The sequence below is a fragment of the Thalassophryne amazonica genome, chromosome 9 (assembly GCF_902500255.1).
Source record: "Thalassophryne amazonica chromosome 9, fThaAma1.1, whole genome shotgun sequence".
Lineage (NCBI taxonomy): Eukaryota > Metazoa > Chordata > Actinopteri > Batrachoidiformes > Batrachoididae > Thalassophryne > Thalassophryne amazonica.
Genome location: NC_047111.1, coordinates 108,349,834 through 108,466,724, shown reverse-complemented (window position 1 = coordinate 108,466,724; position 116,891 = coordinate 108,349,834). Strand labels below are relative to the sequence as shown.

Below are 116,891 nucleotides of genomic sequence, written 5' to 3'. Positions count from 1 at the left end.
ATCACTGATATTGCGCAAATGCAAAAAAGCAGTCCTACATATTTGTTTAATATGCGCATTGAATGACATATCCTGATCAAAAATGACTCCAAGATTTCTCACAGTATTACTAGAGGTCAGGGTAATGCCATCCAGAGTAAGGATCTGGTTAGACACCATGTTTCTAAGATTTGTGGGGCCAAGTGCAATAACTTCAGTTTTATCTGAGTTTAAAAGCAGGAAATTAGAGGTCATCCATGTCTTTATGTCTGTAAGACAATCCTGCAGTTTAGCTAATTGGTGTGTGTCCTCTGGCTTCATGGATAGATAAAGCTGGGTATCGTCTGCGTAACAATGAAAATTTAAGCAATGCCGTCTAATAATACTGCCTAAGGGAAGCATGTATAAAGTGAATAAAATTGGTCCTAGCACAGAACCTTGTGGAACTCCATAATTAACCTTAGTCTGTGAAGAAGATTCCCCATTTACATGAACAAATTGTAATCTATTAGATAAATATGATTCAAACCACCGCAACGCAGTGCCTTTAATACCTATGGCATGCTCTAATCTCTGTAATAAAATTTTATGGTCAACAGTATCAAAAACAGCACTAACAGAACAAGCACAGAGATGAGTCCACTGTCTGAGGCCATAAGAAGATCATTTGTAACCTTCACTAATGCTGTTTCTGTACTGTGATGAATTCTAAAACCTGACTGAAACTCTTCAAATAGACCATTCCTCTGCAGATGATCAGTTAGCTGTTTTACAACTACCCTTTCAATAATGTTTGAGAGAAAAGGAAGGTTGGAGATTGGCCTATAATTAGCTAAGATAGCTGGGTCAAGTGATGGCTTTTAAGTAATGGTTTAATTACTGCCACCTTAAAAGCCTGTGGTACATAGCCAACTAATAAAGATAGATTGATCATATGTAAGATCGAAGCATTAATTAATGGTAGGGCTTCCTTGAGCAGCCTGGTAGGAATGGGGTCTAATAGACATGTTGATGGTTTGGAGGAAGTGACTAATGAAAATAACTCAGACAGAACAATCGGAGAGAAAGAGTCTAACCAAATACCGGCATCACTGAAAGCAGCCAAAGATAACGATACGTCTTTGGGATGGTTATGAGTAATTTTTTCTCTAATAGTTTAAAATTTTATTAGTAAAGAAAGTCATGAAGTCATTACTAGTTAAAGTTAAAGGAATACTCGGCTCAATAGAGCTCTGACTCTTTGTCAGCCTGGCTACAGTGCTGAAAAGAAACCTGGGGTTGTTCTTATTTTCTTCAATTAGTGATGAGTAGTAAGATGTCCTAGCTTTATGGAGGGCTTTTTTATAGAGCAACAGACTCTTTTTCCAGGCTAAGTGAAGATCTTCTAAATTAGTGAGACGCCATTTCCTCTCCAACTTACGGGTTATCTGCTTTAAGCTGCGAGTTTGTGATTTATACCACGGAGTCAGGCACTTCTGATTTAAAGCTCTCTTTTTCAGAGGAGCTACAGCATCCAAAGTTGTCTTCAATGAGGATGTAAAACTATTGACGAGATACTCTATCTCACTTACAAAGTTTAGGTAGCTACTCTGCCCTGTGTTGGTATATGGCATTAGAGAACATAAAGAAGGAATCATATCCTTAAACCTAGTTTAAGGGTAGTCCATCAGAGTAAATGTAAATGTTATTAAGAAATGATCAGACAGAAGGGAGTTTTCAGGGAATACTGTTAAGTCTTCAATTTCCATACCATAAGTCAGAACAAGATCTAAGATATGATTAAAGTGGTGGGTGGACTCATTTACATTTTGAGCAAAGCCAATTGAGTCTAATAATAGATTAAATGCAGTGTTGAGGCTGTCATTCTCAGCATCTGTGTGGATGTTAAAATTGCCCACTATAATTATCTTATCTGAGCTAAGCACTAAGTCAGACAAAAGGTCTGAAAATTCACAGAGAAACTCACAGTAACGACCAGGAGGACGATAGATAATAACAAATAAAACTGGTTTTTGGGACTTCCAATTTGGATGGACAAGACTAAGAGTCAAGATTTTCAAATGAATTAAAGCTCTGTCTGGGTTTTTGATTAATTAATAAGCTGGAATGGAAGATTGCTGCTAATCCTCCGCCTCGGCCCGTGCTACGAGCATTCTGGCAGTTAGTGTGACTCGGGGGTGTTGACTCACTTAAACTAACATATTCATCCTGCTGTAACCAGGTTTCTGTAAGGCAGAATAAATCAATATGTTGATCAATTATTATATCATTTACTAACAGGGACTTAGAAGAGACAGACCTAATGTTTAATAGACCACATTTAACTATTTTAGTCTGTGGTGCAGTTGAAGGTGCTATATTATTTTTCTTTTTGAATTTTTATGCTTAAATAGATTTTTACTGGTTATTGGTGGTCTGGGAGCAGGCACCGTCTCTACGGGGATGGGGTAATGAGGGGATGGCAGGGGGAGAGAAGCTGCAGAGAGGTGTGTAAGACTACAACTCTGCTTCCTGGTCCCAACCCTGGATAGTCACGGTTTGGAGGATTTAATAAAATTGGACAGATTTCTAGAAATGAGAGCTGCTCCATCCAAAGTGGGATGGATGCCATCTCTCCTAACAAGACCAGGTTTTCCCCAGAAGCTTTGCCAATTATCTATGAAGCCCACCTCATTTTTTGGACACCACTCAGACAGCCAGCAATTCAAGGAGAACATGCGGCTAAACATGTCACTCCCGGTCCAATTGGGGAGGGGCCCAGAGAAAACTACAGAGTTCGACATTGTTTTTGCAAAGTTACACACCGATTCAATGTTAATTTTAGTGACCTCCGATTGGCGTAACCGGGTGTCAATACTGCCAACGTGAATTACAATCTTACCAAATTTACGCTTAGCCTTAGCCAGCAGTTTCAAATTTCCTTCAATGTCGCCTGCTCTGGCCCCCGGAAGACAATTGACTATGGTTGCTGGTGTCGCTAACTTCACATTTCTCAAAACAGAGTCGCCAATAACCAGAGTTTGATCCTCGGTGGGTGTGTCGCCGAGTGGGGAAAACGGTTAGAAATGTGAACGGGTTGGCAGTGTACACGGGGCTTCTGTTTAGAACTACGCTTCTTCCTCACAGTCACCCAGTCGGCCTGCTTTCCCGGCTGCTCGGGATCTGCTGGAAGGGAACTAACGGCGGCTAAGCTACCTTGGTCCGCACCAACTACAGGGGCCTGGCTAGCTGTAGAATTTTCCACGGTGCGGAGCCGAGTCTCCAATTCGCCCAGCCTGGCCTCCAAAGCTACGAATAAGCTACACTTATTACAAGTACCATTACTGCTAAAGGAGGCTGAGGAATAACTAAACATTTCACACTCAGAGCAGAAAAGTGCCGGAGAGACAGGAGAAGCCGCCATGCTAAACCGGCTAAGAGCTAGTAGCTGCGCTAAGCTAGCGGATTCCTAAAAACACACAAAGTGAATAATGTGTAAATAATTTAGAGGTGATTCAGCAGAGGGAGTGCTTTAGTTAAGGCACGTCAAGATTACACTGTGAAACAAATTGTTATCTAGTTAACTAGATCAATCTAACTGTGCAGATTAAACAGCTAACAGATACAGCGAAACACCGCTGTGCTCCGGAACAGGAAGTGATACAATACCGCAGTGAGAGTCAACCACCAGTAGATCATCACCTTTCACCTATCCAGACATCCTTCCCACATCTTTCATTTCTGCCTGGCATTTACAGGTCAGTGCTTGGCCTCGGTCCCCCCACAGAGAACTTTAATTACTTCTTTCTCACCCACAAAACCTGCAGTATACTTTGCTTCACAATTGTGAAGCCCAGAGATGTTTTCTCTGTTTTCCTTGATGTCCAGGCTTTTCTTATTTTAATTCAGAAAATCTGTCCACTCATCCACACTCCATTAACACATTTATTCTTTTTCTTCTATTTGTGTGTGTGTGTGTGTGTGTGTGTGTGTGTGTGTGTGTGTGTGTGTGTGTGTGTGTGTGTGTGTGTGTGTGTTAATGCATCTTTAGCATTTCATATCTTCCACAAATATATAAGAAAATTGGATTGTATTTCATCTTTTTCTAGTATTTTATGGCTGAATAGTTATCTGCAACTATCTTTGCTACGATGCCTACAAAGAACTCACATATGTAAAAGTGTTTTTCTTTTCTTCTTCTTATTATTATTACATATATAGATCTTGCTCTGTGGGTTGGTAAGGTTAGACCTTACTTGTGTGATGCGCCTTGAGGCAGTTTTGTTGTGATTTGGCGCTATATAAATGAAATACATTGAGACTGATTTGAAAAAGTGTATAAAAACAAACAAATAAAAGCAAAAAAAAAAACAAAAAACAAGCAAACTGGATGCTACACCATTGTCTCCTGCAGACAGACAGATGCCAGACACATCTTCAATCGCTTATTCGGGATTGGGTCGCGGGTTCAACAGCTCCAATGGGGGACCCCAAACTTCCCATTCCAAGGCTAAATTAACCACCTCTGACTGGGAGGATCCCGAGTTGTTCCCCGATGCCCGAACTACCTCCGCTGGCTCCTTTCAACATGAAGGAACAGCGGCTCTACTCCGAGCTCATCACTAATGACTGATGATTATTATTATTATTATTATTGTTAATGTTGTTTATTATTTGCAGGTTCTTAATTGACTAATTTGCTTAAGGACATTGAAAGACATAATTTGATTTTGTTGGAATAGTTGCACTTTTCAATTTAGTTTTTGTACACACTAAAGAATAATTTTTTTTTATCAAAATTCTAGACCGTGTAACACATTTGAATGTTACAGTATTTTTTTTTTTTACTTTATAATAAATTAATTATTAAATGTGAAACTAAATATATGCTAATGTGTATATTTCATGTATTTTTCAGTGTAAATTTCCATAATTATTATTTTTTAAACGTATCGACCTGTGACAGATATCACACACTTTGTAAAATATAATTTGTACATTTCAGCATTGCAAAAATCTTTCAAAAATATTATTATTGTTGTTTATTATTTGTAGGTTCTTAATTGACTAATTTGCTTAAGGACATTGAAAGACATAATTTGATTTTGTTGGAATAGCTGCACTTTTCAATTTAGTTTTTGTACACACTAAAGAATAATTTTTTTTATCAAAATTCTAGACCGTGTAACACATTTGAATGTTACAGTATTTTTTTAACTTTATAATAAATTAATTATTAAATGTGAAACTAAATATATGCTAATGTGTATATTTCATGTATTTTTCAGTATAAATTTCCATAATTATTATTTTTAAACGTATCAACCTGTGACAGATATCACACACTTTGTAAAATATAATTTGTACATTTCAGCATTGCAACAATCTTTCAAAAATATTATTATTGTTAATGTTGTTTATTATTTGCAGGTTCTTAATGGACTAATTTGCTTAAGGACATTGAAAGACATAATTTGATTTTGTTGGAATAGCTGCACTTTTCAATTTAGTTTTTGTACACACTAAAGAATAATTTTTATCAAAATTCTAGACCGTGTAACACATTTGAATGTTACAGTATTTTTTTTTTAACTTTATAATAAATTAATTATTAAATGTGAAACTAAATATATGCTAATGTGTATATTTCATGTATTTTTCAGTATAAATTTCCATAATTATTATTTTTTAAACGTATCGACCTGTGACAGATATCACACACTTTGTAAAATATAATTTGTACATTTCAGCATTGCAAAAATCTTTCAAAAATATTATTATTGTTAATGTTGTTTATTATTTGTAGGTTCTTAATTGACTAATTTGCTTAAGGACATTGAAAGACATAATTTGATTTTGTTGGAATAGCTGCACTTTTCAATTTAGTTTTTGTACACACTAAAGAATAATTTTTTTAATCAAAATTCTAGACCGTGTAACACATTTGAATGTTACAGTATTTTTTTTTACTTTATAATAAATTAATTATTAAATGTGAAACTAAATATATGCTAATGTGTATATTTCATGTATTTTTCAGTATAAATTTCCATAATTATTATTTTTAAACGTATCAACCTGTGACAGATATCACACACTTTGTAAAATATAATTTGTACATTTCAGCATTGCAAAAATCTTTCAAAAATTTTATTATTGTTAATGTTGTTTATTATTTGTAGGTTCTTAATTGACTAATTTGCTTAAGGACATTGAAAGACATAATTTGATTTTGTTGGAATAGCTGCACTTTTCAATTTAGTTTTTGTACACACTAAAGAATAATTTTTTTTTATCAAAATTCTAGACCGTGTAACACATTTGAATGTTACAGTATTTTTTTTTACTTTATAATAAATTAATTATTAAATGTGAAACTAAATATATGCTAATGTGTATATGTCATGTATTTTTCAGTATAAATTTCCATAATTATTATTTTTAAACGTATCAACCTGTGACAGATATCACACACTTTGTAAAATATAATTTGTACATTTCAGCATTGCAAAAATCTTTCAAAAATTGTATTATTGTTAATGTTGTTTATTATTTGTAGGTTCTTAATGGACTAATTTGCTTAAGGACATTGAAAGACATAATTTGATTTTGTTGGAATAGCTGCACTTTTCAATTTAGTTTTTGTACACACTAAAGAATAATTTTTTATCAAAATTCTAGACTGTGTAACACATTTGAATGTTACAGTATTTTTTTTTTTACTTTATAATAAATTCATTATTAAATGTGAAACTAAATATATGCTAATGTGTATATTTCATGTATTTTCCAGTATAAATTTCCATAATTATTATTTTTAAACGTATCAACCTGTGGCAGATATCACACACTTTGTAAAATATAAGAATTTGTACATTTCAGCATTGCAACAATCTTTCAAAAATATCATTATTGTTAATGTTGTTTATTATTTGCAGGTTCTTAATTGACTAATTTGCTTAAGGACATTGAAAGACATAATTTGATTTTGTTGGAATAGCTGCACTTTTCAATTTAGTTTTTTTTACACACTAAAGAATAATTTTTTATCAAAATTCTAGACTGTAACATATTTGAATGTTACAGTATTTTTTTTTTTTACTTTATAATAAATTAATTATTAAATGTGAAACTAAATATATACTAATGTGTATATTTCATGTATTTTTCAGTCTAAATTTCCATAATTATTATTTTTTAAACGTATCGACCTGTGACAGATATCACACACTTTGTAAAACATAAGAATTTGTACATTTCAGCAATGCAACAATCTTTCAAAAATACTTCGCGTTGATATTTTTTACAGTGGCGCTAACGGCTCCTCCCTCATAGTGTCTGATGGATTCACTGCTCTGGATGGACCTTTGCTGATACAGCCACAAGCCGCCATCTAACTACTCCCTTTCTCTTTAGACAACCTATGTACCATGTTTATGTATGTGCATTCTGTGCACATAAATGTTGTGCTAAAGATATTTATCTTAGAAGAATGTGTTGTGGTTAACTCCTTTTTTTAAATGTGTCATTTACCAACGTTGATGCCCCATATAAATGTAGTGGCTTTGCTCTGCGTTGTATTGATGACTCCTCTTCGCTATCCTCGGGACGTGAACTTGTGATCCCTGTCATGGGAGACAGACTCTCTACCCAGAAGGCTGAAAAACTAGGCCTTTGGTCTTGTGGCCACAGAATCCTTTGCAGCTGTTGGGGAATGAGGTTTACTGACAACTGTTACTTTTTCTGCCCCTGACCAAGGCAGGTTCTTTACATCTGGAGGCGGTGCCATGCTCAGTAAAGTTCACCAACCAATTTTTGCACCAATTTCAATTTTTTTTCAATTTATTTTCATTTATATAGCGCCAAATCACACAGAGTTGCCTCAAGGCGCTTCACACAAGTAAGGTCTAACCTTATTAACCCCCAGAGGAGGAGTGGTAAGGAAAAACTCCCTCTGAGGAAGAAACCTTAAGCAGACCAGACTCAAAGGGGTGACCCTCACCTTGGGCCATTCTACAGACATAAAATACAGAATTCACAAAATGAAGATATACAAGAAATGCTATTGGTGCACAGGACAGCAGGGGAAATTGCTGTAAGACTTGCTCCTACATGTCCCAGGTTGAGCTTGAGTTCAGCTAGACTTATGGACAGTTGTGTCAGGTTGTACTGAGTTGCGCATGGGTTTGGCTGAGGTGGCTGGGAGATTGACTGAGTTCCCAGCAGCGGGGAGCCAAGCCGTGCCAAGTGGTCTGCATGACACGGCCATGGGTTAGAGCTGCGGGGGGGGATGTCTGCTGAGGTACCAGGTGTGAAAGTTCCTGAAAGGATAAGACTGAAAACAATTAGTCATAAAGCTGTAGTTTGTAGACATTGAACCAGGCGAAAGAAAGAGAGACAATTTCTACATTTCCACAACACCTCGCGTGTCACTTTATTCACTTGAAAACACACTGAAAAACTTTCACATACACACAAACTTTATAAGGCTCGGCCCGGCTCCTCACATCACAGGGGTCCCAACAGCAAACATCAAAGGTCTGGGTCAGCTACAACCCCTGGCAATAATTATAGAATCACCGGCCTCAGAGGATGTTCATTCAGTTGTTTAATTTTGTAGAAAAAAAGCAGATCACAGACATGACACAAAACTAAAGTCATTTCAAATGGCAACTTTCTGGCTTTAAGAAACACTATAAGAAATCAGGAAAAATAATTGTGGCAGTCAGTAACGGTTACTTTTTTAGACCAAGCAGAGGGAAAAAATATGGACTCACTCAATTCTGAGGAATAAATTATGGAATCACCCTGTAAATGTTCATCCCCAAAACTAACACCTGCATCAAATCAGATCTGCTGGTTAGTCTGCATCTAAAAAGGAGCGATCACACCTTGGAGAGCTGTTGCACCAAGTGAACTGACATGAATCATGGCTCCAACACGAGAGATGTCAACTGAAACAAAGGAGAGGATTATCAAACTCTTAAAAGAGGGTAAATCATCACACAATGTTGCAAAAGATGTTGGTTGTTCACAGTCAGCTGTGTCTAAACTCTGGACCAAATACAAACAACATGGGAAGGTTGTTAAAGGCAAACATACAGATAGACTAAGGAAGACATCAAAGCATCAAGACAGAAAACTTAAAGCGATATCTCCCCAGTGCCTTTACCTGACATGCAGCCCCATATCATCAATGACTGTGGAAATTTACATGTTCTCTTCAGGCAGTCATCTTTATAAATCTCATTGGAACGGCACCAAACAAAAGTTCCAGCATCATCACCTGCCCAATGCAGATTCGAGATTCATCACTGAATATGACTTTCATCCAGTCATCCACAGTCCACGATTGCTTTTCCTTAGCCCATTGTAACCTTGTTTTTTCTGTTTAGGTGTTAATGATGACTTTCGTTTAGCTTTTCTGTATGTAAATCCCATTTCATTTAGGCAGTTTCTTACAGTTCGGTCGCAGACGTTGACTCCAGTTTCCTCCCATTTGTTCCTCATTTGTTTTGTTGTGCATTTTCGATTTTTGAGACATATTGCTTTAAGTTTTCTGTCTTGATGCTTTGATGTCTTCCTTGGTCTACCAGTATGTTTGCCTTTAACAACCTTCCCATGTTGTTTGTATTTGGTCAAGAGTTTAGACACAGCTGACTGTGAACAACCAACATCTTTTGCAACATTGCGTGATGATTTACCCTCTTTTAAGAGTTTGATAATCCTCTCCTTTGTTTCAGTTGACATCTCTTGTGTTGGAGCCATGATTCATGTCAGTCCACTTGGTGCAACAGCTCTCCAAGGTGTGATCACTCCTTTTTAGATGCAGACTAACCAGCAGATCTGATTTGATGCAGGTGTTAGTTTTGGGGATGAACATTTACAGGGTGATTCCATAATTTATTCCTCAGAATTGAGTGAGTCCATATTTTTTCCCTCTGCTTGGTCTAAAAAAGTAACCATTACTGACTGCCACAATTATTTTTCCTGATTTCTTATAGTGTTTCTTAAAGCCAGAAACTTGCAATTTGAAATGACTTTAGTTTTGTGTCATGTTTGTGATCTGCTTTTTTTTCCTACAAAATTAAACAACTGAATGAACATCCTCCGAGGCCGGTGATTCCATAATTTTGCCGGGGGTTGTAGTTACACAAATAGGTGGGGCAGACTGCTCCTGCTACCATGCAGTCAGTGGTCAGAATTCTAATATACATTATCCAGACAGCTTTGAGAACAATCAATCATCCATGTCCCTGCAAGGGTCCTGACGGGAAAGCAGATGTGCACACCTTGGCTTATTAATATGTCTAAAGCAGAGAGTTTGAATATATGTGTGAAACAGGTTTTAACATATAGAGCCGGTACACATATTAACTCAGCCACATGGGGTGTGCAGCCAGTACATTCTGAGTGCCGGTCCCAAGCCTGGATAAATGAGGAGGGTTGCGTCAGGAAGGGCATCCGGCGTAAAACAAGCCAACCCAACTATGCAGACTCAGAATCGAATTCCCATACCGGATCGGTCGCGGCCCGGGTTAACAACGTCCGCCACCGGTGCTATTGCCCAACAGGGTGCCGGTGGAAATTGGGCTAATGCTGGGCGAAGACGACGAAGAAGAGGAGGAAAACGTTGCCACGAACAGCGGGAGAAGAAGAAAACTAGAAGGGTGGAAATGAGAGTGGGAACTTTGAATGTTGGTAGTATGACTGGTAAAGGGAGAGAGCTGGCTGATATGATGGAGAGGAGAAAGGTAGACATATTGTGTGTGCAAGAGACCAAGTGGAAGGGAAGTAAGAGCAGGAGCATCGGCGGTGGGTACAAGTTGTTGTACCATGGTGAGGACAGGAAGAGAAATGGTGTTGGGGTCATTTTAAAGGAAAAGTATGTTAAAAGTGTGTTGGAGGTTAAGCGAGTGTCTGACAGGGTGATGAGTGTGAAGTTGGAAATTGAAGGGGTGATGATGAATATCATCAGTGCATATGCCCCACAGGTAGGTTGTGAGATGAAGGAGAAAGAAGATTTCTGGAGTGTGTTAGATGAGGTGGTGGAGAGTGTGCCCAAGCATGAAAGAGTGGTGATAGGAGCAGACTTCAATGGGCATGTTGGTGAAGGGAACAGAGGTGATGAGGAAGTAATGGGTAGATATGGTATCAAGGATAGGAATGGGGAAGGGCAGATGGTAGTTAATTTTGCAAAAAGGATGGAAATGGCTGTGGTGAATACCTACTTTAAGAAAAGGGAGGAGCACAGGGTAACATATAAGAGTGGAGGAAGATGCACACAGGTGGACTACATTCTTTATAGGAGATGCAAGCTAAAAGAAATCACAGAGTGTAAGGTGGTAGCAGGAGAGAGTGTCACTAGACAGCATAGGATGGTTGTTTGTAGGATGACTTTAGAGGTAAAGAAGAAGAAGAGAGTGAGAGCTCAACAAAGGATCAGATGGTGGAAGCTGAAGGAGGAAGACTGGTGTGTGAAATTTAGCGAGCAGGTAAGAGAAGCACTAGTTGGAGGGGAAGCAATTTTGGACAACTGGAAAAGTACTGCAGATGTGGTGAGGGAGACAGCTAGGGCAGTACTGGGTATGACATTGGACAGTGGAAGGAAGACAAGGAGACTTGGTGGTGGAATGAAGAGGTCCAGGAAAGCATAAGGAGAAAGAGGTTGGCGAAAACATTTTGGGATAGTCAGAGAGATGAAGAAAGTAGACAGGAGTACAAGGAGATGCGGCGTAAGGCGAGAAGAGAAGTGGCAAAAGCAAAGGAAAAGGTATATTGTGAGCTGTACAAGAAGTTGAATAGTAAGGAAGGAGAAAAGGACTTGTACCGATTGGCCAGACAAAGGGACAGAGCTGAAAAGGATGTGCAGCAGGTTAGGGTGGTAAAAGATGCACATGGTAATGTGCTGACAAGTGAGGAGTGTGTGCTGAGAAGTTGGAGGGAATATTTTGAAGAGTTGATGAATAAAGAAAATGAGCGAGAGAAAAGGCTGGATGATGTGGTGAGAGTAAATCAGGAAGTAAAAGAGATTAGCAAGGAATAAGTGAGGGCTGCTATGAAGAGGATGAAGAGTGGAAAGGCAGTTGGTCCAGATGACATTCCAATGGAGGCATGGAAATGTCTAGGAGAGATGGCAGTAGAGTTTCTAACCAGATTGTTTAATAAAATCTTGGAAAGTGAGAGGATGCCTGAGGAGTGGAGAGGAAGTGTGCTGGTTCCTATTTTCAAGAACAAGGGTGATGTGCAGAGCTGCAGTAACTACAGAGGCATAAAGCTGATCAGCCACAGCATGAAGTTATGGGAAAGAGTAGTAGAAGCTAGGCTTAGAAAACAGGTGAAGATCCGTGAGCAGCAATATGGTTTCATGCCGAGAAAGAGCACTACAGATGCAATGTTTGCTCTGAGAATATTGTTGGAAAAGTACAGAGAAGGACAGAAAGAGTTACATTGTGTGTTTGTGGACTTAGAAAAAGCTTATGATAGGGTGCCAAGAGAAGAGTTGTGGCATTGTATGAGGAAGTCTGGAGTGGCAGAGAAGTATGTTAGGGTAGTGCAGGACATGTACAAGAATAGTGTGACAGCGGTGAGATGCGCAGTCGGAATGACAGACTCATTCAAGGTGGAGGTGGGATTACACCAAGGATCAGCTCTGAGTCCTTTCTTGTTTGCAGTGGTGATGGACAGGTTGACAGATGAGATCAGACAGGAGTCCCCATGGACTATGATGTTTGCAGATGACGTGATCTGTAGTGAGAGTAGAGAGCAAGTTGAGTCTAGTCTGGAGAAGTGGAGATATGCTTTGGAGAGAAGGGGAATGAAAGTCAGTAGAAGCAAGACTGAGTACATGTGTGTGAATGAGAGGGAGCCCAGTGGAATAGTGCAGTTACAAGGAGTAGAAGTGGTGAAAGTAGATGAGTTTAAATATTTGGGGTCAACTGTTCAAAGTAATGGAGAGTGTGGTAGAGAGGTGAAGAAGAGAGTGCAGGCAGGGTGGAGTGGGTGGAGAAAGGTGGCAGGAGTGATTTGTGACTGAAGAATATCAGCAAGAGTGAAGGGGAAAGTTTACAAAACAGTAGTGAGACCAGCTATGTTGTATGGTTTAGAGACAGTGGCACTAACAAAAAGACAGGAGGCAGAGCTGGAGGTGGCAGAGCTGAAGATGTTGAGATTCTCTTTGGGAGTGACAAGAATGGACAAGATTAGGAATGAACATATCAGAGGGACAGCTCAGGTGGGACGGTTTGGAGACAAAGTCAGAGAGGCGAGATTGAGATGGTTTGGACATGTGCAGAGGAGGTACCCAGGGTATATAGGGAGAAGGATGCTGAGGGTGGAGCCACCAGGCAGGAGGAGAAGAGGGAGACCAAAGAGGAGGTTCATGGATGTGCTGAGAGAGGACATGCAGGTGGTTGGTGTGACAGAGGAAGATACAGAGGACAGGGTGAGATGGAAACGATTGATCTGCTGTGGCGACCCCTAACGGGAACAGCCGAAAGACAAGGAAGAAGAAGCCGGTACACATATTGCAACTACAGGTCGTGATCTGACATGGTGAATTTGTGTCTAAACAGCCCATTGCGTGTGTCCTACAAGTTCAAAATTGTATTTTATTTTGCACAGATTTTTGTAGACACTGTGGGTACTCCCTCTGCCCTCAGTGAAGTTTTGTGATAAATCCTGCCAAATTGTCCATCTATGAAATAGTTACAACAAACACCAGGCTTTGTACTGGGAACCCGTGTTTTCTTGATCTATCCTGGCCATAACTACACCACAAAGGGAATCTAACAACAACAACAACAAAAAAAAAAACCTGTTGGACATACGCTGTTTAACTTGTGTTTCATTTAATAACCGTGGTGTGATTAAAAAAGGCCCCAAGGCAATGCCTCATGTTTCTTTTTCTGTTTACAATTTCTGCATATATGTGCAAAAATAATTCAACACAATGTTGGACATTTGAATCCTGATTAAATGTGGCTTAGAGGTATTACACAGTCTTTAGTTTGACATTCAGTATAACTGCCGTGTGTAATCAATTGCACAGGCGAGATATTCAAATGTACAGTAACTAAGTCTGGACGCGGCTCAGAGGGAGTGGCAACATGGCGTCCGGTGGCCGGTGTTCGATCCAGATCTACAAAGATCTCAGCGGATTAGAGACGCTTTTAAATGTCCATCGGTGCGTCTTTATTCAAGGAGAAACTACATTATCATTTATTTGAACCTTTTTGCATTTTTTTTTATTTGATGTCTTACCTCTCAGCACTTATTCTGCCGCTGTTCCACCATAAATCAGGCTGATCTTGTTTGTCAGAAAATTAACTTTACGGAATAATGACACAAATCCAAACGCGAGGAAACGTCATTACACGCAGATCCGTGGAGGTTTAATTCATTAACAGGACGTCTGTTAACACTGTCCGGGAGTAAAAAGCTGTGGTGGAGTTTAGGTGAGTGTTTGTGCGCATTTTATCGGATTATTTTAGTATTATTTTTGTCATGTAACCTGATATACACGTACTTTCTATGAATCGAATTTAGCATCTTTTTGCTACTTTTGGCACATTTGTAAACGCTTTATTCACATTACCAGCCTGTTTTTTTTTTTTTTTTTAATTTTATCTGAGGTTGTAATAGGGGAGACTGGGGACAGGTGTAACCACTTTGGCTTCATAACCTTTAACTAGCACAAAACACACATTTTCCTATTAGAATGTCTCTGTTTTTTGGGGAGGTGATATTTAGAGGTGCAATGGTCCAACAGACGATGTAGATGACACAAAGACTGAAATTGTTATGTTGATTGATGTTGGTGATGTTAGCGTATCATATATATATATATATATATATATATATATATATATATATATATATATATATATATATATATATATATATATATATATATATATATATATCAGAAGAAGTTGGTTTCAGCATTTTGTCCTCAAGGCTTCCAACAGAGGTGTTTTTCCTGTGGCGGATTGCAGCAGCGGCTCCGAGCCGACGCTGCAATCCGCCCGCACGTCTTTCATTAAAAAAATATCCTTTAACAGTGGAATATCCGGATAAAATGCTGAAACCGACTTCTTCTGAAACTTCTCTGTTCTCTCACGACGTCCTGGATCAATAGAGCCTGAAATGTGGAGGTTTTAAGCTTGAAACAGGCTCATGACGCCGCCTGAGAGCGCTGACCGACGTCTCGTACCGTGAAAAGTCCTTAAAGCGACAGAATCACCTCAAAATCTCTCATCAGCTGTTAAAATTTTCACCGAAGACCAGCTTAATTTTTCGAACCATGTCCACTTCGATGTGCCTCACAGGTTTAGAAAAAATTTTGATCAAACAAAGCGCCAGTCTCTCAGAAACTTCTCAGACAAAGGAATTCCGACGAGGGGCTGGACGACTCCTCCCACAAGGAGTGCTCACAGGCGAATGACGTCACCGTCAGGCGTGGAAAAACTCACGCATGCGCACGAGGGTTCAAGCATGTCTGACGTAAAAACATATGAATGAAATCCATATAGTTTTTGAAAAAAATAAAAAGGACCTATACTTTACGGACAGCCCTCGTGTATATATATATATATATATATATATAAAAAAGCTAAATATAGATCCCGTTACAGGCAATCCGTGACACTCGGTTGGCTCAGATATAGTGGATTGTTGTATTATTTTTGCTGATCAATGAGCTCATAATTGCTTCACCACTTATAAAGATGACATAGTTAGTGGCCTAGACATGCTGACATTCATTAATTCTTAATTCATTAATTCTTTATATTTTATTCTGTCAAGACTTGTGGTCTCTTCTACAATTATTGTGTTATCAGGGAAATAATCATCATATGTAACTTGTAGTGTTACAAATGTGAGGGTATTTAAGTATTACTAGGTCTGTGAGGAGTCAGAGTGTTGGGGTTTACGATGGTCCTGGATAAAGGCTAAGATCTAGGATTTCACAGGTGTGTGAGTATGTGTTGAAAGTGCTGAATTTTGGAGAAATTCACTTATCTCAACAGTGGCGTTCATGGCGTTCATGGATACTGGATACTCAGCCTTGGAGACTGACAGATGTCTGGGCCCAGTTTATGGAGTCTGGAGGTCCTTGGGGTTTATGATGCCATCTTTGCAGGAGAATGAAGGTCCAAGTCTTTAGGGTTCTGGTCCTTCACGTTGTACTGTTTGCTTGTAAGCCCTGAACACTAACCAGTGGCCTAAGGTGGTGACTATGATTGGTACTAGGTCTGTTTGGTATTGTTAGGAAGAGTTTGTGTTTAATTATTGGTTAATCACAGAGGATCAGATGAGAAGTACCTCTTGCATTGTGAGGGAACATCAAGGACAACATTTTGGCCATGCTTCTCTGGGCATGAACTTTCATGCAAGTGCATCATTTTTGAGTAGCCTGTTAAGTGGAAAATGCCAAGGGGATGGCCACGTATCACCCGGCAGCAGCAAATAGTTGCTTTTGGGAGGTAGGAATTGACGTGCGTGGGTGGTTGCCTTCCAGGGCACAGGGCAGCTCTATGCCGAGATTGAATGCGATGACGCGTGGCGCCACTGCATGCTCACAGACCTGACCTGATAGCCAGTTTGCAGTACTGACATAAATTTTTGGAACCATCCCCAGGCAAGCATTCTATCCAGGCTTTTGATTCCAGTTTGGCTTTCCAGTTCTGTCGTATATTTCATGTCCCATTTGATCACACTGTGGGCATCAAATCAAATCAATTTTATTTATATAGCGCCAAATCACAACAAACAGTTGCCCCAAGGCGCCTTATATTGTAAGGCAAGGCCATACAATAATTACGGAAAAACCCCAACGGTCAAAACGACCCCCTGTGAGCAAGCACTTGGCAACAGTAGGAAGGAAAAACTCCCTTTTAACAGGAAGAAACCTCCAGCAGAACCAGGCTCAGGGAGGGGCAGTCTTCTGCTGGGACTGGTTGGGGCTGAGGGAGAGAACCAGGAAAAAGACATGCTGTGGAGGGGAGCAGAGATCAATCACTAATGATTAAATGTAGAGTGATGCATACACAGCAAAAATAAAAAGAAACACTGAGTGCATCATGGGAAGCCCCCAGCAGTCTAAGTCTATAGCAGCATAACTAAGGGATGGCTCAGGGTCACCTGATCCAGCCCTAACTATAAGCTTTAGCAAAAAGGAAAGTTTTAAGCGTAATCTTAAAAGTAGAGAGGGTGTCTGTCTCCCTGATCTGAATTGGGAGCTGGTTCCACAGGAGAGGAGCCTGAAAGCTGAAGGCTCTGCCTCCCATTCTACTCTTACAAACCCTAGGAACTACAAGTAAGCCTGCAGTCTGAGAGCGAAGCGCTCTATTGGGGTGAAATGGTACTATGAGGTCCCTAAGATAAGATGGGACTTGATTATTCAAAACCTTATAAGTAAGAAGAAGAATTTTAAATTCTATTCTAGAATTAACAGGAAGCCAATGAAGAGAGGCCAAAATGGGTGAGATATGCTCTCTTCTTCTAGTCCCTGCTAGCACTCTAGCTGCAGCATTTTGAATTATCTGAAGGCTTTTCAGGGAACTTTTAGGACAACCTGATAATAATGAATTACAGTAGTCCAGCCTAGAGGAAATAAATGCATGAATTAGTTTTTTAGCATCACTCTGAGACAAGACCTTTCTAATTTTAGAGATATTGCGCAAATGCAAAAAAGCAGTCCTACATATTTGTTTAATATGCGAGACAATCCTGCAGTTTAGCTAATTGGTGTGTGTCCTCTGGCTTCATGGATAGATAAAGCTGGGTATCATCTGCGTAACAATGAAAATTTAAGCAATGCCGTCTAATAATACTGCCTAAGGGAAACATGTATAAAGTGAATAACATTGGTCCTAGCACAGAACCTTGTGGAACTCCATAATTAACCTTAGTCTGTGAAGAAGATTACCCATTTACATGAACCAATTGTAATCTATTAGATAAATATGATTCAAACCACCGCAGCGCAGTGCCTTTAATATCTATGGCATGCTCTAATCTCTGTAATAAAATTTTATGGTCAACAGTATCAAAAGCAGCACTGAGGTCTAACAGAACAAGCACAGAGATGAGTCCACTGTCTGAGGCCATAAGAAGATCATTTGTAACCTTCACTAATGATGTTTCTGTACTGTGATGAATTCTAAAACCTGACTGAAACTCTTCAAATAGACCATTCCTCTGCAGATGATCAGTTAGCTGTTTTACAACTACCCTTTCAAGACTTTTTGAGAGAAAAGGAAGGTTGGAGATTGGCCTATAATTAGCTAAGATAGCTGGGTCAAGTGATGGCTTTTTAAGTAATGGTTTAATTACTGCCACCTTAAAAGCCTGTGGTACATAGCCAACTAATAAAGATAGATTGATCATATTTAAGATCGAAGCATTAATTAATGGTAGGGCCTCCTTGAGCAGCCTGGTAGGAATGGGGTCTAATAGACATGTTGATGGTTTGGAGGAAGTAACTAATGAAAATAACTCAGACAGAACAATCGGAGAGAAAGCGTCTAACCAAATACCAGCATCACTGAAAGCAGCCAAAGATAACGATACGTCTGTGGGATAGTTATGAGTAATTTTTTCTCTAATAGTTAAAATTTGATTAGCAAAGAAAGTCATGAAGTCATTACTAGTTAAAGTTAAAGGAATACTCGGCTCAATAGAGCTCTGACTCTTTGTCAGCCTGGCTACAGTGCTGAAAAGAAACCTGGGGTTGTTCTTATTTTCTTCAATTAGTGATGAGTAAGATGTCCTAGCTTTACGGAGGGCTTTTTTATAGAGCAACAGACTCTTTTTCCAGGCTAAGTGAAGATCTTCTAAATTAGTGTGACGCCATTTCCTCTCCAACTTACGGGTTATCTGCTTTAAGCTGCGAGTTTGTGAGGTATACCACAGAGTCAGGCACTTCTGATTTAAAGCTCACTTTTTCAGAGGATGTAAAACTATTGACGAGATACTCTATCTCACTTACAGAGTTTAGGTAGCTACTCTGCACTGTGTTGGTATATGGCATTAGAGAACATAAAGAAGGAATCATTGTTGTGTGGGCCGCTGAAGAGGAGGTACTGCTGGCCCACCACCACCAGAGGGCGCCCTGCCTGGAGTGCGGGCTCCAGGCACCAGAGGGCGCTGCCGCCTTATGGGAGTAGCCTGGGTGACAGCTGTCACCCATCACCAGACACAGCTGTTCCACTCAGCACAGAGGTATATCAGGAGGACGGCGTCTCCACCTCAGTGCCGAGATATCGCCTAAGACTGAGGTAATATTCTCTGCATTTACATTCTGAACAACCAGCTAAACTTGTTAAACCTTTTCAGGACTGTTGACTACTGGTAGCTTCATTGCTTGGATAAGTACTCACCTTCCTGCTGTACATTGACAAGAGGTGGAGGCGGCTTCTCCCCTCTCCGTTACTGGGTGCGGTCGCATCCACACCTGTGTGTTGTTGCTCTCTCCCGCCAGCAGTACCGGATCCGACGAGCGGAGGCAGTGGCCACCTGGGAATTCGGGACTTGGCGGTTCCAGTATTTCCAGGGTTCGGTGGCAGAGGAGATCTGGGTGGTTCCGGTTCGACTGAGACGGACATCTCCTACCTTCGGGCCTGCCCACACGACACCAGCGGATTCGACCCCAAATTGTAATTGTTGTATTTATTGTGCTCGTTTCACAATAGTAAACCTTGTTATTCACCTTCCTCCATTGTCCGTTCATTGCGCCCCCTGTTGTGGGTCCGTGTTCCTACACTTTCACAACAATCATATCCTTAAACCTAGTTACAGCGCTTTCTGAAAGACTTCTAGTGTAATGAAACTTATTCCCCACTGCAGGGTAGTCCATCAGAGTAAATGTAAATGTTATTAAGAAATGATCAGACAGAAGGGAGTTTTCAGGGAATACTGTTAAGTCTTCAATTTCCATACCATAAGTCAGAACAAGATCTAAGATATGATTAAAGTGGTGGGTGGACTCATTTACATTTTGAGCAAAGCCAATTGAGTCTAATAATAGATTAAATGCAGTGTTGAGGCTGTCATTCTCAGCATCTGTGTGGATGTTAAAATCGCCCACTATAATTATCTTATCTGAGCTAAGCACTAGGTCAGACAAAAGGTCTGAAAATTCACAGAGAAACTCACAGTAACGACCAGGTGGACGATAGATAATAACAAATAAAACTGGTTTTTGGGACTTCCAATTTGGATGGACAAGACTAAGAGTCAAGCTTTGAAATGAATTAAGGCTCTGGTTGGGTTTTTGATTAATTAATAAGCTTGAATGGAAGATTGCTGCTAATCATCCGCCTCGGCCCGTGCTACGAGCATTCTGGCAGTTAGTGTAACTCATTTAAACTAACATATTCATCCTGCTGTAACCAGGTTTCTGTAAGGCAGAATAAATCAATATGTTGATCAATTATTATATCATTTACCAACAGGGACTTAGAAGAGAGAGACCTAATGTTTAATAGACCACATTTAACTGTTTTAGTCTGTGGTGCAGTTGAAGGTGCTATATTATTATTTTTTTATTTTATTTTTATGCTTAAATAGATTTTTACTGGTTGTTGGTGGTCTGGGAGCACCGTCTCTACGGGGATGGGGTAATCAGGGGATGGCTGGGGGAGAGAAGCTGCAGAGAGGTGTGTAAGACTACAACTCTGCTTCCTGGTCCCAACCCTGGATATTCACGGTTTGGAAGATTTAAGAAAATTGGCCAGATTTCTAGAAATGAGAGCTGCTCCATCCAAAGTGGGATGGATGCCGTCTCTCCTAACAAGACCAGGTTTTCCCCAGAAGCTTTGCCAATTATATATGAAGCCCACCTCATTTTTTGGACACCACTCAGACAGCCAGCAATTCAGGGAGAACATGCGGCTAAACATGTCACTCCCGGTCCGATTGGGGAGGGGCCCAGAGAAAACTACAGAGTCCGACATTGTTTTTGCAAAGTTACACACCGATTCAATGTTAATTTTAGTGACCTCCGATTGGCGTAACCGGGTGTCATTACTGCCGACGTGAATTACAATCTTACCAAATTTACGCTTTGCCTTAGCCAGCAGTTTCAAATTTCCTTCAATGTCGCCTGCTCTGGCCCCCGGAAGACAATTGACTATGGTTGCTGGTGTCGCTAACTTCACATTTCTCAAAACAGAGTCGCCAATAACCAGAGTTTGATCCTCGGCGGGTGTGTCGTCGAGTGGGGAAAAACGGTTAGAAATGTGAACGGGTTGGCGGTGTACACGGGGCTTCTTTTTAGAAGTATGCTTCTTCCTCATAGTCATCCAGTTGGCCTGCTTTCCCAGCTGCTCGGGATCTGCTGGAAGGGAACTAACGGCGTCTAAGCTACCTTGGTCCGCACCAACTACAGCGGCCTGGCTAGCTGTAGAATTTTCCACGGTGCGGAGCCGAGTCTCCAATTCGCCCAGCCTGGCCTCCAAACCTACAAATAAGCTACACTTATTACAAGTACCATTACTGCTAAAGTAGGCCGAGGAATAACTAAACATTTCACACCCAGAGCAGAAAAGTGCGGGAGAGACAGGAGAAGTCGCCATGCTAAACCGACTAAGAGCTAGTAGCTGCGCTAACCTAGCGGATTCCTAAAAACACACAAAGTGAATAATGTGTAAATAATTTAGAGGTGATTCAGCAGAGGGAGTGCTTTAGTTAAGGCACGTCAAGATTACACTGTGAAACAAATCGTTATCTAGTTAACTAGATCAATCTAACTGCGCAGATTAAACAGCTAACAGATACAGCAAAACACCGCTGTGCTCCGGAACAGGAAGTGATACAATACCACAGTGAGAGCCAACCACCAGTAGAGGCAAGCATCATGTTTCTTCTCATGGATGTTAGTATAACTTGTTAGCAGACGCTTATGTAAAAGTGGGTGCTGATGGGCTGAACACAGCAGTGAACATATGACAGACACAATGTTCATCAAATGGTAGCCAAATGACGTAAATCTGAACCGCACCTGTTTGTAATTTACCACTAACCATCCAGCAGGTGGCAGACACATATATGGGATAGTACTTAGGCAAAGCTGTTATGAGTCGGACGCAGCTCGGAGAACCGACCAGCGTTTGAAGGACCCAGTATGAAATAAGCAGAGCACGGTTCAAAGGCTAACTGAATTTAATACAAAACAGTGATAATATAACAAAAAGGTGCGGCCTGGCGTGGTGCGCTCCCAGCAGCGCTAACGGTCCGGAGCCAGAAGCTGTTTCGGACCCAAGGACCCCGCCGACACCCCCCAGGTGGCCGCAACAACCGAGTCTGTGAAAGAAGGAACCATTATGTGAGTCCACACTCTACACACAGAACACTTAAAGGTGTACAAACAGCAAACACTTCCTGGCTTGATTACTGATCAGCTTCCCAACCTGCAGGCATGGAACATCCAGTTCACAAAACTCCACTGCAGTGGAAGCTGATACATGACTAACAAACAGCTCAATACAATAAGGTGTGAGGGACACCACATTTACTGACTGTATAACTGTTAGTCACAAAATCTAACGTACCTCAGGAAGTGTGCTGACGAGCGTGAGACCTCACCCCCTCCTCTTTCACAGACTGTGCATCAAACCTGGACGTTCTCAGCATCCGCTGTTGATGAGATGGCTCCCGAGACGACGATCTCACCCGTCTGGTCACAAGGTCGAGTCTCTGGCAAATACACACTGTGCACTCCAGTCTTAAATGCCAACATGTTCCAATCCATCCAGATGCACCACAGCTGTGAGTCCTGACGAGTCGCAGGTGATCAGGGTGAGGTCCTGACAGCCTCAGCAACACAGCCACTCAGTCCCAAACGCACGCCACCTGGGAGGAAAACCAAAAAACAGAAACAAACCGGCAGCCAGGCCCCCCCAGCCATATAACAGTACCCCACCCTCACGGGAAGCCTCCGGCGACCACACACACCTGGCCCAGGAGAAACACCCCCCTCCAGGGACCATGGCTGGAAACCGCGTCTGCGTTCATCCTCCAACAGACTGGTTGAACTGGCTGCATCTTTGCCCTTGTTTCTGACAGTCTCTTAGCACAGGTGTGGCCAGGAGTTCTTACACCTGTGCGTTCAGCCTTTATCCAAACATGTGTGCTTAGTCATAAAACAAAACAACCAAACACCCCCCCCTCCCCAGGGGACCGTCCCATCAAACCCCAGGGAAGGGGAGAAAGGAAAAACAACCCAAACCCAAGCCTACAAACAAAATACTAAACAACCCCCCCCCCCCCCCCCCCCCCCCCCCCCAGAGGACCGTTCCATCAAACCCTCGGGAAGGGGAGAAAAGAAAAACAACCCAAACTTGAGCTCACAAACAAAAATGCCAAAATACCCCCCCTCCCCCCCCCCAGAGGACCGTTCCATCAAACCCAGGGAAGGGGAGAAAAGAAAACCCAAACTTGAGCTCACAAACAAAAATGCCAAAATACCCCCCCTCCTCCCCCCAAACGACACGTAGGGACCAACACCCCCCAGAGGGCCACCCGCCAGCTCCAGGAGTAATAACCACGGCCGAGGTCCCTCTGGGATCCAACGTCACCCACGGGGACTACCAGCGCCTCCCAGAGGACCACTCGTCAACCTCAGGAGACGCCTCCCCTCATGACCAATGGACCCAGCCCCGGCCGTCCACGGCTAGATGGACCCAACGCCCTTTCCCCCCCAGAGGACACCACAGTCAAACCCTGAGGGCGGAAACTGGGGGGGGAAAACAAAAAGACACCCCAAACCCCCCCCTCCCCTCCCGGGTGCAGAGGCTACCTGGGAAACGCCCAGCACAACCTAACTGCACCCCTCCAGCAATGCCGACACTACGGCACACCCGGCTGGAGTCAGAGGAGAAGAGAGGGCATAACAAAAAACAAAGAGAAAAAACAACCCAAGTACCACCCCATCACCCCCCAGGGGACCGTTCCATCTAACCCTGGGGATGTGAAACAAAAAGAAATAAAAGAAAAAACAAACAGACCAACACACAGTTGTTTGGGTCCTTGTTTTTGTTTTGTTTTTTTTTGTTCTTTGTCAGACAGGCTGCAGGGTCACAACCCCAGACAAATAGTGGACAACAAAAAAATAAAATCCCACACAAAAACCAACTCAAAAAACACCCACACAAAATGAACTAACACAAAACAAATCAGTGAGTTATACCGTCAAGCTCAACCAAATGGAACACACCTGTTCCTACTCAAGAGCTTGACGGTAACGTGATTCAGTCACCACAAGGGGGAACCAGAGTGCAAAAAATGAAAAAACCCCTTTGGCGACAGAAAAAACAAACGAGCTGCTCTTATGTGCGCAGCTGAGTGCAACACACAACCAAAATGTGCTCAACTAAATAACGCCGGAGCTGATACAACAGACGCAGTAGTTACCTTTGTCCGGGGAAACGGGGCTACGACTGTAACACAGGAAGCCCAGCGACCCGTGCTAACAGAGCTCCGCCGTGCGCGTGAACCCATTACAAACGCACTCTTGCAGCTCCCGTTTAAACCTCTTATCCGGTCGGAGTGTGACGCGAAGCCGTCGCCAGTCACACTCCACCACGACCCACGGATAAGGCACAACACAGGAACACGGCTGCAAGAGAGCACAAATCAGTATCCAGTAATGGGTCTCAAACACGCACCTTCCGGGCGGAGAGCCCCGCAACTGATCCGGATAACCACTGAACGTCTGCTGCCGCCTTCCCGGCGCGTTACCGTCTCTGCTACCGCTGGGTCCATGATGTTTGGCCAGAGACTACCGTTATGAGTCGGACGCAGCTCGGAGAACCGACCAGCGTTTGAAGGACCCAGTATGAAATAAGCAGAGCACGGTTCAAAGGCTAACTGAATTTAATACATAACAGTGATAATATAACAAAAAGGTGCGGCCTGGCGTGGTGCGCTCCCAGCAGCGCTAACGGTCCGGAGCCAGAAGCTGTTTCGGACCCAAGGACCCCGCCGACACCCCCCAGGTGGCCGCAACAACCGAGTCTGTGAAAGAAGGAACCATTATGTGAGTCCACACTCTACACACAGAACACTTAAAGGTGTACAAACAGCAAACACTTCCTGGCTTGATTACTGATCAGCTTCCCAACCTGCAGGCATGGAACATCCAGTTCACAAAACTCCACTGCAGTGGAAGCTGATACATGACTAACAAACAGCTCAATACAATAAGGTGTGAGGGACACCACATTTACTGACTGTATAACTGTTAGTCACAAAATCTAACGTACCTCAGGAAGTGTGCTGACGAGCGTGAGACCTCACCCCCTCCTCTTTCACAGACTGTGCATCAAACCTGGACGTTCTCAGCATCCGCTGTTGATGAGATGGCTCCCGAGATGACGATCTCACCCGTCTGGTCACAAGGTCGAGTCTCTGGCAAATACACACTGTGCACTCCAGTCTTAAATGCCAACATGTTCCAATCCATCCAGATGCACCACAGCTGTGAGTCCTGACGAGTCGCAGGTGATCAGGGTGAGGTCCTGACAGCCTCAGCAACACAGCCACTCAGTCCCAAACGCACGCCACCTGGGAGGAAAACCAAAAAACAGAAACAAACCGGCAGCCAGGCCCCCCCAGCCATATAACAGTACCCCACCCTCACGGGAAGCCTCCCGGCGACCACACACACCTGGCCCAGGAGAAACACCCCCCTCCAGGGACCATGGCTGGAAACAGAAACAAACCGGCAGCCAGGCCCCCCCAGCCATATAACAAAAGCAAAGTTACTTTTGGTATTTATCTGGTGAATTATAAGATTATTTATTGTTTTTAGTTATTGTCTATACACAATCTGGCTGAGATGAACTAACCAACTCACCCACTCATCTGTGTTTTTGTGTCCAAACTCTATGTCTGCTCAGACTTCGTCAGCAAATGCTGTCCCATTAATAATATTCATGCGAATATATAGATCATGTGCAGTGACACAGACATTAAATGGAATTCATTACTCTGAGACTGATATCTGTGTAACTTTTCGGGCCCCTTCACACATAAGATTGAGGCAGAATGTCACACGAAGGAGAAATCAAATGGCACTTGTCGGAAATCAGAGGTGCACTCGAATGCCTCGTACAGCAGTCACCAAATTCATTCGGGCACGGCATGTGCACTCTATATTTGCGTGCCACAAGATGAAGTTGCACTGCCATCTGATCATGTTTGCAGCATTTGAACGGCATGTCGTACGCAGGTCGGACATATCGTGCCGTGTGCAGCCGAGCAGCTGCACAAAATCATTGGCCATGTCGAACCCTGGGCGAATGGCGCGATCCAGGCAGCCTTCACACCAGTGCCCAAAAGTCGTTGGAATCCCGTGTGAGTGGCCGTTCTACCCACTCTCAGCCAGAGTCAGCTGGAGTTCAGGTGCCACCCACAAACCTCTAACACCACTCGCGGGGCACTTAGAAAAGGCGGGGCCATTTGCGAGAGTAGAGAGCAGGTGACCATTTTTGAGCTGGATGTGTGAATGACCCCACATTTCCTAAGCCCCCCCCCCGAGCATCAATTAAAATTAATGCAGTTCCCCCCCCCCCCCCCCGCCACACAAATGAAATGGCGTGAGTGTGCCCCACCACCACCCCCACCCAGCAACACTGCCAGTGTGTCATGTGTCTTCCTCCCCAAACCGCAATCCAACATTGTGGAGGTGCAGCTGAGGTGGGAAATGCTCTAACAGTGGCCAGACTGCAATGCGATTGCTTTCCAGTACAGTGTGCATATCTGGACGGCCTGTCATGTCCATGATGGATGCCATGTTTCACATTCCCTCCCATTACAAAAAAATGGGACATTATGATCATTTCAGCTACGGGCAGCTGCATGTCCCCGTGGGTTGATGCATGTGACAGGCTCACGCACACAGCTAACAGCATGTTGGAGCTGTCAACCGCCCAACATGTCATATTCTGCATGTCCCTCTGGAGGTGGGATCACTACACAGCAGTGCACACATACTGGCACTACAGAGTTACAAATAAAAACCACTCAGTCCATGGCCATCGAGCGGACAGCCACGTGACGCGCAGTCGCATCGTGGGGGTTTGAGTGACAGTGAGCCCAGGGGGCATGTCACTCAGATCATGTCAGCAAAGGCTCACCAATACTGTCAGATGAGGCGAGAGTGCGAGTGACAACAAGGTGTTCAATTAAAAGAAACAAGCAATGAGGACAACGGCCTGAGCTCATTCATGTGTGATGGCTTTGCTTTGCTCTGCAGATATGGTGGCATGTCCAGCTCAGACTCACTCTTGCAGCTGAGACTGACAGGGTGAACACATTACAACAAAGAAGAATAAATAATTACAATAAAACAATGATCAGCATGTCATGAGAGCCCGTCCACACATTGCATTGCTGTGGCATGTTATGAGTTGATGTGACTTGCAAGTCCACAGATCTCAACAGCAGCGGCTTGTGCGGACATGCCCAGCTGTTTGGTGCAAATCACAGCTGCAGAACACATACACATCATGAAGGATATGACCTGACAACACTCCACCCTGAGGCACGTGCATGGGCATACTGTCCTCACACTGAAATACATAAAAACACATATCGCTTTTGCAACGGGCAGGAGCGACCGCATTAGTGCACACATCGGCAGGCTGTGCCATGTGAAAAGGACCGTCTCATCATGTGTACAGTTAGCTGGTGATCTGAACGTTACATCCACCACATCAGGTATGAGCCACATGATGCGGTGTCCTTGGGCGCACTGCTTACTGGGCACATGGCACTGGCTGGACACGCGGAGCCGGCTAGACACGTGGCACCGGCAGATGTGGACATGATAAGAGTGCACTGCTTTATTCATGTCAATTCATGACTTTTTGTCTATAACCATGGGACATATACAGAGGAACAGAAAGCTCATACTTGCATTGTTCACTCGATATAATCGATTAAATATTAGAAATTGTGGTGTTTTTTCTTTGGTGTGTGCGTGTGTGTTTTTTCCCCACAGCAGCAGTGCAATGTGGTGTCACACTTTCTAGGTGCTCACAATGTGTTTGTGCGCACGCACAAGCGTGCACAAAACCATTGCTGCAGTATCGTTCATGCGTGTCCAACCGTGTGTTCCTCCCATAAGCAGGTGGAATGTTTCGCGCTTCCCCATTTTGGGTTTTTTTCATGTTTTTTTTTTTTTTTTTGGCCAGTTCCTGCTTCTTTCACCCAACTTTGTGTTACGTGGGAAGGGGCCCTTAGTGTTCTGTAAATGAAACAAGAAGTTATTTAAATCTTGTACAGCTTCCTTTTCCTTTAAAAGTGAACAGAATCAGCTCTGGGCTGCTGTACAGTGCAGGCACAGTGTGTTCCAGTATGTGAAAGAAGAACAGAAAATGCATTAAATATTAATAATGCATCAGACCTGAGAGTCCATTTGACATTACAGATCCTGCTGCAGTTAGTGACCCAACAAACACAAATAACAATGTCTATCTTATTCCAGTCCACACTGAATTTTTCAACACCTGCTAAATAAATTAAGACGGAATAACATTATTACCACAGGAGAGTGTGATTGGAGAAATGCACTTTCTGGTAAATGTGTTTGTGTCTGGTCTTCTCACAGTTGTTGGACTTTGCTTTGTGTAAATATAGCTTGTGTTCATTCCTTAAGTGGCACAGCAATTGATGCTCATCTTCAACCGACTATTAGGGCCACATCAAGGAAAATAATGGGAGGAAGAACCTTTCAAATTTATTTTGAATTTCAAGAATAAAGTTGAAATATTGATATTGAAGCCAAATATTGAGAATAAAGTTCAAATGTTGAGAATTGCCAAATTCCAGGTGCCAAAATTCCAGCTGACACACAAACATCTAACACCGCACATTTGGCACTTAGAAAATGTGTGGCCATTCGCACTATCATCACAACAACAGTCAGTGTCTAAGTGCCCCACGAGTGTGGCTTTGCAAAACAGCAGCACACATGAGGTTCCAGAGTGTCGGCTCCCTCCGCAGACACGTGGTGTGCGTGTGAATCACGCATGTGTTGCGCTCCCCCACCCATCCATAAACATGTGGTGCCGGTGGGGGGGGGGGGGGGGGGGGTGTGCTCTGAACTAGGGATGGGTATTGATAAGATTTTATCAATATCGATGCCATTATCGATTCTGCTTATCGATCCGATTCCTTATCGATTCCCTTATCGATACCGCTTGTGAATTTTGTACTAAAAGTAGGCTTTACAGGTTTTCTATGTATTTCCTTGAGTCTTAAAGTAAATAAATATGAAATTGGTCACTGTATCCTTGATCTCTGGACATAAATAAAAATAAACAAAACGGTGTTTCGCTTTGAAGTTATTAATTCCGACTGGATTCTATCGTTCTATCTTGACTTGTCATAGAGCTGTGCAGCGTTTGGAGCTGTGTGAACAGAACGGAGGACGATTCTCATTTCTTTCTCGAAACAAGACAGGAGTCCCAGTTAGTAACTTTAATCTGCACAAAAGTGACTCATGATTTCACATATTCAGGGATGAAAGTGGTGAAAAACAAAAAAAGCTGTAACCCAAAATTACCCCCCAACACCACCCGCACGAAAATGTTTCAATTGTAGAAGCTCTGAAATGCAATCTAGGACTATTCCAGAAAATAAACTGGAGTGAGTGCAGCATCCATTTAGTGAGAAAAAAAAAACAACTGTCCTTATTCAAATTCATTCAGTGTTGCCACAGTTACTTTGAAAAAGTAATCCAATTACTGATTACTGATTACTCCTTGAAAAAGTAACTTAGTTACTTTACTGATTATTCAATTGTAAAAGTAACTAAGTTAGATTACTAGTTACGTTATTAGTTACTTTCCCCAGCTGCCGACAACAACCCACGTCAACATGACAATGATACCTGTTTTGCCAAAACTCACTTTATAGTCACCCTTTCTTGACTTCAATGAAAATAAATACTTGTTTTATAAAAAGTAAAATAAAGACCTCTTTCTTGACCTCATATTTAACTGTTGACAGCACTGTAACAGTAAAACTTGCAATTTCAAACCTACATTGTTTATAAATGTAACTATTAAATTCTAACATTTTTCTAACATTTAAATTCTCTCTAAACATTTTACTTCTCAAAATTATTATTATTTTAAGCAATATTAGTAGTTGTAGTAAAAAAACGGCTTCAAAACTGGACCTTTAATCTAGGGGTGTTGTGGGGGAGGGGGGGCATATCCCTGCCCCACGCCCCCATTCCATCTGGATTCGCCCCTGCTTTGGCGTTTGAGCACAAAGAATGGATAACATTTATTTATGCAGAAAACATGACCAGATTTACAGGTAAGAAAGTTTTATTGCGTTTTCACATCATGTGGTCCTCAGAAAGAGAGTTTAGGTGCATTAACACTTTTAATAGTGTTAGTTGTTGACGCGTCGCGGAGGATCAGCTGTTTTTAACGAGACGATACAGAGCGGCTCAGCTCAGAATTCTAAATAAAGGAGGGAAAAAAGTATAAAAATGTCTTTGTAAAGCTCAGTGCAGGTGTGCTGATCACCGCGCTTTAAGAGGTGAGGACGAGTCGAGCAGCTGCAAAAAAACGCGGATAGTAACACACAGTGACATGGAGAAGTAACTTTAATCTGATTACTGATTTGGAAAGATTAACGCGTTAGATTACTCGTTACTAAAAAAAGTGGTCAGATCGGCATCACTGAATTCATTCCAGTAGTATTCTGCTCTTACAAGGATGCAGCAGTTTTCTAGTTTGGCAGATAGTTCTGGAGGAAATCACCAGAAATTAGCACACTGAAAATATGGTTTGACCAAAACAAATTGTCATTAAACTTAAATAAGACAGGGATGAAGTGGAGATTTAAGAGTAACTAGGTGTTCACAGGAAACACTTATTTCTGTATGTACGAGGTCTGTTAGAAAAGTATCCGACCTTATTATTTTTTAAAAAACCATATGGATTTGAATCACGTGTGATTGCGTCAGACAAGCTTGAACCCTCGTGCGCATGTGTGAGTTTTTTCATGCCTGTCGGTTGCGTCATTCTCTTGTGGGCAGGCTTTGAGTGAGGTGTGGTCCACCCCTCTCATCTATTTTTTTATTGCGAATAAATGTCTGAACGATTTGGAGCTTTGCTGCATCAATTTTTTTTCCAGAAACTGTGAGAGACCTCCAGGTGGACACCGTTCGGAAAATTAATATGGCTTTCAGGGACGATTTTATGGGGATTAAACAGATTACGGGGTGTTACTGCCGCTTTAAGGACGGCCCACAACTGCTGAGAGCGCGGTGTGCTCCCAGCCCCCATTGACAGGCTGACACCCCGCTGGAACAACCAGATCATTTCCAACATGAAAGCTTTATTGATCCGGGATCTTGTCTGACTTTCACAAAAAGGCAGAAGATGTGGACATCAGCACTTTTTCTGGCACATTCCACCGTTACAGGGGTTTTTTTCATGGAAAGAAAAGCGGAGGGACGCGCCACGGCTCCATTCATTACGCAGGACAAAACCACCTCGGTGTTGGCCTCGCAGGACGGCATTCGGGTGGATTTCAGACGGATTCCGGTTGCTTTCCAGTCGTGTGAATATCCGATTGTGATTGTGCATGAGCTGGACATGCCAGGACATGTCCCGTGAGGCTTCATCACGGCGTTGCTTTGCGCCGAGCAGCTGCACCGCGACGTGTGGTGGAGCAGCTTCTCTTTCCATGACAAAAACTCCTGTAACAGTGAAATGTGCTGTTCATTTTTAAACTGGACGCTGTCTTGATCCGGTTTCTCACAGTTTCTGGAAAAAAATTGATGCAGCAAAGCTCCAAATCATTCAGACATTTATTTGTAATAAAAAATAGACGAGAGGGGTGGACCACACCTCACTCAAAGTCTGCTCACAGGCGAATGACGCAACCGACAGGCATGAAAAAACTCATGCATGCGCACGAGGGTTCAAGCTCACACGTGATTCAAATCCATATGGTTTTTTAAAAAAATAATAAGGTCGGATACATTTCTAACAGACCTCGTATTTATTTATTTATGTTCATTGTTAGTTGGTTTTATATTTTCTGTTGTGTTTTTATTCAGGTTCTTTTTGTCTTTTTCTCTAAAATTGTATATAATCATTAGATTATTATTATATATTACTTATTATTATATATATTATATCTTATATATATATATATATATATATATATATATATATGTATATATATATATATATATATATATATATATATGAGGTCTGTCCATGAAGTATCGTACCTTTTTTTTTTTTAAACTATATGGATTTGATTCATATGTTTTCACGTCAGACAAAAGCTTGAACCCTTGTGCGCATGCGTGAGTTTTTCCACGCCTGTCGGTGACATCATTCGCCTGTGAGCACGCCTTGTGGAAGGAGTGGTCCCGCCCCGTCGTCAGATTTTCATTGTCTGGAAATGGCAGAATGATTTGGGGTTTTTTTCCATCAGAATTTTTTCAGAAGCTGTTAGAGACTGGCACCTGGATACTATTCGAAAAATGTATCTGGCTTTCGGTGAAAATTTTACGGGCTTCACAGAGAAAAAGGTCTGGTAGTACAGCTTTAAGGACCCCTTTAAGGACGCTCAACGTGCCGCGCACCGAGCTGCGACGACGCGGCACAAGCCACCGGACCATTTCTAAACGGATGGCTCCGTGGATACAAGACCGTCGTGTGCTCTTTCTCTGGTTATCACAAGAGCTGGACATCAGCCATTTTCCGGCAGATTTCACTTTTAACAAGAGATTTTGTCATGGAAAGCCGCGCGGAGGCTTCGCGTGTCACGACCGATTCGCTTTGGAAGCGAGACAAAGGAACACCTCCGTTTCGGTGTGTCAGAGGACAAGTTTGGACATGTCCAGCTCTCCACAATTTCACTGATACTTACTGGACTGGTAAGCATTGAAAGCCAAGATAGACATGTCGGACTCTGTAGTTTTCTCTGGGCCCCTCCCCAATCGGACCGGGAGTGACATGTTTAGCCGCATGTTCTCCTTGAATTGCTGGCTGTCTGAGTGGTGTCGAAAAAATGAGGTGGGCTTCATAGATAATTGGCAAAGCTTCTGGGGAAAACCTGGTCTTGTTAGGAGAGACAGCATCCATCCCACTTTGAATGGAGCAGCTCTCAATTCTAGAAATCTGGCCAATTTTCTTAAATCCTCCAAACTGTGACTATCCAGGGTTGGGACCAGGAAGCAGAGTTGTAGTCTTACACACCTCTTTGCAGCTTCTCTCCCCCTGCCATCCCCTCATTACTGCATCCCCGTTGAGACGGTGCCTGCTCCCAGACCACCAATAACCAGTAAAAATCTATTTAAGCATAAAAATTAAAAAAGAAAAAATAATATAGCACCTTCAACTGCACCACAGACTAAAACAGTTAAATGTGGTCTATTAAACATTAGGTCTCTCTCTTCTAAGTCCCTGTTAGTAAATGATATAATAATTGATCAACATATTGATTTATTCTGCCTTACAGAAACCTGGTTACAGCAGGATGAATATGTTAGTTTAAATGAGTCAACACCCCCGAGTCACACTAACTGCCAGAATGCTCGTAGCATGGGCCGAGGCGGAGGATTAGCAGCAATCTTCCATTCCAGCTTATTAATTAATCAAAAACCCAGACAGAGCTTTAATTAATTTCAAACTTGACTCTTAGTCTTGTCCATCCAAATTGGAAGTCCCAAAAACCAGTTTTATTTGTTATTATCTATCGTTACTGTGAGTTTCTCTGTGAATGTTCAGACTTTTTGTCTGACTTAGTGCTTAGCTCAGATAAGATAATTATAGTGGGCGATTTAACATCCACACAGATGCTGAGAATGACAGCTTCAACACTGCATTTAATCTATTATTAGACTCAAATGGCTTTGCTCAAAATGTAAATGAGTCCACCCACCACTTTAATCATATCTTAGATCTTGTTCTGACTTATGGTATGGAAATTGAAGACTTAACAGTATTCCCTGAAAACTCCCTTCTGTCTGATCATTTCTTAATAACATTTACATTTACTCTGATGGACTACCCAGCAGTGGGGAATAAGTTTCATTACACTAGAAGTCTTTCAGAAAGCGCTGTAACTAGGTTTAAGGATATGATTCCTTCTTTATGTTCTCTAATGCCATATACCAACACAGTGCAGAGTAGCTACCTAAACTCTGTAAGTGAGATAGAGTATCTCGTCAATAGTTTTACATCCTCATTGAAGACAACTTTGGATGCTGTAGCTCCTCTGAAAAAGAGAGCTTTAAATCAGAAGTGCCTGACTCCGTGGTATAACTCACAAACTCGCAGCTTAAAGCAGATAACCCGTAAGTTGGAGAGGAAATGGCGTCTCACTAATTTAGAAGATCTTCACTTAGCCTGGAAAAAGAGTCTGTTGCTCTATAAAAAAGCCCTCCGTAAAGCTAGGACATCTTACTACTCATCACTAATTGAAGAAAATAAGAACAACCCCAAGTTTCTTTTCAGCACTGTAGCCAGGCTGACAAAGAGTCAGAGCTCTATTGAGCCGAGTATTCCTTTCACTTTAACTAGTAATGGCTTCATGACTTTCTTTGCTAATAATATTTTAACTATTAGAGAAAAAATTACTCATAACCATCCCAAAGACATATCGTTATCTTTGGCTGCTTTCAGTGATGCTGGTATTTGGTTAGACTCTTTCTCTCCGATTGTTCTGTCTGAGTTATTTTCATTAGTTACTTCCTCCAAACCATCAACATGTCTATTAGATCCCATTCCTACCAGGCTGCTCAAGGAAGCCCTACCATTAATTAATGCTTCGATCTTAAATATGATCAATCTATCTTTATTAGTTGGCTATGTACCACAGGCTTTTAAGGTGGCAGTAATTAAACCATTACTTAAAAAGCCGTCACTTGACCCAGCTATCTTAGCTAATTATAGGCCAATCTCCAACCTTCCTTTTCTCTCAAAAATTCTTGAAAGGGTAGTTGTAAAACAGCTAACTGATCATCTGCAGAGGAATGGTCTATTTGAAGAGTTTCAGTCAGGTTTTAGAATTCATCATAGTACAGAAACAGCATTAGTGAAGGTTACAAATGATCTTCTTATGGCCTCAGACAGTGGACTCATCTCTGTGCTTGTTCTGTTAGACCTCAGTGCTGCTTTTGATACTGTTGACCATAAAATTTTATTACAGAGATTAGAGCATGCCATAGGTATTAAAGGCACTGCGCTGCGGTAGTTTGAATCATATTTATCTAATAGATTACAATTTGTTCATGTAAATGGGGAATCTTCTTCACAGACTAAGGTTCATTATGGAGTTCCACAAGGTTCTGTGCTAGGACCAATTTTATTCACTTTATACATGTTTCCCTTAGGCAGTATTATTAGACGGCATTGCTTAAATTTTCATTGTTACGCAGATGATACCCAGCTTTATCTATCCATGAAGCCAGAGGACACACACCAATTAGCTAAACTGCAGGATTGTCTTACAGACATAAAGACATGGATGACCTCTAATTTCCTGCTTTTAAACTCAGATAAAACTGAAGTTATTGTACTTGGCTCCACAAATCTTAGAAACATGGTGTCTAACCAGATCCTTACTCTGGATGGCATTACCCTGACCTCTAGTAATACTGTGAGAAATCTTGGAGTCATTTTTGATCAGGATATGTCATTCAATGCGCATATTAAACAAATATGTAGGACTGCTTTTTTGCATTTGTTCAATATCTCTAACATTAGAAAGGTCTTGTCTCAGAGTGATGCTGAAAAACTAATTCATTAAAACTAATTAGGCTTAAAACTTTCCTTTTTGCTAAAGCTTATAGTTAGGGCTGGATCAGGTGACCCTGAGCCATCCCTTAGTTATGCTGCTATAGACTTAGACTGCTGGGGGCTTCCCATGATGCACTGAGTGTTTCTTTTTCTTTTTGCTGTGTATGCATCACTCTACATTTAATCATTAGTGATTGATCTCTGCTCCCCTCCACAGCATGTCTTTTTCCTGGTTCTCTCCCTCAGCCCCAACCAGTCCCAGCAGAAGACTGCCCCTCCCTGAGCCTGGTTCTGCTGGAGGTTTCTTCCTGTTAAAAGGGAGTTTTTCCTTCCTACTGTTGCCAAGTGCTTGCTCACAGGGGGTCGTTTTGACCGTTGGGGTTTTTCCGTAATTATTGTATGGCCTTGCCTTACAATATAAGGCGCCTTGGGGCAACTGTTTGTTGTGATTTGGCGCTATATAAATAAAATTGATTTAATTTGATTTTTTGATTTAATATACAAACAAAATTAAATTGAAAAAATATTACAATTTGTAATACATTTGACTCTTTTATGACAACAAACGTTTGACAGCTGCCACTGCTTAATGCTAACATTAACATGGAAAATGCCATAGACATGCTTACGTGTTAGTATCGGTCCCGTCTTTAAGTTATAAAATACATCTATTAACTGTTTCAGAAGACCATAACAAGTCGGTATAACATAAAAAAAGGTAAATAATACTCACAGCCATATGCTCTTTAGGGTTTTAGCGGGGGAAAGTGAAAGAAAAAAATTAATCAACAAAGCAATGATCGAAGTACTGGTTCGATCTGTGAATCACTGCTTCGATTGGTTCAAGGTTCAAAGCAAAGCCACGCTGCAGAAAAGTTGAATACAGACCCGCTGCAGGGTCTGTAATCAATGTAGAGAAATTATAATTTTCCTGACAAACACCCCCCAAAACAACGGCCACTCTGAAGGACAGATAAGGGAATCGTTAAGTAAAAAGGTTATTGATGTCGATGGATTGAATAATTTCTTAACGATACCCGAAAGGAACTGGTTCTTGATACCCATCCCTACTCTGAACTGACAGGGGTGTGTCCACCCACAGCATGCACATTGGCGGGCTGCCCCAGGTGACAATGGACCGTCAGATCATAACATGCAGTGGTTCATCTGACTGTCATGTCACCCACGTGAGCTCTGTTCCAGATGGACACACGCATGGGGCCGGCTGGACACACCGGACCAGTAGATGTGGACATTATAACAGCGCACTGCTTCATTAATGTCATTTCATGAGTGTACGTCTGTGACCATGGGTCATCTACAGAGGAACAGACGATTCGTACTTGATAAGAGGGTGTTTTTTATGGTGTGTGGTTTTATTTTTTAAATATGTCCATCTCTGTCTTGATTTCAGGCATTTTCCACACTGTATACAGTGGCAAAGTTTCAGGCTGGCAATCAGTAAAGTGCAGGTACGAATCCCGTGGGTGGCATGTGTTTTTTTTTTACATGCCACCAGCTAGTTTTTATTTTTTATTTACTCCACAGCAGTGGTGCGATGTGGTTCCACAGGTACCAGCTGGATTTTATTTTTTATTTATTCCACAGCAGCGGCGCAATGTGGTTTACACATGCTCCAGTTGCTTGCACTGTGTTCGTGCATGAGCACGCACAACACCTTCGCAGCAGGATTGTACGAGGTGCCTTCAATAAGTTTTGAGACTTTTTTCGTAGGGGCAGTTACAATCATCCCACACTTGTAATTTTAATATGTCATTACCATATATCTAAGGAGATAATCTACCAATGTTTGTTATTCTAGGTTGAAAGAGACGGCTCTATGTGTACGTTAAGCGGACCCTACTACATCACGCTCGTCACATCTGACTTTTTTGCAAAATGCAGTAGGGATGGAAGGACACTTTGGAAAAGCGATACGCTATAAAATTTTGTGTTAATCTTGGAAAGAACGCTACGCAGACTTATGAACTGCCTCAGACTGCTTATGGATTAAATTGCATGGGCAGAGCATCGGTGTTTTGTTGGCACAAAAAGTTTAAGGGTGGCAGAGAGTCTGTGAGAGATGATGAGAGGGGTGGGAGGGGGAGGGAAGTCAGAACACCGGAGCTGGTGGGGAAAATTCGTACTTTTATGGATGAGGGCCGTTGAGTGTCAATAGAGACAATAAGTGTAGAGTTTAAAGTCAGTGTGGGAACTGTGCACACGATTATTCATGATGAACAAGGCCAGAGCTCTTCAAATCAGGTCGGTGGCATTTCCACCAGGACAATGCACCAGTCCACAACTCCATCCGTGTTTCCAACTGTTTGACTGAGATGGGCATCAAGACACTTCCTCACCCTCCCTACAGCCCAGACCTTGCTCCCTGTGACTTTTGGTTGTTCCCCAAGCTCAAGGAAAACCTTAGAGGCAGTCGTTTTGAAACCATTGAGGAGATGAAAGAGGCTGTGACAAGGGTTCACGTTCACACCAGAGGACTTCCAGGGTGCCTTCCAGAAGTTGTTGGAATAATACAACAAGTGCATTGCATCCAGAGGGGAGTACTTTGAAGGGGACTAGAGTTTCGTGCTTGTCCGAGGAAAAAAAGTGTCCCTACGAAAAAAGTCTCAAAATGTATTGAAGGCACCTCGTACACGCATACCCATCGGCACAATGTATTCATGGTTCGCTAATTCAACCTGTTTCATGCTGTTTCGCCATAATTCAACCAAATTCAGGGGCCCTAAGGGGCCCTAAAAATGGATATTGTGCTGCAATGCCTCATGGGAGTTCGGGGTTTTGGGGTTTTAAATGTTGTGATTTTGGTTCATGTTAGTTTAACAGTGTTGTTAGTGTTAGTGATTTATTATGTTTTTGTAATTCACTCGGTTCAGTCAGTTTAGTTAAGTCTCATGCTGCTGTTACCATGAGTGAGAAGAGTAGTGTGTTTGATGTCTTCCACCACTGTCTCTTTTTGTGGGCATATAAAAATAAAAGTGCCTGCTTGGGGCAGAATGCAGAAAAGACAAAAAGCTCTGACTACCTCTTCATTCTTCCACACAGCTCGCCACAATGTGTGTGTGTGTGTGTGTGTGTGTGTGTGTGTGTGTGTGTGTGTGTGTGTGTGTGTGTGTGTGTGTGTGTGTGTGTGTGTGTGTGTGTGTGTGTGTGTACCTTTGATCAAGGACAAACGGGAGAGCTGACATTTGGCACTTGGTATGCCTATGTGTTTTGGGCAAGGATGAATGCAGTGAAAACGAAAAGTTGATAGGACTATTATTTTTGGAGAAATTAGGGATATTAGGTAACAACAGTGAACAATGAATGTTAATATCACCATTAATCAGCCCTTGTAACCAGACAAATACAATTATTCACAAAAGTTCTCATTTTAATTTCCTGCACTTTCAGTTAAAATATTGTAGAAACTGCATAATTTATTACCACCCTTGAAAAATGAACCCATGGATCCCCACAGGCAACGCACCCGTTACTACTTTAATCTTGATATTTACACTGGGGCTTTAAACGTTTTGTGAACCCTTGAGCTATTACTCATCTTCATTTTGAGATGGCATCACTTAAAAATAAAAATGAGGTGTTTATAATAATGTAAAATAAGTTGCTTTAAAGTCACAGTGAACACTAAATTCTACAACATGACATAAAGGAATTAGGTGATGGTCTAGTGGTTAAGGCGTTGGGCTTGAGACCAGAAGATCCTCGGTTCAAATCTCAGCCTGACTGGAAATTCACTAAGGGCCCTTGGGTAAGGTCTTTAACCCCCTATTGCTCCCGGTGTGTAGTCAGCGCCTTGTATGGCAGCACCTTCACATCGGGGTGAATGTAAAGTGCTTTGCGCGTCTGATGCAGATGGAAAACCGCTATATAAATGCAGTCCATTTACCATTTAAAAATATTAAAACCAGAATGACGAGTTGCATAATGTAATGGAACACTTTAAAATAAGTAAATCCTCACTTTTACAGTCAGTTTTATTCACACAAGTCAGGGGATGGATACATGAACATTTCCAAGTCACAGAATATGTCTTGGACTTCATTTACATCATTTATTAAGAATTACAAACAGTATGGGAGATCTCAAAAACTGTGTGTCCATGCAAGAGGGAGACCACAAAGACACCCAGACAGCCCTAAAGACATTATGGGCTTCTAGGGTTGTGACTGGACAACCTGTGCATAGTGCAGGTTTAGCATTTTACAGCACCGGTTTATTCATAATCATGGCAGAGTGGAGCAGAGAAGTCGAAGTCTTCTTAAAAAGAAGACTTGAAGGTTCAGCTACAGTTTGCCAGAAGGCACATGGGAGATGGAAGCGGAGATCTTATCTGTTTTGCTGTATGAAAATCCTTCTCTGCTCCACTCCGCTATGAAGCTGAGAGTGGCCATGCAAAATATACTGGGATGCTGGAAGTCTCTCAGTGTTGTGGGAACTGTCAAAGTCGACGCTGTATAATGATGTCATTAAATGCTGGGCCGCATTCATGATTTTTGCATTACAGTACTTTTTTTGGTCAGCAACATTTTACACCAGTTTCATAACATTTTACACCTATTCCGGATTCTGGTGTCACAGACCGAACAGTCCGGCCCTAAAAATCGGTCCGCCTTGTGCATTTCGGACCACAGCAGCATGTCTGAGACAGAGCTTCTTCACCCAAAGCAATAAAAAAGATTAACGGGATTATTAACCATCAGATGATAAAGATAAAACCTCTTAAATCATTCTAAAGTCAGTTTTAAGCAGAAACAAGACCATTTTAAACAGAAACTCTGTGACGCTTTGAAATGTCAGATGCTCAGTGAACCCATCAGCTAGCTGCTTGTTTAGTTGCGGCACTCTGATCACTTCCACTGCCTTTTATAATGACATAATGCTGAATTTAGGTGGAAATCGTTGTACAAAAGCTTCAGATATCTGTCGCTGAGATAGATGGTGACTGGTGTGCAGTTTAAAGCAGAAACAAGGTGTTAATCCGTGAACCGCATCATCGGGGGCCCAATTTTTAGGGGGACCATTCGGTCGGCAACACCAGCACCCTTAGCTAAGACCCCTATCACACTTGGTATGAATGAGCACGAACCAAGTCAAATCAGGTAGAATGTCAAAAAGAAAAAAAAAATCGTGCCACATCTGGGAGAGAATAAGAATAGCAGAGGACAACTGTCCAAATACCCAGACTGCACTCCGACACGCTCTGACTGATTCTTGCACGTGCCGTGCGCGTGAGCCTCCAAACATGGTACAAAGTGGAGCACATTAGGGTTACCCAGACAGCTGTCAAAATGTAGCAAGAATGTGCCGAATGCACTTCCATCGCCATACAAGTGAGTTCCGATTAAGGGTGGAGGAAATATAATCCAGCAGCACTCAACGTACGCAATGTGGTGTGTTCAGGCGCATTCGGGACATTCATCTGTGGTGGAAACATGGCAAACGTCCTCCCAAATGTAATCAGATTGTCACAAATGCAGTTTTCCTGCCGTCCAATTGTTACATAATAAAAGGACGTAATAAAATCATCTGTGTTTATTTATTTATTTGTTTGTCTGACTGCTAGCAAGATTACTTCAAAACTACTGCATGGATTTTGACTAAATTTTCATCACAGATAGATATTAGGCTAAGGAAGACTCCATTACATTTTGGAGGTGGTTTGGATCCTGATCTGGATTCCGGATCAAGTTTCACTTTATATAGGCTTTGAAGGATTATTTCAAAACTACTTCACAGGTCGGATTCTCACCAAATTTGCACCACAGATACATATTCGGCCATGGAAAACTCCATTCAATTTTGGAGGGGATCCGGATCCAGATCCAGAATCTGGATCAGGTTTCATTTTATATAGGCTTTGAAGGATTACGTCAAAACTACTTCACAGATTCTCACCAAATTTGCACTAAGGGTGCATATTATGTCATGGACAACTACATTAAATTTTGGAGGTGATCTGGATTCTGACTCAGTATTTCACTTCATAGGCTTTTAAGGATTATGTCAAAACTACTTCATGGATATGGTAAATGAACTGCATTTTAGTGCTTTTCCATCTGCATCAGACGCTCAAAGTCCTTTACAAATAATGCGTCACATTCACCCCGATGTGAGGGTGCTGCCATACAAGCCTCTCACTACACACACCGGGAGCAACTAGGGGATTAAAGACCTTACCCAAGGGCCCTTAGTGATTTTCCAGTCAGGCTTCTCACCAAATCTGCACCACAGATACATGTTAGGGCATGGAAGACTCCACTGAATTTTGGCGGTGATCCGGAAACGGATTGGAATCTACACACTCCTAAATCCAGAGGAAAACGTCTTCATGTTTCACACTAAAGTCAGACTCTGAAGTGCACTACATTCACTGTGCACTGACGTTTTTCTAACTGTTGTTAGTGAGTGCAACACAAACAGTTGCACCATATGATTAGTCCGCCGCTCTCAGACATGACTCACTGTTCAGTCGTACATTGACGTCTTCACAGCTGAGACTCCAAACAAGGTCCAAGGCCATCAACATATTTGCATTGTTTTGTCAAAATACACTCAGCCAGAAACAAGTCCTGAGTTGTGAAGAAGTACAACGGCTCAGTTAAGTTATTTTTTCGTCTTCCTCAGGGTTCCCGGTCCTGTGTGGGATGTTAACGGACTGGTGGTGCCTTGAGGCTGAAGGAGCATGGTGAAACACCAACCCTTACAGGTCTATGAGAAGCAGGTCTTTGTGTCCTTTGTCGCCGGTATCTATGGTTGCCGCTGGAAGCGCTATCAGCGTTCCCAAGAGAACAGCTCCAAGGTAAGATTGTTGTTTAGATCATTAAACCAGATTCTAATCTTAATTATTAGCAGCATGTGCTGGTAAAATACGACAATAACGTGTAATTGTGTTACGTATGTTTGTCAATTTATGTTGGGAGGCTTCTGCAGCTGGATGATAAAATCGGAAGCATGATATATAAAAAAATGGGGTTGGTTGGGTTGGAGTTTGTTTGGTCCTGTGATTGCATTTTCAGGTCGGTGGAGGGTGGAGCACTTGTGGTCGTGGGTAATGTGTTGCACAACCTGTTCTGGGGATTTGTAGGTGTGGCTGCAGATGGTCACAAACCCCAGCAGGCTGTGCTGGTGTTCAAATGGCCAATCCCTGTTCATAGCTGGTTCAGGGTCACCCATTCTTTGCGTGGTAGATTTATGCCTGGTGGCAGCTTTGTATTTAGGGTGTTGGTGAGTTGAGATTTTCGGGTGGTCTGTCACCAACAGCTCCAGTCACTTAAGATATCGAAGATGGTGTTGCACCGTGTTGTAGCGGGAGGCTCGGCATTGGAGACTCTCATGTTGTGACTCCAGGATACACTCAAAAAACTGATGTCTATATGGAAATCCTGGCCATAATTGAATTGAGTTTATCCAATGAACTCAATTGATTGATTGATTGAATGAGCCATTTGTTTGTGTGATACACTCCAAAAACCTGAGTCATTGGATTGGATTCCATCTAATAAATATATGTAGTTCCAACTCAATTAAATTACATTATCTTGCATGGATGTGTTTTATTTGAGTTGGGGCTACATAAATTGATTAATCAATCAATCAATTATATTTATATAGCGCCAAATCACAACAAACAGTTGCCCCAAGGCGCTTTATATTGTAAGGCAAGGCCATACAATAATTACGTAAAAACCCCAACAGTCAAAACGACCCCCTGTGAGCAAGCACTTGGTGACAGTGGGAAGGAAAAACTCCCTTTTAACAGGAAGAAACCTCCAGCAGAACCAGGCTCAGGGAGGGGCAGTCTTCTGCTGGGACTGGTTGGGGCTGAGGGAGAGAACCAGGAAAAAGACATGCTGTGGAGGGGAGCAGAGATCAATCACTAATGATTAAATGCAGAGTGGTGCATACAGAGCAAAAAGAGAAAGAAACACTCAATGCATTATGGGAACCCCCCAGCAGTCTAAGTCTATAGCAGCATAACTAAGGGATGGTTCAGGGTCACCTGATCCAGCCCTAACTATAAGCTTTAGCAAAAAGGAAAGCATTTTGAATTAACTGAAGGCTTTTCAGAGAACTTTTAGGACAACCTGATAATAATGAATTACAATAGTCCAGCCTAGAGGAAATAAATGCATGAATTAGTTTTTCAGCATCACTCTGAGACAAGACCTTTCTAATTTTAGAGATATTGCGTAAATGCAAAAAAGCAGTCTTACATATTTGTTTAATATGCGCTTTGAATGACATATCCTGATCAAAAATGACTCCAAGATTTCTCACAGTATTACTAGAGGTCAGGGTAATGCCATCCAGAGTAAGGATCTGGTTAGACACCATGTTTCTAAGATTTGTGGGGCAAAGTACAATAACTTCAGTTTTATCTGAGTTTAAAAGCAGGAAATTAGAGGTCATCCATGTCCTTATGTCTGTAAGACAATCCTGCAGTTTAGCTAATTGGTGTGTGTCCTCTGGCTTCATGGATAGATAAAGCTGGGTATCATCTGCGTAACAATGAAAATTTAAGCAATGCCGTCTAATAATACTGCCTAAGGGAAGCATGTATAAAGTGAATAAAATTGGTCCTAGCACAGAACCTTGTGGAACTCCATAATTAACCTTAGTCTGTGAAGAAGATTCCCCATTTACATGAACAAATTGTAATCTATTAGATAAATATGATTCAAACCACCGCAGCGCAGTGCCTTTAATACCTATGGCATGCTCTAATCTCTGTAATAAAATTTTATGGTCAACAGTATCAAAAGCAGCACTGAGGTCTAACAGAACAAGCACAGAGATGAGTCCACTGTCTGAGGCCATAAGAAGATCATTTGTAACCTTCACTAATGCTGTTTCTGTACTATGATGAATTCTAAAACCTGACTGAAACTCTTCAAATAGACCATTCCTCTGCAGATGATCAGTTAGCTATTTTACAACTACCCTTTCAAGAATTTTTGAGAGAAAAGGAAGGTTGGAGATTGGCCTATAATTAGCTAAGATAGCTGGGTCAAGTGATGGCTTTTTAAGTAATGGTTTAATTACTGCCACCTTAAAAGCCTGTGGTACATAGCCAACTAATAAAGATAGATTGATCATATTTAAGATTGAAGCATTAAATAATGGTAGGGCTTCCTTGAGCAGCCTGGTAGGAATGGGGTCTAATAGACATGTTGATGGTTTGGATGAAGTAACTAATGAAAATAACTCAGACAGAACAATCGGAGAGAAAGCGTCTAACCAAATACCAGCATCACTGAAAGCAGCCAAAGATAACGATACGTCTGTGGGATAGTTATGAGTAATTTTTTCTCTAATAGTTAAAATTTTATTAGCAAAGAAAGTCATGAAGTCATTACTAGTTAAAGTTAAAGGAATACTCGGCTCAATAGAGCTCTGACTCTTTGTCAGCCTGGCTACAGTGCTGAAAAGAAACCTGGGGTTGTTCTTATTTTCGTCAATTAGTGATGAGTAGTAAGATGTCCTAGCTTTACGAAGGGCTTTTTTATAGAGCAACAGACTCTTTTTCCAGGCTAAGTGACGATCTTCTAAATTAGTGAGACGCCATTTCCTCTCCAACTTACGGGTTATCTGCTTTAAGCTGCGAGTTTGAGAGTTATACCACAGAGTCAGGCACTTCTGATTTAAAGCTCTCTTTTTCAGAGGAGCTACAGTATCCAAAGTTGTCTTCAATGAGGATGTAAAACTATTGACGAGATACTCTATCTCACTTACAGAGTTTAGGTAGCTACTCTGCACTGTGTTGGTATATGGCATTAGGGAACATAAAGAAGGAAACATATCCTTAAACCTAGTTACAGCGCTTTCTGAAAGACTTCTAGTGTAATGAAACTTATTCCCCACTGCTGGGTAGTCCATCAGAGTAAATGTAAATGTTATTAAGAAATGATCAGACAGAAGGGAGTTTTCAAGGGAATACTGTTAAGTCTTCAATTTCCATACCATAAGTCAGAACAAGATCTAAGATATGATTAAAGTGGTGGGTGGACTCATTTACATTTTGAGCAAAGCCAATTGAGTCTAATAATAGATTAAATGCAGTGTTGAGGCTGTCATTCTCAGCATCTGTGTGGATGTTAAAATCGCCCACTATAATTATCTTATCTGAGCTAAGCACTAAGTCAGACAAAAGTTCTGAAAATTCACAAAGAAACTCACAGTAACGACCAGGAGGACGAAAGATAACAACAAATAAAACTGGATTTTGGGACTTCCAATTTGGATGGACAAGACTAAGAGTCAAGCTTTCAAATAAATTAAAGCTCTGTCTGGGTTTTTGATTAATTAATAAGCTGGAATGGAAGATTGCTGCTAATCCTCCGCCTCGGCCCGTGCTACGAGCGTTCTGGAAGTTAGTGTGACTCGGGGGTGTTGACTCATTTAAACTAACATATTCATCCTGCTGTAACCAGGTTTCTGTAAGGCAGAATAAATCAATATGTTGATCAATTATTATATCATTTACTAACAGGGACTTAGAAGAGAGAGACCTAATGTTTAATAGACCACATTTAACTGTTTTAGTCTGTGGTGCAGTTGAAGGTGCTATATTATTTTTTCTTTTTGAATTTTTATGCTTAAATAGATTTTTGCTGGTTATTGGTAGTCTGGGAGCAGGCACCGTCTCTACGGGGATGGGGTAATGAGGAGATGGCAGGGGGAGAGAAGCTGCAGAGAGGTGTGTAAGACTACAACTCTGCTTCCTGGTCCCAACCCTGGATAGTCACGGTTTGGAGGATTTAAGAAAATTGGCCAGATTTCTAGAAATGAGAGCTGCTCCATCCAAAGTGGGATGGATGCCGTCTCTCCTAACAAGACCAGGTTTTCCCCAGAAGCTTTGCCAATTATCTATGAAGCCCACCTCATTTTTTGGACACCACTCAGACAGCCAGCAATTCAAGGAGAACATGCGGCTAAACATGTCACTCCCGGTCCGATTGGGGAGGGGCCCAGAGAAAACTACAGAGTCCGACATTGTTTTTGCAAAGTTACACACCGATTCAATGTTAATTTTAGTGACCTCCGATTGGCGTAACCGGGTGTCATTACTGCCGACGTGAATTACAGTCTTACCAAATTTACACTTAGCCTTAGCCAGCAGTTTCAAATTTCCTTCAATGTCGCCTGCTCTGGCCCCCGGAAGACAATTGACTATGGTTGCTGGTGTCGCTAACTTCACATTTCTCAAAACAGAGTCGCCAATAACCAGAGTTTGTTCCTCGGCGGGTGTGTCGCCGAGTGGGGAAAAACGGTTAGAAATGTGAACGGGTTGGCGGTGTACACGTGGCTTCTGTTTAGGACTACGCTTCCTCCTCACAGTCACCCAGTCGGCCTGCTTTCCCGGCTGCTCGGGATCTGCCAGAGGGAAACTAACGGCGGCTAAGCTACCTTGGTCTGCACCGACTACAGGGGCCTGGCTAGCTGTAGAATTTTCCACGGTGCGGAGCCGAGTCTGCAATTCGCCCAGCGTGGCCTCCAAAGCTACGAATAAGCTACACTTATTACAAGTACCATTACCGCTAAAGGAGGCAGAGGAATAACTAAACATTTCACACCCAGAGCAGAAAAGTGCGGGAGAGACAGGAGAAGCCGCCATGCTAAACCGGCTAAGAGCTAGTAGCTGCGCTAAGCTAGCGGATTCCTAAAAACACGCAAAGTGAATAATGTGTAAATAATTTAGAGGTGATTCAGCAGAGGGAGTGCTTTAGTTAAGGCACGTGAAGATAACACTGTGAAACAAATCGTTATCTAGGTAACTAGATCAATCTAACTGCGCAGATTAAACAGCTAACAGATACAGCAAAACACCGCTGTGCTCCGGAACAGGAAGTGATACAATACCGCAGTGAGAGCCAACCACCAGTAGAGGCAAGCAAGAGCAGTCAAGAATAAGAATATTAGTGTTGTGTGGGCCGCTGAAGAGGAGCTACTGCTGGCCTACCACCACCAGAGGGCGCCCTGCTTGAGGTGCGGGCTTCAAGCACGAGAGGGCGTCAGAGCAACAGAGAGTGACAGCTGTCACTCATCAACAGCACCAGCTGTCACTCATTCTACTATCATCATCCACATCACCATAAAAGCCGGACTGCAACTCCACCTCCTTGCCGAGAAATCAGCTACCACTCAGGTAACCTTCCATGCATCCATCCATGCATAGATTACAGAGGGCTGAACGAAATACCAGTTCGCAACCGATACCCGTTACCTCTGTTGGATTTGGTGTTCACGCCCCTGCATGGAGCCCAAATATTCACCAAATTGGATCTTAGGAATGCGTACCACCTGGTTCGGATCCGGAAGGGAGACGAGTGGAAGACGGCATTTAACACCCCGTTAGGTCACTTTGAGTACCTGGTCATGCCGTTTGGCCTCACCAATGCGCCCAAGACGTTCCAGGCCTTGGTTAATGACGTCTTGCGGGACTTTCTGCATCGCTTTGTCTTCGTATATCTAGACGATATACTCAGTTTTTCTCCGGATCCTGAGACCTATGTCAAGCATGTACGTCAGGTCCTGCAGCGGTTGTTGGAGAACCGGCTGTTTGTGAAGGGCGAGAAGTGCAAGTTCCACCGCTCTTCTTTGTCCTTCCTGGGATTCATAATCTCCTCCAACTCCGTCGCCCCTGATCCGGCCAAGGTTGCGGCGGTGAGAGATTGGCCCCAACCAACAAGCCGTAGGAAACTGCAACAGTTCCTCGGCTTTGCAAATTTCTATCGGAGGTTTATTAAAGGCTACAGTCAGGTAGTTTGCCCCCTGACAGCCCTAACCTCCACTAAAGTCCCCTTCACCTGGTTGGATCGGTGCCAAGCCGCATTTAGGGAGTTGAAATGCCGGTTCTCGACTGCACCAGTCCTGGTGCAGCCCGATCCAAATCGCCAGTTCATAGTCGAAGTTGATGCCTCTGACTCAGGGATAGGAGCCGTGCTATCCCAGAGTGGGGAGTCTGACAAGGTTCTCCATCCTTGTGCCTATTTTTCCCGCAGGTTGACCCCGGCTGAAAGGAACTATGACGTCGGCAATCGGGAACTTCTGGCGGTGAAAGAGGCTCTTGAGGAGTGGAGACACCTGTTGGAGGGAGCATTGGTACCGTTTACGGTTTTCACGGACCATCGGAACCTGGAGTAGATCCGGACCGCCAAGCGTCTAAACCCCAGGCAAGCCCGCTGGTCACTGTTCTTCGGGCGTTTTGACTTCCAGATCACATACCGCCCCGGGACTAAGAATCAACGATCTGATGCCCTGTCCCGGGTGCACGAGGAGGAAGTCAAGGCTGAGTTGTCGGACCCAATGGAAACCTCCGCGCACCTGACGGCCTGGAGCCACCATCTGGCCTGGATCGAGAACGCCCCCAATAGCCAAGTGTCATCGGCCACCGGCCTCTCCCCGTTTGAAATGTGTTTGGGGTACCAGCCCCCATTGTTCCCGCTTGTGGAGGGAGAGGTCGGGGTGCCCTCAGTCCAGGCCCACCTAAGGAAGTGCCATCGGGTTTGGCGTACCGCCTGTTCTGCCCTGCTCAAGGCCCGGACCGCCGGCGTTCCCCGGCCCCTGCATACGAGCCCGGGAAGGAGGTTTGGCTATCGACCAAGGACATCCCTCTTCAAGTGGAATCCCAAAAACTCAAGGACAGATTTATTGGACCATTCCCCATCCTGAAAGTCCTCAGTCCGGCCGCAGTGAAGCTGAAGCTGCCAGCTTCACTGCGGATTCATCCTGTTTTCCATGTGTCACGTCTCAAGCCCTACCACACTTCACCACTCTGCACCCCCGGACCTGCGCCGCCTCCTGCCCGGATCATCGACGGGGAGCCAGCATGGACCGTGCATCGGCTCCTGGACGTCCGTCGGAAGGGTCGGGGGTTCCAGTACCTGGTGGACTGGGAGGGGTATGGACCTGAAGAACGCTCCTGGGTGAAGAGGAGCTTCATCCTGGATCCGGCCCTCCGGGCTGACTTCTACCGTCTGCATTCGGACAAGCCTGGTCGGGCGCCAAGAGGCGCCCGTTGAGGCGGGGGTTCCTGTTGTGTGGGCCGCTGAAGAGGAGGTACTGCTGGCCTACCACCACCAGAGGGCGCCCTGCTTGAGGTGCGGGCTTCAAGCACGAGAGGGTGTCGGAGTAACAGAGAGTGACAGCTGTCACTCATCAACAGCACCAGCTGTCACTCATTCTACTATCATCATCCACATCACCATAAAAGCCGGACTGCAACTCCACCTCCCCGCCGAGAAATCAGCTACCACTCAGGTAACCTTCTCTGCTGTGCCTTACCGTGACTAAATATTGTTCTGTGTGCAGCCGTTGTTCCTGTGGATACAGTCTTCTGCTGGATTGGCGCATAGTGTGGGTTTGCGACGTCTTTGCCTCTCACTCCATCCAGAGAAGCGACTGACAGGAGCTGCACGGGTGTTCCTATTGTGGAGGTGGAGGTTCTCCCTCCCGGAGGAACTGGGTACTGAGAGATTACTGTGTGTGTATTCACACACCCACCATTAACTGTTTCTGTTTCTGCCAGCAGTACCAGGTCTGACAGCTGGAGACGGTGGCCACCTGGGGACCCAGGACTTGGCGGCTCCGGTGTTCTTCAGATCCGTTGGCGGTGGAAGCCGTGTGGGATCCGGCTCTTCTCTGGACAGACGTCTTCTATCCTCGAGCCTGCCCACACGTCACCTTTTGTACGATTGACTGTACTTCTCAACTGCAATTGTCTGTATTCCATTGTGCAATTCACAACATTAAATTGTTATTTTTGGCTTATCCATTGTCCGTTCATTTACGCCCCCTGTTGTGGGTCCGTGTCACTACACTTTCCCAACAATTAGATGGAAATCCTGCACATAAATGAATTGAGTTGATCCAAACAGCCATTTTTGGACTTTTTTCAATTTATTTTCATAGCACCAAATCACAACAGAGTTGCCTCAAGGTGCTTTACACAAGTAAGATCTAACCTTACTAACCCCCAGAGCAGCAGTGGTAAGGAAAAACTCCCTCTGAGGAAGAAACCTCAAGCAGACCAAACTCAAAGGGGTGACCCTCTGCTTGGGCCATGTTACAAACACAATTTACAAAACAATTCACAAAACTAATATACAGGAAATGCTGCTGGTGCGCAGGACAGTGGGGTCTCCAGCACAACTACCACACCCATCTCTGGATGGAGCTGCACCTTAAATAGAGAGAAAAAACAGAATCAGGCACCAGAAAGACAACAAATACAGTATAATTTGTCAGCATTAAACAACAAGAAAAACAGAAGAAATACGAAGGTGATCTTCATTAAAAGACCCTGAATTTAGGTAAAGTTGAGGCCGCAGCACACTTCGTTTACTAATGAGTATAAGATTGTGCAGTGAGTGGGTGCTTGGTGTCCAGCAGAGCCTTGTTCAGTAGCCTGTATGTGTGGTGTTCCCTCAGGTTGCTGGACAGGCAACAGGCATCACACCTGTTGCTGCAGGTGTGATGCCTGACTGCACTGGCAGGAAATGTCGTTATATATCCAAGACTTTAAATCTCAACCCCAAATCTGTCTGACCTCTAGCTTTCATGTGGTTAGCTGACATGGTCAGGATCCTTCAGCAGTTACATATCTGTGATACTGACAGTTTGAAGCAACAGATCCAGAAACTTTTCTTAGAGGTTTACATGACCTCACAGTCCATTGAGCATTTTAGTAAGTAAGTAAGTAAGTAAGATTTATTCATATAGCACCTTTCAAGATAGAAATCACAAAGTGCTTCACATAAGAACAAAGAAATAAAAAGCAGCAGAAACATAAAACCATAAAAACTAGGTAAAAGCCAGCCTATACAAAAGGGTCTTTAGCTTCACTTTAAATGTTTCAACAGAGTCCACGGAGCATAGGTCCAAAGGCAATGCATTCCACATTTTAGGTGCCACCACCTCGAAAGCACAGTCTCCCCTTGTCTTCAGTCTTGTCCTAGGCACAACCAATAGGCCCAGGTCCGAAGACCTCAGAGACCTACTTGTCACATATGGATGTAACAGCTCGGTGATATAAGATGGCATTTGACCATGCAGAGCTCTAAAAGTCAGTACTAGAATTTTAAATTGGAGTCTGAAATGGATGGGGAGCCAGTGGAAGGAGGAGAGGATTGGGGTTATATGTGACCTCTTTGATGACCTCGTCAGCAGCCTTGCAGCCGCATTCTGAACCGTTTGTAAGCGGTCCATAAGCTCCAATATTCCGTATCTGTCTGCACCTGATGAGATATGGAGGAGATCGGGTGGTTGGAGGAGGATGAGGAGGAGGTGCTCAAATGGTGCACCTCAGGTAACTGTGGTGAAAGGCTGCCGTTCCTGCTTGTCTGCTTTGATACTTTGTGCCCAAAGTTATTGTCTTGCCAGAAAACCTTTCACTTCTAAATTCACCGTCTAAATCGTGATGCAGGAAGTGCTGATGCACTTGGATCTTAAAGGAAATGACCAATGACACTGATTGGTTGTTTTATATTATGCCCAATACACACCCAAGACGAATACTAGTATACTAGTGAATAAATGCTCACTGGGTCCAATTTTCTGATTGGATTATGTGCAAGTTGTACATGCCCCCAAATGCACTTTAGACCATGTGTCACTTTTTATAACACAGATCAGAGGACAATGAAGCTGATTTAATGAGACAACACAAACCACTGAAACCCAACTGCACCAATAACAAGACCAATCTGAGATTTCTGACATCTGCAAAGGGTTGATGAGGACTCAAAATAACAGCAATATGATTCACATCGTGACCCGGACTTTACCTGGATCCAGATTCCACAACACAATGCAATATTTGCATTCTGATCCAGAATGGTCTGACTGATCAAGATGTTGCAATGTGATATTTAATTCACACGCTGGAACAAGATAGTGTCATTCTGATCTTGGTTTTACATGGTGATGCATCCATTAAGTATTTTTGACATTATACTTAACCCCTTAACGTCTGAATTTATATAGCTGTATATAAAAAATGTTTTGTGTGTATTTTTGCCTTTAAGTAGATGGTAAATAATGTTGGGATTATTAATTACACTTTTGCACAAAAGATAAATAGTAATTTTGGTATTTTAGTAATAATTTATGTTATAATGTTATAATAATAATGGTATGTTGCAAATTTGCGACAACAGGCATACTGGTCAGTTTGGTATGTTGCATATTTGAGTCAAATATTGTAGCATATATGCGACAATAGGCGTTAAGGGGTTAAAAGTCTACAATGTGAAATCCTGATTCAGAATCCGGATCCGGATCCATATCACCTCCAAAATTTAATGCAGTCTTCCAAGGCGTAACACCAGTGTGTGGTGAAAATGTGGTGAAAATCCATTCAGTAGTTTTGAAGTAATCCTCAAAATCCAACAAAGTGAAGTGTACAAATTGAAATCCGGAGTAGTTTTGATGTAATCCTGCTAACATACAGTCAGACAAATAATTAACACAACAATTAAAACAAATAAAATAAAATAACAAATAAAACGCCAGTGATTTTATTATGTCCTTGGCAAACGTAATTATTTTCAATGTTGTCTGACTTATGGCTTAAAAGTAGGCCAAGCTTTGTGAAAGGAAACACAAAAATAAACACTGATCACACAGAGGATATGATTATGATATTACATCCTCCAACTTTGTCATCTCTAATTCTGAGAGCTCTGCTGGTATTTAAAATATATAAATATAGGGATTTTAGAGTAAATTGGCACAATAGAAGTTTGAAAGCAATGGAACAACTAACATGTTGTATAGGGAGAGAAATGTTTGCAATCACTTTCCAAAAATATACACAAATGAACTGTGCATCACTCAAAGCATTTAGAAATCCTATAGTGAGATATACAATTCAGTTTTGTACTAAATTTATTTCAGCTTCGCTTTAAATTATGAAGCTTGTTTTGAAAGCAAAAAACACTTTGCTGCCCTCCCAGTTCTGACTGGACTTATGAGACTTTCACACCAGTCCCTAGTAACTGGGAAAACGTGCTCTCTAGGATAAAACACGTAATAGATTCAGAGCCAGACACCCAGCTGTGTTGGACACCCACCATTTTTTAATACAAAGCGCTAGTGGTTCAGCCATAAATTAGTCTGTTTACTGATTATGTGAGCCGGACTCAGATGATGTGGTGAGTAAAAGGGGAAAAACAGAAAAGTACAAACACAGCTGCCTCTTTTATCTGTCTGCATAACCACACAGAGTGCCAAGACACACGACGCTTTTAACAAGAGGGAAGAATCTAACATTTATACTTTGTATTTACGCTGTAGCTGATCCACAGTACTTCTCTGTGTTTTATAACCAACATTTAATATTCTCAAAAACATCTGTGGAGGATCTTTCAGGAAGTTCACATCCTCACCCAGAAACACAGCAAAACTAACATTTTGACTCCATATTATGAATACTTATACAACTACTGTATTCATAAAAACTCATATCATTCCAACTTTGAGTGTCATCAAGGCAGTGACCTTATGTCACACCTTCATAGGAATGTGTCAGTGCACCAAGTGTGTTGCATATTGGACTATGTTATAAAATAGTGAAAGAATATTTTCTTTTGCAGGACTAACATGTAAAATATCGAAATGATTGTGAGGTTCATGGTAAAATCACCAAATTTTACACAGATGCCGTTTGGCATGCTTATGTATCTTGGGTCAAGGATGAACACTGCGAAAATGGAAAGATGATAGGACAAATATTTTTTGAGAAATTAGTGATTTTAACTAACCAGTAAACAGTGAACGTTGTGCTGCAATGCACCATGGGAGTACAGGGTTTTGGAGTTTTAAATGTTTGTATTATGGTTCATTTTAGTTTAACAGTGTTGTCAGTGGTATTGATTTAGGTGTTTTTGTACTTCATTTGGTTTACTCAGTTTGGTTAAAGTGTAGGTGACCCAGTGGTGGGCACAGGTAACCAAAAAATTAACTTCGATAACAGATAATCAGATAACTGAAAAGTTATCTTCGATAAAGATAAAACAATAAACCACCCAAAAATGTATCGGAAGTTACAGATAACGAATAACAGATAAATTCCAATATTGTCTCTGGTACATTTACAACTACTAATAAAACAAATTTAAGTTTTAATGCCACAATAGCTTGTAGTAATATTAAAAGTAACAACAGACCCAAACAATGAGACCACACTTTTGTCTTTGAGCATTCTGCTCCTGCTGGAAGAGCTTGTTTACTACAGAGCTCCCAGCACAGAGGCACTCTGAGAGCAGCCATAAAGCCAGCTCTCTATCAATCACAACTCTCCGGTCAGGCGGAGGTCTTGAAAAATAAAGTCATGCTGACTTATGGTTTTGATTTATAAATAACAATAATACCGATAGAATAACTCCATTAATGTCAATTCTGTCATTTGTACAAAGTTAAAATATAGCATATATCTTTTAATGTTGAATAATGCTTGGAATTTAACAAACACAAATACAATAACAATGTCTATAAACCCAGAGAATATATTCACGAGGGTTTTAGGCACTAGAGTTTAATGCTGTTGTCCGTGGAGCCTGAACAGAGTGTCTGAAATGCAATTGTCCTGTCGTGATCGTACTGAGATTACATCATCCTACCCATAATGCACTGCTGGGCACAGCATGTGCTCACAAAACCTTAAAAATTAGCACATTACTTTAAAATTAAAACATATATCTGATATTTTCACTTTATAAAACTTCAGACATGACAGTAATTTTAAATAACTTGTCCAAAATTAGTTTGGTTAAAATTTGAACCATAAGTTAAAAATGTATGCCTCTGGATGACTTAGGTGATATTGCCAGCATATTGGTATGGTGTTAAAAGAAATTACTTTTTTTTGTTTTGGTCATTTCGCCTTTGTCTATAGAGGATAGAGATGCTTTTCATAGAAACAGCTCTCTTCTGTTAGCAGAGGGTATAACTGTCCATCTGTTACAAAACTTTTAACAGGTAGGTGCTGAACTGATTTTAAATTTTAAAAATGCTTGTCGCTGATCAGCTTTGTTTGCTTTGTTTGTCGGTCTAAAAGTTACCAGACAAACGTTAATCGGAAGATAATTGGTCCGATAATGGTTTTGAAAGTTATCTAAAAAGATAATCCGATAATGAAAACATTATCTTCGATAATTATCTATTATCGGAAGTGTGCCCACCACTGGGTGACACCAAAAAATGTGCATAAATAATCACTAAAAATGATGAAATGTTGATATTTTCAACAGAACGGGCCAAACAGCTGTCTGAAGCCTGCACTCTATTTCAGACCTCAGCCGCGACCATATTGTTGCTATGTCATCACCAGAACGGCACCTGCTGATTCAAGCTCAAATCAATTGTAAACACAGCGGAGGTCGAGCTGTTTTCAAACAAAGTTTTTGTTTTACTGCAGGTGATTTCGGCATGCAGGTGTTACTTTTTTGCCAGCTCTTTGGCCTAATCATCTGATTAAAAAAAAACTGTTTTACTATCTGTGACATCAGAAAAAAAGCAATGGTGTGGATTTTTTTATTTCTTTATTTCTGAGAAACAGATATATTCAAATCTGAAAAATGTCACAAGGGGCTGAAAATATTAGCTATTTTAAAGTAAATATTGTTTCCTTCTTGAATAAAGTTAGTGTACTGTACGTTAGTACCGTAACACATTATTATTAAATATTAAAACCATTCACACAAGGAGAAAATAATATAGTCTTACCTGTCTGTTTTATCTTTAGTCTTATGAATACGTCTGAAAATAATTTAATTCATAGTCCTAGCTGAAGAAAAGTCCATGATGGTTCGAGTCTCTGCTGTACTGATCCACGACCGGTGTTGCAGACCAAAGGGTCCCACATAAAAACTGGTCTGCCCTGCCTTCAGTGAACATGTGTCATTAGCCGCGGTTCACAGATTATCACCTCGTTTCTGCTTAAAACTGCACTACAGTCAAAAATGATCTTTGCCATATCATTTGAGGTAAATCTGCCCTATGATTGGATTTTGGAACACCATGTGATGGAGAACCAATTCCGATTGGACAATCACATTGCGCACGTCATCACACATCTTCTATGAGGAGTACCAAGATGGCCGACAGTGGATCGAAAGTCCGCGGAGTTAACTTTTCAGCAAAAAAAAAAGAGTAAGTTTCTATCTCATATTAAAAAGCTATTTACAATTTAGTAAAGCTTGGGCCGATGCCGTCGTATACAACGGCGTCGGCCCCAGAGGGTTAATGGCGAACGGCAGTAATTCCCAGAACCCTTCCGGATGACCAGTGAATCTGAATGTTTCAACCTCTTAGCAGTAAACGAAGGTTTTTCATGCTAGAAATAAGGTCTACACAACGTGAGCTTAATAAAAAGCGTGACCGACTCAGTGAAGCACATTTGACACATTACTACATAAACTGAGTTAATCAAACTGAGTTGAACTGAAACGGGAGAAATGTGGGGTGAATGTAATCGCAAAGTTATTACAAACAACATCCTTATAAACTTACCTGTATGCTTTTGTCAGCCGATCAGTGCAGTGTGACGGCGAACTACGGGGGCCAGTGATGAACACATTTAAGTAGGGGTGTAAGCAGCTCTCAGTTGAATGGGGTCATGTTCTGTTTATGAGAAATTATCGGCGTTCTATCAGCAAAATTTCAGCCGATAGTGAGTACTTTGAAAAGGGCTCTAATAGAGTGTATTTTACTCTATTCAGACTGGGACCAAATGTTATTTTGGCAGAGTCAATTTTACTCAGCAAAATTTGCTGTGTACATAAAATACTGAAAAAAAAGGTTGAGCTGAGCAATGAGGTTAAAGCTATCTAGCTTTTAAATGCCCAAACCCACTTATACCGTGTCAATATTAAAAACAAAACGTTACTATCAGACTTCAAACAGTAATACGAAAACACTCACAATGAATCACAGGTACTGGTACTCATCAATTTCTTTTACCATTTTAAAGACTTTAGTGAACCATATAACTACTTAAGATAGATTCTTTTGTACATTATTTTAAAATGATTTATATTGTTGCTCTGTTTGAGCTACAGCTTCCACCCCACAGTTGATACACACATCCTTCTCTTACGAGTTTGACTTCTATTCTTTTTGAAGTTCAAGTCTCCTCTCAAATTATTTACTTGTGTTACCTCTGTTTCTGAGAACTGCTTCACATCTGTGCTGCATGGAGTCGACCAACTTTTGGCACCTGTGAACAAGTATTCCAGCCCAGGACCATTTGACTACATTCCATAGTTCCTCTGCATTTCTTGGTTTTGTCTCAGAAATAGCATTTTTGATGTCACCCCATAAATTTTCTGTTGGATTAAGGTCCTGGGATTGGGCTGGCCACTCCATAACATTCATCTTTTTGGTCTGGAACTAAGATGCTGCTCCCTTGCTGGTGTGTTTGGTTTTGTTTTCTTGTTGAAACACCGACTTCAAGGGCATTTCCTATTTGGCATAAGGCAACATGACCGCTTCAAGTATTTTGATGTATTCAAACTGATTTAGGATCCCTAGTATGCAATAAATAGTTCCGACACCATGCCCATATCTTGATGCTTGGTCTGCCATGCTTCACTGTCTTCACAGTGTACTGTGGCTTGAATTCAGTTTTTGGGGTCATCTGACAAACTGTCTGTGGCCCCTTGCCCAAAAAGAACAGTCTTGCTTTCATCAGTCCACAAAATGTTGGACCATTTCTCTTTAGGCCAGTCAGTGTGTCCATTGGCGAGTTGTAACCTCTTCAGCACATCAATTTTCAACAATGGGACTTTGTGGTGGTTTCTTGCCCAAAGCTTGGCTTCACATATGCATCTTCTAATTGTTACAGTACTCACAGGTAACTTTAGACCTTCTTTGATCTACCTGGAGCTGATCATTGTCTAAGTCTTTGTCATTCTGGTTATTCTTTGATCCATTTGAATGAAGGATTTCCTTTTTCTTCCACGTCTTTCTGGTTTTGTTGCCATTTTAATGCATTTGAGATCATTTTAGCTCAGCAGCCTATTATTTTCTGCACTTCTTAATATGTTTTTCCCTCTCTAATCAACTTTTTAATGAAAGTACTCTGTTCTGAACAATGTTTGGAACAAATTGTTTTACTCAGATTTTCAGAGAGACATGCACAACAACCAGCGTCTACAACATTTGCTGGCTTTGTCCTTAAATAAGGGTTACAGAAAGGAAAATGCAGACACTGCTTTTTTTTGAACAGCTTAATATTTCTTTTTCTTCACTTTCTGTAAAGTAATGATAAATTTGATGTTTTATTTAGAATAGAATGCGCAGTGTTCCCAATGCATTTGTGTGTATGGAAATAAAAGCCGTTTTAAGGATTTTGAGCTTAACTCACTTTTTTGAACACACTGCTATTATTTTGAATACATTATTTTGAACCTGTGCAATAATCATGCTGTCTCATCAGCATCTTATTATGCCACATGTGTGAGGTGGGATGGATTATCTCGGCAAAGGAGAAGTGCTCACTAACACAGATTTAGACAGATTTGTGAACAATATTTGAGAGAAATAGGTCTTTTGTTCATATAAAAAATGCTTTAGATCTTTGAGTTCAGCTCATGAAAAATGGGAGCAAAAACAGAATTGTTGCATTTATATTTTTGTTCAGTGTAATTTAAAAATGAACAAAATAAATTGAGTTTGGTATATTAAATATCAAACATTATGTGTTCAAACTTTGGTGTTTTATATAATCTGCATATTCACTTGTGGAGGCTAAGAATTTTCTGAAGGATCTGTGTAAATCTCTTTCAAACTGGGGACATCCAGATCTGATCTGGGTGCTTGTGCTGGTGTCATGCATTGCTGCATCTACTACATTATGGACCAGCCCTGGATCCTGATTGGAAACCATCCTCCCAGACAGGAACACCAATCCATCCCAAGGTCTGATATATAGACCTGTTGCACCCTGGTAATATGTGGACATCCCCTTGTCCTGGTCCAGTTGCTGGGATGCTCAGAACCACAAAACACTCCTATTTCAGGATGTAATTTGACTTACTGTAGTAATTGAAAGCAGTCAATTTATTTATTTATTCATTCAACATGGGCAGCCAAAAAGTCCCTTAAGAATTCAGTTGTTTGGTGGTGCTGGAGCTGATCCCAGCACTGTTTGGTATAAAGCTGGTCAATGCTCAGTGGTATCTGGTAACTAGCCTATCATATTCTTCACCTCCCCTCACATGGCATTAGCTAATACTCCTATTATCTACTGTAGGGAAAAGTCCTTGACGGCCTCACAGGATCTCCTCTGGACACTGGCCCAACAAGCTAAGACAGAGAATGTTCAGCGGAAGGTCATAAGGAGGCTCTGCCTTGAATTAGAATAAAAATCCATGATTAATCCTGTCCTGTCCTGTGAACTAAAAAATGGATGAGCAGATTTCCACAAAACGTGGTGTGAATGTGTTTGTTTGTCCATATGCGGCCTTGCAATAGACTAGTATCCTGTCCAGGGTGTTGTGTGGGCCGCTGAAGAGGAGGTACTGCTGGCCCACCACCACCAGAGGGCACCCTGCCTGGAGTGCGGGCTCCAGGCACAGGAGGGCGCTGCCGCCTCACGGGAGCAGCCAGGGTGACAGCTGTCACTTATCACCTACGACAGCTGTCACCAATCATCTGATCTTCAGTAGTATATCAGCAAGACGACATCTCCACCTCGTTGCCGAGATATCGCTATTCTTAGGAGGTAACGAGCTCAGCCGATTGACTTATCTTTCTGACAGCAGAATATTGTTGCTTTGTGTTTTTGACAGCAGAGTGAGTGCTTGCAGCTGGAGACCGAGTTGGACTTTTCTCCTACCTGTTGATAAGTAACCATACTCCTGCATTTACCAGCTTTTTTTGATGAGAGGTGGAGGTGGATTTTCCCACCATACGTGTTGCTGGGTGTAAACCCACCTACATCTAACTGTTTTTGTTCCTCGCCAGCAGTACCAGATCCGACAAGCGGAGGCAGTGACCACCTGGGAGTTCGGGACTTGGCGGCTCCAGTATTCCCGGGGTTCGGTGGCGGAGGAAATCGTGTGGTTCCGGTTCTGCTTTGGACAGACGTCTCTTATCTTCGAGCCTGCCCACATGACACGTTCTGTACATTGACTTCATTGCATACTATTGTGACCTGCCGTGTTTGTTGTGCTCATTCACAACAGTAAAGTGTTGTTATTTGACTTCCTCCATTGTCCGTTCATTTGCGCCCCCTGTTGTGGGTCCGTGTTCCTACACTTTCACAACACAGGGTGTACCCCGCCTCTCGCCCAATGGCCACTGGGATAGGCTTCGGCTCCCCTATGGCCCTTAATTGGAATAAGTGTCTATAGGCAATAAATGAATGGATGGTGAGAATATTACTTGAGCAAATTTCTCAAGATGATTAACTTTCGGAGGGTCTGAGAAAGGTCAAGGTCAACAAAAACATGGTGCAAAAAGCATATTTTCTGCTATAACTTGCAACCAGTAGGGCAACAAAGATGATTTCAAGTTTATTTTAATCAGCAAAATATTTGTGATTGATTCCTAACTTGAACAAATGGAACTGGACATATCCCAGTGTGCAGAGTGTGCGCATGGTTTACATCAGCCCTCTGATGCCTTTTACGTACTTTGATTGATGTTGGTCCTTGACAAATAAATCCACCTCCATAGATTGAAATATGTAGCTGTTCAGATGTGTGAGCGTTTCTTTTAGTCCTGTATAGGCCCTCAGGCCTATAGGTGCCTGTGTTTATCCCCGGATTCTATGATCAGTCTACGATGCCCCTGGAAGGACACCAGGCCATCACAGGTTACTTCCCCAGTCAAGACCGGTTCTCATTTACACCTAGATGACTGGGACAATGTAGATGAAGTGTACTGGCCAAGGACACAGACAGGTTCCAATACTGGGAATCATACTGGTAGCCAGCCTCCTGATCGTGAGCTGCTCAAAAAAAAAAAAAAAAAGATTTGCGTTTTGAAAGCAGGGTGCAGAGAAAATGGTTTAATGTAAATTGAATGGTAGCCACAAGACAGATAACAATTAGATAAAACAGTTACAAAACAGCAGAGCAACAGCAAGAGAGCTGTTCTGCTTCATTTGCTCAGCTTTTGGACATTTGGCTTTATTACTTAGTTTACAGCTGCAGCTTAGGACAGGATATTACACAACTAATGGGGTCAGTGTTAAATGATGACATCAGTGCTTTCATTTTAATGCTAACCCAACTTTAATTTACAGTGGCTTGCAAAAGTATTCATACCTGTTGGTATTTCACGCATTTTAATTTGTTTATGGCATTTCAAATACAAAATGTAAATCAGGCTTCTCAATATAAAAATATCTAAATTATCTTCCTGAGACTCAAACTGAAAGTAAATCTCTACAACTTGATATAAATTAATTAAAAATATAAAATCCAAGATGATGGGTTGCATAAGTAATCAGCCCCTTTGGTATAATACCTGTAAATAATCAGTTTTATTGCCAGTTTTCTTCAGACAAATCAGGGGATAAACACATGAACATTTCCAAGTCACTGAATATGTCTCGGACTTTATTTACATCAGTTATGAAGAAATACAAACCGTATGGCATTCTATGGTAACTCTGTGTGGCCTAGACAGTTTTCAAAAACTGAGTGACTGTGCGAGAAGGAGAAGAGTGAGCAAAGCCACCAAGACACCCAGACAACCCAGAAGAAGTTACAGGCTTCTGTGGCTGTGATTGGAGAAATTGTGCACAGTGCATGTTTTGCATTTTGTATCCCCAGTTATACAGCTTCACAATGAAGTGGTACGGAGGAGGGTTTTCTTTCACCAAAATATCAAATCTAGGCTTGCATCTCACATGTGCCTTCTGGCAAATTGTAGCTAAACTTTCAGGTCTTCTTTTTAAGAAAATGATAAATAAATGATTTGTGGACATTAATGCTGGATTTTACGGTCACAAATTGAGTTTTACCAGCGACACGGCAGCTCATCTGAATGATCATAAGGAGATGTTAAATCTATCATAAACATATTTTAACAGCTGCAGACAAGAAGGAAAGAACATGGAACTGTTTTGCCAAGCCATGACAATATAAACATGACAAATAATTACCTTTTTAGACGGCTTCAAATGCTTTTTCCAACTCATTCAGAGTGCGCGTGAACGGCACTGCTGGAGCGGTCCTCTGTGATTCAGGAAGCGATGAGAGTCGTTTCCATCAGACAACTTGCAGAGAAAATGCTACAAAATAATTATATATATATATATATATATATATACGAGGGCTGTCCGTAAAGTATAGGTCCTTTTTATTTTTTTCAAAAACTATATGGATTTCATTCATATGTTTTTACGTCAGACATGCTTGCACCCTCGTGCGCATGCGTGAGTTTTTCCATGCCTGTCGGTGACGTCATGCGCCTGTGAGCACTCCTTGTGGGAGGAGTCGTCCAGCCCCTCGTCGGAATTCCTTTGTCTGAGAAATTGCTGAGAGACTGGCGCTTTGTTTGATCAAAATTTTTTCTAAACCTGTGAGACACATCGAAGTGGACATGGTTCGAAAAATTAAGCTGGTTTTCAGTGAAAATTTTAACAGCTGATGAGAGATTTTGAGGTGATTCTGTCGCTTTAAGGACTTTTCACGGTGCGAGATGTCGCGCTGCGCTCTCAGGCAGCGTCATCAGCCTGTTTCAATCTTAAAACCTCCACATTTCAGGCTCTATTGATCCAGGACGTCGTGAGAGAACAGAGAAGTTTCAGAAGAAGTCGGTTTCAGCATTTTATCTGGATATTCCACTGTTAAAGGAGATTTTTTTAATGAAAGACGTGCGGACGGGTCCGCGCGTCGGGACGCAGCCGACGCGGCGCGGCGGCACAGGAAAAACACCTCCGTGTTGATAACCATTTGTAAAATCCAGGCGGCTTTTGATGGCTTTCAGTGGAGTGAGTATATGAGAAATTGTTTATCAGCTGGAGATGTTCCAACTTGTCCTCAAGGCTTCCAACAGAGGTGTTTTTCCTGTGGCGGAGCGTCGCGGCGGCTGCGAGCCGACGCTGCAATCCGCCTGCACGTCTTTCATTAAAAAAATCTCCTTTAACAGTGGAATATCCGGATAAAATGCTGAAACCGACTTCTTCTGAAACTTCTCTGTTCTCTCACGACGTCCTGGATCAATAAAGCCTGAAATGTGGAGGTTTTAAGCTTGAAACAGGCTGATGACGCCGCCTGAGAGCGCTGCGCGACGTCTCGCACCGTGAAAAGTCCTTAAAGCGACAGAATCACCTCAAAATCTCTCATCAGCTGTTAAAATTTTCACTGAAGACCAGCTTAATTTTTCGAACCATGTCCACTTCGATGTGTCTCACAGGTTTAGAAAAAATTTTGATCAAACAAAGCGCCAGTCTCTCAGCAACTTCTCAGACAAAGGAATTCCGACGAGGGGCTGGACGACTCCTCCCACAAGGAGTGCTCACAGGCGAATGACGTCACCGACAGGCGTGGAAAAACTCACGCATGCGCACGAGGGTTCAAGCATGTCTGACGTAAAAACATATGAATGAAATCCATATAGTTTTAGAAAAAAATAAAAAGGACCTATACTTTACGGACAGCCCTCGTATATATATATATATATATATATATATATATATATATATATATATATATGTATATCCTTACAGTGATATGCTTTTATTGATATTATCAGTATAAATATGACAGATTTTTTTCAAAAAACATCCATGCAATATTTCCTTAGAAATCAATGACGGTTTTTATTTATAGAAAATAAAGCCTTATCTCGCTATATTAAACAGAGTGATGCACCCCCTTGATGTGTGCGCCATTTCTCCAACTTTCATGAAAACATGCCTTGAGGTTTCAGTGTAACCCTGCTGACAAACAAACAAACAATGAAGCAGATCTGGATAAATGTTTGGATCCCTTAGGGCTACATATGATTTCAGAGGGAGGTGATACGGCAGCAAACAGAGCCAGCAGCACACTGCGAGCGCCTTTGGTTTCGCTCTTTAACACTGCACACTTGGGAAAAGATAGAGTAAGAAGTTCTTTTTTGGCTGTGTTTCTTTTCAGTGGGAATGTACATGGTTTACCATTTTGTGTGGCTCATTCCTTCTCCTTCTCTTCTGGATCTACTTCTGGTTGGTGGCTCAAAATGATTTTAACGAGTTCACCTGGTGAGTCCGTGTGACTGTAAGTGTAAATATTGATAAGGATGTGACTGTTATATGCTGAGATTCGAGTCACATTTGACCTCTCCTGGTAAGAATAAATGGATTTTGCTGTCATTCATCCCCTGCCTGTTTGTACTGCAGGTCCATATATAACCGCTCTGGAGAATGGAAGGATGAGACCATCTCCATCATCACATCCACCTCTGTGGGGTTCAGCTATGTAACATTCTTAATGGTGACACAGGCTTTAAATGTTTGCAAGCATTCTTCTTCATGTGCTAAGATATGCTGCATACATCCATTGATTTATCTTTTGTTTTCAGATTTTAGCATTTTTCCACATATCCTTGGGACAACAGCTCAACCTCTACTGGCTTCACAAGGTGCTGTGAACAACACAGTGCAAATTAAATTCGAGAATCAAACAAATGTGATCACACTTTAACCTAAATGTGTCTTATTTCCACAGATTGGAGTGTTGGCGACGCTGCTCACCACCATCTCTGGCATCATCTGTATTAATGACTTATGGGGGGATGAATGGAGCATCCTTCTGGTGTCACTGCAGGTTTGTGTATAGAAGCCAAATGGGATTTTTTTTTTTTCACTTGAGAAGCTGAGTGAGGAGTCATGTCTGGGTTTGTGATTGTTCTGGAACAAGACTAAGAACCAGGGCTCGTATCTACGAAGCAGCCTAAGGCTAAAACAGCTCCTAATGACATTATTCTAAGAAAAATCTTAGAATTCCTCGAATCCTTAGACATTTCTTAGAAGTTTCCCTTAGTAAGATGAAAGTTGTTCGCACACCATAGGCCTTAAGAGAGCTCCTAAGGTGCCAAACTGGTAGAGGAGGGAGGAGAACTTTTAGGAAGCCTAAGAGTGCCTTAAACAAAGGAGAAAACACAGAGGAAGGTGGGATATATGACAGTGAGTCAGTAACACACTACTGGCTTGATCTACAGTAAGTAATTCTTCTTCTTCCGCTGCTTGCTGTGGGGCTGCTCCTCGCTCTTCCCCCAAAAAGCTCTGTCATAATTGTGTTTAGAAACCAGTCACCATTTGTTTTATTATACATCTGTGTAGTTAATAAGTAAAATAATCTCCATGGACGATTTGCTCATGCTCGCACGTAAAATAAAAATAAAAAGAAACTCCGCTCCCGCTGCTGCAGGACTGCTGCTCGCTCCAAAAACTCTGTCATAATTGTGAAATAAAGGACAAAAGAGACATAAGTCCTGTTCACAGGCTGCTACCAGATACAGGACATGTTCACATCTTCAGTCAAACTCCAGACATCTCCACGTCACTACATATTCAGTCCCTGAAAGGTCATCGCGGCGCGATGAGACGAAAAAGTTCAGATTTTCAACTTGGGGAGAAGGGCAACACGATGTGATGCGACGCAATATCGTGCCACAAATGCGCCAGTTGCTCAAAATCGCTTCACTCACGTCGCTTCATTCGCGTCCATCGCGTCGCGCTGCGTGACTTGGCTCCAAAACGCGTTGTTCCATAGGGATTACATTGCAACCTGTCGCTGCTGTCTTCACGTCGCGCCCGCAGCATTCGAGTACACAGTGGCAGGGTGTAAGATGCAAGCTGGAACACCATACACTGACAGGCACAAACAAGTCACTTGGATGGTGTTACTGGAAAATCTGTGCTCAGCACTGGTTGGCACAGTTACGCTAATCCGATAACCACTTATGAGCAAAAAATTACTTTTTTTGTGAGCAGATTAGCTTTTCAGCTAATTTTGAAAACCATCAGCAGACCAATTAACTTATACTAAATTTAGTTCCGATAACTTTTAGACCACTAACATCTTTTTGTGGGCATAGTGAATAAAACTTAACAATTAAAAACATTTGTAAAGCATGAAATCATACATTTTAGTTCCTGTCTGTTGCATATTTTGTAGCAGACAGACAGCTATGAGAGGTAGAGCTCAATCCTCTGCCAGCAGAGGAGACTGGGCTACCAGACAGAAAGGAAGAGTAGAAGTAAAGATCATTTATTTTCACAGCCATGCAGTCTTGCAGACATGTCGCAGGAGACATGCACAGCAAAGCAGTTTTGACTTATGTTTAAAATTTAAACAAACTCAGTCCGGACAAGTTATAGAAATCTGTCATTTTTACAAAGTGAAAATATCAGCTATATGTTTTAGTTTTAAAGTAATGCACTAATTTTGAAGGTTTGAGTGTTTACAGACACACATGCCAAAAGGCAGTATGGGAAAATGAGTAGAAAAGGGGGTGTTCACGATAATAGCAGCATCTGCTGTTGACGCTACAAACACTCAAAACTATTATGTTCAAACTGCTTTTTTTTAGCAATCCTTCTTCTTCTTTGTCTTTCGGCTGTTCCCGTTAGGGGTTGCCACAGCAGATCAATCGTTTCCATCTCATCCTGTCCTCTGTATCTTCCTCTGTCACACCAACCACCTGCATGTCCTCTCTCAGCACATCCATGAACCTCCTCTTTGGTCTCCCTCTTCTCCTCCTGTCTGGTGGCTCCATCCTCAGCATCCTTCTCCCTATATACCCTGGGTCCCTCCTCTGCACATGTCCAAACCATCTCAATCTCGCCTCTCTGACTTTGTCTCCAAACCATCCCACCTGAGCTGTCCCTCTGATATGTTCATTCCTAATCTTGTCCATTCTTGTTACTCCCAAAGAGAATCTCAACATCTTCAGCTCTGCCACCTCCAGCTCTGCCTCCTGTCTTTTTGTTAGTGCCACTGTCTCTAAACCATACAACATAGCTGGTCTCACTACTGTTTTGTAAACTTTCCCCTTCACTCTTGCTGATATTCTTCAGTCACAAATCACTCCTGCCACCTTTCTCCACCCACTCCACCCTGCCTGCACTCTCTTCTTCACCTCTCTACCACACTCTACATTACTTTGAACAGTTGACCCCAAATATTTAAACTCATCTACTTTCACCACTTCTACTCCTTGTGACTGCACTATTCCACTGGGCTCCCTCTCATTCACACACATGTACTCAGTCTTGCTTCTACTGACTTTCATTCCCCTTCTCTCCAAAGCATATCTCCACTTCTCCAGACTAGACTCAACTTGCTCTCTACTCTCACTACAGATCACAATGTCATCTGCAAACATCATAGTCCATGGGGACTCCTGTCTGAACTCATCTGTCAACCTGTCCATCACCACTGCAAACAAGAAAGGACTCAGAGCTGATCCTTGGTGTAATCCCACTTCCACCTTGAATGAGTCTGTCATTCCGACTGCGCATCTCACCGCTGTCACACTATTCTTGTACATGTCCTGTACTACCCTAACATACTTCTCTGCCACTCCAGACTTCCTCATACAATGCCACAACTCTTCTCTTGGCACCCTATCATAAGCTTTTTCTAAGTCCACAAACACACAATGTAACTCTTTCTGTCCTTCTCTGTACTTTTCCAACAGTATTCTCAGAGCAAACATTGCATCTGTAGTGCTCTTTCTCGGCATGAAACCATATTGCTGCTCACAGATCTTCACCTGTTTTCTAAGCCTAGCTTCTACTACTCTTTCCCATAACTTCATGCTGTGGCTGATCAGCTTTATGCCTCTGTAGTTACTGCAGCTCTGCACATCACCCTTGTTCTTGAAAATAGGAACCAGCACACTTCGTCTCCACTCCTCAGGTATCCTCTCACTTTCCAAGATTTTATTAAACAATCTGGTTAGAAACTCTACTGCCATCTCTCCTAGACATTTCCATGCCTCCATTGGAATGTCATCTGGACCAACTGCCTTTCCACTCTTCATACTCTTCATAGCAGCCCTCACTTCTTCCTTGCTAATCTCTTTTACTTCCTGATTTACTCTCACTACATCATCCAGCCTTTTCTCTCACTCATTTTCTTTCTACAGTAAGTAATTATTTTATGTTAATCTGCTATCTTAATGTATTTATAAATCGTCTAGGTTCTTGTCATCATATACACACTATTAATATTAATCATTATTTTTATTGTTATTATTATTGGTATTATTAATATTATTTTAATTTATTATTACTTCTATTTTGTCATTTGATTTTAAATGACCCACAATGGAAATAATTCTGTTCACTTTCTTGTGTCATGCATGTATTTTTAAAATATTTACAATTATATTATGTAGTCACAGTAAACTTACTAAATAAACTCACCCACACACTGTTGTGTGGGCCGCCCGAAGAGGAGGTACTGCTGGCTAACGCCAGAGGGCGCCCTGCCTGTTGTCGGGTTTCAGGCACCAGAGGGCGCAGTCACCACCCAGGAGCCAGGACTACAGCTGTCAGAAATCATCTCATCACCATCCCATCCCATAAAACACTGGAGGAGACACCACATCTCTGCCGGCGGAACCTGGTGGGCCCCGGCTCTTCTCTGGATAGGTGTCTCCTACCCTCGGGCCTGCCCACATGTCACTCATTGTATCTTGTGATTTGACTGTCTAAAAACAGTATTTGACCTGCTGTGCACTTTTGCTACAATAAATTGTATTTATTGGATTATCTATTGACCGTTCATTTGCGCCCCCTGTTGTGGGTCCGTGCATTACACTTTCCCCAACACACACATTTTTAATAAATAGTTATTCAGCATGTGAGTGACATACGTTCAGACATTTTCAAGCTGTGTACCGATTTATTTAATTTTGCTGAGTTTCATCATCATAACACTAAGTTGCCCTCATGATTATACGTCTTGATTTTACTGTCCTTTCATGACTAGGAGGGCAGAGCGCATTTGTTTTTTAATTTCTCCTCCCCTTTCCGTAACAACCAATCACAGCTCTTAGAGGACTGCGTCATACCAAGCAACGGGGTCAACACTGCCTCCTTACAAAGATAGAAGTTTCTGTCCCCTCCTTGCTCAGACTTGCTCTTGGAACACCTCCTGGCTCACTCTTAGGCTAAGATTCCTTGCCAGGAAATTTTACACTAAGTTAGGAGTTCTTTGAGAGGGCTTTGAGTTGCTTTGCAGATACGAGCCCAGGCTTTCAATGACTCCCTGGACTAGGCGATCAGAAGTGTATGTGTATGAGGTGAAAGTGTAGAACTTGTAGAGACACTCACTTATCTCAGCAGCTGGAATTCATGTCAGTCGTTGAGATTGAGAGACACTGCTGAAGGACTTAAGGAGTAAAAAACTTAAGGAGTAAAAAAAAATCCTTTAGACAGAGGTCCTGGTACTTCCTGTCTTACTTTGATATATGACTGTGAGACTTGGATGCTAACCAGTAACCAAACACGATATCTGGATGTCTTTGGTAGTAGGTCTCTTCATAGGATTCTTGGGTCCTGCTAAAATGACTTTGTGTCATATGAACAGATACTCAGTGAGATTCAGATGAGGAGTGTGTCTTTCATTGATAGGGAACATCAGCTGCAAAATTTTGGCCTCGTGACATATTCTTCTGGATATGATCAAGCGCATGGGTGCCTTAGTGTTGAGGACTCATCCAGCTAGAGAAGGCCAAGGGGAAGCCAATGTTTCACCTGCACAAGAAATTTTATAGAGTAAAATTTACTCTACCGGTACGATATTTGGTCCAACTGCAATATACTCTATGATAGAATGAAATCATCTCTGTCACAGTACTAAATTAAGTTGTTCAGCGCCAATAAGAGTAATTTGTACTATGATTAGTTAATTTCACTCTATCATACAGTTCATATAACTATATTTGGAGTAGGATTAAATGTAGCTCAGGCAGATTAAATTTTACTCTGCAAAATTTACAGTGTGGCTGCAGCAGATGGATGGCTACTTTTGAGAGGTTGTGGATGGACCGGTTGTCTGCCTGGGCAGTTGCCAACCAAGACCCAAGGTGATTATGTGTTGTTGTGGATAAGGCAACACCAGCACATGTTATTAGACTTGGCTTGCCTTGACTGGATCAAGAGTAAGAGCCACTGCCTTCCTGGATGTGTAGAACTCTATCTGTGTGCAGTGAAAGTGTTCAAGATATAGAAACCTTCACCTAAAACGAAAACGTCACAATCAGGTCTGCCTGGTGAATAATTTATACCTGGAATTACCATGAGCAAAGCCTCAGTGTTGTATGTTTTGTTCTCAGTCCACAGCGCCTTTCCTACACATTGGTGCTCTGGTAACAGTCACAGCACTCGGCTGGTTGGTGGCTGGATCGGTGTTCCACAGGGACAGAACTAGTGAGTCTGAGAGCCACCTGCCTGGAAGAAAATTGTCGTTACCATGCATCCGGAAAGTATTCAAGGCGCTTCAATTCTTCCACATTTTGTTTTATTACAGCCTCACACCAAAATGTTTTTTCTGAGAATTCTACACAGTGTGAAAAAAAGGTTTTGTTTAGTTTTTTTTAGATGTTTGCAAATTTATTAAAAATAATAGTAATAAAAAATAAGAAATCACATGTACATAAGTATTCACAGTCTTTGCCATTAAGCTCAAAATTGATCTCAGGTGCATCCTGTTTCAACTGATCATCCTTGAGATGTTTCTACAGCTTAATTGGAGTCCACCTGGGGTAAATTCAGTTGATTGGACATGATCACAAGACACACATCTGTCTACATATAAGGTCCCACAGTTGACAGTGCATGTCAGAGCACAAACCAAACATGAAGTTAAAGGAATTGTCTGTAGACCTCTGAGACAGGATTGTCTCATGGCACAAATCTGGGGAAGGGTATAGAAACATTTCTGCTGCTTTGAAGGTCCCAATGAATGCTTCTGTAATTGGAAGAAGTCCAGATCCACAAGGACTCTTCCTAAAGCTGACCGCCCGTCTAAACTGAGCAATCAGGGGAGAAGGGCCTTAGTCAGGGAGGTGACCAAGAACCCGATGGTCACTCTGTCAGAGCTCCAACAGTCCTCTGTGGAGAGAGGAGAACCTTTCAGAAGGACAACCATCTCTGCAGCAATCCACCAATCAGGCCTGTATGGTAGAGTGGCCAGACGGAAGCCACTCCTTAGTAAAAGGCACATGGCAGCCCACCTGGAGTTTGCCAAAAGGCACCTGAAGGACTCTCAGACCATGAGAAACAAAATTCTCTGGTCTAATAAGACAAAGATTGAACTCTGTGGAGTGAATGCCAGACATCATGTTTGTAGGAAACCAGGCACCATCCCTACAGTGAAGCATTGTGGTGGCAGCATCATGCTGTGAGGATGTTTTCCAGCAGCAGGAACTGAGAGACTAGTCAGGATTGAAGGAAAGATGAATGCAGCAATGCACAGAGACATCCTGGATGAAAACCTGCTCCAGAGCGCTCTTGACTTCAGACTGGGGCGACGGTTCATCTTTCAGCAGGACAATGACTCTAAGCACACAGCCAAGATATCAAAGGAGTGGCTTCAGGACAACTCTGTGAATGTCCTTGAGTGGCCCAGCCAGAACACAGAACTGAATCCTATTAAACATCTCTGGGGAGATCTGAAAATGACTGAAATGACTGCCCAAAGATAGGTGCACCAAGTTTGTGGCATCATATTCAGGAAGATTTGAGGCTGTAATTGCTGCCAAAGGTGCATCAACAAAGTATTGAGCAAAGGGTGTGAATACTTATTTACGTATGATTTCTTAGTTTATTTATTTGTAATAAGTTTGCAAAAATTTTGGACATGACAAAAAATTTAATGTCATCCATTTTGGAATAAGGCTGTAACATAACAAAATATGGTAAAAGTGAAGCTCTGTGAATACCTTCCAAATGCACTGTACATCTGTTGATGAGTTGCGCTTCTCCAAACAAATAAACCCTTTCCTTGTCCCAGATTTCCAGGTGATGGTGTTGCTGATCTACATCATCATCCTCTTGGCTCTCTATCTTGCTCCTCTTACATTCACCTGCCCCTGTGTGATGGACCGGCCCCTGAGCCTCAAACCCCAGCCACACATCATTGGTCGACGAGGAGCTCCTATGGTGAGTTAGTTTTCAGACAGAAGCAGTGCAGCTCTGTGGGAGTTGCATGGTACTGCCAATACTGGTTGAGTGTTTATGTCTCACCACGTGGATCGTAGAACAGGTAGCTCAGTGTGATATGAAACTGGGCTACTAATTTGAAGACCTGGAGTCGATTGCCATTCACACTATCTGTCCATGTATTTGGATGTGACCCAGCTGTAAATGGGTGCCACACTTGTTTTGAGAAGGTAATCTGCATCTGCTTCACGCTGCAGAGTCTGGGACTAAGCATGGCACTAATGGCCTTTCGGTTTTTGAAGGCTTTCCATCTTCTGTGGATATAATTGTCAGTTTGTCAAGAGACTTTCTTGGTGTATAAATGCCTGTAGCCCTGACACAGATGAACATCAAAATGTACCTCATGGTAGATTGATTTAGTTATGTAAGTATATTTTCCACCTGTATCTGTACGGTGCAAGACATGGATGACCTCTAATTTCCTGCTTTTAAACTCAGATAAAACTGAAGTTATTGTACTTGGCCCCACAAATCTTAGAAACATGGTGTCTAACCAGATCCTTACTCTGGATGGCATTACCCTGACCTCTAGTAATACTGTGAGAAATCTTGGAGTCATTTTTGATCAGGATATGTCATTCAAAGCGCATATTAAACAAATATGTAGGACTGCTTTTTTGCATTTACGCAATATCTCTAAAATCAGAAAGGTCTTGTCTCAGAGTGATGCTGAAAAACTAATTCATGCATTTATTTCCTCTAGGCTGGACTATTGTAATTCATTATTATCAGGTTGTCCTAAAAGTTCCCTAAAAGCCTTCAGTTAATTCAAAATGCTGCAGCTAGAGTACTGACGGGGACTAGAAGGAGAGAGCATATCTCACCCATATTGGCCTCTCTTCATTGGCTTCCTGTTAATTCTAGAATAGAATTTAAAATTCTTCTTCTTACTTATAAGGTTTTGAATAATCAGGTCCCATCTTATCTTAGGGACCTTGTAGTACCATATCACCCCAATAGAGTGCTTCGCTCTCAGACTGCAGGCTTACTTGTAGTTCCTAGGGTTTGTAAGAGTAGAATGGGAGGCAGAGCCTTCAGCTTTCAGGCTCCTCTCCTGTGTAACCAGCTCCCAATTCAGATCAGGGAGACAGACACCCTCTCTACTTTTAAGATTAGGCTTAAAACTTTCCTTTTTGCTAAAGCTTATAGTTAGGGCTGGATCAGGTGACCCTGAACCATCCCTTAGTTATGCTGCTATAGACGTAGACTGCTGGGGGGTTCCCATGATGCACTGTTTCTTTCTCTTTTTGCTCTGTATGCACCACTCTGCATTTAATCATTAGTGATCGATCTCTGCTCCCCTCCACAGCATGTCTTTTTCCTGGTTCTCTCCCTCAGCCCCAACCAGTCCCAGCAGAAGACTGCCCCTCCCTGAGCCTGGTTCTGCTGGAGGTTTCTTCCTGTTAAAAGGGAGTTTTTCCTTCCCACTGTAGCCAAGTGCTTGCTCACAGGGGGTCGTTTTGACCGTTGGGGTTTTACATAATTATTGTATGGCCTTGCCTTACAATATAAAGCGCCTTGGGGCAACTGTTTGTTGTGATTTGGCGCTATATAAAAAAATTGATTGGATTGGATTGGTGCATCCAGAAAGTATTCACAGCTCTGCTTTTTCCACATTTTTTTATGTTACAGCCTTATTCCAAAATGGATGAAATTAATTTTTTTCCGTTAAAAATTCTATGCATAATACTCCATAATGACAATGTGCAACGTCACAGTGGGGGAGCACAAGGTGAAATGCACGCTGAGGGGTGTCAACCCACGCAAAGCAGTGAGCCCCAATGATGTCTCCAGATGGGTGCTGAAAGACTGTGCAGACCAGCTTGCTGGGATTTTCACCAAAATCTTCAACCGGTCCCTGACACAGTCTGCTGTCCCGTCAAGCCTGAAGAACTCCACCATAGTCTCCCTGCCCAAGAAGTTCTCCAGCTTCAATGACTACTGGCCTGTTGCACTCACACTGGTGGTGATGAAGTGTTTTGAAAAACGGGTTAGAAGTCACATCATGTCATTCATAACCCCCACTCAAGACCCATACCAATTCCCTTACAAGGTCAACAGGTCAACAGAGGATGCCGTGACTGCTTCCCTTCACACCACTCTGACCCACCTGGAGCAACAGGGTAACTACCCCCATCTTCTCTTTGTAGATTATAGTTCAGCATTCAACACTATTATCATTATTTCTTCACATCTGCGAGGCATTAATTTTGTTGGTTTGGAACCAAGATTTTGCTCATTTACTAGTGTGCTTGGGGTCATTGTCTTGTTGAAACACCCATTTCAACAGCATGTCCTCTTCAGTATAAGGCAACATGACCTCTGATCCAAACTGATCCATGATACCTGGTATGTTATATATAGGCCCAACACCATAGTAGGAGAAACACGCCCATATCATGATGCTTGCACCACCATGCTTCACTGTCTTCACTGTGAACTGTGGCTTGAATTCAGAGTTTGGGGGTCGTCTCACAAACTGTCTGCAGCCCTTGGACCCAAAAAGAACAATTTTACTCTCATCAGTCCACAAAATATTCCTCCATTTCTCTTTAGGCCAGTTGATGTGTTCTTTAGCAAATTGTAACCTCTTCTGCACATGTCTTTTATTTAACAGAGGGACTTTGCGGGGGATTCTTGCAAATAAATTAGCTTCACACAGGCATCTTCTAACTGTCACAGCACTTACAGGTAAATCCAGACTGTCTTTGATCATCCTGGAGCTGATCAATGGGTGAGCCTTTGCCATTCTGGTTATTCTTGTATCCATTTTGATGGTTGTTTTCTGTTTTCTTCCACGTCTCTGTTTTTTTTGTCCATTTTAAAGCATTGAAGATCATTGTAGATGAACAGCCTATAATTTTTTGCACCTGCGTATACGGTTTCCCCTCTCCAATCAACTTTTTAATCAAACTACGCTGTTCTTCTGAACATACTTTTCTCTTTTTTTAATCTCTTTTTTATATGTAATCTTTTTTGTAACTAGGTACTTATATATATATATATATATTTTTTTTTTTTTTGCAGGCTGGGCATACCTTTTTAATTTTGTTAAATTTTAGGTTTATTGTCTTTCTTCCCCAGACCTTTCAAGTCTGCATGTGATTTACTCAGGTTTATGTTTGCACTGAAAGGCTGCAATAAAGAATCTGTATCTGTATCTCGAAAAAGTGTTTTTGTTTGTTTGTTTGTTTGTTTGTTTGTTTTTATTTTTGCAAATTTAGAAAACAAAACAAACAAAAAAGAAATCACATTTACATAAGTATGCACAGAGATCTGAAAAGAGGAATGGGCAAAACTGTCCAAAGATGCACCAAGCTTGTGGCATCATATTTAAGAAGACTTGAGGCTGTAAATGCTGCCAAAGGTGCATCAAAAAGTATTGCGCAAAGTTGTTGAATATTTATGTACATGTGACTTCTTAGTTTATTTTTAAGACATTTGCAAAAAATTTTAAAAAGAAAAAACTTTTTTCATGTTGTCATTATGGGATGTTGTGAGTAGAATTTTGAGGGAAAAAAATCCATTTTGGTATAAGGCTGTAACATAACAAAATGTGGAAAAAGTGAAGCACTGTGAATACTTTCTGGTTGCACCGTACCTTTGTCCCTCTTCTGTCTAATAAATTTCATATGTTTTGGTTAATTGTGGTGATAACCTCACCAAGAGATGCAGGTTCCAACATAACCTCCATAGTGGAGGCAATAAATCCAAACATTGTGACACAGTGATGTTAAACGGTGACACTTTGTCAGAACTCTTTTCTGTCAGCAGACCAAAATTATTAGTTGGTTCAGAAATACAGTTTTTGAGAAACTGTGAAGTATACGCATGTGATTTACTGTCTAATGGTGATGGTTAAAGTTGGATCGAATTTTAATCTGGTACACAGAAATAAGACAATCACTTATGCAAAGAACAGACTTCTCCAAACATCCTATTGCAGTCGCTGTTGCAGTGCTTTGGGGACAAGAATGTATCACTTGAGAAGCTGAGTGAGGAATTGGAGTGTCTGGGCGTTTGATTGTCCTGGATCAAGACGAAGGTCCAGGCTTTCAGGGACATCCTGAACTTGTCTGTGTTCAATGTGTCGAGACGTTTTCTTATCGCTTCAGTGACGTTAATGTCAGTGATATTAATGGGTCCTCAGCTGGGGAACATCTGGGAAGAGCTTATGGAGCCATGACAACAATGGACAGAGGCATTTGGTGATGCCAATATCTTTGCAGGGGAACGAAGGTCCAAGTCTCTTGGCTGCTTCCTGTCTTACTATATGGTTGTGAGACCTGACTGCAAAGCAGAGCACCAAGGTGACAACAAGATGTCTTTGGTACGATGTCTCTTTGGAGGATCCTTGGGCATCATTGGAATGACTTTTTGTCAAATGAATGGTTGTTTAGTGAACCTCTGATGATTCCTATGACTTGCATTGTGAGGGAAGATCATCTGTGATGTTTTAGTCATGTTGCGTGTTTCTCAGTACCTGATCCAACATGAAGGTGCCTCAGTGTTGAGGACCACAGAGGCTAAAAATGCCAAGGGGAAGGCCACATTTCACTTGACTGGACAAGATGACTACCATCAGGAATTGGGGATGGACCGGTTGCCATCCAAGACCTACAACAGTTCTGTGGTGTGGTGGATGTGGTGCGCCAGTGCATACTCCCAGACCTGACCTGACCTGACCTAGTTTACATTTCCATTCTGTTTTCTGTCTACACTGCCTGACTGTCATCGTCTTCGTGTCTGTGCTCCAGCTGGCTCCAGAAAACACTGTGGTGTCCTTCAACAGAGCCCTGCAGCAGGGAGTCAGCACCCTGGAAGCCGACGTCACCATCAGGTCATCATCAACACATCAGTAACATTTTAATCTGGGTTCAGAGTGTGAATTACACAATAACGGTAACATGTCTGGTTTTATTTATTTTTTTTAACAGAGTGAGCATGTACACAGTTAACGTGTTTCCGCAAGAACATTTCAACAGGTTACATTCTGCAAAATCTATTTTTGACTTTTTACAGTTAAATATAGATGGAATTTTATGTTAAAGTTTTTTCTTAGGCCCTGTGACAGACTGGTGTCCTGTCCAGGGTGTGCCCCTACTTACGCTCTGACTGCTGGGATAGGTTCCAGCCCCCCGCAACCCTTAATTGGAATAAGCGGTTGAAGATGCGTGTGCGTGTGTGTGTGAGAGAGTTTTTTTCTTAGGACTTTGTGTGTTACAGTGTGGACGGGGTTCCATTCCTCACGCGAGATCGCACTTTCAAACGAACCACAGATGTGAGCAAGGTCTTTACAGAAAGACAAGACCAGGACGCTTCATTCTTCAACTGGACAGAGGTTCGCTGTCTGAACGCAGGCCAGTGGTTTCTGGAGGTACTGAAGTAAAATCCATCTCCATTGATCTACAGTCTGCCTGCAGTTATTAAATGCATTTTCTCACAAATCTGAATGTTAATGAAGAGTGTATACGAGGTCTGTCAATAAAGTATAGGTCCTTTTTATTTTTTTCAAAAAACTATATGGATTTCATTCATATGTTTTTACGTCAGACATGCTTGAACCCTCGTGCGCATGCGTGAGTTTTTCCACGCCTGTCGGTGACGTCATTTGCCTGTGAGCACTCCTTGTGGGAGGAGTCGTCCAGCCCCTCGTCAGAATTCCTTTGTCTGAGAAGTTGCTGAGAGACTGGCGCTTTGTTTGATCAAAATTTTTTCTAAACCTGTGAGACACATCGAAGTGGACACGGTTCGAAAAATTAAGCTGGTTTTCGGTGAAAATTTTAACGGCTGATGAGAGATTTTGAGGTGATACTGTCGCTTTAAGGACTTCCCACGGAGCGGGACGTCGCGCAGCGCTCCCAGGCGCCGTCGTCAGCCTGTTCAAGCTGAAAACCTCCACATTTCAGGCTCTATTGATCCAGGACGTCGTGAGAGAACAGAGAAGTTTCAGAAGAAGTCGGTTTCTGCATTTTATCCGGATATTCCACTGTTAAAGGAGATTTTTTTAATGAAAGACGTGGCTCGCAGCCGCCGCGACGCTCCGCCACAGGAAAAACACCTCTGTTGGAAGCCTTAAGGACAAGTTGGAACATGTCCAGCTGTTAAACAATTTCTCATATACTCACTCCACTGAAAGCCATCAAACATTTTACAAATTGTTATCAACACGGAGGTGTTTTTCCTGTGCCACCGCACCACGCCGGCTGCGTCCCGACGCGCAGACCCGTCTGCACGTCTTTCATTAAAAAAAATCTCCTTTAACAGTGGAATATCCGGATAAAATGCTGAAACCGACTTCTTCTGAAACTTCTCTGTTCTCTCACGACGTTCTGGATCAATAGAGCCTGAAATGTGGAGGTTTTCAGCTTGAAACAGGCTGACGACAGCGCCTGAGAGCGCTGCGCGACGTCTCGCACCATGGGAAGTCCTTAAAGCGACAGTATCACCTCAAAATCTCTCATCAGCCGTTAAAATTTTCACCGAAAACCAGCTTAATTTTTCGAACCGTGTCCACTTCGATGTGTCTCACAGGTTTAGAAAAAATTTTGATCAAACAAAGCGCCAGTCTCTCAGCAACTTCTCAGACAAAGGAATTCCGACGAGGGGCTGGACGACTCCTCCCACAAGGAGTGCTCACAGGCAAATGACGTCACCGACAGGCGTGGAAAAACTCACGCATGCGCACGAGGGTTCAAGAATGTCTGACGTAAAAACATATGAATGAAATCCATATAGTTTTTGAAAAAAATAAAAAGGACCTATACTTTATTGACAGCCCTTGTATATATATATATATATATATATATATATATATATATATATATATATATATATATAGATAGATAGATATAGATATATATGAGATAGAGTAAAGGATGTATATCATTATCGTTGAGTTTTTCACTGAGTTTTTCTTGCTTTTGCACTGACTCTAGACTGACCCCTACTGGACAGTGAACACCCTGACAGCGAGGGACCGCATCAGAATTGGCAACCAGACAATTTGCAGCCTGGTGGAAATGCTACGTCTGGCAGCCAGAGCCAACAGCTCTGCACTGTTGAACATCCGCAGGCCTCCACCACAGCATCCACGCCACCGAAGCTGGTTCATGGACATCCTGTGGGCTCTGCAGAAAGCAGGAATTAACCAAAAGAGGGTGAAAAGCCTTTGTTTACTTAAAAGTCTTTTGTAACCAACTGCAGATGAGTAACATGTATGAAATTTTTCCGTTTGAAACTCACCTTTTCCATGTTGTGGAAAATATGCGTTTGATACCCGCCAGGGCCGGTTTCATGAAGCGGTCTAATCTTGCTTAGTGGACTAAACTCACTTAGTCGGCTCATGTTTTGACATTAGTTGTTGCACAAAGCGCTTAGTCGGCTAAAGTTTTGCGTTACCGACTAAAGTTTTTAGCCTGGTACAAGGGAGGCTAATCTTATTCTAGTCAACAAAACGTCAGTATCTTACCTCAAAAAAATGCAGCTATCATGTACCACCACTTGATGGAAGAGGAAGGAAGGACAGACTTGCGGCTGGAGCGGGTGTTCCGGGACCGGAATAATCCATTGGAGGTGTTTATAGGTGCCTAAGTTGGGAGCTCTTCTCCTCTGTTGCGGCGGACTTGGCCATGTTTGTAGCAGATGGACCCACCCGAAAGTAAACAAAACTGTCACATATTGGAGCCGTTTCTTGACAACGGCACTCACGAGGCCATTATGCCCATGTAAATCGTTGACTAATGTACGACGGCTAATCTACAAGTTTAGCCGTCAATGTGAAACAGTGATTAGACGGCTAATGTTGGGTGACTAACCATAGTCGACTGCGGAAGTTTAGTTGACTAAAAGATTAGACCACTTTATGAAACAGGGCCCAGGAGGCGTCTCATCACTTAAATATACACTGATGTTTGAATGACCACACGTTCTTCTGTTTGAGCGCAAACTTTTTCTGAATCATGTATTGCCACCAGGTGACGCTGACACCTGATACAGACAGGGGAAGGGTTCGAGGACTTCAGCAGACAACCCATGAGAAGCTGTCGGCACAGGAGATCAAGCAGCGTGGAATTACCAGCGTGACCCTCCATTACAGCAAAGTCAGCCCCCAAGACATTCAGTAAGAATAAACGTCTGCTGCTGCTTAACACGATGAAGAGACTGCAATCAGGAAAAGAGAACGAGGTCCAAGGTTTAATGGTTCCACTGACCGAAAGGAGTGGTAGTATACAATAAAAGCAAGGAATTCACTCTGACCTTCTATACGTGCTTCTGTTCGTCCCAAGACACTTTTTACAAACAGTTTTAGGGATTTTCTTTGAATTGGCTCATATAATCTATGCCACTATGAGAGGTGCATAACAAAGATAAATTTAATTATCTATACAAACAATAAGTAATACTTTTCAAATTGTCTTTACATAAAGTATGTCACCAGGAAAGATGCCTTGCAAAGTTTAATTTTATTTAATGAATTTTAAAATTTTGTTTAAATAAAATAAATTAACTTTGAAATTCTTATTAAATTTGTGCAGCTAAATCTATATATATATATATATATATATATATATATATATATATATATATATATATATATATATAAAAATCAAACAGTAGTTTTCAAATTAAACTCATATAATCTATGCCATAAAGAGAGGTGCAGTGCAAAGTTTAATTAAATTTAATGGGGGGGGGGCACTTTTTTTTTTTTTACTTTATAATTTTCTATTGTGTCTGGCTAAATTTACAGAAACTATTCAAGTAATGTTTTTCAAATCAATATCATATAATCTGTGCAGCTGGTAAAGGTACAGAGCAATTTGTCATTAAAATTTTTGCTTTTTTTTGTTTGTTTTTTATTTTGCACTTAGCAATTTTCTGCCTAACAAATCTGAATTTAGAAAATCTATTCAATCAAAAATTTTCAATTTAGACATATAATCTATGCCACGAGGAGGGGTACAGTGCAGAGTTTCTCTTAATTTTATTATTTTTTTAATGCGCGTTTCCCACCAAAAAATTTTAATTAGTACTTTTCACACTATCAAATGGATCTGGCTAAATTTATAGATTTACAAAAACAGTTCAAATAATAGTTTTCAAATTAAGATCATATAATCTATGCCACAAGGAATGGTGCTGTGCAAAGTTTCAGTTTTATTGTTGTTTCACTTTTTTTATTTAGGATTTTTCTGATTATTAAATTTTTCCATCTGATTTTACAAACTCTATTCAAGTGATACTTTTCAAATTAGCCATATAGTCTCTGCCACTAGGAGAGGTATAGATATGCCATTGTGTTGGTAGCAAGTATCCATGATGAACTGTAGCAGGCTGAACCTTCCATGAAGACATATGCCACATGAAGAGATAAGAAAAAAAAAGAAAAAAAAAACAGTCTTTACGTTGCCGGGTCAGTTTATTGATGTTGGAAGATTAATGTTTTTTAAACATTGCAAATTTTCATGAGCTCGATAAAATCTGACCTATTAAAGGAGGTGTTGTGGATTTGATGGGTTGGCAGTACAAGTAAACCCCGCTAACCTTTCTCCTGGGTGAATACAGTTAAAGTGATGAGGCCGTTTGTCAGTGCTGGCATGTATGTCTCCTTCTCTCAGGGATTATCTGACCAATAATGTGAGTGTGACTGTCTACCCTGTGAACCAGCCCTGGCTTTTCTCCATTCTGTGGTGCAGCGGGGTGCCTTCTGTGTCCTCTGATGCCCCTCAAGTCCTCAGGAAAGTGCCTTACCCCATCTGGCTCATGGTAACCGGCTTTCTCTTTTTCTCACTTTGATGCAAACACACACACATGCACAGAGTCAAGATCACGAGACATGATGACAATGACGGGGCGAGGACATGACAGAGCTCAGAGCCAGACTTTAGCTCAGTGTCGCAGACCAAACGGTCCGCCCCTAAAAATCGGTCTGCCTTTTGCATGCATTCCCCGGGCGCCTAATGGCGACTTCTGCCCCTACTGGCAGTTAGGATGGGTTAAATGCAGTAGGCATATTTCATTGTGCAGGGAACATGTTCTTCTGTGCATATGACAATAAAATTCCTTTGAATCCTTTGAATCTGTTCATGCGTCATTTCAGACCACAGCAGCCCATCAAAGCAATCAATCAAATGGATTAATGGGATTATTAACCGTCAGATGATAAAGGTAAAACCTCTCACATCATTCTAAAGTCAGTTATAAGCAGAAACGAGGCCGTTTTAAGCAGAAACAAGGCGAAATTCCGTGACGCATTGAAATGTCTGACACGCAGTGAACGCATCAGCTAGCAGCTCGTTTAGCCATGACGTTCTGATCGCTTCCCCTGCCGTTTATGATGAAATAATGCTGAATTTATGTGGAAATGATTGTTGTATTTAAGCTTCAGATATCTGTCACTGAGACAGATGATGACTGCAGTGCAGTTTGAAGCAGAAACAAGGTGATAATCCGTGAACCGCGTCATCAGGGGGGACCGATTTTTAGGGGGACTGTTCGGTCTGCAACACGCACAAGGACAGTAAGAAGAGCTACATCACAATGTTTGCATTATTTCAGCAGCAGGAGACATTGCACAGTGATGGTGACCTCTAGTGGTGAACCCTGGACACTACATTTGTTTCTCTTGTCTTTCAGAGCCAGAAAACTTACAACTTTACCTGGATCACTTCAGATCTCATCTCTGTCGCCGTAGTCATCGGGATTTTCTCTTTTCAGAAGTAAGTAGAATTTAGAAGTCAACTCAGAAGCAGCCATGCAGTCGGACTGTGATGATCACTCGTATAATAAAGTTCACCTTAATGTCTTGTGTGGTATACTGTAAGAATAGTTTTTCTTTTCTTTGCTGCATTTTAATAATAATCAAGAATATCTCATCTTATTTGATGTTTTTAAATACTGAAATGGTCGAATTGTCTAATTTCCTCAGCACATGCATTTTTGGATTAGAGTTGTATAATCCAATGTTTTAAGTACTTCATCAGTCCTGTGGTTACTCTAAGGATCAATGCCAAATTTATTGACTCAGTCTTTTTAAAATTTAATCTAAATGCCTAAATTTCTTCCTTTGAAGGGCCATAATGTGAATGAATGTGGATGGAGGACCACAGATCAAAAATAAATATTGTTTTTGAGTGATTTGCATACAATTACATTAAATCTATATTATAATAGCTAAGTGGCCTCGGTGTGCATGTGTGGATATAGCTTTGATCACGTCGAAACCAGGGAGAGCTGACATTAAATCGGTGTGTAACTTTGCAAAAACAATGTCGGACTCTGTTGTTTTCTCTGGGCCCCTCCCCAATCGGACCGGGAGTGACATGTTTAGCTGCATGTTTTCCTTGAATTGCTGGCTGTCTGAGTGGTGTCCAAAAAATGAGGTGGGCTTCATTGATAATTGGCAAAGCTTCTGGGGAAAACCTGGTCTTGTTAGGAGAGACGGCATCCATCCCACTTTAGATGGAGCAACTCTCATTTCTAGAAATCTGGCCAATTTTCTTGGATCCTCCAAACTGTGACTGTCCAGCGTTGGGACCAGGAGGCAGAGCTGTGGTCTTATACACCTCTCTGCAGCTTCTCTCCCCCTGCCATCCCCTCGTTGCCCCATCCCCGTAGAGACGGTGCCTGCTCCCAGACCACCAATAACCAGCAAAAATCTATTTAAGCATAAAAATTCAAAAAGAAAAAATAATATAGCACCTTCAATTGCACCACAGACTAAAACAGTTAAATGTGGTCTATTAAACATTAGGTCTCTCTCTTCTAAGTCCCTGTTGGTAAATGATATAATAATTGATCAACATATTGATTTATTCTGCCTAACAGAAACCTGGTTACAGCAGGATGAATATGTTAGTTTAAATGAGTCAACACCCCCGAGTCACACTAACTGTCAGAATGCTCGTAGCACGGGCCGTGGCGGAGGATTAGCAGCAATCTTCCATTCCAGCTTATTAATTAATCAAAAAGCTAGACAGAGCTTTAATTCATTTGAAAGCTTGTCTCTTAGTCTTGTCCATCCAAATTGGAAGTCCCAAAAACCAGTTTTATTTGTTATTATCTATCGTCCACCTGGTCGTTACTGTGAGTTTCTCTGTGAATTTTCAGACCTTTTGTCTGACTTAGTGCTTAGCTCAGATAAGATAATTATAGTGGGCGATTTTAATATCCACACAGATGCTGAGAATGACAGCCTCAACACTGCATTTAATCTATTATTAGACTCTATCGGCTTTGCTCAAAAAGTAAATGAGTCCACCCACCACTTTAATCATATCTTAGATCTTGGAAATAGAAGACTTAACAGTATTCCCTGAAAACTCCCTTCTGTCTGATCATTTTTTAATAACATTTACATTTACCCTGATGGACTACCCTGCAGTGGGGAATAAGTTTCATTACACTAGAAGTCTTTCAGAAAGCGCTGTAACTAGGTTTAAGGATATGATTCCTTCGTTATGTTCTCTAATGTCATATACCAACACAGAGCAGAGTAGCTACCTAAACTCTGTAAGGGAGATAGAGTATCTCGTCAATAGTTTTACATCCTCTTTGAAGACAACTTTGGATGCTGTAGCTCCTCTGAAAAGAGAGCTTTAAATCAGAAGTGTCTGACTCCGTGGTATAACTCACAAACTCGTAGCTTAAAGCAGATAACCCGTAAGTTGGAGAGGAAATGGCGTCTCACTAATTTAGAAGATCTTCACTTAGCCTGGAAAAAGAGTTTGTTGCTCTATAAAAAAGCCCTCCGTAAAGCTAGGACATCTTTCTACTCATCACTAATTGAAGAAAATAAGAATAACCTCAGGTTTCTTTTCAGCACTGTAGCTAAGCTGACAAAGAGTCAGAGCGCTATTGAGCTGAGTATTCCATTAACTTTAACTAGTAATGACTTCATGATTTTCTTTGCTAACAAAATTTTGACTATTAGAGAAAAAATTACTCATAACCATCCCAAAGATGTATCGTTATCTTTGGCTGCTTTCAGTGATGCCGGTATTTGGTTAGACTCTTTCTCTCCGGTTGTTCTGTCTGAGTTATTTTCATTGGTTGCTTCGTCCAAACCATCGGCATGTTTATTGGACCCCATTCCTGCCAGGCTGCTCAAGGAAGTCCTACCATTATTTAATGCTTCAATCTTAAATATGATCAATCTATCTTTGTTAGTTGGTTATGTACCACAGGCCTTTAAGGTGGCAGTAATTAAACCATTACTTAAAAAGCCATCACTTGACCCAGCTATCTTAGCTAATTATAGGCCAATTTCCAACCTTCCTTTTCTCTCAAAGATTCTTGAGAGGGTAGTTGTAAAACAGCTAACTGATCACCTGCAGAGGAATGGTCTATTTGAAGAGTTTCAGTCAGGTTTTAGAATTCATCATAGTACAGAAACAGCATTAGTGAAGGTTACAAATGATCTTCTTATGGCTTCGGACAGTGGACTTATCTCTGTGCTTGTTCTGTTGGACCTCAGTGCTGCTTTTGATACTGTTGACCATAAAATGTTATTACAGAGATTAGAGCATGTCATAGGTATTAAAGGCACTGCGCTGCGGTGGTTTGAATCATATTGTCTAATAGATTACAGTTTGTTCATGTAAATGGGGAATCTTCTTCACGGACTAAAGTTAATTATGGAGTTCCACAAGGTTCTGTGCTAGGACCAATTTTATTCACTTTATACATGCTTCCCTTAGGCAGTATTATTAGACGGTATTGCTTAAATTTTCATTGTTACGCAGATGATACCCAGCTTTATCTATCCATGAAGCCAGAGGATACACACCAATTAGCTAAACTGCAGGATTGTCTTACAGACATAAAGACATGGATGACCTCTAATTTCCTGCTTTTAAACTCAGATAAAACTGAAGTTATTGTACTTGGCCCCACAAATCTTAGAAGCATGGTGTCTAACCAGATCGTTACTCTGGATGGCATTTCCCTGATCTCTAGTAATACTGTGAGAAATCTTGGAGTCATTTTGATCAGGATATGTCATTCAAAGCGCATATTAAACAAATATGTAGGACTGCCTTTTTGCATTTACGCAATATCTCTAAAATCAGAAAGGTCTTGTCTCAGAGTAATGCTGAAAAACTAATTCATGCATTTATTTCCTCTAGGCTGGACTATTGTAATTCATTATTATCAGGTTGTCCTAAAAGTTCCCTAAAAAGCCTTCAGTTGGTTCAGAATGCTGCAGCTAGAGTACTGACGGGGACTAGCAGGAGAGAGCATATCTCACCCGTGTTGGCCTCTCTTCATTGGCTTCCTGTTAATTCTAGAATAGAATTTAAAATTCTTCTTCTTACTTATAAGGTTTTGAATAATCAGGTCCCATCTTATCTTAGGGACCTCATAGTACCATATTACCCCATTAGAGCGCTTCGCTCTCAGACTGCGGGCTTACTTGTAGTTCCTAGGGTTTGTAAGAGTAGAATGGGAGGCAGAGCCTTCAGCTTTCAGGCTCCTCTCCTGTGGAACCAGCTCCCAATTCAGATCAGGGAGACAGACACCCTCTCTACTTTTAAGATTAGGCTTAAAACTTTCCTTTTCGCTAAGGCTTATAGTTAGGGCTGGATCGGGTGACCCTGGACCATCCCTTGGTTATGCTGCTTTAGACGTAGATTGTGGGGGGGGTTCCCATGATGCACTGTTTCTTTCTCTTTTTGCTCCGTATGCATCACTCTGCATTTAATCATTAGTGATCAATCTCTGCCCCCCTTCACGGCATGTCTTTTTCCTGGTTTTTTCCCTCAGCCCCAACCAGTCTCAGCAGAAGACTGCCCCTCCCTGAGCCTGGTTCTGCTGGAGGTTTCTTCCTGTTAAAAGGGAGTTTTTCCTTCCCACTGTTGCCAAGTGCTTGCTCATAGGGGATCGTTTTGACCGTTGGGGTTTTTTATAATTATTGTATGGCCTTGCCTTACAATATGGAGCGCCTTGGGGCAACTGTTTGTTGTGATTTGGCGCTATATAAGAAAAAAGTTGATTGATTGATTGATTATGTATTTTGGGTCAAGGATGAACGCTGCAAAAACAGAAAGTTAGACATATAATCTATGCCACGAGGAGGGGTACAGTGCAGTCTTTCTTAATTTTATTATTTTTTAGTGCACATTTCCCATCAAAATTTCTAATTTAGTACTTTTCAGACTATCAAATCCATCTGGCTAAATTTATAGATTTACAGAAATGGTTCAAGTAATACTTTTCAATTTAAGATCATATAATCTATGCCACAAGGAATGGTGCTGTGCATTACGACTAACATTTTTGGAGAAATTGGCGATATTAGCTAAGATATTAGCTAGTTTAATAGTGTTGTTAGTGTTATTGATTTCTTGTGTTTTTGTAGTTCAATTGGTTTAGCCAGTTTAGTTAAGTGTCATGTTGCCAGCACCATGACTGAAAAGTGTATTGCATTTGATGTGTTCCACCACTGTCTTTGTTTCTGCATGTCTAAAATTAGAAGCACCTGCTTGTGCCAGAATGCAGAAAAGACAAAAAGGTGTGTGTGTGTGTGTGTGTGTGTGTGTGTGTGTGTGTGTGTGTGTGTGTGTGTGTGTGTGTGTGTGTGTGTGTGTGTGTGTGTGTGTGTGTGAGCTTTGCTTAATTTATTTCCACCCTTGAAAATTGTCAGCTACATATTTTAAAAACATGACCCAATCTAGAGCCCATGGATCACATGGAACACGCGAGTTTCAATATGCAATGCATCCGGAAAATATTCACAGCACTTCACTTGTTAGACATTTTTGTTGTGTGGGCCGCCAGAAGAGGATGTACTGCTGGCCCACCACCAAAGGGCGCCCTGCCTGAAGTGCGGGCTTCAGGCACGAGAGGGCGCTGCCACCACGGACACAGCCGGGAGTGACAGCTGTCACTCATTAATTCCTGACAGCTGTCACACATTCTTCATCATCGCACTCCATAAAGACCAGACGTTATCTCCACCTCGTTGCCGAGATATCGTACCTTCTTGGAGGTAATATCCTCAGCCGTTTCTTTTGCAATATATCTGTATATTGTGAGTGTTTCCAAGAGTACCGGTTCCTTTTTCTGTGGAAGCTGAGTGAGTGCAGGACGGCACTCTTTTCCTCTGAGGAATCACTGCGGTACTCTACTGAATATTGAGTGAGAGGTGGAGGTGGCATTCCCACCGTTGTTGTTACTGGGTGTACACACACCCACACTTGACTGTCTTTGTTCTCGCCAGCAGTACCAGATCCGACAGTCGGGGACGGTGATCACCGGGAATTCGGGACTTGGCGGCTCCAGTATTCACCAGGTTCTGTGGCAGCGGAAATCGTGTGGTTCCGGCTCTTCTCAGGACAGACGTCTTCTATCTTCGAGCCTGCCCACACGTCACCTTTGTGATTTGACTGTAATTATATTCTGAGATTGTCTGCATTTCGTTGTGCACGTTTCACAACATTAAATTGTTACTTTTTGGCTCATCTATTGGCCGTTCATTTGCGCCCCCTGTTGTGGGTCCTTGTCACTACACTTTCACAACACATTTTATTATGTTACACCCTTATTCCAAAATGCATAAAATTTGTTTTCCCCCTCAAAATTCTACACATAATGACAATGTGAAAAAAGTATTTTTTTAAAATATTTTGTGAACAATTGTATTTATTATTTGGCACATTTAGTTGATGTCATGTTTCACAACTGGCAAGGCTGGGATATTTCCTTTGTTCAGAGCTTGTCTGGTTACCAGGAACTGATTAATGGTGATACCAACATCCATTGTTCACTGTTGTAACATAATATCCCCGATTTCTCAAAAAATATTACTCCTGTCACCTTTCTTTATAGTGACTTTCATGGTTGACCCAAAATACATAAGCATACCAAACGGCTAATGGCAACTCACCCTGTTTCTCTGTGATCAAAGCCATACACACGCACACATATGCACTTTTAATTTACACTGAACAAAAATATATACAGAACACTTTTGTTTTTGCTCCCATTTTTCATGAGCTGAAAAAGATGTAAAACATTTTCTATCTACACAAAATAATCTGTGTTAATGAGCACTTCTCCTTTGCCTAGATAATCCATCCCATCTCACAGGTGTGCCATATCAAGATGCTGATTACACAGCATGATTATTGCGCACGTGTGCCTTAGGCTGGCCACAATAAAAGGCCACTCTAAATTGTTCAGTTTTATCAGACAGCACAGTGCCACAGATGTCACAAGTTTTGAGGGAGCGTACAATTGGTGTATTGACTGCAGGAATGTCCACGGTCCAGCAGAGCTGTTGCCTGTGAATTGAATGTTCATTTTTCTACCATAAGCCGTGTCCAAAGGCATTTCAGAGAATTTGGCAGTACATCCAACTGGCCTCACAACCGCAGACCACATGTAACCACACCAGCCCACGACTTCCACATCCAGCATGTTCACCTCCAAGATCGTCTGAGACCAGCCAGCTGGACATCTGCTACAACAATCGGTTTGCAGAACCAAAGAGAGAAACTGTCAGAAACCGTCTCAGGGAAGCTCATCTGCATGGTTGTCGTCCTCATGGGGTCTCGACCTGACTGCAGTTCATCATCGTAACTGAATTGAGTGGGTAAATGAACACATTCAGTGGCATCTGGCTTCTGATCAACTCTATGCGAAAAAGACTTTTCACTGTGTGAGAGAAATAGTGGTCACACCAGATACGGACTGGTTATCTGACACCCCCCCTCCCCCCAGACACCCCAATAAAGGAAAACCACACATTTCAGCGTGGCCTTTTATTGTGGCCAGCCTAACCTGTGCAATAATCATGCTGTCTAATCAGCATCTTGACATAGTCCATGGACCAAGCAGGTTTTCGGTACCACTTAAGGTGACTAAACAACACTTAGAATCCAGCCTCAGTGTATCATGGCGTACACAAAAATTTATGATAGCAATCTCAGGGTGGTAATTGTAGCCAGGTAGGGGTCAGTGAAGAATTACACATAGGTCAATCTTTAAAAATGCTCCAATCATGTTGGAAACTATATCACATTACTTGTCTGGTCATAATGATTCCAAAAAGGTATAATTTGGACTATCTGTGATGGAATGTTTTGGAGTTATGTGGTAAAAACAGCAAAAATTGTGACAAAGGTCAGTTTCAGTTTGTACAGGGGTCAAAATTTAAAGTTGCTCCATTTTCAGTACAGAATGACGCAACTTATTGGTTGAAATAAAAGGATTAATAAATGGAATAGTTTTGACTGTGCTCAATGTTTGGTCTCCAAGGTAAAGGTCAAACAAGGTCAACATCTATTGGATTCGATGACATGTGACATATATTACCCTGTAACATGATAACTAAGCATGACAGATGGTGCAAACTATTCCTTATTAGAACCCTATTAACCCAAATAATAATTTGCATCTGTTTTTTTACTGAATTGTAGCAACTTAAACTTTTGACCCCTGTATAAACTGAAATTGACCTTTGTCACCATTTTTGCTGTTTTTCCCCATAACCTTAGAGCATTCCATCATAGATAGTACAAACTATACTTTTTTGGAATTGTTATGATCAGACAAATAATGTGATATAGTTTTCAACGTGATTGGAGCATTTTAAAATTTTGATCTCTATGTAATTCTTCATCGACCTCAACCTGGCTACAGCTACCACCCTGGGATGGCTATCATACATTTTTATATAGGCCATGATACACTGAGGCTGGATTCTAAGTGTCGTTTACTCACCTTCAGTGGTACCGATTAGGCCAAAACTGATGACTGGCTCATATGTCACACCTGTGAGTTGGGATGGATTATCTCAGCAAAGGAGAAGTGCTCACTAACACAGACTTAGACACATTTGTGAACAATATTTGAGAGAAATAGGTTTTTTGTTCATATAGAAAATGTTTTAGATCTTTGAGTTCAGCTCATGAAAAATGGGAGCTAAAACAAGTGTTGCGTTTTTTATTTTTGTTCAGTGTGTGTAATATATATATATATATTTTCCAGCTTCTGAACTGACCACATAAAATGCTCTTATTTATTTTATTCTCCTCTATGTTGTATTATCTTTTATCCTTCCATTTTTTTTTCACTCTGTCACTGTACTTGTGTCTTCCCCCTTTCATATCTTTACTTTTATGCTCTGCTTGATCTTCATGCTCCTTTTCTATGCTGCCCCCTGGCATCTATTAGCTATCATTCCATCAGGTAACTGCTGCTACTGCCTTTTTGTTTTACCTCTTTGTGCTTTTATTTTCTACACAACACCCCAAAGCACAGTCCCTGTTTGTTTTTTCTTCATTCTAGTGTTTTGTGTCTTGTTGGTGCACAATGTGTACATAGTTTTACATAGTGTGGGTTAGTTTACCTTTTTAATCCCTCTGGCATGAAATATTGGGGGATGTCGTGATCAGCATGTCCATCTGCCCACCTGCCGGTCTGTCCATCCATCCATTTCCGCTTTTTAGCACGATATCTCAAGAACCAGTTAACCAATTTCATTGATATTTAGCATAAGAGTATACTTGGGTGATCCCCCGATACCAGTTGATTAAGGTGACCTTGGGATCAATTTCAAGGTCGCAGTGAGATATTCAAGATATTGTCATTGCCACCCTTTTTAGCACGATATCTCAAGAACCAGTTAACCAATTTCATTGATATTTAGCATAAGAGTGTACTTGGGTGATCCCCCGATACCAGTTGATTAAGGTGACCTTGGGATCAATTTCAAGGTCGCAGTGAGATATTCAACATATTGTCATTGCCACCATTGTTAGCATAATATCTCAAGAACCAGTTATCAAATTTTATTCATATTTAGCATAAGAGTGTACTTGGGTGATCCTCGATACCAGTTGATTAAGGTGACCTTGGGATCAATTTCAAGGTCACAGTGAGATATTCAAGATATTGTCATTGCCACCCTTTTTAGCACGATATCTCAAGAACCAGTTAACCAATTTCATTGATATTTAGCATAAGAGTGTACTTGGGTGATCCCCCGATACCAGTTGATTAAGGTGACCTTGGGATCAATTTCAAGGTCGCAGTGAGATATTCAACATATTGTCATTGCCACCCTTTTTAGCACGATATCTCAAGAACCAGTTAACCAATTTCATTCATATTTAGCATAAGAGTGTACTTGGGTGATCCCCCGATACCAGTTGATTAAGGTGACCTTGGGATCAATTTCAAGGTCACAGTGAGATATTCAAGATACTGTCATTGCCACCCTTGTTAGCATAATATCTCAAGAACCAGTTATCCAATTTTATTCATATTTAGCATAAGAGTGTACTTGGGTGATCCTTGATACCAGTTGATTAAGATCAATCAATCAATTTTTTTTTATATAGCGCCAAATCACAACAAACAGTTGCCCCAAGGCGCTTTATATTGTAAGGCAAGGCCATACAATAATTATGTAAAACCCCAACAGTCAAAACGACCCCCTGTGAGCAAGCACTTGGCTACTCTGTTGTTTTCTCTGGGCCCCTCCCCAATCAGACCGGGAGTGACATGTTTAGCCGCATGTTCTCCTTGAATTGCTGGCTGTCTGAGTGGTGTCCAAAAAATGAGGTGGGCTTCATAGATAATTGGCAAAGCTTCTGGGGAAAACCTGGTCTTGTTAGGAGAGACGGCATCCATCCCACTTTGGATGGAGCAGCTCTCATTTCTAGAAATCTGGCCAATTTTCTTGGATCCTCCAAACTGTGACTGTCCAGCGTTGGGACCAGGAGGCAGAGCTGTGGTCTTATACACCTCTCTGCAGCTTCTCTCCCCCTGCCATCCCCTCATTACCCCATCCCCGTAGAGACGGTGCCTGCTCCCAGACCACCAATAACTAGCGAAAATCTATTTAAGCATAAAAATTAAAAAAGAAAAAATAATATAGCACCTTCAACTGCACCACAGACTAAAACAGTTAAATGTGGTCTATTAAACATTAGGTCTCTCTCTTCTAAGTCCCTGTTGGTAAATGATATAATAATTGATCAACGTATTGATTTATTCTGCCTAACAGAAACCTGGTTACAGCAGGATGAATATGTTAGTTTAAATGAGTCAACACCCCCGAGTCACACTAACTGTCAGAATGCTCGTAGCACGGGCCGTGGCGGAGGATTAGCAGCAATCTTCCATTCCATCTTATTAATTAATCAAAAACCTAGACAGAGCTTTAATTCATTTGAAAGCTTGTCTCTTAGTCTTGTCCATCCAAATTGGAAGTCCCAAAAACCAGTTTTATTTGTTATTATGTATCGTCCACCTGGTCGTTACTGTGAGTTTCTCTGTGAATTTTCAGACCTTTTGTCTGACTTAGTGCTTAGCTCAGATAAGATAATTATAGTGGGCGATTTTAACATCCACACAGATGCTGAGAATGACAGCCTCAACACTGCATTTAATCTATTATTAGACTCTATTGGCTTTGCTCAAAAAGTAAATGAGTCCACCCACCACTTTAATCATATCTTAGATCTTGTTCTGACTTATGGTATGGAAATAGAAGACTTAACAGTATTCCCTGAAAACTCCCTTCTGTCTGATCATTTTTAATAACATTTACATTTACCCTGATGGACTACCCTGCAGTGGGGAATAAGTTTCATTACACTAGAAGTCTTTCAGAAAGCGCTGTAACTAGGTTTAAAAATATGTTTCCTTCTTTATGTTCTCTAATGTCATATACCAACACAGTGCAGAGTAGCTACCTAAACTCTGTAAGGGAGATAGAGTATCTCGTCAATAGTTTTACATCCTCATTGAAGACAACTTTGGATGCTGTAGCTCCTCTGAAAAAGAGAGCTTTAAATCAGAAGTGTCTGACTCCGTGGTATAACTCACAAACTCGTAGCTTAAAGCAGATAACCCGTAAGTTGGAGAGGAAATGGCGTCTCACTAATTTAGAAGATCTTCACTTAGCCTGGAAAAAGAGTTTGTTGCTCTATAAAAAAGCCCTCCGTAAAGCTAGGACATCTTTCTACTCATCACTAATTGAAGAAAATAAGAACAACCCCAGGTTTCTTTTCAGCACTGTAGCCAGGCTGACAAAGAGTCAGAGCTCTATTGAGCTGAGTATTCCATTAACTTTAACTAGTAATGACTTCATGACTTTCTTTGCTAACAAAATTTTGACTATTAGAGAAAAAATTACTCATAACCATCCCAAAGATGTATCGTTATCTTTGGCTGCTTTCAGTGATGCCGGTATTTGGTTAGACTCTTTCTCTCCGATTGTTCTGTCTGAGTTATTTTCATTAGTTACTTCCTCCAAACCATCAACATGTTTATTAGACCCCATTCCTGCCAGGCTGCTCAAGGAAGTCCTACCATTATTTAATGCTTCAATCTTAAATATGATCAATCTATCTTTGTTAGTTGGCTATGTACCACAGGCTTTTAAGGTGGCAGTAATTAAACCATTACTTAAAAAGCCATCACTTGACCCAGCTATCTTAGCTAATTATAGGCCAATCTCCAACCTTCCTTTTCTCTCAAAGATTCTTGAGAGGGTAGTTGTAAAACAGCTAACTGATCACCTGCAGAGGAATGGTCTATTTGAAGAGTTTCAGTCAGGTTTTAGAATTCATCATAGTACAGAAACAGCATTAGTGAAGGTTACAAATGATCTTCTTATGGCTTCGGACAGTGGACTTATCTCTGTGCTTGTTCTGTTGGACCTCAGTGCTGCTTTTGATACTGTTGACCATAAAATTTTATTACAGAGATTAGAGCATGTCATAGGTATTAAAGGCACTGCGCTGCGGTGGTTTGAATCATATTTGTCTAATAGATTACAGTTTGTTCATGTAAATGGGGAATCTTCTTCACAGACTAAAGTTAATTATGGAGTTCCACAAGGTTCTGTGCTAGGACCACTTTTGTTCACTTTATACATGTTTCCCTTAGGCAGTATTATTAGACGGCATTGCTTAAATTTTCAATGTTACGCAGATGATACCCAGCTTTATCTATCCATGAAGCCAGAGGACACACACCAATTAGCTAAACTGCAGGATTGTCTTACAGACATAAAGACATGGATGACCTCTAATTTCCTGCTTTTAAACTCAGATAAAACTGAAGTTATTGTACTTGGCCCCACAAATCTTAGAAACATGGTGTCTAACCAGATCCTTACTCTGGATGGCATTACCCTGACCTCTAGTTATACTGTGAGAAATCTTGGAGTCATTTTTGATCAGGATATGTCATTCAATGCGCATATTAAACAAATATGTATGACTGCTTTTTTGCATTTGCGCAATATCTCTAAAATTGGAAAGGTCTTGTCTCAGAGTGATGCTGAAAAACTAATTCATGCATTTATTTCCTCTAGGCTGGACTATTGTAATTCATTATTATCAGGTTGTCCTAAAGGTTCCCTGAAAAGCCTTCAGTTAATTCAAAATGCTGCAGCTAGAGTACTGACAGGGACTAGAAGGAGAGAGCATATCTCACCCATATTGGCCTCTCTTCATTGGCTTCCTGTTAATTCTAGAATAGAATTTCAAATTCTTCTTCTTATAAGGTTTTGAATAATCACGTCCCATCTTATCTTAGGGACCTCATAGTACCATATCACCCCAATAGAGCGCTTCGCTCTCAGACTGCAGGCTTACTTGTAGTTCCTAGGGTTTGTAAGAGTAGAATGGGAGGCAGAGCCTTCAGCTTTCAGGCTCCTCTCCTGTGGAACCAGCTCCCAATTCAGATCAGGGAGACAGACACCCTCTCTACTTTTAAGATTAGGCTTAAAACTTTCCTTTTTGCTAAAGCTTATAGTTAGGGCTGGATCAGGTGACCCTGAACCATCCCTTAGTTATGCTGCTATAGACGTAGACTGCTGCGGCGTTCCCATGATGCACTGAGTGTTTCTTTTTATTCACCTCTTTTTGCTCTGTATGCACCACTCTGCATTTAATCATTAGTGATTGATCTCTGCTCTGTTCCACAGCATGTCTTTTTCCTGGTTCTCTCCCTCAGCCCCAACCAGTCCCAGCAGAAGACTGCCCCTCCCTGAGCCTGGTTCTGCTGGAGGTTTCTTCCTGTTAAAAGGGAGTTTTTCCTTCCCATTGTTGCCAAGTGCTTGCTCACAGGGGGTCCTTTTGACCGTTGGGGTTTTTCCGTAATTATTGTATGGCCTTGCCTTACAATATAAAGCGCCTTGGGGCAACTGCTTGTTGTGATTTGGCGCTATATATAAAATTGATTGATTGATTTGTGGGGACCGGGGGATATGTCATCTCCTGATGACTCATGTTGCATCAGAGTATACCCATTTATAGGCATGGGTTTGATTCCTGGTTACAGTACCCATCTGTGTCCTTGGACAAGACACTTCAGCTGTATTGTCTCAGTCCACCCAGCTGTAAATGTGTTCAGGTCTTGACTTGTGAGGTAACCTGCTTCAGACTGGCATCCTATCTGTGGGTGTTGCAGACTCTCTCTCGTCCACTTTACACTGCAGAATCTGGAGATAAGCACCAGCCCCAACGGCCCTCAGGCCCTTTGAGGACTAAGTTTTTCATCAGAGTACGGAACACTGTAACTGAAGTGACTGGTTAAATGATAAATGAATCACTGCCTCTGTGTAATGCTTTCTACCTGTGCTCCATCGCCAGGTGGAGGAGGAGCGGGATGCAATCATGTAACCCAGAACAGATCATGTTGAACGCCATGGTGCGTTGTCCCAGCCACGACGTCAACACTATGAAGGAGAAGCTCATATTTTCAGGTATCAATTTGACTCCCTTCACTGCTGGGAAAGCAAAATACTGTGGGGTAGTATTGGGATTGATCCAGACAGGACAAACAATAAATTCCATATTTATCACCCAAAATATTCATAACCTTTGTGTAATGCAGCAAATGGAAGCACAAAGAAAGACAAAAAAAAAAAAAAAAATAGAAATATCGAAAATGCCATATTTGGCTTGCCACCAGAGCTCCACCTGCAAGTACTTATGTCCATGTGACCATGACTACTTGGCATTAGGGCCAGTAAACACTGAATACATCCAAGCAGTGTGATGGTACTGCTCCATCAATTACCACAAATGTGGCGTCTCTGTAAAGCTTAGAACTTCCAGGTGACTGCTGACACAAAATAATGTCTGCCAGTTATGTAAATTATGGCAAACAGATCTTTTACATGCGGCTCTGGTGGATCCTTGTGTGCCATTTTCATTGTAGGTGACATCACCTAGTGGTGACTGAGTGTAATTGCACACTTTCACTCAAACCTTCACAGACCTTTCTGCTTGTGGCCACTGGATTCAACCACATATTCCCCACCACTAAGATACCCACTTCCACTTGTTTTTAGCATCAAGTGTCTAGCATTGTTTCCTAACAGCTTATACTGTATATACCCTCACAACGTTTAATCAAGATCCATTCATAAATTTTAGTAAAATGTTGCAATATCTTTAACATACTTCTAGATTCCAGATCGGCTCAAATATTACATAAATAATTTCCTGGGACATTATTCACCTGCTCACAAAATGTAATCAACATTCATTATAAATAAACATTTGGATTACATGTTACTAAATGCTTTTAACTTCTTCTGGATCCAAAATTAATTCTGTATCATTTTCTTGAACATTATCCATCTGCTTACCAGATTTTTATCAACATCCACTGATAACTTTGTAAGTTAAATGTTGGTATGTGTCAAATTTTCTTTTGGATCTCATTTGCCGAATATATTCCAGATGTTCTCCAAAATTGAATCGCTTAGATTAGATTAGATATAACTTTATTAATCCCTTGGGAAGACTCCCTCAGGGAAATTGAGGTTCCAGCAGCATTGTATAGCAGCACACAGGGTAACAAGCACACAGAGTATCAAAAGTGAAAGCAAAAAACAATTTTCAAATATAAATACACAAATATATATACCAGAAATACTGCTCGCTACTGGTTTACTGGCTACCACTGTTCCTCTTCTTCCTGTCCTCTGTCTTCCTGTTACTCCTCCTCCCCCTGAGTGAGGAGTTGTACAGTCTGATGGCCTGAGGCACAAAGGAGTTTTTCGGTCTGTTGGCCCTGCACTTGGGAAGGAGCAGTCTGTGGCTGAAGAGACTCCTCTGGTTGCTGATGATGATGCTTATTATCTAGCACATTATCTATCTGCTCAACAAATTTCTGTGAAATCCCTTCATTAGTTTTTGAGTTATCCTGCTAAGAGGCAAACAAACTGACAAGCGCAGGGGAAAATGTTACCTCCTTGTTGGACACACTGATATTTGAGAAGTGAAATGAAGTTTGTAGTATTTACAGAAAGTGTGCTATAATTATTTGAAACAAAATTTGGCAGGTGCATAAATTTGAGCACCCTTGTCATTTTATTGATTTGAATACATTTCGCACTAATTATTGGAACACAAAATTGGTTTGGGTAAGCTCATTGACCTCCTTACACAGTCATGAGAAAGGATATTTAAGGCGGCCATTTGCAAATGTTTCCCCTCTTTGCATCTCTTCTAATGAGTGGCAACATGGGAGCCTCTAAACAACTCTCAAATGACCTGAAAACAAAGATTGTTCAACATCATGGTTTAGGGGAAGGATACAAAAAGCTATCTCAGAGATTTCAGCTGTCAGTTTCCACTGTAAGAACATAGTGAGGAAATGGAAGACCACAGGCACAGTACTAGTTAAGGCCTGAAGTGGCAGGCCAAGAAAAATCTCAGATAAGCTGAAGCGAAGGATGGCGAGAACAGTCATAGTCAACCCACGGACCTGCTCCAAAGACCTACAACATGATCTTGCTGCAGATAGTGTCTCTGTGCATCGTTCAACTATACAGTGCCCTTTGCACAAAGAGATGCTGTATGATGCTGCAATGCAGAGGAAGTCCTTTCTGTGTACATGCCACAAACAGTTGATTGAGGTATGCTAAAGCACATTTGGATAAGCCAGCTTCATTTTAGAATAAGGTGCTGTGGACTGATGAAACTAAAATTGAGTTATTTGGACATAACAAGGGGTGGTATGCATGGTGGAAAAAGAACACAACGAAAAACACTTGCTACCTACAGTAAAATTTGGAGGTGGTTCCATCATGCTGTGGGGCTGTGTGGCCAGTGCAGGTACTGGGGATCTTCTTAAAGTTGAGGGTCATATGGATTCCAGTCAATATCAGCAGATTCTTGAGAACAATGTTCATGAATCAGTGACAAAGTTGAAGTTGCGCCAGGGCTGGATCTTTCAATCAATCAATCAATCAATCAACTTTTTTCTTATATAGCGCCAAATCACAACAAACAGTTGCCCCAAGGCGCTCCACACTGCAAGGCAAGGCCATACAATAACCATGAAAAACCCCAACGGTCAAAACGACCCCCTATGAGCAAGCACTTGGCAACAGTGCGAAGGAAAAACTCCCTTTTAACAGGAAGAAACCTCCAGCAGAACCAGGCTCAGGGAGGGGCAGTCTTCTGCTGAGACTGGTTGGGGCTGAGGGAAAAAACCAGGAAAAAGACATGCCGTGAAGGGGGGCAGAGATCGATCACTAATGATTAAATGCAGAGTGATGCATACGGAGCAAAAAGAGAAAGAAACAGTGCATCATGGGAACCCCCCCACAATCTACGTCTAAAGCAGCATAACCAAGGGATGGTCCAGGGTCACCCGATCCAGCCCTAACTATAAGCCTTAGCGAAAAGGAAAGTTTTAAGCCTAATCTTAAAAGTAGAGAGGGTATCTGACTCCCTGATCTGAATTGGGAGCTGGTTCCACAGGAGAGGAGCCTGAAAGCTGAAGGCTCTGCCTCCCATTCTACTCTTACAAACCCTAGGAACTACAAGTAAGCCCGCAGTCTGAGAACGAAGCGCTCTAATGGGGTAATATGGTACTACGAGGTCCCTAAGATAAGATGGGACCTGATTATTCAAAACCTTATAAGTAAGAAGAAGAATTTTAAATTCTATTCTAGAATTAACAGGAAGCCAATGAAGAGAGGCCAACATGGGTGAGATATGCTCTCTCCTGCTAGTCCCCGTCAGTACTCTAGCTGCAGCATTCTGAACCAACTGAAGGCTTTTTAGGGAACTTTTAGGACAACCTAATAATAATGAATTACAATAGTCCAGCCTAGAGGAAATAAATGCATGAATTAGTTTTTCAGCATCACTCTGATTTTAGAGATATTGCGTAAATGCAAAAAGGCAGTCATACATATTTGTTTAATATGCGCTTTGAATGACATATCCTGATCAAAAATGACTCCAAGATTTCTCACAGTATTACTAGAGATCAGGGAAATGCCATCCAGAGTAACGATCTGGTTAGACACCATGCTTCTAAGATTTGTGGGGCCAAGTACAATAACTTCAGTTTTATCTGAGTTTAAAAGCAGGAAATTAGAGGTCATCCATGTCTTTATGTCTGTAAGACAATCCTGCAGTTTAGCTAATTGGTGTGTATCCTCTGGCTTCATGGATAGATAAAGCTGGGTATCATCTGCGTAACAATGAAAATTTAAGCAATACCGTCTAATAATACTGCCTAAGGGAAGCATGTATAAAGTGAATAAAACTGGTCCTAGCACAGAACCTTGTGGAACTCCATAATTAACTTTAGTCTGTGAAGAAGATTCCCCATTTACATGAACAAACTGTAATCTATTAGACAAATATGATTCAAACCACCGCAGCGCAGTGCCTTTAATACCTATGACATGCTCTAATCTCTGTAATAAAATTTTATGGTCAACAGTATCAAAAGCAGCACTGAGGTCCAACAGAACAAGCACAGAGATAAGTCCACTGTCCGAAGCCATAAGAAGATCATTTGTAACCTTCACTAATGCTGTTTCTGTATTATGATGAATTCTAAAACCTGACTGAAACTCTTCAAATAGACCATTCCTCTGCAGGTGATCAGTTAGCTGTTTTACAACTACCCTCTCAAGAATCTTTGATAGAAAAGGAAGGTTGGAAATTGGCCTATAATTAGCTAAGATAGCTGGGTCAAGTGATGGCTTTTTAAGTAATGGTTTAATTACTGCCACCTTAAAGGCCTGTGGTACATAACCAACTAACAAAGATAGATTGATCATATTTAAGATTGAAGCATTAAATAATGGTAGGACTTCCTTGAGCAGCCTGGCAGGAATGGGGTCCAATAAACATGCCGATGGTTTGGACGAAGCAACCAATGAAAATAACTCAGACAGAACAACCGGAGAGAAAGAGTCTAACCAAATGCCGGCATCACTGAAAGCAGCCAAAGATAACGATACATCTTTGGGATGGTTATGAGTATTTTTTTCTCTAATAGTCAAAATTTTGTTAGCAAAGAAAGTCATGAAGTCATTACTAGTTAAAGTTAATGGAATACTCAGCTCAATAGAGCTCTGACTCTTTGTCAGCCTAGCTACAGTGCTGAAAAGAAACCTGAGGTTATTCTTATTTTCTTCAATTAGTGATGAGTAGAAAGATGTCCTAGCTTTACGGAGGGCTTTTTTATAGAGCAACAAACTCTTTTTCCAGGCTAAGTGAAGATCTTCTAAATTAGTGAGACGCCATTTCCTCTCCAACTTACGGGTTATCTGCTTTAAGCTACGAGTTTGTGAGTTATACCACGGAGTCAGACACTTCTGATTTAAAGCTCTCTTTTTCAGAGGAGCTACAGCATCCAAAGTTGTCTTCAAAGAGGATGTAAAACTATTGACGAGATACTCTAACTCCCTTACAGAGTTTAGGTAGCTACTCTGCTCTGTGTTGGTATATGACATTAGAGAACATAACGAAGGAATCATATCCTTAAACCTAGTTACAGCGCTTTCTGAAAGACTTCTAGTGTAATGAAACTTATTCCCCACTGCAGGGTAGTCCATCAGGGTAAATGTAAATGTTATTAAAAAATGATCAGACAGAAGGGAGTTTTCAGGGAATACTGTTAAGTCTTCTATTTCCATACCATAAGTCAGAACAAGATCTAAGATATGATTAAAGTGGTGGGTGGACTCATTTACTTTTTGAGCAAAGCCGATAGAGCCTAATAATAGATTAAATGCAGTGTTGAGGCTGTCATTCTCAGCATCTGTGTGGATATTAAAATCGCCCACTATAATTATCTTATCTGAGCTAAGCACTAAGTCAGACAAAAGGTCTGAAAATTCACAGAGAAACTCACAGTAACGACCAGGTGGACGATAGATAATAACAAATAAAACTGGTTTTTGGGACTTCCAATTTGGATGGACAAGACTAAGAGTCAAGCTTTCAAATGAATTAAAGCTCTGTCTAGGTTTTTGATTAATTAATAAGCTGGAATGGAAGATTGCTGCTAATCCTCCGCCCCGGCCCGTGCTACGAGCATTCTGACAGTTAGTGTGACTCGGGGGTGTTGACTCATTTAAACTAACATATTCATCCTGCTGTAACCAGGTTTCTGTAAGGCAGATTAAATCAATACGTTGATCAATTATTATATCATTTACCAACAGGGACTTAGAAGAGAGAGACCTAATGTTTAATAGACCACATTTAACTGTTTTAGTCTGTGGTGCAATTGAAGGTGCTATATTATTTTTTCTTTTTGAATTTTATGCTTAAATAGATTTTTGCTGGTTATTGGTGGTCTGGGAGCAGGCACCGTCTCTACGGGGATGGGGCAACGAGGGGATGGCAGGGGGAGAGAAGCTGCAGAGAGGTGTATAAGACCACAGCTCTGCCTCCTGGTCCCAACGCTGGACAGTCACAGTTTGGAGGATCCAAGAAAATTGGCCAGATTTCTAGAAATGAGAGCTGCTCCATCTAAAGTGGGATGGATGCCGTCTCTCCTAACAAGACCAGGTTTTCCCCAGAAGCTTTGCCAATTATCACTGAAGCCCACCTCATTTTTTGGACACCACTCAGACAGCCAGCAATTCAAGGAGAACATGCGGCTAAACATGTCACTCCCGGTCTGATTGGGGAGGGGCCCAGAGAAAACAACAGAGTCCGACATTGTTTTTGCAAAGTTACACACCGATTTAATGTTAATTTTAGTGACCTCCGATTGGCGTAACCGGGTGTCATTACTGCCGACATGAATTACAATCTTACCAAATTTACGCTTAGCCTTAGCCAGCAATTTCAAATGTCCTTCGATGTCGCCTGCTCTGGCCCCCGGAAGACAATTGACAATGGTTGCTGGTGTCGCTAACTTCACATTTCTCAAAACAGAGTCGCCAATAACCAGAGTTTGATCCTCGGCGAGTGTATCGTCGAGTGGGGAAAAAACGGTTAGAGATGTGAACGGGTTGACGGTGTACACGGGGCTTCTGTTTAGGGCTACGCTTCCTCCTCACAGTCACCCAGTCAGCCTGCTTTCCCGACTGCCCGGGATCTGCCAGGGGGGAACTAGCGGCAGCTAAGCTACCTTGGTCTGCACCGACTACAGGGGCCTGGCTAGCTGTAGAATTTTCCACGGTGCGGAGCCGAGTCTCCAATTCGCCCAGCCTGGCCTCCAAAGCTACGAATAAGCTGCACTTATTACAAGTACCGTTACTGCTAAAGGAGGCCGAGGAATAACTAAACATTTCACACCCAGAGCAGAAAAGTACGGGAGAGACAGGAGAAGCCGCCATGCTAAATCGGCTAAGAGCTAGTAGCTACGCAACCTAGCGGATTCCTAAAAACACACAAAGTGAATAATGTGTAAATAATTTAAAGGTGATTCAGCAGAAGGAGTGCCCCAATCAAGGCACCAAACAGGCCATGAAGCAGCACAGACAACGCACGACAACAGCGAACGCACGACAACGGTGCTAAAATAAAATAAAAATCAACTAAACACGCTGTGGAGCAGCACAGATAACGCACGACAACAGTGCTAAAAGAGAAAAAAAAAAAAATAAAAAAAAATAATAAAAAAATAAATAAAAACGAAAGCGTTAGCAAGCTAGTTAGCTTGCCAACGCTGATGAAAGTTAGCTGATAAAAGTGCTCCGTCGCGATGTTTTGACCGTTAGAGGTCGTCCTTAGGCGTTGGAGCACAGTAAAAAAGTAAAAAAAAAAAGTAAAAGGTAAAAAAGTAAAAAAGTAAAAAAGTCTTGAAAAAGACTGTTAATTCAAGTCCAAAGTAGCAGGTAGCAGTCTCTGTGTAAACAGTCCCAACAGAGAGCCAAAATTCTGATGCCAACACGTAAACCAACACGTATCTGAACACCACAACACGACAACGACGCTAAACACTGCTCAAAAGGCATTCATGCAGTACAAAGTTCTGGAATGGCCATCTCAGTCCCCAGACCTGAATATTATTGAAAATCTGTGGTGTGATTTTAAGCGGGCTGTCCATGCTTGGAAACCAACAAACCTGAGATGTTTTGTAAAGAAGAATGGTCCAAAAAACCTTCAACCAGAATCGAGACTCTCATTGGAAGCTATAGGAAGCATTTAGAGGCTGTTATTTCTGCAAAAGGAGGAACTATTAAATATTAATGTATTTTTTTCTGTGCGGTCGCAGAGGCAAAAACTCGGGTCTGGGAGGAGTTTGGGGAGGCCATGGAGGAGGACTATCCGTCGGCCTCAAAGAAATTCTGGCAAACCGTCCGACGCCTCCTGAGGCGGAAGCAGCTCTCCACCAACACTGTCTAGAGTGTGGGTGGGGAGCTGTTGACCCTGACTGGGGATGTTGTTGGGCGGTATACTTCGAGGATCCTCAATCCCATTGTCACGTCTTCCGAAGAGGAAGCAGAGACTGGGGACTCAGAGGCGGATTCATCCATCACCCAGGCCAAAGTCACCGAGGTGGTCAGAAAGCTCCTCGGTGGCAAGGCTCCTGGGGTGGATGAAATCCGTCCGGAGTACCTTAAAGCCCCGTTTACACATAGACGGTAAGAGTGCCCGGAAGCGTCCCGGAAGACTTTTTGGCCGTCTTAAGGATCACACGCCATTGTTAACGCTGGCACTAGGGGGCGTGGCTTAGTTCCGGCTTTACCGGGAATTGTCGAAAAAATTATTCAACATGTCGAATAACTCCGGGAGAGCTCCCGGAGAATTTGCGTGACGACAGAGACAACGCGAACAATGGCGTTTGATAGTTTTTAATCGCCGTTTCATCCTGCCCCTTCCTGTAGTGCCGTAGTTTACACTGCCATAATTGGCGGCCGGCGTTGTATCCCTAATCAACGGCATATAAAACGGCGATAGAGCCCACATTGGCATCCTTAAAGGTGTTTTAACCGGCGACAGAGGCAGACAAAACGGCGGCGCTAGTGGACAGTACGCCGTTCTAAACGCCACCTCCTGGTTAACGGCATTCCAAACGGCCGATAGGCGGCGATCAGTATAAAAACGCTAGCGCGCTGCATGCAGGCCTCTCACTCGCGGCCAGCTCCAGATATTTTTGCAGAGAGGGTCCAGTATGCCTCCTAAAAGAAAATTGGCAGCAGCAAGGACTTACCAAGAGGTCTGGTTCAGAAGCAGAGGGTAGCCCTGTGGTGGAGACGAGCAACACGTTGAGGAGGGGAAAAATGAAGGAGAAGAAAAGGCTGAGGATGAGCTCCCTCTCCCTGCAGTGACAGCTGCTTCAGCCTATTATACTCTGGGGGCGGTGCCTATATGCAAAGGTTCCTGGAGTAACGCAGGATTTGCCTGGATAAATCCAGCGGTACACAGGGCATTATCGGCGGCAGCAGAACACCGCCATTCTCACACGCGTCTTAACCTGCGATTGTAAAGGATAGAACTGGGTATTAACCCCCGTTGCCTGATGTGTGCCGGATGCTACGGTGTCAAAACGCCGCTTTATTCAGCGGATTTAGCGGCGTTTTATTTGCATATTTGAGGCAAGTACGGCGCTCAAAACGCAGACGAAATGCTCCACCCCTTTCCACTGTGAAAACAGCCAGAACTACCGCAAACTTCGGTCTACTGGAGCTCGACAGACGGATTGGTGCAGCATCTGCAATGATGTGGTTGCTGTATCGGACCGTCGTGGTGAAGAGAGAGCTGAGCAGGGGGGCAAAGCTCTCGATTTACCGATTGATCTACGTTCTGAGCCTCACCTATGGTCATGAGATTTGCCTCATGACCAAAAGAACAAGATCGCAAGTACAAGCAGCTAAGATGAGTTTCCTCTGCAGGGTGGCTGGGCGCTCCCTTAGAGATAGGGTGAGGAGCTCGGTCACTCGTTGCAGTCGTTGCCATTGAGCAACGACTGCTCCTCCACGTCGAAAGGAGCCAGCTGAGGTGGCTCAGGCATCTTTTCCGGATGGCCCCTGGACAACTTGCTGGAGAGGTGTTCCGGGCACATCCCATCGGGAGGAGGCCCCGGGGAAGACCCAGGACACGTTGGAGGGACTACATCTCGCAGCTGGCTTGGGAACACCTCTGGGTTCCCCCGAGGAGCTGGGGGAGGTGTGTGTGGATCGGGAGGTCTGGGCGGCTTTGCTTGAGCTGCTGCCCCTGTGACCCGACCTCGGATTAAGCGGAAGAAAATGGATGGATGGATGGTATTTTTTCTGTTGGGGTGCCCAAATTTATGCACCTGCCTAATTTTGTTCAAAGAATTATTGCACACTTTCTGTAAATCCTATAAACTTAATTTCACTTTTCAAATATCACTGTTTGTTTGCTATATGATATATGATATTTGCTATATGAAATTTCTGATTCAAACAACCAATGATTTATAAAGGAAACTCAGGGCAAATAAGATGGAGTTAAAGATGCCCCAACTGTTTTTGTTTTTAAAAACAGACTCAAGACAAAGCTTTTTAATCAAGCATATTGTTAATTTTTTCTTTTTTGTTTTGCGTTATCTTTTTAGCTCGTACCTCTTATTTTTTATCTTGTTTTGTTTTATACCACATTGTGTTTTATCTTGCATTTGATTTTTTTTGATTTTTATTTTTATTATTATTCTTTTACTTTTTTCTCTATTCTCTTTTTATATTTTGCACTGTTCCTTATTATCTGTAAAGGACATTGAAATGCTTGATGTATAAAATGTGCTCTATAAATACATTTGCCTTACCTAAGTGTTTCTTGGTTACAAACAGTGCTGCCCATGTCTACTGTTTCAAAACAAAAACAACACACTGCAGCTGAATAGTAGGATTTTGGTGGTGCTATTTTACATGATGAATTTTGAAGGACAGTTTCGAATTAATTTTTTGACCGCCATTAATATATATATATATATTTTTTTTTTTTTTTCAGAGTTGAACAACGGGATGAGCAGCACAGAGGAGCTTTCTCTGTATCCTGACAATGGTTATGTGTGATTTCCTCAGGGACATCTGAACACACTGGTCACCTTAGCTGGAAAAACATTTGTTTCGGTGTAGACCAGTGTTTCTTAAATTTTTTCAGACCAAGGACAACTTGACCCCCCCCCAAACATCCTGTGGACCATATATCTTCCCAAATAGCCAACCAGCAGTATATTACGAATTACAGCCAAGTATTGACGACATTACAAACAGCTTTGTTTACTCAGTCACATGTATGCTACTATTATTTAGAGTCATTTAAACTGTTTAACACTTAAGTTACACTTAAGTTACAAAGAAATGCCCCCAGGCTACCAGTTTGACACACGTGACTGAAAAGGTTTATTAACAGTAATTATAAATACCAACTAAAGATCTTTTTCCTGTGTTTTTCAGGCTGTCTTCTCCAATAATTCAAAAATATAATGCAATGCTAAAATACCATCGGCCGTATGAGCATTGTTTTTTATAATTTAAAGTTGTTTCACTTGTATCCCAGTGCAAATTATATATATATATATATATATATATATATATATATATATATATATATATATATATATATATATATATATATATATATATATATATAGTTGTACATTTATTGTTATTTACATTAATTATTAAAATCCTATTGTCTTACATGTTCAATAAAGCCCCTCTATCAATCAATCAGTCAATCAAGCATAAACAATATTCACGTTTATGAGTTTTTGACAAGAGCAGAAGTTAGCAGAAGTTATTGTGCACGCTGACGTCCGCAAAATGTCATTTAATGTCATCCAGAAGTGTTATTGGGTTACAAAAACAGCGTTTTCAGTTTTAGAAGTGTTTTTTTTTTTTTGCTAGCTTTTACATAATATATGACAAAGAGGTTATATTTACACACAAATGAAACAGAGTTTTCAGCTAGCTACCAGCCTGTGACATCACCACGCTAACATCCACTGAATGTCCTGCAAATGACTTCAGGGGTGTTAATAGGCTCCAAAAACAGCATTTTTAGATTTACAACTGTTTATTTCTCACTTGCTTTTATAGACTATATGAGAAACATGTTATATAAACACATAAATGAAGCATTTTTAGAGAGACCTTCCACTGACGTTACAGTGCCCCTGTACTCTGATTGGCTGTCACCTCTGCCAATTAAAAACAAAACGAAACAGATTTTAACAGAATGTGACTTTTTAACCTCTTAAAACGGGTCAATGTTAGTCATCTTTGAACTTGTCCAAGGTCTGTGTCCCAAGAATGTTCTCTGTGAATGTGAATACCCTGGCAGTAATAGGACTGGACTTATGCTGAGCACAGACAGACAGACAGATAGATGGACTGATGGACAGACGCAAAGCCTTTGCAATACCTGACGGCCATATTTGACGGCCTCGGGTAATGGAGGCCTCAGTGACTCCGCCCACTAGTATTATTTTGTGAGTTTTGATCGTGTGTTTGTGTTAATTTCTACAAAACTGAATAACAGTCTGTCTGAGGACAATCAGATAACAATCCTGGTCTCTCAGACTGTAGAGTGACCTCAGAAGTTTCATTTGAGGTATAGTTTTTTTTGGTTTTAAACGTCATTTATTTCACTGTTCTATAACAGATGGATTCTGAAGTGTCGTGTGGCTGATGTAACTGTTTATTTTCCCTTCTGACAGGATTGTGAGCGCCGGTTTGAACCACTTTGTATTTGCGTTTGCTATCATTATTATTGATGTACTTTTCAAGACGTATTCTGTCGTGCATGAAAACGTATTTTCTTGCCGCTTCAAAGGATGATGAGGTTTTGAAAGTCATTAAATTGCAGTCGCTGTACTAAACTTTTCTTCTGCCTATTTCAGTCGCACTGAGACTGATTAGCATTCAACTCAACTCTTACGTCTTTCACGTGGCTGCCTTTTTTTTAAACTGTTGGACTGATAGAATTTTGAATTATTTTTGTCTTTAATATAGTTACAGATGTAAAGTTTTAGCTGCAGATGTCAACTCTCAAATAAAAGTGATCTTTTCTGTTTGGAAAATTGTGCATATTGTCATTTTGTGCAAGAATTATAGAATAGCAGCACTCATTAGAACGTAGACCTGCACTAAATTCAGATCTCCATCTGGATCCAGATCAAATGCTGCAGCAGTCATGCATCATACATGTCTTTAGATTTTTATCAGTTATGTGCAGTCATTAGAGGCAAAAATATTGTCATTTGTCCTTATATCTGTCTTGACCATGTTTTATTAGGTTTGTCCTCTAATAATAGCTGCTTTTTTAGTAGGCCGTGACTACCGGTACGGACCCGTATCTACAGAGACCGTTCTAAAGATACGGAGGGTGTCTTACCAACCAATCAGAATGCACAAATATGTCTGTACCCGTACCATATGATGCTAAAGGTCCGGCAAGGCTTCAAAACTCATCTGTACATTGTCCGTATCTTCAGTGAACTTCGGTCCGTACCTTTAACAGTCCCGCGGAAGATACGGATGTACGTACCCGTAGCCACTTCGTTTTTAATAACTTTTTTTGGGGGGGGGTAATGCTGCTAACAATTGAGAATCTGTTCCTTTAGAGAGCTGTGGCTGCAGCACATGACATTTTTAGTGGGTACAAACTCACTAAAAATCCCACTGGCTGTAAAAGTGTTTTTATTTGTTTATCTTGAGGTGGGTACTCAGTCATATCAAATGAAATGGTCTCACAGCTCCTGGAAATGACATGTCCGAACATCATCAACTACACCTAGCAGTCTTGTTTTTTTTTTTTTTATTTGTTTGAATAGAATATATATATATATATATATATATATATATATATATATATATCCTCAAAATTATTAAATATATGCTGATGCATATACAAACTATAACCCAACAAACCAGCTATGTAATGTGTGAGTGTCTTATATAGTGACATAAGTCCTTTAGAATCTATTATAAATGCAACTGTCATAATTTCTGTTCAAATATGAAAACAGTTGTTTATACAGTAGTGTTCAGAATAATAGTAGTGCTATGTGACTTAAAAGATTAATCCAGGTTTTATGTTGTGTGGGCCGCCAGAAGAGGAGGTACTGCTGGCCCACCACCAGAGGGCGCCCTGCCTGAAGTGCGGGCTTCAGGCACGAGAGGGCGCTGCCGCTGCGGACACAGCCGGGGGTGACAGCTGTCACTCATTATCTCATGACAGCTGTCACCCATCTACACTTCATCATACCACTCCATAAAAACCGGACGTCATCGCCACCTTGTTGCCGAGATATCATCGACCTGTGAAGGTAATATTCTCAGCCTTAAAACTAACTGTGTCTTAGTCTGAACTCGTTTTACAGCTGTTTTCCTGTGGAGTGCCTTATCTGGGAGATTGGCGTAATCAGCGACGGCTTCGCTTCACACCCCAGCCAGATAAGTGTTTGAGACAGGAGCTGCACGAGTGTGTGTGAGAGGTGGAGGTGGAATCTCCACCATTGTTGTTACTGGGTGTGCACACACCCACATCTTATTGTTTCTGCTCCTCGCCAGCAGTACCAGATCCGACATTCAGAGACGGTGGCCACCTGGGGACTCTGGACTTGGCAGCTCCAGTATTCTCCGGGTTCGGTGGCGGAGGAAATCGTGTGGTTCCGGTTCTTCTCAGGACAGACGTCTTCTATCCTCGAGCCTGCCCACACATCACCTTTGTGGATTGACTGTTTGCAAAATTCTGTATTCCTCTGTATTGTGGTTGTGCTCATTCACAACAGTAAAGTGTTCATATTCGACTCTTTCATTGTCCGTTCATTTACGCCCCCAGTTGTGGGTCCGTGTCACTACACTTTCCCAACATTTTACATGGGAAACAAGGTACCAGTAGATTCTCACAAATCCAACAAGACCAAGCATTCATGATATGCACACTCTTAAGGCTATGAAATTGGGCTATTAGTAAAAAAAAGTAGAAAAGGGGATGTTCACAATAATAGTAATGTGGCATTCAGTCAGTGAGTTCATCAGTTTTGTGGAACAAACAGGTGTAAATCAGGTGTCCCCTATTTAAGGATGAAGCCAGCACCTGTTGAACATGCTTTTCTCTTTGAAAGCCTGAGGAAAATGGGACGTTCAAGACATTGTTCAGAAGAACAGTGTAGTTTGATTAAAAAGTTGATTGGAGAGGGGAAAATTATACGCAGGTGCAGAAAATTATAGGCTGTTCATCTACAATGATCTCCAATGCTTTATAATGGACAAAAAAACAGAGACGCGTGGAAGAAAGTGAAAAATAACCATAAAAATGGATAGAATAATAACCAGAATGGCAAAGGCTCACCCATTGATCAGCTCCAGGATGATCAAACACAGTCTGGAGTTACCTGTAAGTGCTGTGACAGTTAGAAGACGCCTGTGTGAAGCTAATTTATTTCCAAGAATCCCCCGCAAAGTCCCTCTGTTAAATAAAAGACGTGCTGAAGAGGTTACAATTTGCCAAAGAACACATCAACTGGCCTAAAGAGAAATGGAGGAATATTTTGTGGACTGATGAGAGTAAAATTGTTCTTTTTGGGTCCAAAGGCCGCAGACAGTTTGTGAGACGACCCCCAAAATCTGAATTCAAGCCATAGTTCACAGTGAAGACAGTGAAACATGGTGGTGTAAGCATCATGATATGGGCATGTTTCTCCTACTATGGTGTTGGGCCTATATATCGCATATCATGGATCAGTTTGAATATGTCAAAATACTTGAAGAGGTCATGTTACCTTATGCTGAAGAGGACATGCTCTTGAAATGGGTGTTTCAACAAGACAATGACCCCAAACACACTAGTAAACGAGCAAAATCTTGGTTCCAAACCAACAAAATTAATGCCTCGCAGATGTGAATAAATCATGAAAAACTGTGGTTATACAACTAAATACTAATTTAGTGATTCAGAGGATTGCTTAAAAAAAGCAGTTTGAACATAATAGTTTTGAGTTTGTAGCGTCAACCACAGATGCTACTATTATTGTGAACACCTCCTTTTCTACTTTTTTTTACTAATAGCCCAATTTCATAGCCTTAGAGTGTGCATATCATGAATGCTTGGTCTTGTTGGATTTGTGAGAATCTACTGAATCTACTGGTACCTTGTTTCCCATGTAACAATAAGAAATATACTCAAAACCTGGATTAATCTTTTTAGTCACATAGCACTACTATTATTCTGAACACTACTGTGTGTGTATATATATATATATATATATATATATATATATATATATATATATATATATATATATATATATATATATATATGAGTATGAAGCAAACCAATATTAATTAGTTTTACCTTTTTCAGTAATGCAGCTAATAAATAATTACAATATCAAGCTAAAATATGAATGACATAAAATAATATTATAATTCATTTTTCAAAATTTGCTTGAGGGTTGAATTACGGTAAATACTGTTCTTACATAAAGTTTTAAAACCTTTCAATGTTTCATGGTATTTAAAATTTTTTGAAGGTAGCTTTCGGGAGGCGATGGTCTCGTGGTTAAGCATTTGGTTTGAGACCAGAGGATCCTCGGTTCAAACTCCAGCCTGACTAGAAAATTACTAAGAACCCTTAGGCGAGGTCCTGAATCCCCAAGTTATTCCCGGTGTGTAGTGAGTTCCTTGCATGGCAGCACCCTGACATGTGTGTGAATGGGTGAATGTGAGGCATCATTGTAAAGCACTTTGAGCTTTTGATGCAGATGAAAAAGTGCTATATAAATGAAGTCTATTTATTTATATTTACAAACACACTGAACAGAACACTACACTCTGGGATGAATGCAATTGGTTATTGTGATTCAGCTGACCTTAGACTTAGATGCTCAAAAAAAAAAAGAAAGTGAAGTTTGCAAAATCTGTCCACCTAATAAGTAAGCAACACTAGTCGTTTTACTGCAATGTGTAAAATACACATTTTAACCATTTTGATGTATTCACTGTTAATTGTTAGCTGATATGATGGAGAGGAGAAAGGTAGACATATTGTGTGTGCAAGAGACCAAGTGGAAGGGAAGTAAGAGCAGGAGCATCGGCGGTGGGTACAAGTTGTTGTACCATGGTGAGGACAGGAAGAGAAATGGTGCTGGGGTCATTTTAAAGGAAGAGTATGTTAAAAGTGTGTTGGAGGTTAAGCGAGTGTCTGACAGGGTGATGAGTGTGAAGTTGGAAATTGAAGGGGTGATGATGAATATCATCAGTGCATATGCCCCACAGATAGGTTGTGAGATGAAGGAGAAAGAAGATTTCTGGAGTGTGTTAGATGAGGTGGTGGAGAGTGTGCCCAAGCATGAAAGAGTGGTGATAGGAGCAGACTTCAATGGGCATGTTGGTGAAGGGAACAGAGGTGATGAGGAAGTAATGGGTAGATATGGTATCAAGGATAGGAATGGGGAAGGGCAGATGGTAGTTGATTTTGCAAAAAGGATGGAAATGGCTGTGGTGAATACCTACTTTAAGAAAAGGGAGGAGCACAGGGTAACATATAAGAGTGGAGGAAGGTGCACACAGGTGGACTACATTCTTTATAGGAGATGCAAGCTAAAAGAAATCACAGACTGTAAGGTGGTAGCAGGAGAGAGTGTCACTAGACAGCATAGGATGGTTGTTTGTAGGATGACTTTAGAGGTAAAGAAGAAGAAGAGAGTGAGAGCTGAACAAAGGATCAGATGGTGGAAGCTGAAGGAGGAAGACTGTTGAGTGAAATTTAGCGAGCAAGTGAGAGAAGCACTAGTTGGAGGGGAAGCAGTTTTGGACAACTGGAAAAGTACTGCAGATGTGGTGAGGGAGACAGCTAGGACAGTACTGGGTATGACATCTGGACAGTGGAAGGAAGACAAGGAGACTTGGTGGTGGAATGAAGAGGTCCAGGAAAGCATAAGAAGAAAGAGGTTGGCAAAAAAGTTTTGGGATAGTCGGAGAGACGAAGAAAGTAGACAGGAGTACAAGGAGATGCGGCGTAAGGCGAGAAGAGAAGTGGCAAAAGCAAAGGAAAAGGCATATTGCGAGCTGTACAAGAAGTTGAATAGTAAGGAAGGAGAAAAGGACTTGTACCGATTGGCCAGACAAAGGGACAGAGCTGGAAAGGATGTGCAGCAGGTTAGGGTGGTAAAGATGCACATGGTAATGTGCTGACAAATGAGAAGTGTGTGCTGAGAAGGTGGAGGGAATATTTTGAAGAGCTGATGAATAAAGAAAATGAGCGAGAGAAAAGGCTGGATGATGTGGCGAGAGTAAATCAGGAAGTAAAAAAGATTAGCAAGGAAGAAGTGAGGGCTGCTATGAAGAGGATGAAGAGTGGAAAGGCAGTTGGTCCAGATGACATTCCAATGGAGGCATGGAAATGTCTAGGAGAGATGGCAGTAGAGTTTCTAACCAGATTGTTTAATAAAATCTTGGAAAGTGAGAGGATGCCTGAGGAGTGGAGACGAAGTGTGCTGGTTCCTATTTTCAAGAACAAGGGTGATGTGCAGAGCTGCAGTAACTACAGAGGCATAAAGCTGATCAGCCACAGCATGAAGTTATGGGAAAGAGTAGTAGAAGCTAGGCTTAGAAAACAGGTGAAGATCCGTGAGCAGCAATATGGTTTCATGCCGAGAAAGAGATGCTACAGATGCAATGTTTGCTCTGAGAATACTGTTGGAAAAGTACAGAGAATGACAGAAAGTGTTACATTGTCTGTTTGTGGACTTAGAAAAAGCTTATGATAGGGTGCCAAGAGAAGAGTTGTGGCATTGTATGAGGAAGTCTGGAGTGGCAGAGAAGTATGTTAGGGTAGTGCAGGACATGTACAAGAATAGTGTGACAGCGGTGAGATGCGCAGTCGGCATGACAGACTCATTCAAGGTGGAGGTGGGATTACACCAAGGATCAGCTCTGAGTCCTTTCTTGTTTGCAGTGGTGATGGACAGGTTGACAGATGAGATCAGACAGGAGTCCCCATGGACTATGATGTTTGCAGATGACATTGTGATCTGTAGTGAGAGTAGAGAGCAAGTTGAGTCTAGTCTGGAGAAGTGGAGATATGCTTTGGACAGAAGGGAAATGAAAGTCAGTAGAAGCAAGACTGAGTACATGTGTGTGAATGAGAGGGAGCCCAGTGGAATAGTGCAGTTACAAGGAGTAGAAGTGGTGAAAGTAGATGAGTTTAAATATTTGGGGTCAACTGCTCAAAGTAATGGAGAGTGTGGTAGAGAGGTGAAGAGAGTGCAGGCAGGGTGGAGTGGGTGGAGAAAGGTGGCAGGAGTGATTTGTGACTGAAGAATATCAGCAAGAGTGAAGGGGAAAGTTTACAAAACAGTAGTGAGACCAGCTATGTTGTATGGTTTAGAGACAGTGGCACTAACAAAAAGACAGGAGGCAGAGCTGGAGGTGGCAGAGCTGAAGATGTTGAGATTCTCTTTGGGAGTGACAAGAATGGACAAGATTACAACCCCTGGCAAAAATTATGGAATCACCGGCCTCGGAGAATGTTTATTCAGTTGATTCATTTTGTAGAAAAAAAGCAGATCACAGACATGACACAAAACTAAAGTCATTTCAAATGGCAACTTTCTGGCTGTAAGAAACACTATAAGAAATCAGGAAAAAAAATTGTGGCCGTCAGTAACGCTACTTTTTTAGACCAAGCAGAGGGAAAAAATATGGACTCACTCAATTCTGAGGAAAAAATTATGGAATCACTGTAAATTTTCATCCCCAAAACTAACACCTGCATCAA

The 116,891-nt window shown here is 41.6% G+C and overlaps 1 protein-coding gene and 1 long non-coding RNA gene across 3 annotated transcripts; one reads left to right on the top strand and one right to left on the bottom strand.

Annotated features, from left to right (window-relative positions):
- Positions 1 to 14,059: 14,059 nt before the first annotated feature.
- gdpd5a (glycerophosphodiester phosphodiesterase domain containing 5a) lies at positions 14,060 to 108,447 on the top strand. 2 transcript variants are annotated; one of them, XM_034178946.1, is made up of 17 exons: positions 14,060 to 14,414; positions 42,396 to 42,570; positions 64,868 to 64,971; positions 65,110 to 65,203; positions 65,292 to 65,351; positions 65,438 to 65,536; positions 71,061 to 71,154; positions 72,740 to 72,888; positions 77,706 to 77,788; positions 78,175 to 78,325; positions 79,887 to 80,108; positions 80,925 to 81,070; positions 82,569 to 82,716; positions 83,587 to 83,669; positions 92,128 to 92,142; positions 97,566 to 97,678; positions 108,111 to 108,447. In XM_034178946.1, exons 2-17 carry the CDS (start codon positions 42,454 to 42,456, stop codon positions 108,173 to 108,175), a joined length of 1,743 nt encoding a protein of 580 aa, XP_034034837.1. In that variant the 5' UTR covers positions 14,060 to 14,414; positions 42,396 to 42,453; the 3' UTR covers positions 108,176 to 108,447. The 2 variants fall into 2 exon arrangements, with proteins under 2 accessions (XP_034034837.1, XP_034034838.1); XM_034178947.1 differs by lacking the exon at positions 92,128 to 92,142.
- On the bottom strand, positions 58,078 to 75,314 carry LOC117517790. Its single transcript, XR_004562834.1, has 3 exons — positions 75,282 to 75,314; positions 72,207 to 72,209; positions 58,078 to 58,179 (listed from the first exon to the last, which is right to left on the bottom strand). It is a non-coding gene; the product is annotated as an uncharacterized LOC117517790 (long non-coding RNA).
- Positions 108,448 to 116,891: the final 8,444 nt, after the last annotated feature.

Coding starts and splice junctions, on each gene's coding strand:
- gdpd5a (XM_034178946.1), top strand. CDS start 42,454: ATGGTGAAACACCAACCCTTACAGGTCTATGAGAAGCAGGTCTTTGTG. Junction 64,972..65,109: donor GATTTTAACGAGTTCACCTG/GTGAGTCCGTGT, acceptor TTTGTACTGCAG/GTCCATATATAACCGCTCTG. Junction 82,717..83,586: donor CTTACCCCATCTGGCTCATG/GTAACCGGCTTT, acceptor CTTGTCTTTCAG/AGCCAGAAAACTTACAACTT.